Consider the following 122,483-nt stretch of genomic DNA (forward strand, 5'->3'; position numbering starts at 1 on the left):
CTTCCTGCATTTAAACCTTCTTACAGGCAGTACATTCCGGTTCCTGGTGTTTGTGTGAGTGGAGAGAGACGCTGACACTTTTTTGCCCTGAAAAATGTCGAACGGTTAGCATTGGGTTTACTTCCAGATTTTTTTTCCATTTTGTGCTTTAAAAGAGCTTAGAAGCCTTTACCAAGATATCTCAAACCCTTTCGCCTGCCACTCACATCCTGGTGATCTCAAGCATGCTGATATTTCCGGTCAGATAAAGGTTTTCATTCAGCCTGGGTGATTTTTTACTAACTCCTTGATTTACTGAGACATAAGTAAACACGCAGCCCTCCAGTCACCTTGCAGTGAACTCAGGAGCAGCGACTTAACAAAAAGGAGCCAGTGAGAGGGGAGGGGAGAGGATGGGAGGGCAGCACAACGCCTGAGCTTGTCCTCAGACTGGGAGCTAGCTGCTTTGTCACCTGCACTTCCCAGCAGCCCCACAGCCGGAGATGTTGGCTCCATATCCACATACAGCACAACATACATCACTGAAGTCTGCAAAAGCCCAGGAGAGAAAGTTGTGTGGAGGTTGAGGCAAATCAAGCGGCTCATCTGCAGATGTCGCACAGCGGATCCTTGGCAAAACAGGTCTTTTAACTTGGTCCAGCACTTTCCCTCTTAGACTCTGTCGCTTCTCCATCGAAGAGTGGAAAGATGGGCCTTCAGGTTTCCACATGTGTCACCATAATGCTGAACGGGTGTTTGGAAGGTTTGGAGCATAAACAGGTTTCTTGCTGTTCCAGCTAAGGAGTAGGGACAAGGGACCGACCACCTTGCAGCTGCCAGCCACATCCATCTTTACTGGGGAATTCAGCAGAATAGCCTTGTTTGCCGCTTAACAAGTACACCACAGAAACCCCAGGATTTCAGAGGCTACCGGGCAGGAGCACACTAACAGGGAACCGCTGTCGGCATGCAAAGAGGATGCACTGGAGCATATAGAGCCTGCGCTGGCCGTGCCCTCCTGCGGGTGCAGGCTCACCGCGGGCATCCCCGGAGCCGGCACAGCTCTTCCCGCAGAACCCGGCCCTGGCTGCGGGAAGCCCAGCCCGCACCGCTGTGCGTGCGGCGCAGGACAGCCCCGCTGGCTGCTCTGCCCCAGGAGGGCAACGCGCTCTCTGCAGCTGAAGTCCAACCTCAAGTTCCCTTACGAGCTCTTGTTTCAGTTAAACTTAGGCCCTCAAACTGTGCCGGCTGCTAAAACTGTTTTAGGTTGAGACCTACTACACTTAGGTGGCAGAAGAGTAAGTTACATTACAGCTGTTTGCCCTACAGCTCTGTTTAAAACCGAAAGCAACCGTCTAGTTAGCTCGGCAACCCTTCCACTCGTGTAGCCTGCCTAGCTGCAGCGCCTGGCTTGCAGCCCGTAGCTCAGGGCCGCTCTGGCCGGGTCTCCGCGCCGTGCGTGTGAGCACCATGACCTCTGGCGGCCACGCTGGAGCTCGGCAAGCGCCAGGTCATCTGGTAGCGAAGCGTGCCCCGGGATCACTGTGGTCGGCCCAGATGGCTACCGAGACGTGCCTAAAGATAAACGAGGTCTAACTAATTACCTCGGCAGCTTTCTCCCTCCCGGGCACACGCACGCCCTCCCGAGCCAGTGGGAGAAGAATGCAGCCTGCAGCAAACCCACTGTCCCTTGCATCATCATTTTTGGGGCTGAAAGCACGCAGATGAGAGTCTGGGGTCCCCCGGGAGGGCAGTGGAGACACTGACTTTGCGACCTGCGTGCTCGGTGTCGGCCCTGTGAGCTGGGAAGCACCTCTCCCGCCCAGTCTGTCACGTAGCCTCAACAGCCCGGGTCAGTAAGGAGATACTGATCTGGCTGCAACGGCTGCGTCTGCTGACATGGCTGGGGGGAGTCTCAGCTGCCCTGCGCCTCAGGCCTGAGGCTAATTCATTTTTCTTGGTGCTGAGCTCATCTGCCGCGTGCTCTCACGGGGGTCCGTCTGAGGCCCCTCTGTTACACTAACCCCAGAGCACGTGCTTTCTCAAGGATCTTCCCGTGTGGAAACACACCAGCCTGCAGAGCAACGGCTCTTCTTGACTGGCAGTAGTATCTCCCTCCAAGCAAGCGGGCTGTCTGCCCTTTTATGTGCAGCGATTTATTACGCCGCTTCTAGTGAAACACGTGCTGCCTGCGAGCAACCGTTCATGACCACCGACTGTCCCGTCTTTGCCCAGCAGTGAAATTTTCAGCTTCAAGGTGCAACACTGTGCGCCAATGGTACTTTCAGCCTTGGCCTGACCTTCACATTAGCCTCAGGATCCGAATCCGTTGCATCACTCTTTGCTCCCAGTAGAATGTCCTTTATCAAGAACAGTGTCATAAGGTTATTGGTTTCTTATATAAGTGGTAGGAAGTGATCACGGGCTTGTCCAGACCCGTTTCTTCTTTCTGAAATGTGATTTCAAATAAATGTCATGTTCTGCGCCTGCTTCGTGGAGCAAAGGAGTCGGATATGTACAGAAAAACCTACAGCCTTCGCAACAGGGCTACAAAAATAGCAGAGGGCAGTTTGTAAGTGCTGCAGCTACCTATCTAGTGACATAGATTCACCACTTGCCATCACAGAGAGGGCCTGTGTTTTTCCAAAAATCAATTTAGTTGGCTCGGCATGCCGATGGAGTCGCCTGGCGGGGACTCGAGCTGTAGCTGTCACTTCCCAACACCCATTTCTGCAAAGGGTCGCTGACGAGGCTGTTTCATACAGACCGCACATGCGCGCACACAGCACTGCCGTGCAGGCAAGAGGTGTGATTTAGAACCATGCCAAATGGTGTAACAGAGAGAAGTAAGTAGTATGACAGAGTCCCACCTTAAATAGCAACTGAGAGGGACAGTGAGCAAATGAAAAACGTGTTTCACTTCTCTCTTCACAACGGAGTTGTGTTACAAAAGAAAAGCGCACAACCCAGCCAACCACAGGGACTTCACTCTTCTTTGATGGCAGTTGTCCTTTTGCAGCTGCTGTCCTTTTGCTCATGAATGCACGAGGCTGGGGTAACCCAGCCCGCTATTTATTTAACGCGGAGATGCTGTTTGGCGAACACTTGGGCACGCGGGAGTAACAGGAGAATGGGTCATGGTTCTGCTCCAGTGTCCCTTGGGGCTGAGGGAGGAACCACCCTGTGGGACAATGGCAAACCTTGCTCACGGGATGGATTGGTTCAGCGAGCAAGGTGGCCGGGGGAGTGCAGCATGGTTAAAAGTTCTCTTGATAGAAGGGAGGACAATGCTGCAGGTGGTACGGGGGCACCCGACCCATCTCGAGGTGTCAGGTTTGCCAGCGTTAAGTCCCGCTCACACCGCCGAACACTGACCGCGCTGACAGCCGGCAAAAGGGCTTTAGTGAGCAGCCGTGATTCATGGACACCCACACCCGCCTTACAACCCACACAGGCCAGGGCTTGGATTGCTCGGCCCCCAGTTTCCCCCCTCCATCAGTCTCCAATCTCTCCCCCTTCGAACTTTCCCTTATTCCTGTAGTTTAATGAAAGGGAGACATTCTTTCTAGTAAAATATCTACTAGAAAAAAAATCTCTTAAGCCTGTATGCACTGCTGAACACTTGGTTTTGATTTTATTTTCTAGGAAGAACTTCATACAAATGAAGAGGGTGTGACAATTTTTGAGCTTGTAGAAGATGAGCGGCAGGCAGAGGCTGCGTAACACAGGTAAGGCTGCTTTTGCTTCCCTGAAGTCCGTACTTTGCAAACAACCGATCCAGAAAACCGTGTAGCAGCTGTCTTAAAGAAATTACTAAGACTTCCCCTGGTCATACCAGACAGCACTGGAGCTTTCCTGAAAACCCTTGCACTGAAAGGGTGTATATGAAGGGATTCACACTGCCTGGTCCGGACGTGGCACATAAGCACTAGCTCTGGACTCCAGGTGGGTTATGGTGTCCTACTGTCAGCGTACAATAATCAAAAAATTACTTGCTTCTGCTCTTGACTCCTGGTACTCCCTGCCGGTCAGCATCTCCGGGCCTGTTTGTCTGTATCAGTGTCAGCATGTGCAACAAGCAAGCTAGAAATCTGTGATGCATTTACCGCCTCACTATCTTCAGTTGCTTGTTTTGACAAAGACACCATGAGGAAAGGATCCCAGCGCTGTGCAGAGTGAGGAGAAACACCCTGCATGCATGATGTCCCAATCACGACGGGACAAGAAAAGATTCCAAAGAATTAAGAATAAATCTGATACTCATGACATAGCCAAGAATGCACAGTCAAGTGAATACTTTCTGGGCAAAGGCCACCCATTCGACAATAATACAGTTACAAACCAAACGTGTCTTCTACCAGCAGGAAGATATACCACGAGGATGGTGCAATAAAGTAATCAACAAAACAGGTTTTCTAATTGGGAAAAGCGCTTCGAACAGGCTTCTTTAAAACCTGTTTGTAACCAGTCTGTCTGTCTCCTGAACTTCCTACCCCACCTAGTTATCTCTTCCTTCATTTTTTGCAATTTCAAACATTCTGAAGTTGCATCCAAAAGGAAGAACTTCCCAAGCATAACACCGCCGAGAAGGGCAACAAAAAAATGTTGCGGCATACCATGTTTTGGGAGTGGCACTGATGTCCAGGTAAGGTTGCCAGAAAAACAGCTCCTGATCAAGTTGAGGCCAGACCATCAATCACGTGCCTTATGCTTTCACATACTGAGTCTGTGTTTACGCTTATTTTTCAGGTGATTCCGTCTCATCAGTGTAAGGAAAAGGTGCGTTTATTTTCCCCCATCTTCCTTTCTCTGTTCCCCTTCCCTCTACTCTAGAGAGGCACGCTTGCCTCCGAGGGCATGATCGCATACTGAAGAACAACTGAAATAAATACCTGTTTATTTCTGCCCACAGCGTTTTTAGAGACCTCGCAGAAAGGCACCCAGAAGACAATAAAGTAAAAACATCTGGGGCCATGTAAAAGGTGCGTAGAACAGAGAAAGAGCCTGCTATGTCACACATCGTGTAGCGGGACGTGGGGAGGTAAGAGCACGTTTCCCTGCCTGTCCCGCTCTGCAGGCCACATCAGGTTTCCAGGCTCTCCCTACATGACAAAGCCACGAGACTTCCTGACACCACTCCTCTATTGCCACCTTCGCCCTCCACTGAAGGATCCAACACTTCCAAAGAAAAGCACTGCTTCACAGGACAGCTGACAGCGATGGGGGAAGAGGTTCAAGCAGATATAAGTAAGTAGGTCTGTCTTGTCTAAGTATGGTAGGACAAACGGTCAGCAGCTCCCTGGGGGTGGTACCGCTGAGAGCAGCAAGCGGCAATGCCCGCGTGCACAGGACACCTGGGTACCGAAGCTGTCACCTTACCCAGATTCATAAAAAAAGGCATTTTTAAAACTGACTTCCCAAGACCTGCTGAAAGGAGCTCCCCTTTCTTCAGGTGGTAACATTGGTGACTGAATCACTCAGTGCCAATTTAAACTCCTTAAAAAGTGAGCACGCCTTTCCTTTCCACTATTCTGTTGAAGTGCCTTTCATAGTGGCACATGGGTACAGTTACATGCCTAGGAAGCCCAACTGTAGCCCTAGTTACCTCAAAGCACCTCTCGCTGACCTCTAGGAACCCCCAAGTTAGGCTCTGGGGTGGACTAAAAAAATTCACTGCAATTCTTAACACCACCATTTACGTAAAAGACATCGAAACTAGCAGGACAGCTCCATCCCCAGTCTGATTACCAGCTAATCTAATTGTATGTTTCAACCACACTGAAATAACGTCCAGTGGGAACAGTTAATAGGCCTTATATCTGGTCAGGAGAGACGGCACCTGGCAGCAAGTGAATACAGCAGTAAACAAGACCTGAACTATGTAATGCTCAAATGCACTGAAAGGAGAAACCGAAAGGCACACTTGGCTTCCAACACTCAGCAGTAGTTTAGTTTAAAGCTTGCAGAAGACATCCTGATGACAAAATCCAATTTAGGCAAGTCTAACCCAAGGTGAGCGTTACAGGACCTGACAACTAAAATGATCTAGATCGTTATATAAAACCACAGCATCAAGTCCAGATTTAAATTAATTTTTTAACAGATTACAGGCACCGTGCTTAAAGACTCCCATTGCATTGTGCTTGAAGGAGAACCCTAGTCACAAACAGAATTTTCAAGGGGTAAGAAATATCAGCCTAATCCATGAACACAGTGGGAGCTGGGTACTTAAATTCTTCAGCTATTTGTAATAGTCCCACATCTTGGGACTGTAGTACCTGTGATTAAGGATGGTAGCACACGACTTCACCTACTTTGGAGTAAGTCCCAACACAGAAAGCTTGGGCATTAAGTTAAAAGCCGTATGTCACTCAATCCAGTTTGACACAAGAACTCCAGAACACCCTTGGCAAAACAAAGACCCTTCACTTTCCGCCTTAGGAGTGGGGAAAGTATTGTACCACCTTCCACTTAGACAGGGGCCACGAGGTATCTTCCTTCAGTTCCGTAGTCATACTAGGAAGAGAGACTTGTCTAAGTCACTAAATTTGACTGAATTCGCGTTTGTGATGAGGGTTTACAAGCAGCAAAGCAATTCTTTTAGAACTTGTTCACATCACTGAACAAGCAGCAAGAGCTTCCGTGCTGGCTTTTTTACTTCTTGTAGTTTGTCCGTCTCCTGCCTTTAAGGAAAAAAAAAAACAACAGAGAAAGTACTGCCTCAGAATCAACGTACTCCTATCAGTAAAACTATCTGCAACTCTTGCTGCGTAAGTAAACATGGCAAAGCCATCTAGAATAGCTTTCTGGGGCCGGCCTGCTTCTGCCCTCATTCTTGGATTTTGCATAGAAAGAGAGCAGCTGCTTGCTCACAGGTCCTTGTTGATGTGCAATGTTCAGCAGAAAGCAAGTCACATTGAAGATAAGAACCAGGCCTTGTTGTATGGAAGTAAGCCCTCCACAGTCACATAGTATTTCTGCTCCTGTTCCACCATTGCTTCTCCTCCTTGCTTTTTTCCCCCCAGTTCCCAAAAAACTTGCCGAGGATGGAGTGCAAGAGTGGAGCTTATTTCAACTACTCTTTCCAACAATTTCATGTTAAAGACACACTGAGTGTATGAGGTGACTTCGAAAAAGTCTTTCTTTCCTGGTCTTCCTCCAATTAGCATTTGATTAAAGATGATTTTATTTTTAAAAAAAAGCCTTAAGGAAGTTAAGCAGCGACTGAAGTCTATATTGCTGAAAAACGCAAAAACTGAACCAGCACCCCTATACACTCATGCGATGAGAGCCCGAGCACATGGTATATTATTACTTTCATCTGCCACCCTAGACTGGTTTTAGACAATTCTACATGTTTGTATTTCAATACATTTTATTAAAACAGGCCAAGAGAATTAAAAGAATGAGTACTAAGTGGACATACCTATTTTTATTACCAAAAAATGAAATTGATGCATTTACTCTATTCATTTTTTTCTTTTAAAATTTTATCTTTTATTCACTCATCAAGAGCCAATAAGTTATATAAATCATCGTAGTTTTCATTTCCTTACTGAAGTAGTCAACAAGATTCTTACTTATTTTTATGCTGACTCAGTAGCACATTAGATCTTTCTAAAGAGTGTATTGGTCTTTGTTTTTCCATAGAGATTCTTCTTAAAAACGCTACCTTTCTTGCGCAGGTTTCCGTGAAACCTCTTCCACGTTATTAGCATAGCGTTGCGGTTCCCCCGGGAGGTTCCGAATGCAGCCATATCAGGTGTCAAGGCACTCGACGCTGTGCAGGTCCATCGCACCTAGAGAACCAGCCCACGAGGCCGGCAGAGTGGCCACCGCACACCGCAGCCACCCCAACCCTTCCACCTCGCCACTGCTCTTTAAAGAAGCCACAAATTACACTGAAGCTCCATGCTGAAGGCAGGGGCAATGATTCCATGTGACAGACGTTAAACCAAATACTTCTGTATTTAATTATATGTTAAGAGTTCCAGAAGGTTAAAACTGTAGACAAATGCACAGAACTTCTGTCAATGACAATGAACTGAGGCAGCAACATTGTCATCCCCATGCTTTAAACAGTGTCTAAAGCAACTTCTAAACAAGTACAATTTGGGATACTCATGTAGAACTTAAACAGTGATTTTTGTTTGCTTTACCTAGTATGAAGGGTTTTCAAAACTTCAGTAACTTATAACTAGTCCCACGGTTGCCATTTTCCCGTCTGCTTCTCATTAGCAGATGTTTTGCTTTGTATACCCATAATAGATTTTTTTCTTCCCCAATAACAATGCAATCTAGTTTTCATGTTAACACACAAAAGCATTCTAGTCTTGCTCCTCTTCATCTCCATCCTCATCTTCGTCCCCTTGATCTCCAGATTCAGTATCATCTTCATCTTCAACCTGAAATTAAAAAGGATCTGTTGAAAGCAGTAGCCTCCCTTACCATGATCCACTTTTTGAAGGCAAGACAAATGCTGAGGGAGCGAAAATAAGCTTAAAGCTCACCTCAAATTATCACGCAACATCCATCAGCGCTTAATAAAGGCAACTGTCATCTTGTCATGTCACACAGTTTTTAACTTCTCTGCTAAGGATGGCTGACTACTGGGAACAACCACCTCCATTCAGCACCATCAGTTCTGCCCTGTACATTCGAGTAAGCAATATCACACGCGCTTTCAGTTCCCCATACAGCTGCGTGAACTAAAACGCGCATTCTTCACCAAACAGGCTGAGGAAAACATATCTGTCCAGTGCTTGCAGTAACACGAGTGAAGCTGCTAATGTCTTCTAGCGTACTTTCTCCCTATTTAAAAGTCAACAGACTCGAAGATTCCTTGGCTACGCTTCCTATGAATACTTGTCAACACAAATAATGCCTCCACCCACCGCAGACTCTTTAAAACCCTATTGATGCAGCTGAAGCTAAACCATATGACTGTTAACTACCAAAATGTAATGCTTCCTTTAAGAAGGATTGCATAAACGACAGAATGATTGTCGCAGGATGGGAAACCCAGGCTCCAGCCTGGTGTTCAGCCGCAGTAACTGCGGCACAACAGCTACTTATGTCCACCTTACAGTCACACGTCCAGCTGTGAGTCACAAGGATTCTTGAAAGAAACTGCCCAGAAGACGAAGCTCCCAGAAACCGCCCTGACAGTTTGCAGCACTGCTTAAGAAGCAGACTAAAGCTCTCTAGTAATCGCTTGTATTATCTGTGGAGCCATCCCTTAGGATTATAACACAGCCATCATCTGCTTTCTAGTTGGCAGCCAGGATAAGTTGCAGCGAGGCCAGGCACGTGGTAAGGTATCATTCCAGACACATACATGACAGGTAGTTTTCCTCACAGGAGTTTGGCAGGTACCTCTCAACAGCCCTAAGCTGAACACTTCTTTCAAGAAGGCGTCATCTTTTTTTGGTGGCTGCCGATATAAGTTCAGAAAGGAACTCTGGTAGATTCAACAGCCCTCTTCATAGAAAGATGCCTCGCCAGACTTCCTGGATCAAGTATTGCCACACTCAGACTGCTCAGACCTGCCTCGGACCCGAGAACTCACTTGACCCATTGTTTTGCTTACCGGTACACCAAGATCCTTCAATTTGATCTTCAGTGCAGATAGTTTCTGATCCTGGTCAGCCAAAAGCACCAGAAGATCATCCTGTTCTTTCTTTGATTCTGCAACTTCTTGCTGAAGTTTATTTTTCTCATCTTGCAAGATAGCAACCGTACTACTGGATGAATCCAGGTGCTGTTTTAGTGATTCTTTTTCCTCGGAAAGGGCTTTGACTTCACTCTGGCAACAGAAAAAATCCCACACCAAGTTACACGTAAGCATAGGAACAGCTGAAACCTTCTTTCCTACAAACACATTCCATACGCTACCTGTAACAGCTCCAACCCCACCAAGTGCCCTGTGGTCTTGCTCCCACACACTTCCTTACCTAAACTCCCCTTATTACCAACCAGGAGTAAGGTAGGTCGAAGTCATAACCGTGGCTACCTTGCTCCCAGCCAAAGTGGACTGTCCACGTCAGAGTAAAGCTATGTCCTAGACTTCCTTACCAGCTCTTTTAAGGCAGACAAGGCCTACATTTCCCAAGTGAAAAATGACGGTAGAGACGCATCCAGCTGCCCCTAAGTAGCCTGAAACACTTCAGATGCTGAGGAAACAAACCACTTCCACCCAAACCCTTTCCTATCGGAGAAGTCCTCCTAACCGAAGGCTGAGTATTAAGTGACTTGCTTTGGTGTTAACCCACTACCAACCTTCAATTCTTTTATTTCTCGCTCAAGTCGTCCCTCCAATTCCGCGTTGTTTGCTGCTGTTGCACTGCTGTCTCCTAACACAGGATCCGCAATTGTATTCTGTCAACAAGAAATTCAGTATCAGAGCACTGAATGCCTCGCATACAAAGACGGCAAGCTAAGACGTTGCACAGTCAGCTGTAGAATTTAAAAGCCTATTTTCTTCTTAGAGCATGGCCAAGGTGTGGTGGTTATACATCCTGTGCTGCAATACATCAGGAAACAGATCTGTGCTTCCTGGGGTCTCAATAAACGTGTACACAAAAAGGAGAACACAAGGTACAACCCTTATTTCATAGAAGTTGCACTCTAAAGGACTGCTCGGCTTTTTTCGAGGCAGACCCTGTCTATTACAGGCCACCAGCCTCCACTCAGATGCTTCTTAAGTGCCAACGATCTTTTTTTTAATTCCGCTAAATATCCAAATCCTTCTATGCGACTACTCAAAATAGCAATAGTTTAGTCTCAGCCAGCCCTACCCAAATTTATTATTTCAAAACTGCAGCAGCTGTCTTTCAGCGAAAACTGCAACATGGCATGACTTCTCGATAATTGCTTCTCCAGTTATACCACGTTTAAGCCAAAGCTCTAGGGAGGGCAGGCAGTCCGTAGGATGGCAATGAGGTGGCCTGACAACCGGTGGCAGCATGGAGCACTTAAATACGCCTCTGCCTCATGAGCACACATGGCCAACACATGTCCAATGGCATCTTATATCACAGCAGCTGAGACTTTTGACAGTGGAAGTGTTAAAAGCCTTCCTCTCTCAGATGATCCATACATTAAATTAAACACTTGATATTTTCGCCACACAAGTCCTCTTGCTCACAATACCAATGTTAGAATTTGGTGCACAACTCGGAACAAACAAGCCAGAAGTAAGAGTTTAAGCGAGTCCAGCTACCACAGACCAGCTACCCTGGTTTTCATTATAGCAGAGTTGTCAAGCAGGGCACACAGGAGCCACCCCGGTTCTGCTTGAGCACCAAACATCACATATTGTCATCGTTTCAGTTGTTAATGTGGCCCGTGCTCCTGCAGCTTCATCTGTTAGCTCTGCTTTGGAAACGTTTGTAACGCTTCCGTGCAACTCGTCGTTTAAGTTCTCTAGCTCAGCATTCGCTTTCTAATGCCATTAGCTAGTTTTGAAGACGCAATTGCATTTTTTTTTAGCTATTCTGTAGGGCTTTATTGCTTAATCTTTTCAACACACAGCTAAAAACAAGCTCTGAAGCATTTGGAGGTCTGCATAGACAGGTGCAGCTACCATTTGCCATTCAACTGTACGTCAACTTTCAAATTAGTGTCGTCAACTGTTTGTAAAAATAATGGTCCCTCTAATGTACACGATATCATGCATTTGTGTCTCACAAGAGGCCATCTCCTTTGATTAGGGTATAAGCTTAAAACACCGAATGGTTGGTATTCCTTTCTTAAAAAATACCAAGGACCAACGGCCTCACCAATTGACTGCAAGTTCCCTCTTTCCTCGTGAAGGATTTGTCTAGTAACACGTTACTTCATTTAAAACCCTGTTGGAATCACTTGCTGATGTGTATTCTTAAAACAAGCTTGGTTTAGGACAAAAGCTACAGACAGCATAAGCAGGAAAGCCAAGTCTTCAAGATTCAGTCCCCAAAGAGAAAATAAGCAACTTTTTTACTGGTACCATCACTTGTAGCTTTTGATTCTCAATCTGAAGCTTAGAGATTTCTGTCGACTGTAGCTGTATCTGACTCCTGAGCATTTCTAATTCCTTTGGGAAACAAAGACAAAACATACTTTTAAGTTAATTTGATAAAGCAAGGTAGTTATTAACATACCATTTTTCTTCAGTTAAACGCCACCAGACTAACTGCTTCATACTAGCATACGTGAGAGGAAAGCTGCATCTCTCTCGCCGTGAGAGCACAGCAATCGTTTCTCTACAAGATAAAACTAGTCAGCGACCCACACCATTTTCCGCCCTGCTCTTACGAACTCTTTTCTGTGGAATGCCCAACCAAGGCACCTGTCTGAGCCTCAGTCGAGTTCATAAAGGTGTTTCACACCACTAGCACCCCCGTTAGCATCCTCTACACGTTACCATTCTCGGTGCAGAAACCCATTACGACTTATCAATCCAGGCACTATTAGTTCTCTAATCAGAGAAACTCTGCTCGGTATTTTTTGAGCAACAGCTACCTTAAGTTACTGAATATGCAGGTATTTTAAGACTTACTCTATACTGTACATCTAATACCTGGAACGGATAAACAGATAGGTTTTGCAAGTCTGAAGAGTCAGTTAAGTGTCTTCTGCTGGCTCAAACCTGCTTAGCAAAAACAACTAATCCGTTTTTGGATGCGTAATCTTGATGCTCCAAGATGAGTACCATCATCACATAAAGGTACACCATCGAAACATCAACACGCTCAGGAATCGATGCTCCTCCCTGAAGTTTCCCTTCCCATTCTGAGCTACCACTGTTCACTGCAGCTTTGCTGAAATACCACAAGTTCACCTTCTGTAGTTCATTGTTGTGCTCCAAGCCACCAGATTTGCTGGTCTGTGAAGACTGCTCTGTCGTTCCCATTTCCAACTGTGAAGACTTCTGTAATAGCAACAGGAAAATCAGCCATAGAACTAGACAGACTAAACACAGTCATCTTGTCAGAACCCAAAGCAAACTGTGTGCTTCCATGATCAAAGTTCCCAGCAGAGAAAGCGCAAACAGGCTAAGAAATGCACGTCATAAAGCTCTCGGATTACACGAGAACAGCTGGACCGTCTCCTCTAAGGTGGTTGCACAAGCATCTTTTACCAATTCAAATGCAGAAGACACGCACAAAATAGGAGAACCACGCGTCATACTGCATTTTGACAAGCAGGCCACCAAACGCAGGCCACCATAAACGTGTCTTAGGCGTTACCCCCACTAAGCTCCTAGGAGACTCCTAGCATTTTTTCCCACCCAAAACTGCCAAAAACCACTGATTGTACAGTACAACAGGTCAGCTGCACAGATTACTCTTGGGAACAGCGTGAAGCAGGAAAGGCTCTGCTCAAGCCATCTTCCACCATATTTCCTAGTATCAGCATGCAGTCAGTTATGATTGCTGGACTGCCATCATATTGAGGACTGAGAAAGCTTAAGGTAAATTACATTTGAAAACAGGAATTGGAAGCTGCATCAGGTTCTGCTGAGACAGTTAGCGCTTACCAATTTTTCAATCACAGAATCCTTTTCCCTTAACTGCCCTTGCAGCAGCTCATGCTTGTTTTTCCATTCTTCCAACTCCTCCTTCAATTTGCTCACTTCTTCCATCTGAATGCCATTCATCTGAAGCGTATCACTATGGGAATTATGATGCTGAGTGTCCTTTCCTAAAAGACGGAGTTTATAACAAAGGTCACAAACACCAACATCATTTTCAAGTTAGCTTCAGACACACCAATTAAAGTATTTATTTCCCATCCTCCTCCTGGCCTGCAGGGCAATACAAGCCATTCTAACTCAATAACCAAAGCAGTATATTTAAGAATTCTCTATCAAAAGCTGAATAAAGAGCTCTGATTTGCCATTCCTTCAAGTATACTTCAGTCATTCAGTTCATCCAAAGTAAGTTCATAGACAAAACATTCTGTGGAGGAAGGACAATTGTTTCCTTGGGTATTTTTAATCATAAAAAATCCCGAAGGCAGAATTACTTTCTGAAATCATGTCATATCTAGCTCATCAGGCATCTTGACCTTGGAATTACTTGAATATACTGTCCTGATTTAAGCATTCAGTTAGCAATCTCTCTAATGACAGTAATAGGCCTCACCTTGCAAATCTGCCATACCACAGTTCTTCCCTAATTCATGCTTTCATTCACAGACCCAAACTTCAGCACACACCGTAGCCCATCTGTTCACGTTCTCAGCCTGAACAGGCAACGGCTGTTTGGACTAACTTAAGAAACAAAGGCGTAGGAAGCCTCTACCAGCAGCTCCCTGGTAGCCAACAGTTCCTACAGCAAGCTTCAGCTCTTACCCCTCACCAGGCACACCGGCAGGAAAGTAGCTAGGGTGGCAAGGAAGGGCTTTGCTTTTCATCGTGGGCAACCGAAGTGATACCAGGATCAGGTCAGAAGCTATCGCTAATCCCAGTACTTCCATCTGTCCATCTAAGTCAACTGTCTGGTCTACAGCGGTCTTCTTCAGGTGCTTGCTTTCGCCATGCGCAGGCCTACGCGACAGATGCGCCCTAGCTCAACTGGATCTTGCAGAAAACGGTACTATTACCTCAAGAGACTCAAGCACAAAGCAAGAACAAATTACACCTCATTCACATTTTCAAGCTGTCCTCTCAGTTCTTGCTGTGCTTTATTCTGTAAATTTAAAGGCACTTAAAGCAAAATCTAGTATTTTTAGATAACGAAGCAAATCTGATGCTTAAACTAAATCGTTTGCAATGTTTTCAACATCAACTAGAAAAAAGTGTATTTTATCTGTATGTTAAGTTTTCATATGCTGCAGAACATACAACAGCATGCCTGAAGGGATAGAAGGTTGTCTGCTGGAGCTGTTCTGTAGCTTGCCGTAAATCACACAAGATCTTTGCATTAGCAAGTTTATTTTTTATTATTCTTTCTGAAGCCTACCTAGCTGTACTTTAAGGAGATTATATTGGTCCTTATGCTGTTGGATCTGCGACACTTGCTGCGTAACTGTTACTTGGAGCTGTTCGTTTTGAGACGTTAAAGTGTTAATTCGTTGTTTTAACTCTTCAAGCTCCTGGTCCTGTGAAAGGAAAAAAAAGGCACTTAGAGTAATAACACTTTTGCATACAGTACTGTGAGGAAGGCAAAAGAAAACAGAATAACTTTCACTCCGCCATTACACGCTACCGGTTAGTGACTGACTACTGTCAGCGCTACCTGTGACAGATGAGCAGAAAAGCCTCATGCAAACCTAGATAGCTATTACCTAGGAAAACGCCCGGGAAAGACAGAAGCAGCCTGTCACACCAGACCAGTGCCTTCTTAGTCTTTTGGAGGAGACCTCCAGCATCCCTGCTCCAGGGACAGCAGGGGAAAGAAAAAGGAAATATATGCTATCTGATGATTGTAATTTTTCTCCATCGCACTGAAGCCTGCACGCATTTGGTCCAATTCAAGAGTCTTTAAAGAAGTCGTCGTAATTGCAGTCATCACATGTTCCATAAAGCCTCACTGGCAGTTCAAAAGTGCCCCTTAGTTCCACATGTACCTATATATTCAGTGTCCATTCCAGATTGCTGAACTGAAAACACCTGCTTCAGTTCCCCATTAGCTATTTAAGTTAATTAACTTTGCTCCTCTACTTCTCCATCTAAGCTGTAACAACAAGTGAACTACCATTGGAGAAAAAATTTTGGAGATTCCCAACCACAGCAGGTATATCCAAACTTCACGGACAAACTTCATTTCTTCATTCAGCCACATTTCATCTGTCATCTTTTCAAAGGTGAAAAGAGCACAGAACTAAGAACTACATCTCTTTGCGAAGGGCTGCGAGGTCTCCCGTTACTCATTTGAGAAGAACCACTTGAACACAAGAAAGAGCAGATGTATGCCAGGGAAAGAATTAAACTTAGCCAGTATTCTTAACACTGACATTTCAGTTGAACCAGAAGTTGGCTTAAGTGTTTTTATAAGTGTTTCTGCATTGCTAGATTCCTTGTTACTCGTTTTGGAACGTCGGGTATCGAACTGCACTGCCGTGCCTCCGAAAGCCAGAACAGACAACTTCTGGCGGCACACGTACCGCATAACTCCCCCTTACCTGCTCTCTAATGACTTTTTTGTAGTGAGTCACAATGTTGTCATGCTGTTCCAATGTCTTCTTGACCTCCTCCTCCTTTTTATCTTCCTCACTGGACTTGTAAATGGCTTTACTTATGACACCTGTCAAAAACAGTTTCTGTCAACTGAAATCCAATTCACCTATCTTTTTTGTCCTCAAAAGAGTCTCACAGCCTCACCCAGTTTAACTGAGTTCATGGCGTCAGAAACTCAACCTGCACGTTAAAAAAAAAGCAATTGTCACGAACACGTTTAAGAAAACGGGAAACGGCAATTTTTTTATAGCAAGGTTTGCCCGCTTGCCGCTTTACGCAGTTTCAGAAAAGCAAATGGCTGGTTTGAGTCCTTCCTATCGGAAGAGGTGTGTTTTTCTTGCTCCACTACAACTGTCGCCCAAGTGATTGTACAAGTAAGTGAAAGATTTAGGACTACAAGGACAACATGCAGATGAAACGTGATGGGGCAAAACCGTTTTATTGTTGCTGCTTCAACGTTTTTTCCTTCTCTAGACTGATTTAAGTTGGGCAATATTAATAAACAGGACATTAGTTAGATGTTAAGAATGATGACAACTTACCTCTTTTGTGAAGGACTGAAAACACTAAAGAATGTCCCTATCATTTTCTAGCAAGCCAGGAAATTCAGCATTCTTAATTTTTCCTAAATAATCAGTTAGAAACAGCAAAGCTCTAGATGGCGTGCTTCCACGAATCAAGCTTCTATGACCACCGTATGTGCTCAATGCTCTAGTTTCTGTGTGAGCACAGGTAGGTATACCTCTTGGCCACAGTGTGGTAACTCACAGCATGTATTAAGAATCATTTCACCTAACAATATAAAGTTATCCAGTTTATTTTTACTAAATACTTGAACTGTGAGCTTGGGTATATGACTACTTACAGGTATTACTGTACCATGTTTTTCAGAATACTCCATTTTAGTATCATCACACTACTTTTAAGAGGGTTACATTCAGCACGTTTGGTAGTTCAGTCATCAGTTCATCACAAAAACTACAGAAATAAGCATAACATCTCACCTTCCAACTCCTTTACGAGCTTGGTAAACTCATGATCAAACATCATGTGCTCTGGGCTAGAAAAACTAGGCTGTGGTTTTTGAGCAGCTCTGGAATAAAGTTCATGTTTGCTAATGAAGCCAAGCTTCTCAATGAAGTTCTCCCTGCCAATCCTCTTCTCAATCAGCTGTTTCAGCTTCTCTCTAAAAGGAGGAGAGAAATCAATCACAGCGCAACACTTCAAAAGACACGAACCCATCCTTCTCTCAAGGTGGATTTTGCAGTTACAACTCTTATTATCTGTCTCAAGTCTTAACCGCACTAGATGCTTCGCATTCAAGATGCGGTTTTTCAGTTGCCGCTGACATCTGTTCTCAGCCCCAAAATACACAGGTTAGGAGGACCTATGCAAAACAACTGTCTGCTTTGCCTAACTAGCGGTGGGTCAGTTATATTGCATCCCGTAAGGAACGTGCACAGAAAATATTCAACCGAATATTCTCGACTGCACCACCTCAGTTCGAAGCCTCTTAAACCACCATGTGCTATTCACAGAACCTTTCCCTACAGTCCACTTATTTCTACATCATACTTACTTCCTATAATTTTCAAGGGAATTGTCATTGTAGTAGATGGAAATGCCAAGCAAAAGTGCACACAGGCCTTGGACGAGCTGCTCCTCTTCTCCAAGGTTTTCAGCTATCTGCCCTGTGAGCTAAAGCTCTTGTTAAGGATATTTGAGGTATTTCATAAGCACAATACATGTAACACGCTTCTCCCTCTATAAATTCCCATTTAAAATCACGTTCACACATAAAACCAAGCTTGATTAGGAAGTAGGCAAAATAGCTGATGAAACCCTTGCAAAGCTAGCTCCTGTTTTGAAGGACTCCGGTAAGCAGTGATTTCCCTGAAATTACTTTTCTCAGTAACCGCCTGCTTAACCGAAGAGATTTAGTTGTTCCAAAACAGAATTTCACTTTAGATAAGGTGACAGTTTAGCCTTGGGTACTTAAATCAGATTTTTTCCTGAAAAGCAAGCATAGAAATAAGCGTCCGCAGAAGTAGGAAGCATTCTTCCTACCTCTTGGGTATAAGCCTAAGTCACACTAAAAATATCAACGGGCTTGTCGCAATAAAACATACACTTTGCTAGCAGAATGATGTCGCTTTCTGCTGTACTTCAATTTACGTGCACGTTTTATAGACAGGTCAGCGTACACAGAACACTGTCAACAAAAGGCGGGTTACATCTCTTGCCCCAATGCATCTTCTTTTATGTCACGCTGTATCCCTGCAAACTGATCCAGATAAACATTTAACCTGAACGTGAATAATCCAAGTAATTTCTAGGCAAGCAGTTCTACTCTGCAAGCAGGTCAAGGATACAAAAGGTATATTGGCTGGATTGTGAAGGAAGTGGGTGACAGCAATCGAGCAGTTGCTTAGCCAAGTGCAAAGCAACATCAGTAGTCCAACCCTGGTCTGTACTTTGCTGCCCTGAGAAGAAAAAAAATCCCCATCGTTATCTTTCCACAGTGGAGGACTGAAATACCAAAAAAAGCTGTACTGATTCAGAACTCGCCCACTTTCACCTCATCTTTTTAAAAACGACAAGTCATGTCTTTCAAAATACCCATTCGTTAGTTATAATGACCACAGCTTTAGTGCTTTGATGAAACAAGTATTAAACCATTCACATTTAACTATTTTCACAGCAAAACACAAGCAACACAGATGTGAAATATGACTCAATGCAAATTAGCACCGATATAAAATCATAACAAATTAGTTCTGCATTTATAATTAATAATAGGATAACATGAAGGAACATACACACAACCTCTGTAAAGAAGGAACAAGGTATAAATTAAGTTCGGAAAGGATTCCTAACTTTATTTAAGAACTGGATTTCAGACAGATTCCTAACTGGATTCCTAACAGGATTTAAGAAGAGATGCATCACTGAGACTTCCCCTGCTGATTAAAAATTGCCGTGGGTTCCTAATATTATTTTCTAAGTAAAGAAAGGTAATACTGGAGTGGCTTTCGGTTCAGACAATATGCACATTAAGCCAGCAAGAGGAATGCTAACTGCAGCATTTGTTTTTGTTAACTAGGGAAAATTAGTTTTCATCTGCAAACTGACTGTCTTCTCAATTCTGTCCCCCTTGTCTTTGCTGCAGATATCGTGGGCACAGTGTTAAGACAGGAATACATCTCTTCCAATAGTCAACATTCAGAAGGCAACCAAGGAAAATGTTCCCTGCATGGAAAACTATACTTCACACAAGCACCTAATAAATTGGGTAAAGTAACTGGAAGCTCAAGTCAAGTCCCGATGGCAAGATGAGGCATATAGAACTGCTGGGCTATCTTCAATAGGGGGCAAGAACATACACCGGAACGAGTGGTCACAGGGATCAAGACAGTGGCGAAGGAGAGAAGTATTCACCAACAACAAAGAAAGAGTCTGTGCTTGAGAGTTATCTGCACTTGAGACATTCAACTTCCATCCTTGCCTCTGATAACCCCTGTGCTTTAGAGCTGAAGGCAGTGTGATCTTAAACTTTAGCTAAGTTGTTGTTTTTTTTTTTTTTTTTTAAAAAAAAAAAAAAAAAAAGAGCCCCCCAAGGTCTTTGAGAATAAGCCAGTTTGCCCATTGAAACAGCCAGTGAGCAGCAGCCTGGCAAGAAGCTCTTCTGTAGCAGGCTCCCATATACCCAGCCGCCACTGCGGACCACAAGACAGACAGGAATTGAGTCTAGCAACTCTGGAAGAAAATACCAAGCTCTGAAGAGACCGCCTTCAAGGACTTCCTTCTGAGGCGCTGTGATTTGCTGCAGTCTATCACCATCACTAAGACGAAACGATCTCCTTAAAGGAGGGGAACACAGATTACAGATATAGAGACTGTGGCAGCCATCCCTCATGCTGCACACATCGGAAAGGGAGCGTCTGGCCCTTTTTCGTCATCATCATCGTTACTTCCAGTGGCCCAAGTGAAGCGTGTCAGCACAGCAGAGAACACAGCCATCACCACCAACTGCACAGCCCCTGCCCAAGGCGTTTCACGGTGAGTGCTACATGCCCTACTAGCAATCATTGTTTAGTCTTTGCTATGGGTTTGTCTGCAGCTTTGTTGTGACCCTGTCATGCTGCTGTATCAAGACACAGATTATCTTCCTTGCTGCTACCCTTCTAGCTGAAGGCCACAACTGGCTTCCACTGACCTAGACCTCACTGTGAGTTGCCTAGTCCCCACCAAACTCCATTCTCCTCTTGCCCTCTCCTTTCCCCTGGACTGGCCCATTTAGCTTTCCCCATCACCACTGTACATTTCCCCTACCCACCTTGTATTTGGTAATTAGTTAATGACTTGCGTGCAACACAACCCTTTCAGATCTCTGCTCATGAGGTGACATTTATTTCCACGACAATCTAATGACAAGTTGTATTTAAGAGATATTCGCTAGCATATAGCAGGTTTACCCACAAAGGCAAGACAGGATGCCCAAAAAGCTGTCTCACCACTTTTTGTTACCCACCAGGTAAGGCGAAGAACTAAGGCATAAGGTGACGAATCATAGGTCTTGAAAGCTCATACAGAAAATGATCTGCCACACCACACTGGTCTAGTCAACTGCAATAGTATTGTCTTGTGAAACAGCTCAGCTGAAGAACTGCTGACCGCACAGGCCCTTCTTGGAAAACTGAAGCCTGTAGACAGGCGATTTCCTTCCTCATTGCCATCTCACAGAACTACAGCGTCACTTAGGTTGAAAGGGCCCCTGGAAATCACATAGGCTATACACTGCTTTAGCACAAGAGCGCTGTAGAAGCACGAATTCTGCCCAAATTACTTACAGATCACGTGCAGTAACAGCCTCGTGACACCGCCGACTGTGCAACTTAACCTGCCCCAGAAACCCCTTTGGGGAAACGTGACCCCAACGCAGCAGCGCTGAAGGTTGGAGTGTCCTTGCATCCGCTGGATGGATGGAGCGTCCACCCTCCACGCTTGCAGCGTACCGCCACCTGCAAATACCGTCATGCAATGGACAGGGAAACTGCCCTTTTTTCCCCACTCATTGCTCCTCACACCTCAGACTGCTTCAAAACTGCCAGGAGTACCTTTTCCCCGGTCCTTCCGCTCTAGAGGGAGAGCTGTGCCCCTCCCTGTGCTCACCCTTAAAGTCTCCAGCAAACCTGAGAACAGGCCACTTGGCTTGACCAACTCCACCAAGCTCCTATTTCTATAAATGTCAGACTTTGCTACACTTAGCCACTTTAATTGCTGGCAGCCTACGTTTAATCCCACAATAACCACCCATACAACACTGCTTTCACCCCTCCGGGAGAGACAGAAGTTACTGGGAGCGACCAGAACCAGTCCAAGGAAGTTACAAGTTCAGACTGAATAATTGCTGACAAAATGGCTATGACACCCATTATCTGCGCCAAGACATCAGTCACGTCAACTTACTATTCGTCAAAAGATCGAGTCAATTCTTGAACTGAACAAAAAGAAATGCGTGCTTCAAACAGAACAAGCAAGCAACACTAGAAACCTTTTCCCCTCATTTCCAGTCTTATTGTCTCAACGCTATTAGCCAGTTCGTACACACTGGGAATAACCACTGTAACTGGCAGTCTTGCCCTACAGCACATTGGCACGCCTCGTGCTTCTTCAGAGAACTGGTAGAAGTGTCACTTATCTTGTCAGAAACGCAAAGTTACTTTTGCTTGTGCGACCTGGCATTTACAGCACACATCATCTGCTGGAAGCAGTCACAAACTACACTTACTCTCAAGCGCTGCATGCTATTCTGAGGTCAAATTAACATATTCTGCCTAAGGATTTCCACAGTGTCCAAAACACCCTCCCTCCCCGCCCTGCCCGCCCCCCCACAAAAAAAAAAAAAAAAAAATCACACACAGCTTTTTTCTAGACATACCATGATAATCCCTGCTGTGATAGGATAGACAACAGGTCTGCATGGCTGCTGTTTTACAGTTCAGGGCTGGTAACAGTACAACCCCACCCCCAGGACAACTGTGACAGATGTGGTAAATTGAGCAGAAAATTCCTCAGCAGCGGTACTTCAAATTTGTTTTTTCTGCCACCAATAACCAACCTAGCAGCGCTTTAAGTAACACAGCCTGAAAGTCAAACAACTCACTTCAGGGGTCATTAACCTAGTAATGAGATCCCTGCTATTCACAACTAGTAGCTCCAAGGTTAAAACTTTGGCTGGGAAGTAGAACGTACAAAGTGGCCGGAAGGCCGGTTAAACACAGTTTTTCTTTTAGCGGTCAGAAAATCAGCAGCATGTTCCCACTCCAGATTGTACCAGCTGTTTGCTACAGGCCAGTCCAAGAAAACACCATTTCTAACAGTTTTAATTTTTCTTACAAGAAAGCGCATCTGTTAGGTGAACAGATGGTGAATGAGTCCGCCCCACTGCAAAGAAAGCACCCGTGCTACCAAAGATCTTTATCCCATAGTTTTGTGGAGCACCCCCAGAGAATCCCCTGGAGACACAGAAAGAGCTTGTTACGCTAGGAAAAAACCCAAACCCAACTGCAACACAAAGCTGTAAGTGGAAACACGTCAAAAAGCAGTTAAAGAAAACTTCCCCAGCAAAACCCAAGACAAGAGGAAAAGGCCTGCTTTTGGCAAGAAAATGCCGAAGCTGTGCCAAAAAATACATACCCGTCTGTCGATCTTATCACCCTGCAAGTTACACACATATTACTGGAGAGCCTTGAAGCGGAACACATTTCAGAAACATCCCCCCAAAGTTTGAGTCCCTTATATCATTTAAGGCTAAAGAGCCACAGGCAGTTTTACTGACTGAAATCTACCTTAGACAAAAAAGCCAGGAAAAGGACAAAAAGGAGTGCTGTCTATTTTCAGGTAAAGCAGATGGAAAAAAGTCACATAAATGCATTCAAAATTCCAGCATTCTGCCATTATTCTCAATTGCAGGAAACTCTTGCTGCCAGAGTTAACTAGCTCCTTATTATTACAACCATTTTGGGAAAAAGTATGCGTAACAGAAGCGAATGTCACAAGGAAGCGTGGGCTGGGAAGTGAAGTTCACTCACTTGTCATTTGCAAAGCCGGGTGTTAACATGTTGAACAAGTTCAAAAAAGCTTTTAGCTTCGAATAGCAAAGCCAACTAAAATCCATACACGAGAGCCTGGTATTTTCAAGATGTTTCAAGTTCGCAGTTACAGGTTAAATACTAACCAGGCACTTCCTCAGCAACAAAACGTGACCGGGGATTCTGCCAGTTTGCCTTGTCTTCTAAAGCAAGTTTAAGTTCTAGGTGCTTTAGGACCCTCTGCCTACTGAGAGTAGGCAACATCAAGCAGCAGCTGCTGATGAAAAAGCCAGATTTGCTGCTTTTCTCCTCCCCCTGAAGCGCAGAGCGCTTTAAACAAAGCTTAAAAACAGTCAACAGGAGAGAGGATCCTCCTTCTGACTAAGCTAGCGCTCACGTCTTCCAGCGATGCACCTGCGCAAGAGCAGCATTCCTCCTGGATTCCCCGAGTTTTAACCCACGGCGGGCGGCAGTCGGGGCCCTACCTGCGAGAGGATGTTGGTGCACTGCTGCAGCAGCGACACCGGCGGGTTGCCGATGCTCGTCGCTAGCTGAACTCTGAGGAGCTGTTCTTTCAGAGTGGCGTTTTCCTGTAACGCGTGGGCCAGGGCCACAGCGGCACACCAGTTTGAGAGAGAGTCCGTGGAAAAGAGGCCCCCACAGAGCAGCTGACCAGCTGAGACAGAGTTACCTGTAGCTACCAAAACAGCCAAGAGGTACAACTGAGATTAAAACAAGCCACAAAACCGGCAAGATATTTAAGATAGTATCATCCGCGTACAGTTAAAAACCAGAAAAATGTATCTAGTGAAGTTTTAGAGAAATCATAAGCCAAATCATCTTGCTTGGATCAGACACTCAGCGGCAGGTAAATAATTCTGCAGAAGACATCAGTTGATGCGTTAAACATTTGTGCTAGTTCACAACTCACTGCAGAGACATTAACTTTGCGTACCGTCAATCGTAGATGGCAGAAGCGTTGAAACGATTTCTCCTTGTCCTTTTTGGTTTTTGTACAAAAAGCACTGGAAACAGTAGAGAACAGCACAACGCAGCACAAAAGGCTGCCTTTCGTTTACCATGGACATCAGAAGTACTACAATTGCAGGCCTGTTCAGAAAGGCAAGAGAAAAACCGTTAGGACAAAGTCGTGAATGAAGACAACCGCAGATACACAATTCGAAGTATATTCTCCAGGTAAAGAGAGAGGCTTTTGCCTACTCCATCTACTACCATTTCAAACATCGGAGTAAAACCTTTGGGTTTAATAGCCAAGTTTTTCAGTTAGTTAAAACACAAAACAGTAGTGTAATTATACATGACTGCTATGAGCCAGTGTTCCTCCGCAATATTTTCATTTCCCGTCGAGTCCCCTGCTGCTCCCTGCTCGCTTCAGTAACACTAGAAGATGCCTCATAAGGCCACTAGCAATCTGTTATACAGAAAGGTCTTTTTCTACCCTCACCCTCATATTCAAATGGTGAGAGTTAAGATCTCATTAAGCTAACACCTGCTGTTCCCCAATCTGAGTAAATTATCAATTACCTGCCTGTTTTTCCTAGCCTCTAAATCCTTTTGTAGACTGTCCTCTGGCTGACAGTGGCAACTCGTCCCGATCTAGGAATTTCTCAACTATCGCTCATTCGCTTTTCAGGTACCACATCACAAATAAAATCAATTCCAGGCCTCATCTCTGTGGAAACACCCCTGACACCTTCACGGTGTCACCCCAATGTGAACTTGAAGCTGTTGCTCTGCATCCTAACTCCAAACTCCGAATTTAAACAATCGTACCGATTAGACTGCCATTGCCCATACCAATACATCGTTACCTAACACCGTTAAACACTTTTCTTCCTCTACCTTGGTGGATTAGAAGGTGCATTTACAGAGGCAAAGTAGTCTTGATTCATCTGGCATCCTCGAATGACCTCTGATACAGTATTAATGGTCTACAGAAAGGGTAGAGAAAAAAATTCAATGGATAGTTAAGTGTCAGCCATGATCTGCTACCTAGATCACTCAAAACTACTCAAGATCACCCTGCCAGCTAGGTATCGAAAAATACATAGCAAATCTCAGCATAGAGATTTATTGAGCAAAACCATTTCAAATGCAATCCGAACAACCAATAGCTGTGAAGCTATAGCGAGCAAAGGTTAAGGGGCAGAAAGCTCAGACAGCTCTATCGTACCCAGCTGCCTCCAACTTCATTTTCTGTGTCAGATCCGTTTTGCTAGGAAAGCCAGTTTAACTGGGCATTTTAAAGAAGTCGAAAGGTGAAACCTTTTAAGAGGTACAAGAAGTGGAACGGAGGCCGCGCCAAAGGAACCAGCCTACGCTCAATCTAAGCACATCATTTTATCAGGGGAAGAAACACCTTATCCTACACTGCTCACAGGGCTTTCCAGAAGCTAGAAATCCCTCCTCATTGGAAACCTGCCGAGTCAGAATACTTCTAGACTCTCTCAAAAGAGGAAAACAACGACGAAAAACCCACCCTCTGAACAGGCAAAAACATGAATCAATTCACCTGCTCTGGGATACGCTGAAATCCAACAGAAGCAAATGCAAATACTTTCTGGTTGCAGAACGTAATATAAAAGACTACCTTACATTTACGTTGCCCACACTGGAAGCCCACACATCTCTGGCATCTGAAACACTTTCTTAGCAAATACTGTAATTCCCGTTTGTCTCTGCAGCAACTGGTTATCCCTGTAGCCTCCTGCTTTCACGCATTTAGTTGCCCCCATCCCTACATCTGTTTGCTCCCTCTTACTTCTGTCAGGATATCGGCAGGAACTCCAGTTGCCATCAGGATTGTGCAGAGCTGCTGTAACAACCCACAGTGAAACATTGCCTTCTGACAACTGCTGGTAGCACCAGGAGGGTTTGTAGGAGACACGAGTACCCGCACAAGCTAGAAATAAAGAAACATTCATATGTGAGGAGAGCCCGAGACCTTCTGAAATGCAAAGCAAAACAAATTTACCCATTTGAAGTTTAGCCATGAAAGAGAACTGCTCCTAAAAATGGAGATACGAGATGACACTTAATCAGCATGTTCATCTTGTTACTACGTATGGCCATTTGAATTCAGTGATACCCTCTAAAATCTTCAAATATCTGACTCCATTGCAAACGTTGCAACTAACTGATGAGAAATCAAGCTGTAACTATTCTATTATTTGGCTCGCCATTTGTCAGAACTACATTTCAGAAAGTGAAAAACTGCCGTCACCATTAATGTTCAGCTTCCACACAAAGTGCCACAGGTAAACCTTATTTCGTTTTTTTTGGAGGGGTGAGCAGAAGGGAAAACGCCCAACAGTCCCTAATTATGAACCCATAGTGAAGGTAGCTACTGGAACTCGGTTAATGCACTCATTCACGTAGCCATACGTGAATTCATACAGGAGGATTCTTGGGGTCATCCCCAGTTATGTATTTAACTCAAACCACCGCTACATCTTCAGTTACATGAAATGCATTTATGCGAGATGCCAGCCATTAAAATTCACAATTCGGCACTAGTATTTGTGCTGAAGGCAGTACATCTCATGAATGTTAGTAGCTAATTCTGAGCTAAAGACAACACATAGATTTCGCAGTTAACTATTACATTACACTTACTCTTCATTCCAAGAGAGCTGATAAAGTGTTGACGTCAGTACTTAGGAGTTAGATGAAGTGTTTTACCTGCAGCATTAGATGAAGATTAGTTACTTTCTGCGCAGACCACCCACAGTTATCATCTCCAACTTCAAACCAAGGCTTCATACGCTGAATGTATGAACCTTCTTTAAAGAAATTCTGATTGGAATTATTATTCTTCAACAAGTTTTGTAATAGGAGGAGACAGTCTTCCACTACGATTCCTGGTGAGACAAAAAACCAAAAGATTAATCAAAAGACGACACACGGAAAACTAACCAGCTTCTCCACACACCGAGTACGTTCTAGATGGAACGGAGCACACGCTTCTGAACTCTTCGTTCCTAACAAACATTACATTTGGATCAAGAACTGCGAACCTCATGCATGAAAAAATAATCAAAGGTCACTCTAAATTGAATACATCAATGCTGACCCAGCGTATTTCCAAGGAAACTATAATTGTGTTTCTTCCACAAGTCTGAAGCAAAAACATGATTTCCAAAGAATATACGGTTTGCGTGAGTTAATGGGGTAGGAAGGGGAAGAACTTCAAACAAAGCCTCACAACCACTTTGTGTCTTGCAGTATACCTACTTCAGAGTCAGGCTACACTACTGTCTCTTTGTATCGCAAGCGCTAAAATGAAGTTCCTCGTGAACCGCATCATGATTCAAATGCAGCAATTCTTACTGGATTACACATTCCTTCTCTTCAATCACCGGCTGCATCTTCAATTCATTTCAAAGCTACTTTTTGGGTTATTTTGGTGGAGAAGCAATTCTTAGAAATAGCCCTTACAATGAGCCAATTCAACCTCAACTCCTTGGAGTTGCAACAGCTTTTTTTCTTTTTTTACCCTCAGGTTTTATCTGTACTGAAAAAGCACTGTAGATGCTAATCAACTATGTGCTCTGTGAAGAGAAAATTCTCCGACAACTCTGTCCAGAAGACAACACGAATAAAGGCAGCCTGCTTCTGGTACTGCTGGGATGCCTCCAAATGTGGACTCGACAGAAAGGACAAAGATTTACTCCTTGCGCTTCTGAAAACACACAGTCAGTGCCAGACTTGGGAGCGGGAGAACTAAGAGAGACCAGCTGTCACATTCCCCCCTTCCCACTCCTGCTGCAGAGCCGCAGCTGGTAACCCAGCCCTCGGCAGGGATGCAGACAGCAGGAATAGACACATAGCAGGGGGGAAGCAGAGAACTCTTTGCACTTAGGAATTTACATACCAAGTCTCCTAAAATTATTAACTGCCTAAAAATAGCAGCTTCCAATCAAAGGTTTGCTTAATCCTTGCATGCAACATACCTGGAATAAATCGGCTAGGAGAGAAGCATTAACTGCTCCTGCAGCCCACAGAAAGGTCACGGAACAGCAACCTGTTTTGTTACTGAAATAGATCCTGTAGCAAACTACTATCGGTGGTAAACTCATAATGAGTTGCTAATACAAAAAGTAAAGGGCACCTAAGTGCTGCATCATTTTTGTTCATTTTTTTTATTCTTCCGCCCCCCAACAGGTAAACGATTTGGCAAGGAGCTGATCAAAAAACTGAAGTCACTAGTGAGGCTGAAGAAACTCAGCAAGCCGTTACTCCCAGCCACTCCAAGCAGGCATGGATCTTGCAGGAGGAATGCAGATGCCTAACTCGTAAGTGACAAATGCGGCATACGCGTATCTGACACTGCCGTTCAAAGTATATACATTCACAGACCTAAGCCAAACAAGAACACACAAACTCACACACACATGCTCAGAGAAATTAACTGATGTTCTCTACATCGCATCTCAAGACTAGTTTTCAAAAGATGCTGAAACCCTGCCTACTTGCTCAATCTGCTTTTGCTGGTTTTGTTACGACCAGACTCTATGTTTTGATCCTTCTACCCACTGACCTAGCTCCAATTACATACTAATGTTAGCCTGTAAACATTGTCAACTAATAGTTTCTGCAGAAGCACAGGACTATGAATAAGTCTTAGACTTTTCTGTACCTCCATCGCTGTTTCCTTCTTCTGTTACGATATCCAAAAGTCTCTCAAAGGCATTTTCGAAGGCAACAATCTTCTGTATGGCTGCGTTACTTTTTGTCAATTGCTGTAACAACAAGACTCCCTTGACAGGTGGGGGAGAGAAGAAATTAAACTTAGTTTTCCTAGAACTACATTGCTTTTCACAAGTCACAGCTCTTACAAGGATGCTAAATCAGCAGTGTACTCGTTAGCCAGAAGCACAGGACAGAACCGCGTGCCCTGCAACTCAGCACATCTAACAAAACCCACCACGAACGCCACGCAATAGTTCCCTCGTGCCTCACGGCGCTTCAAAATAGAATCACAGTACTGTTAAAAAGGATGCTAAGTGGCTATACAGAAGAAAGAGGGAACTCGTAAAGCACCTCATCTCTTCTGTAATAACTAATTAGAACATTTTGGCGTGTGATGAATGAAGAAGAAGAATTGAAGTGAACCTAACAGAAGGCCAAGAGAAAGATCAGCTAACATACTAGGAAAACCCTACACAAGGGTCAAGGTTTGCATTAAAGACACAGTAACAGTTTGCTTTTGTTACGAGAACTGTGGCGAGACATCCAAAAGCCACCCAACGCAACTGAGGAATGAAATATTTCCAATTAACAACCACAGTGATTTCTTCACGTGCATTTGTTTAACTTAATCCAAATTCTGCACAAGTACTAAGCGATTCAATTGACAGTTACTATTTTTGGAAGAGGATAAACTGTCATCGTTCTGTACTTACATCATTTCGTATAACCTCCCTAGAGTCTGCTAGTAAATCCATGAGTCTGGAAACACCTGCAACAAACATATTAACAAACAACAGCGTAAAAAAGGTGCAGCTTTTTCTTGCTGGAGGTCTTTAAAACACCTTGCTTGAGACTCCTCTAGCCCTCCGCCATGATGTTTGCTGAGCGTCCAGCTTCAAGTTTATCGGCAATAAACTCAACCACTTACCCATAGGGCTGACAAGAATTATCTGCTGCACTTGAGGTCCTTGCTGCTTTAAAAGAGATGTAAGTAGTTTCACTCCAGGCCAACGAACATGGAAATCAAATTCCTGCAGAGATGGAGAGGAGTACATTAAGTAATAAATGCCTCAGTATTCAACTTGCTCTTCTAGACCAGTTATGCATAGACACCAAACGGATAAGGAATTTCATCTCCCGTCAGTTTCTTTTTTCATCCACCCTATTACAGCACACGGCCAGCAAGCCAAAACACTATCCTGCTCCGTGGTTCCTTCTATTTTGTTATCAGCAATGTGAACTCCCATCACTTCCTTTCCTGCCTCTCCTCCGGGGTAGCTTTCCTAGCTATTTCTTCTTTATAAAAACCAGTCAGTGCAATCCTCCAGGGATCAGCTCATACTACCCAGAAATACAAGCGGGAAAGAAAAGCAAGCCCTTTTGTAGTATTCCCCTTCTTCCTATTCCCAAACAGAAAGAGCAGCTTCTCTGTTAAAATGGGGTCTTGTCAGCAAGAGAAAGCTCAAGAACCGTCCATGGACGGACTTGACCAACCAGACCAAACCTTTGGGCTCCCCAGGTCAGCTCAAACTCATTCAACAGCTGGTGACTGGACCCACATCTCAACTGAGTCACCTCACAGAGCCTTCTGTACTTCTAATCCTGCTGGTTTTAAAGCATCACCTCGAACTAAGCCAGCAGATCACTAATTTGGACAAGCAGTCTTATTTTACCCCTGTTCCTAGTTACAAGTGAAAACTGAATGCGTGTCGTCCTTTCCTCAGCATCCTGCTTACCTCAGGCACTGGCCAAGATCAACATCTCCACTGTACTTGGTGCAAAAGAGAGGCGGTACCTAACCAACTTTCTAACCGTCTCAACAAACAGGCTAGTTTATAAAGCTTTTTCTAAAACTGACTCTTGTACAGGACAAACCCTGAATGGCATGATATTGCTAGCAAAGAGGACACCAAACTACGGCATCTACAGAGAAAAAGGAACGGATAACTTGGAAAACACCGTGCAAGCTTCCAGCTCTGCACAACGCTATATACATTGTTATCAAATGACACTTGCGCGTGCCATTGCACACCAAGCTAGTTTCAACGTCACACAGCTCCACCTATAGGTTTCACTTATATTTAGGCCAGATGCTTGCATTTCTCAACTTGCAGATCTCAGATTTGGATCAATAAAACCAACAGAACCCTGCTGCGGAGTAAGGCCCTAGTCTAACTTGTAACAGATACATCAATCAAGTATATCCTGGATTTCCCCAAAATACTTATTGCCTTTGTGCATCTCAGGAATATATTTATAAGCCAACCTTTCGCACTCACTAAGTAGTTTCATAGGACCGTTAGCGACAAACTTTTTTTTTCAGAAAAACAATTTGACTAACTCACTAACTGTAGTCTACGAAACTGTGCTCCTGATCTGCATTTCCATCTATTGAGGCCTAAATTCACCACCCAGGGATTAAGCCTCAGATATACTGACAACAGTTTAATACTGCTGAAAGCATGACCTAAGTTCCGTATGGGAAGAGCAGAACATCATCTTTTGACTGAAGATGGACTACGAAGAACAAAAAAGAAACAAACAAACAAACAAACGACATTCATGTTGCTCCTCTTCTCGCAAGCGCAATCATACTCTTAGTTTGGAAACAAAATTTTTAGCAGTTGAAAATAAAGAGACAGTCCTTGAGGATAAAACCATCGGAAAATGAGTTAAACGTATCATGCCGATGGAAAGCAGTCACCCTTCCTACTTGAACTGCATCTCAACAGACATTACTATCTCATTATCTTTTAATGATCATCTAAAAAATTATCCTTGCACGAGTGACACCAGTTGCTGCTTGTGGAGCAGTATTTTTTACTGCTTCTAATCAAATATCTAAAGCCCCTTCTATGTTACCCTGCTTTAAAAGCTGCACTAATGCAGGTCATAGCTTCACTCATCTGCAAGCCCACATCCACTATCTCTAGGAATACCTCACGTTTGACATAGGCTTCACTAGAAGGACAAAAACATAGCTTTATCCATTGAGATAACCTCCCTGTACAGCACTACCCACCTCTCAATATTCCAAGTATGATACTGTCACTCACCTCCACAAGAGTCAACAAGAGTGTGACATTTTCTTGCTGTTTAATGAAAATCTCTGTGAACTGACTTCCCAAATCATCAACTTGTTTTGGTAAGTTTTCTTCTGTAATAGTAAAAAACAATGTATTACAACACATGATTGGAACAATTTCAGGTAGTTGTGATTTTTATTCTTACTAAAACAGGGCCATGGGTGACAAAAAGGTTTAGAGTCACTGCTATAATGTTAAATGAATTATTTTCAAAACAAATACTGCCACAAGCTTTGCACAAAAGAGAAAACCTACATTATTCTAAACATAAATTTTATTGAGAGGTATTTTGTTTTAACAACAGGAGGGAACCAAGAATCTACTAAACAAACTCATTTCAGCATTAAGAGAAAAAAAATCCTATTTCCATTGATCATGTCCAGCCAGATTCAGAGATCTCACCCCCACAGTTGCCTGTAACAGATATAACCAAGCACACTCCTAAGCAAGCAGAGAATTCAGAGAGAAAAGGAGAACCCTCCCAGCAGAGCAGGAACAGAAAGCCTCAAAGTGGCTACATTCGCATGCGGCTGAACTGATCCAGTAGAGAAGCTCCTCACAAGTACATTTCATACCAAGAGGCTTGAAGCAGGCGGTGGGGAACGTAAACCATCTAAAGCTAAACGGCTCAAACGCCTCGTTTATTTATTTTGGTTTAGCAATAGGAAACACCTAAACATCAGGAAAGAAGAGTAGGATTGAAACAGATGAGCATCAAAACCTCTCAGTCTTGGAATCTGAATTAATTTCACAAGGGAAATGAAATGCCATTCTGTTATTTACTCTTCAGTTGTGTAGAATTGGGGTAGCACATGAATTTCGTCTTACACAATTATTTCATGCATCATTGTTGCACAAACAAAAAACAAATTCGAAACTATCCCACAAAACAACAGAAAACATGCAAACGGTATCTCTGCACCGCTGCTGTTTTTCTAGGCTGAGTGGCCATTTACAAAGCTATTTCACAACGCAATCGTATATAGGTACTACTGGTTGGCATAGTTAGGGATTTCAATTGAAAAACTGAGCAAGGGCAATTCTAATTCAAAGGCAGTTTTTTATTATACTTTCATTTTGGACGGGAAGAGAAGACATTTCATTCAAGTCCAGCGCAGTTTCTGAGACCTCAGCTTTTCAACTGCTTAGCAGTAGTTCAAATCCAGTCCCCCTCAACAGGGGCGGGAATTCAGTTGCACATGACAGCAGCGGCCACCCCACATAAAACGAGTCTCTCGCCGAGTTTAAAAAAAAGGTTCGTTCTTTGCTTGGTTGCACAAAGGCTCCTCACAACAGCACAAAAGCCAATGAAAACAAATCCACTGCTAGGGGAGCAATATACAGGACACATCCACTCATACCCAACTCCAGCCAAGCACCCTTCTCCCTACAAAGCTTCCTCTCCCCACACATCCCCTAAACAACTTGCTGCTTTGCTGCCTTCTCTCTCCATAGCCTCCGAGCCCCTCCTCTCCCACAGAGCGTGCTGCCACCTGCCCAGGCTCTATTCTGTGTTTTAAGCAGCTCGGACAGCCCAACGCCTCATCGAAGAGCCGCAGCAAGGCACTGCTGCTCATCTTCTAAATCAGGTTGCCCTACAAGTCGTGCAGATGTACATTCAGCGCTGCGACACCATCCCATGCTAGCCGATGAAACCACAGGCACAGGAACAGCTTGAAGCATACAGCACAGAAAAAATGTGGTAAAGCCACTGAATTTCTGACCAAATCCGCAAGTCTGATTTGGTTAAGTGAAGGCAAAACAAGGATTCTTCCTCCTGCTTAAACGGCAGGCTTTACAGCCTTATCAAGGAGTCACGAACAAACCATTAACAACTGAGCAGCTATAAAAAGGGTCATAGAGCACACATAATCTTCAAACTCTGTACCTTGTTAGGGGCACGGCAAAGCAAAGGACTCTACCATAAAAATCTGGTGCCAAGAAAACAATTTTAATTCAACCAACCCAATTCAAACTGTTGGCAATGGTGATTCACTGCAAGGTATCAGTTTATAAGATCTAATTTTTAAGGATTTCCAATACAGGAAAGAGGTTTTTTTGGCCTTTCAGACATGAGACAGTAGCTAATCATTTCTCTAATGTAGTATAGCTCTATTTCTCCCTTGAAGCAGGCTTATCGGTAGGTAGCTTACAAGAGGGAGAGAGAAGCAGCACCAGTCTGCTGTAAGTTTTTAGCTGCAGAAACTATGAAATACTAACAAAAAATGACAAAAGAGAGGACAGACTGTGTGCAAAATAACTCTAGCCCAGGCATGTGCATCTAGCAGAAAACAAGTCCGATAGTGAGCTCTCTGAAGCTGAGGGGGTTATCAAGTCTGGGTGACTCCTGGTTACATGAACAAACAAACAAAAAAAAACCTGTAAGCCAACTCCACCGAGTAGCACGAGCTACTGTAGCGTAAGAGGCAACTCAGCTGAGAATCATACACAGGCTGCACGCGCTGTAGCTTGCTGCAAACCAAGGAAAGCCCATAGAGCTAACCTTTTTTTCTTTTAAATAGATGCTTAAGTCAAAGTATTTCACTTAAAATTTTCCATGAGCTGTGATTGAAACATCTTGCCCTTTACCCAAACGCAGCTACACATAGCAAGTGTTTGAACTATGGATTCTTCCTAATCCCAGCTCTTGTCCTTGTGCAAGTTCAGGGTGCTAAGGCAAAACCTGAGCAGTATACACAACTAACACAGCCTCTCACAAGTTTGCTGTAGTTATTATTTATTCCAGAAGCTTGACTCTAGTTCAGGATGTTTAGGATTCTTCTATAAAAGGGCCAAATTAAAGTTGTCTTCCCCCCCCGCCCAACTCTTGCTTTTTCCTATCAGTATTTCTTCTGCTAAATTTTGTAAAAAAAAAAAGGGGGGGAGAGGAGCGGGACAGAACGAAACAAGCAAGTGAAATGGCATCTTCTACTTATGTGGATACACCACAGATCTCGCAAACAGACTTCTACCCGTAATCGCTCTTTAAATCTACGCATTCACAGGGCTCAAATAAAGAGAACGACTTCCATCCATTAAGATTAGCTCTTAGTGATTCACTAACAAGCAGCGCTGCAAACTAGAATTTTATCTTAAAATAAACAGATGAAGTGCATGTTAATAAAACCCGTTTAAAAAAGAACATACAAAGTGTTAGTGGTAACTTACAGTAGAAGTAAACACTGTATTTGAACATGCATTGCTTAAAAGAGACACTGTGAAGGATGCTTAAGTGCAGCGCGTGCATTTGTGTCAAACTTAAGGGCTTCTTGAAAACAGAAACTCTGTTCACAAACTTTTGCCCATTAAAATCCTACCAGTTCTGAAGCTGCACGCTTCCTTGACATCCGAAACAAGAATTTACCATTATTACAACCTCTGGAGATACGCGGGCATTCAACACGCCCAAATCACATGAAAAATAAAATTGGGAAGACACTTCAGCTCCAAAGAAAAACGTGTAGAGCAGAATGCAAAAAGCTTTCACGAAGCTCCAGTGCAAGTCTTTACAGTGTCCTTTTTAAACGGCAGCGAGTGTTATGGGTGTGAGTAGTAACTAGGCCTAACACAAAGTGCCATTTTTATGTAAGTAAAGGTTCTTTTACCTTCAGAATCATCTGTCAGTGCAGATAAAAGAAAAAGAAGAGAAAGGTTTACAAGTTGAATAGCTTTCCAAACAGCACAACCAATAGCAGCATAAGCTCAGATTTTCAAAGCAGCCATCCTAGCTTTTTACAGCAGCAATTACTCCTTCAGGTAGTTCTTGTAGCAGTAGAAGAACTAAACAACCCCGTACTCTTACAACACTGGTGAACGCACGTACATAATTCAAGTTTGTCAATTCTTTGGTCTTCGTAAGGAAGTGCTAGTAACATTCTTAAGTCCATAATCAAGGCTACTACCATGAACATGGATTCACCAGCACTGTAAAGCTCTGATCTTGTTCAAAACTTCTTTCATCAAGATCAGGCAACTGGATGAACAAGGAAAAGAAGGGCAAGTAAGCAAAGCAACAATTTGAGAGATGGTTAAGAGTGACATATCACAGAACGATTTCAGCTTGCAAGTCTCTTGCAGCTGCATAAGACGAGACAGTTCATTGTAGAAGGTACGATGAAAGGACGTACTGCACAACGTAATGCCAACATACTGGCAGAAATTTATTCATGTTGGAGAACCCTCACCTATGCTCCATAAGGTTATTTATCACTTAAGGAACCTTTGAAGAAATATCTTGGGGTACATGCTGCAGACAAGAGACTTCAACTCAAAGAGCAGCATCACCTCACATTCTGCCCACTCACAGGAGCGTTCGCGCTCCATTACACGTAACGCAAACTGAAAAATGAGATACAAGTGCTGTCAAGGACTAGAAGGACTCTTGAGGTCCATGGCAAATGCAGGATGTTATGAACCCACAGATATTCAGTCATCTTAAATGTAGCCTTTCGCTCACACTGTATTCATGCTTGCCCAAGAAGTCTGACTTCTTTTGGACAAGCTGGTATGATGGATTTTCACGTTCATTCACGTAAAAGCAGAACGGATATCCTACAAGCCTTTTTAGCTGTTGTTGATCTTTACCTCTTAAAACCTTGGAGAGCAACTCTATGGCCATTTGGCTTAGATTACTAGTTTAAACAGTCATGAAGCCAAGACCTGATTTGCAAATACAAACAGAAGTGGTTTTCCGAATAACACCTGCAACAAGGCACAAGTGAAATGTCAGAGAGGTCAACGGAACTCGTCAGAAGCATCTGGCTACTCTTCAGTCTGGGCTCTCGCGGCTCTCTACGTATTTAGTTTTAAGAACTTTTGTCTTGCCCAAGTCTAATTTGGGTAACTGCTGTCACTTCTTCCAGCATATTGATGTTTCTGTGAAATACGGGGTTATTTTGAAGACCGTTTCATTGGCCTTTGAGACCAGTTTTGATTGCCTATCAAGAAACGCCTTCAAAAATAAAGGCAGGAGGGGCAGGAGTTTCACAGCCTAGCTGTATACTGTCTGCTTCTCCATCTAACTATCTTGGGAAGGACAGGCAGAGTTTCTTTCTAAAATGCCACAGCAGGGCTGGAAGAGAAGGTTTTCACACTTAGATATAGCCACCTTATCATAGGTACCTGAGATTTTATTTCTCAGTATCCTTGTTAAATCATCAGATAGTAGCGTCCCATTTGACAGTAACAGCAAGAACTGTCCTTTCCCAACAGCAAAGAATGACTCGATTCTTTATTTACAAACTAGAAAAAACAATGAATTATCCCATTCCAGCCTGGCCGCTGTTCACAGAAGATAGATTTTAAAATTAATAAGCAAGAGATCCAGTATTACTTTAATGCAAGCTGCACGCAACAAGGTTTTTAGCGTTGTCGTAACAGCCACACAATAACAAAGCAAGTCTCAGCATTAGTAAATCACAGAGTATTGCAGTTTATAATATGAACAAAACCACCAAGAAAAGCGCCCCCACAGTTAACGCAACTATTACTACCAAGCGCTTACCTTGCTCCTCCTCTTCTAGGTCATTCGATATTACATTGTAGAGAGTGTCCAAGGCATAGCCAATTATTTCAGAATCTGAACTGCAAATGAAAGAACCACTTTTCTTTAATGACTTATTTCCAGCTACTCTTACAACATTGTTTTTCTGCATAGGCAGTTCCCTTTGCAGCATTAGATCAAGTGCGAAGGACTGATGTTGACAGACATTTGCAATACCATGTACCCATGGGCTGTCCGGTCCCTGAATGAAGTCAAACTCCTTTTCCCAGTTCCATTCCCTCAGGTGGCCACATTCACAAAGTCTGGTGACACAAGATGACCACAGGAAGCTTCACTCCAAGCGTGTCTTCCATTCCCTGAGTCACGCTTTCCAACCTGCTCCTCCCTGTATACCAGGAGAAATCTCTGGGAGGGATTCGGACCCCTTCCCAGAAATTCACCCAAGGAAGCTGCAGCCAAGCTTCAGCACCATCCCAGGAACGACCCTCCCCGCTACCCCGTCAGCGAGAACCAGGGGCCAAAAGCTCGCACTCCACATGAACGCAATGACAACAGCTGCGCACTCTACCAAACAGGCCAGCCTCCGCGTCACCGACTCGGACTACACCCACTTATTAAGGGTTTTTGAACTCCAAGCATCCCCAGGAAGCTGCTGGGCACCCCATCTAACCCCAAAGCATTAATTCACCTGCTTACACCAGGACTTTTCTCTTAATAAGCCCCGCTTTAAGGGAGACCTGTTTCTTCTGCGTTATGAAGACCGAACAATCTGTAAACCCTACACTACAACAAAGACACAGTGCAAGAGTTTGGGGGGCAGAGAATGTAACCGTTTTTGCTTCTTGCTTTGTTGCTCCTAAACCAGAGAAGTATGAAAGCACAGCTAGTCAAAAAACAAAGCAAAATAAAACCGAACATCACAAAGGAAGGCACCTCAGAGTGCAGAAGGACACACCTCACAGCTATTTTCATGTCTTGCCCAAGCATCAGAAGAGCACGCTGTCAAAACAAGACCTCTCATTCAAACTTTTAAGTATTTGCTTTCACTGATCTCTAAGGCATACCAAGTAAGGCCTCCACACCAAAGATGAATTTGCATTTTAAGAAGCTACCAGGCCGGTTCAGAGCAGCAGCCTAAAAAACCTAACCTAACCAGCTATCTCTGCTAGACCACTAATTAAAGATGACAGACCTACAGCAGTTGTTGCAACCAAGAAAACTAGAGATGCCTCAAGGTGATCCACCAGCTTTCAGCAGACAGGATGGAGCAATCCGTACCTACAGTTCTTCTATCACTACAGCAAGGGCTTTAGCGAGCTGTCAAAGTGACACCTCACCCCCCTCTCTACGACTCTCATACTAAATCAAAAGCTAGAAATAACCAGGTGTCAGTGTAGTTTGATATTTCACATTGGGTTTTTAAAGTGAATCCTTGTCCTGCTGATGTCCTCCCAGGACACGTGCATTTTTACTCAGTGTGTCACTCAACTCATAGCACCTGCTTTTATTTTGGGCTGTAATGGAAACAAAAGGGGAAAAAAATTGTCTCCTCCTCTGCCAAACTATTAGTCAAAGCAAGTAAAGGAAGCTTTTAGTCCGTGTAAACGGTCTCATCCAGCAGGTACGCTCACATTTCCAGCCTGCTTGTATTTTCCCTGTATTGTAATTTTAGTTCTTCAACACAACGCTACAAAGCCTATGTACAAAGCCTCATGTAACTGAAACAATTCCACATCTGAAAAACACATAGAAATGATTTCCTGGAGACTTAAAAAAAAAAAAAAAAAAGATCCAAGCTGTAGCCTTGCTTTTCCTTTCCCTTGTTAGGGAAATCACAGCAGCTACAAAAGAATTAAGCAAATTTTATGTAGATGTGGTAAAAGCAGGCCTCGTTTCTCTTGTCAAAAGAGGAACACATCACAAAATGAGGACAGCAGCATCCTATCTTTGCTGTTCACTGCCTTGCTACCATCTGCTGTTCACCACATAAAACATTTTATTGATTATTCTGTTCAGACTGAAGCTGTGCAGCTTTTGCTCTGCAGTGAAAATCAGTCAAGAAATAGAATTCCAGCGTCTCATGCACCTATAAAAGATGGAGCCTTTATGCAATGCAACAATCCAGCACAAGCCACCCTAGGCATCTTCCCTCTGCTAGTTGTGCTTTTGTGTGGCACTCGACCAAGATGTCAGTGCAGCGCTCCATGAGTTCACAAACAATAGCAGAGAAGAATCATATGGAAATGAAGGCACCCATGTATTGTCCTGCCCCGATAGGGTGCATCAAAAATGCTTTTACCTATTCTTCTAAAATTACGGCATTTCGCTATCAGAATAAAGACAAGCATCATCTATACCGTCAAGAAAAGCACAGAAAAGCAGAACGTTTCTATCATGTTATCAATCGCAGCATGCCTAGAAAGGAGGGCATTTTGTTACCCCTAAAAAGTCAAGTCCTGGAAAAACAAAGGGGTAATGACATTTATGTTGCCTCTTACAGAAGTTTTTATGAGAAGCCTACTACAATTTGAAAATTTGGAACTAATAGCACAGAAATAACTGAGGTTTGTGCCTTAAGAAAAAAAGAATTATTTCTCTTAGGTTCATATTAGGTTTCAAACTATTAGAATTGTCACGCTGAAATTTAAAAACCTACAAGTAGAACCAAAACAGTTAAAGATCAAGTTGACTTCTTGCTCTGGTGCCTTCTCCCACACCAACAGCTAAGCGGTACTGGCCTGTTCTACAGTCAATGCCAAATTTTTTTCAAAATAGTCCCTGGTGGGATGTGGCAACATGTAGACAGCGAGTCAGGAAAAGTCCTCTAGTAGATCACAGTTCCTACTTCATATTACAAAATAAAAATATGTCATAAGAACACTGCTGTGTGTAAGAGTCTGGAACATTAAAGGCTGACTCCAGGATGGCTGGTGCGCATAGCTGAAAAACTAGTGAAAGAAGCCAGTTTTCTATAGAACAAGGTTTAAGTACGCAGGCAGGAGATAGCGCTTAAGGCAATCTGCAAGTAAACCGAGTAAGAAGTGGAATGACACGTTCATTTAAGAGACACAAGTGGTGTATTTCTGTTGCAGGATAAAGGCTGTACATAATTTCAAGCAACAGTGTAAGATCTGAGGACAGAAGTGAGAACAGGACACAAGAAGCGCTCACCATTTCAGCACGGCCATGCAAACCAGGCCTTTTCCCTACTCACATTAGGAGATGAAGCTATAAATGCCTCTCACCTCGTCCTAATAATTTCAGAATTAAGAAAATATCAGCATGCCTTATAACGCAAAGAGCTAAAGAAAAGTGCGACTCACTACAAGGGAAGTAAACGATTAGCACAGCAACGATGCTGCAAATGGAAGGAAGGAAAGACCGGCTACTACAGAGCTGATACTTGTGCTTATGCTTCAAATTTCAACAGAAGGAACAACTGATTCACCAAAATCAGGAGATACACCAGAGATGAAAGACAGCTACTTTTTTACTCAAGGGCTACATGAATAATAGTTAACGTAATTCTCAGAAAAGCTAAAAGCTGTGCTATCATACTTGGCTGAGAAGGTCTTAAAACCAAATGACTTTTCGATTAGATACCAATTTCACAATAAGCTTATTTGCATTAGGAAATAATCATCTCTTAACAGCAAGGTTGCTTCTATTTTTCGTATTATTATTACATATTCCAGCAAGACAAATGCTGCTGAAGATCAAACAGATCTGCATCTTGAACTATTCCATTAATTTTTGGTAAATACCTAATGGGAAAGCGTGTTTGCACTTGTCACTGTTCTCACGTTACAGTACTCCGTACAGCAGCTATCCATTCCGCGTAAGCGCTCAGGCTCTGTGAATTCGGAGACCCATGCCTGCTGCTGGCTCCTGCCCTGTAATTCTTTCCACCCCAACACCCCATCCCTGCAAAAAAGGCTAGAGAGCAGATGAAACATCACCTGAGACAGCCCAACCAAGCCCTGCTTCTACTCAAGTGGGAACAAAGAGGGGAATCCCGTGGATTGTGTTCACATTCTAATGCACATAAAACGCAGCAACTACAGGCATACATCCAAGACAACAGGCAGACAGGTGTGTAACATCTCCAGTCACTTAAGGTAACAACCGTCGGCAGCTTCGCTGCCAAAAAGCTTCACCTCAGCAGCTCAGTCACCCATCTTCAGGCCAACCTAATAATCACTGAAAAAGCATACTTCCCTAAAGCTAAGCTACAGAGAAAAACAAAAGTCACTATTTTGACTTCAGCATACTGTTTTCCTGGTCCGTTCGTATTTCTAATCAAATTAGACCTTCTGTAATCTTAAACTTCACACCAACACAGTCAATGTACAGGACCAGCGCATGTGACTCACTCACATGAATACGGTGACATGTGAGAAGACAACTTAAGTCAATCATTGACTTCTGTTTTCTCTGACATTGCATTGCTGCTTCTTAAAAATAATCTTAAGCAGCTGCAGTGCAAAAAATAAGAGGAGGACAGGAGGGCGGAATGAGCATTTTCCACTTCTGCAGAACGCGTCAGGGTGCCTCAGGTGGACACTGGAAAAGTCCAAAGATGTCACCTACGGGTACATGCTGAAACAGTGATGACAGCACAACAGCACTGTCCTCTGTCAGACCACCATCCTCTCTGTTCAATATGCCCGTCACAGGGGGCATCGGGGACAGCTGAGCCTGCGGCTCATTTATCAAGCAGTTATTCAAATGAGCTGGCTTCGGTTTGTATTCCTACAACTGCAAGAGTCCCCAAAGCCTCACCTCTACAGTCACTGACCCCAAACCGTGCACTCACACCACCTGTAACACGCACCGAACTTGTCAGACACGGGGGCTACAACTAGACTTCTCTCAAATGAGCCACAGCATACAACATGCAGGCCAGCTGATGTGCTGGTCCACCATAACACATGCAGTAGGAAGTCTCCCTATCAACATTTGGCGGAATGTTTTCAGCATTTTTTCAGCTGAAAACCCAAAACCCACAAAGACGTATTTACCGTTTTTTGAACTGCAGCCTGAGTCATGCAAGACATCTGCACAGAGCCCCAGCACACACAAATTCCAAAGGGACAACCGGAGCCCAAAAAGCACAGAAAAGCTCTCAAGTTCCTGCCCTGAAGGGTTCAGGTTAGCATCTCAAAGGGAAGGAGATCAGTAAAGCCCCGCCTCCCTTCTCAAAGTTCAAATCTGGCCTCAAGAGCAGATAAGTGGATGAAAGCAGGCTCCTTGACCTATTTTTCTGAAGGGCTTCCCCTTCATGTCAGTGACAGTTACGCCTATAACCTTCCCTTTTACCGTTAGCATCATACAAGCTGCATGCAGGCCAGACATTCATTTTTAACTACCCAGCCAACAGAATGGAAATAATGCATCCTTCTAGACACTGAACTGCTGCTTTCCGAATTCTCCTTTGTCTTGACATTAGGAGATGCCTCCCATGTACGCACATGCAAGTAGTCCACATGCGCCCTTATGACTGGGTTTTTTTAATATGTTTACCAGGTTTGCGTTCAAATGCAGACTGAAAGACTGTCACAATACGCTTGCCTGCCTAAGCACCGGGACTGTGCGGTATTTGAAGCTCAAATCAGAGCACTGCAAACAGGGTCCAAGTTACAACATGAGGGTACCGTCAAGTACAGCAATGGGATCAAGTGCAGAAAGAGATGGACAGCAAAGATACTTGAAATGCTTAAGTGCATAAATGTTACATTCTAGTCCACATAAAGTATTTAGACTAGTGTCCTCTGCCTTAACAGCAGCCACGGTGTCCAGCTGTCCTATTTACTTGAACCCTTAAATAGAAATGCCTGCATTACTCCCCACGACAGCATTATTCTACCAATTCATTTGATGACACACGTCTGAGGAAACACACGTTTGCTGACTGCATTCATTTCCTCTTAATTCTGTCTAATTCACCTTTTGCCCGGAAACAGATTGATTTCGGTTATTTCAAATACTGTATTTAATTAACATTGTAATTTTGGATTTACCTTTCCACAGTAGTGGAAAGCGACCACGAGAAACATTAAGATGCACTTTGGTACCACCTTTACTGTAGAACTGGTCTTGCTGTCCCTCATCCAAGCTCCGGGAATTCTGTTCTTTTCATCTCTGAATACGCTTTGATTAAGTTTGTCATCATAAAAAGCCACCGTGACAAAAAAGTTGTTAGAAACCCAGCCCCCCTGCTAGCTTTATTGGTACACAGAACCAAGTCTGGTTTTGTCCGTTTCAGCGGCAGAGAGGGGCCGGGTTATCAGCTGGAGGTGGCTGCCACAAGTCAGCAACGTGCTTACCGGTCTGTCTGAAGAACGTGGATGAGATGTTCCATAGCCTGTATGCCTACCTCCAGTCGGTATTTCTATTTGGAAAAAAATGGAATAGTTAATGGTCTAGCCCAAAGTCCAAACAAAGCTTTTGAGGCAATACATCACAAAACTATGGAAAACCCATACGGCTCTTCAGGAAGTTCGATACTTACCTTGGATAACGATTTAAGAGCACGTACAGCATCCCTGCGGTCATCCAATAAAGTGGAAGAAGCTACTCGGTCACACAGCTTCTGAATCTGGAAACGTACGAGACACGCGAGATAAAAGACCACCAAAGCCAGCCTGATGTCAGTAACTGCGCGGGAGAGCTGTTAATTGCCCACATCCAAGCAACAGCTTCGTCTCTCGGCGCGGAAGGCGGCCCCGTGCAGTCGGTGCCTGGGCAGACCCGACTGCCGGCGCTCCCCGGGCGCGCTCGGCAAGGCGCGAGGAACTTCGGAGGGCTTGGCGGACCCGCCCAGCACGGAGCGGCCCCGGCCGGCCGCGGGCTCAGGCCCAGGGCCGGAGGGAGGGACGCTCCGCGCCCCGGCGCAGGCAGCAGGCAGTCCCCACACGCGGGGCGGGCTGTCACCGCCCGGCGCCGGGGCGGCGGCAGGGACCCGCACAGCCGCCGCTCGCCGGCCGGCACCTCGAGCTCGCCCAGCGCGGCCCCGCCGCACGCCGCCCTGCGGGGGGCGACCCCGGTAGCGCTCGCCCGCCGGCAGCCGCCCCGCGGCCGCCGGCGCACCCCCACTCCCACGCCGACGGTCCCGCGGCAGCGGCTAGGCCCCGCCGAGGCGCGGCCCGCCCCGCTCACCGTCTCGGCGCCGGAAGGCTGCGGCCCGGCGCTGGGGCCGCCCATGACGCCCCGCAAGAAGTTCATGGCGGCTCGCCCCGGCGCGGCCAGCGGAGCTCGCCCGGCGCCCCCGGCCCCCGCCGCCGCTCCCTCACCCGCCGCCGCCCCCGCGACGGAAGCGGCAGCCGCGCCTGCGCCGCGACGTGGCGCCGACGTGGCCGCCGCCGGGCGGGCGGTCAGGGGGGCGGGGCCGCACGGGAGCCCCGCCCCCCGCGACCGCGCCCACGTGCGCGGGGCCCGTCCTCGCCGCCGCCGGTCCCCGCAAGCCTGCGCGGCAGCCGCGGGGCGGTCCTGCTGCTGCGCGCTGCTTCGCCTCCGCGGGCCCCCGCTCGGGCGGCACCGCGGCTGCTGCCTTGCATCCCTCGCCGACGTAACGGAGCTTAAAAACCCTCCTTCCGCTCCTTTCCAGCCTCATTAAGCTATTTCCACACGGTAGGACACACGGAGGAGGCTCAGCCTTCGCTCTCCGATTAGTCCCGCTGATAGTGCTTTTTGCCATTATTTGCTACCCACAGTTCTGCCTGCATTTTTCACTAGCAATAAAAAACGGAAGTAGCAAAAAGCCCTGCATTCTAGGTCCATCAGCAGAAGGCTTTGCTAAATATATTTGCTCAGAATGAACAACAGATCCACACCAGGTGGAGGCATTAACCTGCCTAAAAAGTAATCCCCGCACACCCTGCAACCCCCTTCCCTCCTGGCCTCTCAGGGGTCTGTGTCCACAGCAACCACGCCACAAACCCCAAGGCTTGGCATTCGAAATTGTGTTTGGTTATAAGGCAAAAGGAAAACGTGATACCAATGCCTAACTAGAAAGAGGATATTGTGGTATTACATCATTGGAACGGAATCAACTCAGTGAGAAACAGAAGCTTAGCCAGATACCAATGACGGTTCAGCACTAGGTAGTTAGTTTTGTTTCCGATGCTGGATTCCCCTCACTGGATGCTGCTGCAGCACTGTCTGTATTCCTGCTGAGGAACAACGGCCAAGAACCAGCACTCCCGACGCTCCAGGCACTGCATCTGCACCGTCAGCTCCCAGCCCCATGCAGCCCTCCTGATGGTTGCCAATAGGATTTTTGGTTTGGCAGCATTTTGGTTTTTTCCGCATATCAAATTACAGCAAATTTTGTAGCAACAATAGCAAATTGACACAGAAAGGAACTGATCATCTTGCTTGGAACTAAGACGAGTTAATTTAATTCCAGCAAGAAAACCCTTCTCACATCACAAATTAAATTAAGAGCTTTAGGGATTTTATTTTCCCCATCAACTAAAGAATGAAATCAACATTTTAAATTATGTAATTGAAACCAAACAGTTACTTTTTTCATATTCTAAAACTAATAATTTCCTCCCCCCATCTAAAAACAGTCACCAAAAATCAATGCATTTGTCTAAAAAGATGAGATAGGACAGCAGTCATTACAAAACAGGCTTTTGTCAAGCCATTTTGTTCATTTCTAACTGCATTTCTTTTAACATCAAAAATGAAGCCCAGAGCACCTCCAGCCTATAAGAAGCTACACAGGTTTTTGGATGCAGCAAACCCCTCAACCTAATGAATGAAGACTCAGAGCAATCCTCCTCATTTCTGCAATACTTCACAGACACACCTGCCATTCACCTCTCACCTGCTCTGCATTCTCCCTCTTTGAGGGAAACACCTTTTCTAAGCAGCTGCCTTCTCCCCAGCATCATCTTCCATAACTGGCAAGAAAACCCAGACTTCCCCTGAAGCTCAATTTGCCCAGTGCTCTGCAGCGCCACTGGGGACCTACCGACACCTCATGGCTCGCCATGGTTTTCCTTTTTCCACTGACCCTGTTTTTTCCCCTGCACAAACTCCACCTGGCACGGGGAGCAGGGGACTTCTGCCTGGCTGGGCAGCAAGGAAACCTTCAGTGAGGTTTACTCGCCAAATAACCAGGTGCTTTACGGCACACACGGCCATGTCAGCAGTTTCATGAGCCGCAGCAGGACAAAGCCGGCCTGCAGTCACAGCACAGACCAACGCTGGCTTCGCTCCGTCCGGCCCTCGAGGCAGCGCAGCAGGTCGTACCCAGCGCGAGAGGCTGACCTGGAGGGGCTTTGCATCCCGGGCACTGTTGACCCACATCCCCTTCCCCAGCAGCAAGCTGGCTCAACAAAATCGAGCCGGAGCCAGCTCACTCACAACTGTCCTAGGCTGTAAATTCCTGGGATGCTCTCCTACACTTCATTGCCCAACAGCAGGGAAAGAAGGGGGTTTTTTAAGGAAAAAAAAAAAAAAGTCCTTCTCCTAACTAAAAGGGCTTTGGATAACAAAAAGGTTAAGAAGGATCCCCCCCTTCCCCATGGGGATGGTTCGAGATACTTACCTTCCCGGGCCCGTGGCAGACACACACCAGAACTCATCAGAAACCCTCCAGTTGGGCATGAGGAGATGCTGGCCCTCACCCAGAAAAGAAACCAACCAAAACCAGGTTCTCCCACAAAACAGAGTTTCTTATTTCACAGTTTTCCAAACTTACATACACAGCCTCAGAGAAAGTAAGTGATTTGTTTTTGAGCAAGACATTTATTGTGTCCCAACTGCTAAAGGCATCCACACCTCACCACATTTTTTAGAAGTCAATGGGACAAGCCAGAGCCCTCTCGAACACCGAGTCTGGAGACGTGCTACACACCAAGGTCCAGCTTCTGTCACGCTGGGAAGGAATTATTTGATATTTGACCCACAATCGTTGATTATTTTAGGTCTCAGCATAACTCAAAAACTTCTCTGTTTCAGTGAAGAGCTCTGAACTTTTAACTGAGTTACGAATGGGGGAAAAGCTGTGCACGGGGAGACCCGTTTTAAACCCACGCTGATTACACCCCTTACTTTCCAGGCTGCTGGAGACCTCCATCAGAAGCACAACGTTGCTCCCGTTCAGGAGAGGCCGCGCTAAGGAGGTGTAATGAGTGGAACTCCCCGGGCAGACCGCTCACTTCCAGCCAGCCCGTGCACTGCGCCAGCGCCCGGCCACGCTAGCGCGACGGACACCCGTGCCCTGACTCCGCCACGGGTGACAGCGCGGTAAGAACCGGCCCTACGAACATACCTTTTGCGGTACGGAAAGCAGAACGGGGTTATTAAACGAGGGGCGCGGAGCCTCCGCACTGCCCGTAGTAAGCGGTGGGGCTGCGGGGCACCCTTCGCTCCCTTCCGCCGCCACCCTCCCTGAGGCCCCGCGGGACCGAGACGGCCACGGCCCGGCCGGGCAACGGCTGTGCCCGCGCCAGGTAACGACCGCTCGCCCGGCCCCCGGACCGGGCGGCGGGAAGCGGGCGCTCCAGCAGACATCACCGCGGCGGGGATTGGCGGAGAGCGCCCGTGGGGAGCCCCGCCCCGCGCGGGCAGAGCGCGGGCAGAGCGCAGGCAATGCGGGCGGCGCAGGCGCGCCCGCCCGCCTCTTCGCCTCCCCGCCCCTCCCCTCGCGGCCCCGCCCGCCCTCTCCCTCCGCGCAGGCGCGCACGCACGCACGCACAGGCACGCGCGCACGGGCGCCCCGGCCGCCCCTCCCCCGCCCGGCCGTGACATCGCTGCCGCCGCCGCCGCCGCCGCCGCGCCCCGGTCGCCCCGTCCTGCCCCCGCTGCGGGACACGCCGAGGGACACGCTCGCCGCGCCCGACACCGAGCAGGCCCTGGGGGGGACGTGCCCCGGCCCCGCGCACCGAGACTTTTTCCCTAGGTGAGCGAGGGATCGGGGGTAGGCCCCGCTGCGGTGCGGGGGGTGGTGGCCGTTTAACGGTGGCGGCGCGCGCGGCGCTGAGGGGAGCGGCGCGCGCCGGGCGGCAGCGCCCCGGGGCCCGGCTTTGCCCTTCGCCGCCCGCCCCGCCTCGGCGCGGCCGGGCCCGGCTGCTGGCTCCCGGCCCGGCTCCTCGCCCGGTGTGGCGCGGGGGTGGCGGGGCCAGGTGGGGAGGGGGGGGTCGGCTTTTGTTCGCCGTCACCTTGGCGGCGTGTCAGGCGATCGCTCTTCCGCCTCGCCCCGGGCGGCGGGGGGAGGCCGGGGGAAAAGCGCCCCCTCGCCCGCCGCTTCCAGGCGTAACGCCCCGAGCCCTGCGTTCCTTGGTGCTTGCTGCGGCGCTCGGCCCTGTGCTCGCCTTTCCCGCTGCTTGCCTCATGCATTGCCTGGCAGGGGCCTCCGGAGGTGTCTGGGCTTCGGCATGTGCAGGATGCCGCTTCCTGAGCCTCGGTCGTGCTGCAGAAGCAACCTTGGCTTCCCATCCTCGGCTCAGTGAGCCCTCCTTTGCTGTTACGGATTGGTACTGCGATGGCATTGCTGGCTGTAAGAGCTCTCCCAGCCCTGCGGACCTTGCCTTTCTCTGCTTCCTCTTTCCCCAATCACAACCTGAGCTTCTCTGTTTTCACACGTAATATGGCTGAGGTTGTTGCGACCAGCTTTTATTCTGCAGATCTGGATGCCTTGAGTAGATCTTCTCTGAGCTTCTCTCATTAGTCTTCTGAGCTGAGCTCGGTGTGTTCTCAGGCTTTTGCTCCCCTTAACCTCGGAGGGCTAAAGTAGAGGTCATTGCAGTTCCAGTGCAGGTGCACAGGAGCATCCCCACGACAAAGCTTTTAAATCCCTTGGTTAGTTGGGTGACCCTGGATCTTGAGCTTCGTGCCAAGCACCACTACATGAAAGAACTAACACGGTAGAGAATGAGAGAATATGAGATTATTGTTTGGTTTCAACCAGAAAGACTTAGTCAGTCGTGTAGGTTTTGTTATGGTGGCCTTCCGTGTGGGTTTGTCAATTCCCGAGCCCTGTATATGTTCTAGGCGTTTCAAGTTCAGTCTGCAAATGTGCTGCTTTGCTACAGAAAGAAGTGTAAAGATACCCATGGTATTTTTCAGTAAGGATGAGTTATTTTGTTCTTTGCTCAGGTCTTGTGCAGGTAGACTACTTAGACGCAATATGTATGTTTACATATTCTTTGGTCTGTGATGGGATGGAGGAGTATGAGGGGAGAGATATCCTCTCTTAGTAAGCATTTATTTTTTGTATAAAGCACTCTCTGCTATCTTAGGTATCTCAAGTTTTTTTTTTTTTCATTTCTCTTACGGACACTTTTAATTAGGCAGTAGTAGCAGAATGAAGATCGGTGACCAACTTACAAGAAATGGTCACGCTGCAGCGTAGGCTGTGACGTCCTGCTCAGTGCCGTGTGGCAGACTTCATGTGAAGTAATACGGAGCGAGCACCGCTATGTATACCCAAATTCCTGAAGGTAGTACAGCTGTATTATCATAGCACTGCGAGTGGGTATAGGGTTTGTCAGCTTGCATTCTGAGCCGAGAGGTGTTATTACTGACAAACCGGTATTGCTTTAGCTTCTGGAGTTAATTTATCATTAACGAGGCATTCTGTGTTCATTGTGATTGTAAGTATGCCTACAGGGCCGTACCTGCCCTAGGAAAGCCTTTTCTTTCCTAAGGCTTCCTTCTTATTGCGGACTCTGGTAGCTTGGGTGTAAGAGACGTAATCTTGGTTTACCATTTGAAATGTTCTTGTAATGTTCTAATTGGCAGATGTGGGCTCGCCGTGTGGAATTATGATCTGTATCATATGATTTTTTCATTAGCAGAATAAAATCTTTTCTGTGATAGCTAGCTTAAACTGAAGAGAAAACCAGAATGAGCTCACCATCCAGTCTACTTATCCGCCGGTGTCCTTAAGAATAAAATGTTTTCCTTTATGGAACTGAGGTTTCAAATTATACATCTACTGTCACACTTAAAGGATATTTTACAGCGCTGAAAATATGCTGAGGAAACACAGCATCTTAACGCACAGTGTTGAATTTGAGTCTCCTTTCTTAGCGTAGCAGTTGTGACACTGGATGTCATTTCTTTTGAGAGTATTTGACAAATGAAGAACTGCGTTGCAACTCCAGGAACATGTGAAAAGACTAATATGTCAGACTAATAGATATATCTGATGAGATACCAGAAGAAAGGCACCGAACCTGGCATTGGATGATGACGGGGAGAGAGAGAGAGAGATGCAGTGGCTTCCCCAGAACGGGTGGTGCCGTTGGCTACAGTTGCTTGTTACTGCTGTTCCGGTGGGTGTTAGCTCTTTTGGATGGTGCAGCTTAAATGCCCAGAAGGTCGTACCCTATAGTAGTCATGCGCCTAAAATACAGGGTGCTCCTCTCAAAAAAACAGCCCCGCAGGACAGCTTGCTTTGAAAGGACTGCGTGCTGTGCCTTGGGGCTCAGCCAATTCAGATTGTAGTGGATTAGGTAAAGGAGATCATAAAGTAAAGGGATTCTGATAGATTATCCAGGTTTGCCGGCCCTTACTGCAGATGGAGGATGATCTGAGTGCTTACCTCACAGAGCATGAAAGAGAAGGTGGTTTCGGTACTGAACCGGGTTGTTTGGGACTTTCGAGTGCTCTTTCAGTATTTTTTCATTTCAGTCTATGCTTATTTTACTTTACCGTGCAGTACCCGCCAGCCTTTGCAGGGCTGTATTACAGATGCCCTGCCTTGTGCCAGCTGGACTGTCAGTTGCCATTCGGTTTTTTAGCTTTATTCAAGGTGTGGCTGCTGACACAACGTGTTGCAGTAGCGGGATCTCAGAGTCATGCTTATGGATCACAGGAGCAGTCACACTCTTTCAGGCATTATTTGCTTGTCTACAGTAGGAAACGCAGTTTAAAAGTGATAATCTGGATTTAGGAGAAGCCTGTCCAAGATTGTGAAAGCCGCTCTTCCCTTCCCTTCTCTTTTCCCTCGGCTCCCGTGGTGTGGGAAGCGGCGCGGTGTCCCTCGTAGCTTTGCTTTGCGTGTTTGCTGTGTGCGGAGCATCTTTCTGATTTGCAAGGGCATTTTGCCCAATTTTATTTTCAGTTTAAGTGGCATATTCAAATCTGATCAGCGACTTGGCCCCGAGTTGCAGACTTGTGGATTTAACAACAAGCCACGCTGTTGCAGATTTATGTAAAGCTACAGCTCGATGTCTGTGTGCCTTTAGTCACGGACGAATTGTTCTATGGAAGAATTGTTCAGAGGATGAAATTTGCTTCTCAATAAAACGAAATATTTTACTTGCTCGTAGCTTTTTAGTAAAACAAACAGCGAGGCCTGCATCTCCCTCCCAAAACTTAAAGTTTGTCTTGATGGAGGTTACCTCCAAGTTCGGATGACGCTTTCTTGAGCTCCTGTCAGAACTCAGTTCGGGTTTTTTTTTTTTGGAAGTAGAATTGGTAAAGCGTCCAGGCTGCATCACTGTTGTTGGTCTGTCTTGGAACAGGACGGAGGTGGCTTTGAAATACCTCTTTTGGCACAACCGAAGACTTTGTGCCAAAGTTTATTCTCTCGATACCTAAATTTGAGCATGTACGCCACCATTCTGTAGCTCAGTCGTCGCCTCGGGTAACTTAATGCCTTGCCACAGATGACTAGCCACACTTCTTTTTTTTACAGGATAAGGGAAATAATAATGAGAAAGCTTACATATATTTTAGGAACAAAAGGCTTCTCTAATGTGAGAGCTGCTTATTGAACAAGATGCGTGCCAGCGAACATTTTGACTACTCAACGTGTAGTGGCTTTCAGTACTTCTTCAGAAACAAATTGCTGCTGCCCTCCTGTGCGGACTGATGGGTGATAGTTTGGTGGGGGTTTTTTTATTTTTTATTTTTTATTTAGTTGAAGAAGTTACAAACACAGTTTAATAAATAAAGTTTTATGTATAAAGATGATTACAGGTTGAATGAATTTGCTTGCTATTAATTCACTGTGGACTTGAGAAATTATCGTAGCAGTCGGTTCCCAAGTACTTTGGCACAATTGTCCTAATGTGAGATATATCTCGTCCTTAACAGTTTCATCTCATTGCCAAGGCTAACTTCTTGCTTTATTTGTCACGGCTGGCATTTGTTATCCCGGGCCATCAAAAAATGTTTTTTGCTGAGGAAAGTCTGTCATAATCTTGTACCAGAATCTAACAGAATGTAGCTGAGATGTTGTCACAAAGTTCAATGAATGTTACTACTTATTTCAGCACTACCCTGCAGTTGCACTTGCTGTTGCTTTTCAGAGGAAAATATGCTTTCTGCTTTTGTTCATTGCTTATCGTTGCATGCAAATAACAAATAATTCCTTTCTGTGCTAACTCTCCCATTGTTTTCGTTTTCTTGAAGGAAGTGACCATGGAAATAACTCAAGATAGGAACTCGGTTGTTTGAGGCAATGGTGACAAGCTTATCCAGTCCCGCGTGTAGGCTTAAGTTGTTGTTAAGTTGCTGTGAACTTGAGTCACGCTAGTTGTAGTTGCAAGAAGTATTGCACTGGTGCGTGTTGCATGTCTCTTCAGTTTTGGAGTCCGGTCCCTCGGGCGGGTGCCTCTGGGTCCCTTACCTTTAAGCCTTGTCTGGAGAAGAAAGAGATTCCGTGTTTTGTTTAATCCTCCAGCTTGCGAGTCTATTACGAAATATATCGCGTGGCTGCCGGTTCTCCTTATTTCAAGAATGCGCTGCAAATCCAGTGTGCGTTCCTGGTGGCACAGGAATCGGAAGTACTGAATAGGGTGGAAATTAAACCTTATGGATTAATCGTTACGTCAGCTTGATGTAGGCAGGATTACCTGTGGACGAGCAGCAAATGCACGGGTGTTCGCGTTACCCTGTCTGTGTAGCTTATGGCTTTTATCGGTGTGCACGATGGAGGGGAGGTCTTTAACAGTACAGTTGCACCGTAAAGAAACTAGCAGATAAATGTACTTGATTTCTGGTGTTTGCCATCTCAGTTTCAGTATTTTGTTTCTGCCTAGTATGTATGCGAGTGCCTTGAGCCATAGGTTCTCATTAAGACACTTTTCCCAATGGCTGCTCGGGCTGATCTAAGAATGTGGCTCATTTTATTCAAGTGAGAAGAGCGCTCAGATCCTTCTTTCTTAGCCGTTATTCCTCGACCCTTGAGTATGTACCGATGAAAACTGGAAAAATAGCTTTTATAGAGTATGTGTGTCTATGGGGCTTCCGTTAGTGCCTGATAAAACATGGAGATACCGTTCTTTGTAAGTTTGGACTATTTAAATTGTCGATGCCAATGCCTTGGGTTTTGGCTTAAATTTCACCAGTGCCTTTACCTCCAAACCCCTCGGGCCTGCTAAGACTCGGGTCCTTGACTTTAAGGAGGTGCTATACTAATTGGGACAGGTGGAGGTTTTCATCTTTTAAAAACCTGCTTTCATGGCACCCACACTGATAGCAAGGAGTACCTGCATTTTTATTTTATTGCCTTTTAATGACTTGGAGACCTGAACAGTTCATTAAGCTTCTGCTACCCCTACTGAGATCGCTGAAGAGATAATGAAAGGAAATAATACTGATGCAGGTGAAGAATTGTGCTGAGACATCCTGTAAAATACTGTGATTCTGTGATGTAAATCAATAGTGCTGTCACGTGAAATATGGACAGAGGTGGACAGTACTCATCTCTCTGAGCATGTAAACCAACTTCTGTTTCAAGTCGTTAGGGAAGAATTGGCTGTGTGTGATCATTGCATACTTGCCTTTCTCAGATTTTCTGAAAGGTTTCGGCGGCCTTTCCTGAAATAGTACAGCTTCTAATGGAGAAAAGATCTAGTGTGATACAGATCTGATGTAGTGTAATGACTTGTCGCAGATTATTATGTTTTGTATCCAGAGGCATTTTCAGTGTTCCTTGTGGTATGCCAGCAATTTGTTAACATATGTACTTTGCTTATTGCTATATTCATAAGAATGTGCGCTGGCTGTGATCTGCTTTTTAATAGGTTCTTTTAAAAAAAAAAAAGTGATGAAGCTCCGTCCTTGTGTATTCTCACAAGTGCTTGTGGTGAAGATCGTATCAACCATTTTGTGTTCATCGTCTGCTTGTGGGGCAGGGGAGCAAAAAAAAGAGTAGTGTCACCTGTAGAAACTGAGGTCCTTGTTCTTTTAAGGTTGGTTTCTAAGTAAAATTCCCCCACGTGTGCCATTGCTGTAGTATGAGTCATGTTAGGAGGATTCCCGAATTGCTCAGATTTTGTTTCTTCGGAGGTTCCCACTTTGAACATGCACGGGGCTCAAGCCTTTGATGTCCCTTAGTATTTTTGACATTTGGGTTTGGGTCAGCTTATCAAAATTACTTCCCCTGGGGTTTCCTGTGAGTGACAACTAATACTGTGTATCAGAGTCTTGGAAGGTTATAAAAAAAATTTTGGATAATCCTAAAATAAGTTTTCTGATTTCTTATCTCAGGTTCAAAACTTTTATTTCGGGCTTTGCCTGCTGCCTTGCGTACAAATTATTGAGACCGTGGCTTCAAGAGTGATTCCTGACTAACTGTATTTGGGAACAGTTCTTGGTATCGTCTTGTGGCTTGGATTGCTGGGTTGAGATTATTTTGACGTCCTTTGAGCGTAAACTATTTGAGCTAAGTACTTGAGCTTTTTTTCTTCAGAGTTCCTTTTTGATGCAGGATCTGACACATTTGTGGCACCGTTCCTGTGTACATTTTACCTTTATTGCAGGCCCTTCTTGAGAGGTTAATCTCTCAATTTCACCTCACGTGCTCTGTGTCCTGGCCAGCTGTAATTGCGAACAGTCCTTTGTATTGGCCCTTGGCTTGGATTGACGAGTCGAGGTTATTTTGGTAAGAAAACAAAAATCTTATTCTAGGATTATCTCCCAAGTGGGAAGCTTGGGTTTTTGACTTGGTCTTCTTTGCCTGCTGCCTTGCCTACACATTTGTTTTTTGAGAGAGAAAGCAGATTAAGGTTTCTTTAGAGAACTGGAGGGAATCTCATGATTGCAGACGCTGGTATTCATGAGTGAGTTCAGCCTTCCTGACATGAGCTGGAAAAAGCAACATGTCGGGTGCTGGCTAGCCATCAAAAAGACTTCCAGAGTGCTGAAGATCATTTTATGACATGGGTGATCTGCAGGACAGCGTATAGGATGTGTAGGAGCATAGCAAGTAAAACTAAGAACCGTTCGAGGCAGGGGGAATTGGGGGAATTACAGGTTGGCCGGCTTCTCCTTGATCCCTGGGAAGGCTTGTAAAGCAAGTCCTTCTGGGAGTTGCGTTCAGATCCATGATGGACAAGAAGGTGTTCGGAACAGCCCGCGTGGATTTACCAAGGGCAAGTTATAGCTGACCAACTAGCTCGCCTTTTGCGATGACATGAGTGGCTCAGTGGATGAGGAAAGTGCAACAGATGTGGTTTACCTTGATTTCAGTAAGGCCTTGGTTTTCTGTGCTATGCTTGGAGCCAGTTTGGACAGATAGCCTATGAGGTGGGTGCGAAACTGTCTGGACAGCCAGCGTCGAAAGGTTTTGGTGAGCGATACAAAGTCCAACTGGTAGCTGGCTGCTCGCGCCGTTTCTCTGGGGGCAATACCGGGGATGATGCGGTTTAACGCTGTTTAACACCTTTCTCGTGACTTGGATGATGGGCTAAAGTGATCCGCAGCAAGTGTCTAGAGGGACAGGCTGGAGAAATGGGCTGACAGGAACATCGCAAAGTTCAACAAAGGCAAATTACCAAGTTCTGCATGTGCATGGAAAAAGTGGATGCAAAAGTAGAAGCTGGGAAACGACTGGATACGAAGCAGCTTTGCACAAATGGACCCTGGTGTCCTGGCAGAAAAGTTGAACTCGAGTCAGCGGTGTACCTTTGCAGTGATGATGGGCGGTTGCGTTCTGGGCTGCGTAAGCAGGAGTGTAGTGAACAGAAACGATTCTTCCTTTCCATCTGGACTCTTGTGACACCCAGACCCAGAGTATTGCTCCCAGTTTTAACTCCTCAGTACAGGAAAGAAACCAACATGCTGGAATGGGTCTGGTGTAGGATCACCAGGATTGTTAGAGGATTGGAGCACCCGGACAGAGGAGACTTTGAGAGGGCCGGGCTTGTTCAGCCTGAAGAACAGAGGACCGGAGAGGGGGGATGATATGTTACTGCTACCTCCAACTACCTGGTGGGAGGGTGTGGATCCGTACTTCTCCAAGGCGCGCCATGTTAAAATGGCAGCCGACAGGCACAATTGCAAATGGAAGTTTTGTTTACACGTTAGCAAATAACCTTATTCACGGCTTGTTTTAATGAGCAACATTAAAACACTTAGAAACCGGTCGTGCTTTGCGCCCAGGGTTGAACCGGGTGACCCCCAGAAGTCCTCTCCAACGTAAATTATTCTGTGACAAATGTGAAATGCAGTTAGCTAGGACAAGTAGTACCTAAGGCTTTGGTCGTCTCTGAGGCATAAAGATTTACCTTCCCAGTCTTCAGGGAACGCGAATCCAGCCCACATAATTCCTGCAGAATATTGGTGCTACCATCTTTGTGTTACATATGTGACAGCAGCCTTTTGAAGCAGACGTGCTTTGAGATAAAGGAATGTTTCCAGCTGATTTAAGAAAGTGTATTCCTGTTTGTTTTGCGGTGCCGTCGAACTTGAATTTTAAATTGATCATCAGTTTATTGCCAAAGGGTCAAATAAATGGTGCTGGATGTTTTAACAGGGTTTTTGTTTGGTTTTTTGGGCGTTTTTGGTTGGTTGGTTTTTTTTAAAAAGCACCTGTTCTGTAGGGGACTTTGTTTTCACTGTTCCCTCTTTGTCAAAGTAACGCATGAATTGACTGAAATCTTTTTATTTACTCGGAGGAGGTGGGGGAGGGTGTCCTGAATTGCTGGAGTACTTCTGTGGGAATTAGGTTCCTGTTCACATGATTGTTTCAATTCTAAAATCATTATGCTCATCCTTTTATGGGGAAGTTGTGATACATAGGGTTGTCTTGAAACTAACATGAATATTTTAAATTACAGCATTTGACACTGTGTACCAAAGAAATGGTGATGGAGAAGCCAAGTCCCCTGCTCGTAGGGCGGGAGTTCGTGAGACAGTACTACACTCTGCTAAATAAAGCTCCTGACTTCTTGCACAGGTAACGCTTTCACACACACAGTGACAAATGTTTTTGAACAAAAGTGTGTACTGTTCGTTATAAATCAGATGAACATTGATTTCTGAGTATGGGAGGAAACGGATCTGGCTAATTTTGGGGCTCCTGAAAAACTATTTCATCTTACTGAAAACTCCTTAGGCTCTAGAACCCAGTCTGACCATATGGATGTATGGCATGTTATCAGGGTATTTCCTGTGTGGAAAAGTGAGCTGCTTATCAGCTGGTAAAATGGTAATGTGGACATAGTCCAGAAATACTTTTCTAAAAAGACAGAAAAGAAAAGGAAAGAAAATGGCAGAGGAAGCACTTGGATTTAGTACCTAAGACAAGCATGCTAATTATTTCAGGATACCATATTTTGCATTGCCTCTGAGAAGTTTTTAACCAGATTGTGATTGGAGATTTAAGAGTAAATGTCGTGGCCTGGACAAGGTAGGTGGAAAATACAGGAGGTTTTTCTTACCCGTGTCCACTATTTAAATGGTACTCTGAATGTGCTTCTTCCTTCTGTTTTTTTTTCCCCTTTTTTTTTCTTCCTTCTTTTTCTGGTTTTGATTGGCTACATACAGCTTGTCACTTAAGATTTTGCATATCCACGTTTGGACTTAGAGCATCATGGACTTGTAATAAATAAAAGTGCAAGTAGCTTTGCCAGTGTATAAAAAGAAAAAAAGCGGTCACTGCTTGGGTTGGTGTTGTGTCAGAACCTGACGTAAGGCTGATGGTGAAAAATTGGTCTGTTTGATTGAGCACAAGTTGAGCTCTCAGATGCCTTACTGAAGAATTCAGTCTTTTGAATAATGCCTCTTTTCATCTGTAGCTTTGAGGTAGGGAAAATGAATGGTATCATTTTTACTTAAATCACTGAACCGCTGTGGAGCCACGCTGTTTTCTGTGTTGAAATCTATTTTTAAGGTGTCTGAGCAGCGTATTCCAGGCTTTCCTAATCTATGTTTAGCAATCTAACAGAAGTTAAAAGCAGGATTTTTAGCGATTGCAGAATTTTTCCTCTCCCTCAAAGCTTCGACAAATGAGTCGGATCAGATCAACAGCTGGACAAGTATGTCCATGTAACACATCGATACCCGATATACAAACTGACAGCTCGCTCTGACCCAAGAACTGCGTTCCCTAGCTACGTATCGTGCCTGGGTGTTTTCCCCAGGTGGCCTGGGAAAGGACCTCTTGCCTTGGAGTTAGCTTCGGAGGCACCTCTTAGGCAGGTCTGTCAGCAGTTAGCATCTTGTCAATATCCATAACTATCCCTTGCCTGTAAAGGTCAAGCAGTTGAGATTTTTAAGAGACTCGAAAGGGTGTGACTATACCAGTTTTTCAACGGAACAATGACGTTGTGAGCGCACAGTGCAATGGAAATCCTGATATCGGAAGAGCAGGGTCATTTTTGAATGATAAAAAAGCCCGAGTTAGTAAGACAAGTTTCCTGTGAAGTGTGCTGTCATTTTGCTCTGAAACCCAGAAGTTGTTTGTATAAACAAAGAGACAGAAAAGAGTTTGTAAGGGATGATTAGGCCATGCTTCACAGCTTAATACCAAAGGCAGAGGGAGAATTGTATCGGTTCTACCGTGAGATTGCCTTTTCCTCTTGTAACATTTATTTTCGATGGCAGTTAAACTGTATATTGGGGTAAATCACCCATGCCTCAAACTTGGTGTTGAAAATAGTCTTTGCTTTTGCTCGTAAGAGCGTTTACCTGTAATGATAGCGACTGTAACCTTGGCGGGATTTGGAGGGGGAGCGTGTGTTTTGACTTACGAAGCAAAATACCGTCGGTATGTTTTTCCTCCCTAACTGCTTTAGTCAAAGAAGAGCAGCCAGCTGTTCCAGGTTTGCCTTCCCTCCTGCTTTCCCTTAGTATGGCAACATTACTTCCGTTGCATCAATATTAGCTCATGCTATGGGAGCACTGTGGAGCTGGTGTTCCTGGTACATTTGGGATGTAGACTGATGTTTCCAGACTGGGGTGATGTGAAATTGGCAGAAGTGTGGGTGTGAGGAAAAATGGTGTCTGCAGAGACATTTAGCCTGTTGATGACAACTTTGTGGTGCTTTATAGGAGGTACTAGATATTACTCCCACCCCTCTAAATCTCAAGCTTTACTCAAACAACTCCGAAAGGCAGCTTTCCAAATTATGCTGTGTGCGTGGTACGTTGAGTGGGGAAGGGGAATTGTCCATAGAGTTTACCTTCCTGCAGGAACTGTGTTTTCATGGAGGGCTCTAGTCCAAAAATGTTACTGAAGAAGAATTTTTCTTCTTTTATAAAGCGGAGGGGCTGTTGATGACCAGTCAGTTAACTGTTTCCTGGAATGGCTCTGCTGAGGTCTGGGGAGCTGGATAGGCATTCACGAGGCAAGCTTCCCCGGTGCAGGTGATACTCTGTGCTCAGAAATATTCTCTGTCCAGTTGAAAGGTGGCGGAAGTGTCACTAACAATAGCGTTTGTGAAATTTCTCTTAAACATCTCTGCACAGAAGTGTCCTAGAGGTTTTGATCTGGTTTTGGTTGAATCGTAGCTGATTCCTGAGCTGCTTGTGTGAAATGTCTTCTAGCCAGTTTTAGCCTCTGCCACTGCTGTCCCTTTTTTTGGGCTGTGGAGGTGGCTACTTTTTTCTAGTCAGGCTCATATATGGAGGTCATTTGCCTTTCTGTTCTTTGGCCCCACCTTGTTTATGAGTGATGTTCTTCTGAGAGGGCATCTTATCTTCCCTCTTTCTCTTGCTGTTAGTCTGAACAACAACTTGCTCACTGCCACAGAAAGATTTTGGTTTCCATGGCTTCCTGATGTACTCCTTCTTGCAGCGCTAAGGGAGATAGGACAGCAAGTGTTGAAGTAACTGGTTTATCCTACTAAAAGCTTGAGAACACCACCGAGTATCCTGTCGCTAGTCATTATCCAACGCTTATCCGGGGGTTACGGGTAAGCAGAGATCAGTTTGCCCTCTAAATCGGTGTTACTCAGGGTAGTTTGCATGCCTGTTGCGCTTTAGGTGAATTTATATGGCTTTATTGGCCCCTTAAGTGAAAATCTGTAATTCCATATAACTGGGCACTTAACGTTTACTCTTTTCCTGATCTGGAGTTCCCACTTGTTAGGTTTTTCTGCCTACCAAAGAGTTTGAACCGTTCCTTAAGAGCAAGTTAAAACTCTTGGTCCCCCTGTGAAAGCGCTTAGTAAGATAGGCTGAGTGTCAGAGGGCTTACTTTGGAATTTAGAGAGTGAAAAGATGTTTTCCTATCTGCTTGCACACCGCTTCAGCTGAACTTCTGTTTTTCCTTGCTGTTAGGAAGTGCTGGACCGTGCTCAAAAACACGGTTATGCAGTTGATACCAAAGAAAGCAATCTAAATATTTCCCGGACTTTTTTCTGGACATAGTCACGGGAGTTAAAATCTTGGGTCGGTATTTTTAGGAAAGGAGAACTGGAAAGGGTTTCTAGCTTTAGTAGGATAAACCACGAAATGGCAAATGTGGAAGTTCTGGTGTTTAATTCTGTATCTTAAGACTGATCCTCTGCACTGGCTTGTTTAACTAGAGAGAAATGTTCTGTATCCTTGCTAAACTGTGTGACAGTGAGTTTATAGAAGTACCTAATGGAAATTTTGTTTCATGTATACACTACAAGGGTGGCTAATAATGGTATCTTGTAGAAGTCGGGAAAGTGTTAGCATTCAGACTTCACGGCAGTCACTCCCAAGGCAAAGCATGCTTCCAAATAAAAAAAGGTGTGATATGATGGTTTTGTCTGATCTGTCAATTTAAATGTACAGAAAATATTAAGCATTCACATGCTTTATAAGCTGGCAGTAAAAATCCAAAACAAAACTTAGACTATTGGAAGCTAAAAATTTGGAAATAGAATGAAAGCGCAAAAAGATCTCTGAAACGTAAGAAAAATATTGGAAGCAAGTGTACGTATATTACGTATAAAAAATAAGAGCTTTTGAAATCCAATCCGGAAGCTGGTTCAAGAAAGGGTGTTAGGGTTTGTTTTTCTTGGAGCGGTCCAGAGGTTTGTGCTATTTACGAGACCAAAACCACAACTGCTACTGGTTGGGTAGCATAAATATGGAATGTGAGTTTTGTGTCAAAAGTTATACAGTGGAGGCTGCTATAAGTGGTGATTCAGTCATGGTACACAATGATGCAATTAATGCAAATGAAATACTGTTCACTGCCTAACTGTAAGAAGCATAGAGAGAATGCTGCTTTTGGGCCACATCTAGTACTGAATTTGTCCCTTGGTGTGGCAGCAGTAAGGTGCAGTTTTGTTTGGCCTTCTTTCATTTGCTGCATTTTTACACTTGATTTCAGACAGCATTTTTTCTGGGGGCTTTGTGTTCAGCTGTGGTGCCTAAGAGGAGTCTGGTCTTTTCTAATACTTGGGAGGTTTGTAATGAGCTCTTTGGCCATGGCTTCTGCGAAAGCTGAGGTGTGAAATAACAGCCACGTACAGCAGAGAGACAGGATACATGGGGAGGTGGGTTGGCTGGTCAGACAAGTTGTCTGCACAGTCTGAATCCAAGGCAGAATCCCTCGCTGCTGCCCAAATCTTTGAAGAGAACGGGGGTTCAGAGGAGAGGCAGGCGGGTTGTTCCTCCCTAGGCTAACGCCTTGGCTGGGTAGCGCGGCTTTAACACGCTTTAACACGCGGATGATTTTGATGTTGGGGAACCTTCAAGCCAAAATGGCCACCTTGCTTAAAGGAAGCAAGTGAAAGGTTGAGGTTGATTTAGGAGCTTGCTACATATCTTGGGCGAACTGGAATACTGACTATTAAGCTTGTTTGTTCCTGTATTCTTGGAGCCTCGGAAGTGGAAAATACATCTTGAATTGCTGTTTGTGCTGAAATTCCTGATGCATTGAGCTCTACAACTTTCAGCTGCAATACTTGTTGGATTTGGTTCTATTTTTTCACTGCTATGACCTTTACGTGTCTTCGCTTGCAGGTTTTATGGCAGGAATTCTTCTTACGTCCATGGAGGACTGGATGCCAGTGGGAAACCGCAGGAAGCTGTGTATGGTCAAGCTGTGCGTATCAAAATCCGTCCTGTAGTCCTCATTAATGTTCAGAACTTACTTGTATAAATGAGTCTTTTTCTTTACCAATTACTTTGACTTTCTTATCTGGTAAATAATGTATTGTGATACTGCCTGATACTGATTCAGAGGCAGAGAGGCATTTGTTGGCTTTCATTTTTTTGTTTGATTGTTGCTGCTTTTACTGTGGATTGTGTTTGATTCGTCAGCTTTGCAGCTGGACTGCAGAAAACGTATTTAGGATGGGAAACAAAGTCAAGAGGTCCTGTTAGACTTGTGCTATTGATGTATCTTATAGAAGTGGTTCCTTGGGAAGGAGACTTTGATCTTTGTGAGTTACGTGGAATTCTGTATGTTACCAAATTCTTCTGTGAGTGACGTTTTCTTAAAGCGGAAGATAACTTTTCAAGAAGTGAAGTAAGTCCAGGAAACACAAGCTTTCGCTTTGGTTGTAGCTCTTTATCAGAATCACTCCTGTCACGTAGGAGCATCTGTTCATGCGGTAGCCGCATCTTTGAGCAGTGTGGCTTTTAGCCCAGGACAGGTTTGGTTTCTTCTCCTTTCGCCGGCACAACGTGATTTGGCAGCGCAAAAATCTTGGCAGTGCGGATGTAATCCCCTCCTGTGACGTTTGGGTATTTTGTGGATGTGTAGAGGCTTGGGTTTTTTTGTTTGGGGGGTGGTGTTTTGTTTTTTTTAAACACGAGCTAAATCCTTCTCTCTCACAGGCCCTTTAAAAAATTAAAGCCTGAAAGTTGGTCGTATGTTGTAATACGGGTGGAAAAAAAGGGATAGCAAGTTGTGTGCTATTTGACTACTCTGAGAAGTACTTGAACCCTGGTGGAAAACTTCAGAATGAAAGTTAGATGAGCTCAGGTAGACTGTTCTCAGGGAAAGACGCTTCTTGGTTCCTGTACTTACCTTTTGAGCTTCAGTGGGGTGCTTTTTTGTGTTAGTTCAGACTCAGGTATTTAAAAGGTGTAAAGCTCTGTACAAAACTCAGCGTAGCTAAAATGTAACTCTTTATTTCTAGGAGATACACAAGAAAGTGATGTCATTACAGTTCAGTGAATGCCACACCAAGATTCGTCATGTGGATGCTCATGCTACTCTGAGTGATGGGGTGGTTGTGCAAGTAATGGGAGAGCTGTCAAACAGCGGGCAGCCGATGAGAAAGTTCATGCAGACTTTTGTGCTTGCTCCAGAAGTAAGTATATGTAAGATTGCGTTTAACTTCAAATAATGATGATGGAAACCTGATCTGTAGCTACAATTTGTTACATTGGGGCAAAAAATATGATTTGGCTTTTAGAGCTTGGCCTGGAGGCTATCGCTACATGTGTCACAGCGTGTGAGTGCACTGAAACGAGCGTGTTGGACCCGTCCTGAGCTGTTTTATTTTCTTAGACTTGAAGTATTGGAGCAGTAATACCAAGCAAATTGGAGCTTGCATTTGGGAGCTGCCATTGACTCAAATAAATGAAAAAAAAAATGTTCAGCTCTGCAGATCGAGTCTCTAGTGTAGTTCTGTACTTTCTTCAAGTCTGCTGGCAAATGTGAGTACGGGTTGATGCTGTGCAAGTTACTGCTCAAATTTAGCTCTCGGCGAGAGCGGAGCTGTGTAATGGCAAAGGGTGTCTCGCGTAATTTCTACTTCTTTCCCCCCACTTCATCGCAAGCTATTGTGTGGCTGGTGATTAACGTTTTAGAGTCTTGTTGAATTTCTTTGTTGTTTCCCTATGTAATGCTATAAGCATACAGTCACCCTGTGAAAGTTCATCCTGTTTTTTTATTGTAATAGGGAAAATTCAAATTCCTTGATGAAACTGAGGGACTTTATGTTTGGTTAGAACCTATGATTGCCGTGACTTAGCAAAATTGGTTTTTTTCTGCTTGAAACTTCCTTTTTCAGTTGGGCGGAAGTTACCGTTCAATTGTTTGCTTAGAGAAAAGGTACCACTTGGAAGATGGCTTTAGTGAAATAGTCTTATTCCAAAATGTTGATGTGTACCCCAAAGCTTGTATCTCTAATCCATCCTTGTTGTTGACTGCTGATATACCGTATATTCAAAAAAATGCATGTTGCTTTTTTACAGGGTTCTGTTCCAAACAAGTTCTATGTCCATAATGATATCTTCAGATACGAAGATGAAGTATTTGGGGATTCAGAAGGAGAACTTGATGAAGGTGAGAAGAACTGTACATGTAGAGTTTGTCTTGTTCTTGTTCCTCTACCGTGTATGCAGAGCTTTCAGAAGCGCCTAGAGGAGATGGAAGGACGCAAACTATATTGCATTCTCATGGAGCATAGTAATTTGGGAAGGGCCTGAGGCGGGGGGTATAGGTTATGTTGCTGGAACTATCTGCTGGTCCAAAACATTCCGTAAAATGATGGTCGTACAGTAGTACCTTATTCCTCGAAGGGCTAAACTGGCTCAGGGTGGGTGAGGCTTGGCGGAGAACGGAAACAAGCAGCAATAGTGCTTTTGCTGCCGCTAGTTTCATCAGGTAGACTTGATTTCTCTGATCAGTCGAATTCTTAGGTGAAGTGATTTGAAGAAAAAATCTAATTGGCTTTTCAAATATGACATGTAGTTCACTTTCATATCATCATCACATTCAGTAATTCATTTCTATTCAAGGGCTGAACTTGACGTGGGTGGTTTTTTCCTCCTCTGTTCACTGAGGCAAAGCAAATCAGAGTACAGCCAGATCGTATGTACATGTGTTCACTTGATAGCGTCTGGAATTTTTTCATCTCGGTTCTGTGGAACAAAGCATCTTAGGCAATCATCCTTGTATTTGAGGTTAATCTTCTTAGTTTTAGGTACCGAGATTTATGAGCTAATAGCGCAGTCTTTCTCTTTTACTGCCACCGTATGAAAAGCATCTGCCGCTTTAAAAGATCCTTGAACCCTTTTCCCAGAGCTTCCTAGCAGCAATATGTCTCTAGTTTCTCCTTTTTGCGAAAATAGTAAAAAAACCAAAGTCTCTTGAACGAGTGACAGGGTCTTCTATCTTTTCCTTCAGCTAATTTTGCCTTATTTTGCTGATGAAGCTTTATTTTGATTACTACTAGTTTAATATGCGTTTATTTTTAAGTGCGGCTTGTGTATGCTTGCAGAGATGTTTAAGGAAGTTTTTCTTTTTCTGTCAGAGTCTGAGGAAGAGGTGGAAGAGGAGCAGGAGGAAAGACAACCATCACCTGAACCTGTGCAAGAGAATGCAAGCAGTACTTACTATGAAAACCATCCTGTAACGTAAGAAGTCCATTTTATTATATGAAGTTGCTTTTTCAATAAAAGCCTCAGAATTGCTTTGGCTTTGGATTCTGGATGTGATTTAACAGGTAGTTTAGGAAACGACACTTAACTTGATACAGGTCCGTGTTATGTTAACGTTATATTGTTTTGAAACGTTGCTTCTTGAACGGAGACAGGAAGTGGGGGATGTTCTTATGTTCGCTAGTTATTTTCAGCGCTGGTTTCAAAGGTGAGGTGGAAAGGTAGCAACCGTGTTTATGTACACACTTAATGGAGTCTTTGTTATATAAACTTGTAACAGTGAGTTGATACGATGTAATTTATGTGAACAGATGGGTTAACAAAGGGGTAGTTAATGATATGTTACTCCTCAAATTTGGGCAGCGCTTGAAACTGAGAGGAAAGTCTACTTTTTGAGAAGTTGCTGTACAGCTGTATTGGAAGAATAGCGCTCGGTCCTGAGTGTCTTAAAATCTAAACAAGATTAAAGAAAAAATTTCTTTATGTTTGTATAAGAAAAATACATTTTATTAAAAAACCAACCAACCAACCAAACAAAAAACCCCACAAACACAAAGAAACAAACACCACCAAAACCCTGTGCTTTTTTTGAAACGTAGGAATGCCTTTTAAAGGGCCAGAGCTGACTTCCTGGTTTCCTTGTTTAAAAAAAAAAAAAACCACCACCATTTACGACATCGCTAGATGACGTCTGTTAAGTGCATCAGTGATAACGCTGAATGCCGGTCACATAGTGCTTTTTATGAGCAATCTTGTGGAAGAGGGGAGTCTGCTGGAATTCTTGCTCAAGATAACGCAGGAAGTTTTTGATGCCTAAAAGCATTAAGTCAGGTCTTGTTTTTGGGTTACTGTGACAATTGGAAAGAAGTTGTAAAGGCGACATTCATCGGATAGTCACGTAGGCGTATGCGAACCTGTGGCAGGAGCTGCATAGGCAGAAGTATTTGGAATGTGGTAAGCTTTTGGGGTGGCCGAAGAAGAGAAGTGAAGAACTTCAGATCCTTTACATTTTGAGCACACAGAGTAGAGAAGAAGCTGCGTGTGATTTTCAGTAAACAAGACACAAAACTCCTTTGGTAAGGAACTTGTATGGCATTTTTGTAAATAAGCTGTGGGTTTCATTCCAAAATTGGCTTCATTTATGTGTATAGCTTGATCTTCCATTGGTCTCTCGCTGTGCTTCTATTCTTTTAGGAGCAGCAGTTCTTGAGTTTAGCACCTATTCTTTAAAGGGTTTATAAGTCTGTGTGATTTTCACGTTTTCTGGAGAGAATTGTAAAACATGTCTTTGCTTCAGCAGGAGTAAAATCTGGCTTTGTATGCAACTACAGGGGTACAGCTTAACTTCTCACAGTACTGTATACGTAGGTACCGTACGGTAGCAACTGGAAACAGAATGATCTTTTTAATAGCAGCCATTACCGTAGCATAGCTTATAAAAAGTCATAAAGTACGAAGCAATTGATAAGCTGCATAAAATGCATTTGATTATTGTAGCAATGGGATAGAGGAGGCGCTAGAAGAATCGTCTCACGAACCTGAGCCGGAATTGGAATCTGAAACGAAAACCGAGGAGCTGAAAGCTGAAGTAGAAGAAAAGACCCTTGAGGAGCTAGAAGAGAAGTCTCCGTCACCACCTCCTGTAGAACCTGTTTCGCTACCACAAGAACCACCAAAGGTTAGTTAAAAGTCGTATCTGTGCTTCTAGGTGCAGATGGTAAACAGAAGATTTGAACTTAGCCTTTTTGAGTGGCCAAACTGGCACCTCTTTTCAGTGTCACGCTGTATGAACAGCCAGACTTGAACCTTGAACTTGTAAAAATGCAAACTTTCACTAAAAAAGGAAAGAATGTTATTTTTAAGCGCTGCTCAAGTCACGTATTGTAAATTTAATGCTCTGCTTGTAAAGCGTGTGTGTGTGGTTTTATGCATGTGTAAACCTTTTAAAATGTGGAGTTAACATATGTTAAGAAAACACCTCAAGCCACCACCAACAAAAATCTCATACGATGGGAACCACTGCTCTTCCTTGAAAAAAACCATAATGCATTGACACGTGCAAAATTGCTGGCAGTATGGGTTCAAAATCAATATGGGGGCATTGACTGTCGCCCTTAGAGGCAGGATGCCTAATCTTAAAAACCACCGAGCACACCGTGCGTCATCTGCTATGGTTACACTTAGGTAGTTTGACAGAGATGGGAGGAACCGGTGAAAGCTGGAGAGAGGTCATTTTCTAGCTCCAGCGTGTCTCCCGTATGTTTTTTTCCCCGAACCTTTTTCTCTTTTCCATTTTTACTTCTAACTTCTGGCATCCACTTTCTTTCTTTGTGTGGAAGACACTTAACACTACAGGGTTTTCAGTCCTAGGTTTGGTTACGTCATGGAAAGCAGTGACCTGGGGATGCTGAGGGAACTGGGCTCACTCAAGTAGTGACAGTGGGCACGGTACACGCTTGCTCCACGCCGTTGGAGTCCACAGATGGCTAGAACTGCAAATCCTTCTGTATCTTCGATGTAATGCTTGCACAACAATTATTTAATAGTCGGATATGAACCAAAAGTGTATTTTCAGCAGACGAGTTTCCCTGTAGGAATGTCAGTGGTTTGCCATGATTAGTAGCCTAGGTTTGTTGCATTTCCTGCAGGCTTTCTCTTGGGCTTCAGTGACCAGTAAAAACCTGCCTCCTAGTGGTACTGTTTCTTCCTCTGGAATTCCACCCCATGTTAAAGCACCAGTCTCACAGGTAACCCATCTGTGAACACCTTGGATTGTCTCATTACTTCTGCAAACTGCTTCAGTTTTTTAAATTAACAGATCAATTTGTTTGACTTAAATTGCACAAATTAATTGTGTCTTAAATGTTAATGCACTCACCTTCTTGTCGCAAGCGAAGGCACGTACACGTAACTTTGGGTGATGGTGACGTTAAAATCTGTTCATGCGGAAACAGGAAATCACGACTGAAATTTTTTTGACCTATCTTAATATGGGATATGGTTTGGTTCACCAGGGGAAAAAAAAAAACCAAAACAAAACACTAAGTCCCCACGAAACGGTAGTTTTCCGAAGCGTGTTTGAAAGGGGTATTTCATTGGCGGAAATGCCCCGGTAGTGAAAAGGGGTAGCACCGTTTCTGAGAAGGTGCAAGATTGCTTTGTAAGGCTAATGTCTACAGAAGCACGCTGGATTGCATTATCCATTTACAATTAACTTGTCACAGAACCCTGTACCAACTTACGACTGTGTGGGGAATGGAAGGATTCACATTTCCTTGCCAGGACAATGCTGTCTTCCCATTCCTAGGTTGACTGGGTGAGGAGGGGAAAGAGGAAAGAAAGTTTGACCGGGTGATAGCTCGTGTCCTGCACGTGCCAAGCTGGTGTGAGATGGTCCGAGACTCTCAATTCAGCTGCCTCCATGTGTATAAAAATCCTCAAAATAGAAAATGTGTGCTTTAAGCTCTTCTACTGACGCTGCGTACCAAAGCACTCTATGTCGTGGTAGCTCATGTCCAACCCTTTTAAAAGACTGCAATTTTCAGTGGAGCGTCTGGGTTATTGCAGCTGTTGGTTTTGCACTGGTTTCTTCTCCGTTTTTTACTGACAGAGAGGAACCTGTCTAGGATGGCCCTTCAGCCAAATACATGTTGAAAAAGGGGAAAAAAAAAAAAACAACACAACAAAAAACCAACACCTTGTATGGTGTTGCTTCTGGTGTGACAGGGCTGTCATGGAAATCAGATAATGGCTATGTAATGAGTTGGGAAGCCTGTGTGTCTTCATCAGCTGCAGCAGGGCTTTGAGCATTTAGGTGGTATTTGAGCTGTAAAAACTCTGTTTTTCCTACTACAGCATAGATTTTCCTTACGCAAAACCAAAATTGGTTTTGATTTGTTTGCAGTAGAGATGGTGGATTTTTGTAATAAGACTGCAAAAATCATTTTAAATTATCTGTACAAGAGTGCAGAATATAGCTTATAGATGTCCCCTTAAACTCTTTTGTGTTGCCTCTGCAGCTTGTCATGTTTACTGCCTTTTAGATTACTTTTGCTGTGACTTCATATTTAAGTAATTCCGTGTGGAAGTTTCTGAACAATACCAAAGTGGCAAGAATTTCAACTCTCAGCTCTTCTGGAGACCGAATTAGTCAGTTCTTAGCTCCTTTTCTTGCACACTTTTCAGACATTTCATACAGAAAGCTGGTAGAAAAGGCACCTGAAAAATTTCTACAAGGGGTTACACATCGGTAGCAGCTTTTTCCTGTTCTCTTGGATCCATTAATGTCAGATACTGTGCATGTAAACGAGGACAGTAGATTGCAGCAGTGGGTGGGTGGCTCCTTTGCGATGCTGTTCTAGCCCACATCAGTGATGTTATAAAGCAGCTGTTAACTGTCCTTCTCATTCCTTTCTCTGCATCACTCCAGTTTTTCCCCCATCTTTTATCAAGTTAAAAATAGAACTTCTGTAGTATTAACTCAGAACCCCTCAAAGGACTGCACACGTACTGTTTTGGATATAAACCAGTTCAGTTCCTGTTTATTTACAGCTGTGGAGTTAAACAGGTCGGCATTTCTTGCTCTTTTTCTTTTTGTGGGCCGTTAGAAATCAACCTGCCTACACTGATAAATCAGGCCTTCTCTTTATAGCATTTTCAGATATTCTGACCTCCCATTTGCATTAACACATCAACTGTCGTAGGGGTGCCGGCGGGGCGGAAACCGTCAGGGTCCTCCCTGACTCTTGTCTTCTGGCTTGGAAGCGGTGAGTTCAGGGAAAGATCTGTTCATAGATGCTGCATTCTCTCACCACTTTAAATCTGTTCAGACTCTGGTTAGACACTTCTATAATCTATAGCGCCTTTGTGGAAGTGATTGATAAGTGCCTTTAGTAAGTTGCGTGGTCCGTATTTACCTCAGAGACAGTGTGGTAGCTATCTGAGGCATGCATCTAACCTAGCTACTGGAACTGAGGTGAGGTGATGTGAGGTTTTTTCTTTTGTTTCACGTGAAGCGTGGTTTCTTGTTTGTTTGACTGGCTAGTTGGTTCTTTGCATTGCATGCGTTTTGATTGTGGCAGGCATCTCACTCTAGAGAAGCTTCTAAGCCTTGTAAGATTTAAAAAATAGATTTGTACCAGCCTTTGGAGCCACCTCTTCTTCGCTCTTTCTGTCCCATCCTCCTCTGTTTCAGGGGGGTATTCAGTTCCAAAGTCGGTGAGTAAAGGCTGACTTGTGGCTGGTTTTGCTGTCATTGCCAGTAGCATTGCCGTAGCAGAAGGAGGTCCCTTTCCCTCCCCATGTGAGCTCCTGAAGAGAAGAGACGTTGTCACCTTTTCCTTAATTGGTCTGAAAGCTCCGTTAGGCTGAGGTTTGTGGCATAGTTGGCTCCTGGGCTGAGCGCTCCTTTAGTCGTTTTGTGTTGAAATCCTTCGCCTGTCCACTTTGTGTGGTCTCTGTGAAATGAGAGTTGCAATTAGCTGCTGCTTGGGCTGTATATGGCAGCCCTTAATAGGCATCTTGTGATGCTGCTAATAATTGCAGGGTTTTGGAGGAGCACAGTTTTGCACAAGTGCTTTCCTCTTCAGGCAGCGCCAGAGAGCACTGAGGCAGTCTTCCTCTGTAAAAAGGGGTGGTACTGATTAGAAAGCACCTAATGAGATTAGCTGTTTGTTGTTTGGGTAGACAGAGAGTATTTGTGGGATAGACAAGAAGTTCAGTGAAATGCAAAGCAAGCGGGTAAAAGTTAACTGTTATTTGGGATTTCGTAGAAGGACATCAGTGACTTAGCGAGTCTTTGCTATGGCTGGCGGAAGGACTGAGTGTTTAAGCCCGATAGCCGTAAGTATCTAAGAAATGGGGGTCTGAATGTGTCATTTGTAATGCAGTAAAGATGTGTGAGTAGAAGATGGCAGGGGAGCTCCAGTGACCCATGAGGAGGTATAAGGAAAAGAGATTTAACAGGAAGGCTGATTTTTCTAGCTTATTCTTGGAACTGAAAAACTGATCCTAGAAATGTTGGAAGGACAAGCTAATGCCTAGCTGGGTAGAGCACAAGCGATAGGAGGGCTGAAGCATTTATTTGGTGCATAATACCTGCACGCTTCATGTAAAATACAGTCTTTCTACCCCTGTGGGGTACTCTCTGGCTGGAACCGTCAGTTGTCTTGAGCCCTCAAAGGAAAATAAGGGAGATGTTGAACATAAACTACTTCTCCGCAGGAGTCTGGCCCTATAGCCATTGTCCTTGTGTTTAATCTTCCTCGGAAGCTAGTGGTGTTCTTTATGCTCCTAAGGATAGTTTTGTTTTTCTACGATAAGAACCCAGCACAGCAGCAGCTGCTGGACTGTTGCACTGAAAATGGAATTTTAAAAATGTTGGAAATTGCTTCAGTAACCAACAGGCTGCATAGAAATAGTTTTTCTGTCTCTTGTTCTCAAATTATCTTGAAAAGCATCTTTTGTTTGCAAAAAATAGAATAGTTGTTTTAGTTCCTGAGAATATGAAGGGTGTACTTTGAGCATCATGGTCCTGACATCAGGAAAGTTGAAGAATATCCTCAGCAGGTAGTCTGTAGAAATTGTCATTTCAGGTGGCTTTATTGTATCAGAAATACTTAGGACACTTCTGAGGGCTTTTGTTTTGTTCTCCTCTTTCTTTTTGGTAGTTTCCTTATAGTTGTTCTGCACTCGAGAAAAAGAATCCCTCAGGGACTCGGACAGAAAATGTGATTTGCCCATCTCTTCGTGTTCCTCTCGGAGTACCTCCTAATCTGTCAAGTTTGAGCTTGACATGAGGAAGCTTTATTTGATCTGTGTGGGGTTTTTAGTCAGGTTGAGGGATTCTCGAATAATGGAGCGTTGGGGTCTCAATGCCTGGTCAAACATGGAAAATTCACCTTAGCCATGTTTTGGGGAGACGCTCTGATTGAGAGATGTTTGCTTTGCACCTTTTAGCAGAGATAACTGAACACTGCAGTCCTGGATTGGTACAGAGGAATTTATAGAGGTGGAAAAAAATGTATTCCGAAACCCATTGACATGGATGTATATCTTCTGGAGTTCGTTTTGTGCATGCCACTTATTTACGTCTTGTGTTGTGGGGGTTTTTTTGTTTTGGTGAGTTTGGGGTTTGGGGGATTTTTACTGGGCCGGTGTTTAATAATGCGTGTTCTCCTCCTGTTTTAGCCACGAGTTGAAACTAAACCCGAAGCTCAGTCTCAACCTCCTCGTGTACGTGAACAGCGTCCCAGGGAAAGACCGGGTTTTCCGCCCCGAGGACCTCGACCAGGTAACGTGGATCAGCTTGTGTGTCTGCTAGTTAATGAGAGGCGTCTCCTTGACGGGTCTGGTCTGTACCTGGTCTAGTATGTGGCTGATAATGAACGGTCTGGTCCTACTGCCTTCGGCTAGAAACGGGGGAATATGATTTGGAGTCCAAGCTGGTGATTAGTTGTTGCAAAGATCAGGCATTATTTCCAAGCTTCTGTTTGTTGAAATGTTTTTAAGTAGTCGGGCTACTCGCTTATAGGCTTGAGTACTTTTCATGTGGCTTGATGCAGTTCTGGTGTGGAAAACTGATGGTTTTTTCCTTGTCTTTTAATTTTGCTGAACCTTGGAAGCAAGAGCTCTTAAATACCTGTTGTTGCTCTTTGTTTTGGAAGAAAACCTTTTTTATACATATTTTATACATATTTTCCGTGTCGTGTAATTGTCTAAAATACTGCTCTCGTGTTTGTCTTATTTTCTGAGCAGCCAGTTCGCTGCATTTTCTTACTCATACAGAGTAGCCAAAACCGTAGGATGGTCTGGCTAGAAAACGTGCACGTTACTTGACAGTCGTCAGAAGTGGTGTTGAGAGGTGAAAGCCTTCTGAGTTGCCTTCATCAGTCCAGCCTGGTCGCTTGCAAACCCCTGCGCGGCGCTGGGCAAAAGCTATCTAGTCAGAGGCCCGGAGTCACAGGGTGTTGATCAGTTCATCGTCTTCCCTAAGTCACGAGTTCTACGGGGAGGGGTGGCATCGGCAATTGTCCTGAAGTGGTAGTGTAAAGCTGGTGGGAGCTGGCAGAGCGCTGCCCGCGGAAGCGGTTAAGTCTCAGCGACTGTACGCGTCTCCACCAACTCCAGCTGAAATTGGTTCTAACGAAGGTTTTCAGTAAGTGCATACCAAACGGTGGTACGGATTGGGCTTGAAAGTGCTTTTGGCTTTGATCAATGCAAGTATATCTTCACTCGGGGACAACACTGAAACTCAAAGGATTTAAGGCACCGAGAAAGAACCGTGCCATCTGTTACAGGTTAACATTTCTTGGTTTTTTAAACGTGTCATCTGCAGCAGGGAGCAAAAGCTGCAACTTGTGGCTAAATCAAGTTGCAAATCTGCATTTCTTCTGCTCTTGGATGTAATACAAGTTATACAGAAAACGTGTATACAGAGCCTGAGTCTTGTAATTCTGATCTTCCATTGGGGGGTAGCAGAGGCAGGGGAGAAAAAGCTGAAAGCTCAGTTGACCAAATGGTAAAGCTTCAGCGCTACGGTCTTATTTTCAAAGGAAGTCAACGAGCTGTTTCATCTGATTAAGGAAACCTTTCAAACGAGCTAGGAAGCTTGCTGTAAATGGGCTCATAGAGGAAGCTGAGGAGAGAAGGGGGTGCATACCTACACTGTAATACGTCAGGTACAAAAGGGGTAACGGTGTGCTGCTGTCACGCTGCAAGGCAGGTAACGATTTAATCGTGAGTTACCGGGAAAGATTTTATCTTGCATGGTGCTAAGCGTGCTAATACTTCGGTTGAGCTGGAGAGAACACGAGGAACCCTTGGGAACATGAGGAACTTGTCTTTGGGACAGAATGGTAGAAGATGAAAGCCAGAAGAGGTGACTGGCAAACGTTGTTTTTAATATGAGTGCCAAAGTAAGGATACTGTTACGGTGCTGAGGAATTGATGAAGAGGTGATTTAAATCCAAATCTTTTAAAAAGTACATTTTAATAGGTAGTGAGCTCCTCTTCAGCATCATCATTTAAGATACAACTAGAACCTCTTAAACAAGCTTGCCCAGTATTCCAGATGTTTTAGTTAACATGGATTTATTTAACCTATCCAGGGAAACCAGAAGAAAAGAAAACAAATACTTTCTGGTATTATTACAAAATTGTCAGGACTATGTAAAGAGGAAGATAGTAACCTCCCGCTCTGTCACCCGTGGTAAACATAAGCTCAAGAGCTGAATGTACAGAATTGTTTGAGTGAACGTGCTTGGTGCTGTTTGTAGATGTGTTCATCCGAATCGACACACATCCTCTAACCTCGGTGGCTCTACCTCCTTCTTTCTGTTGACAATAGGGAGAGGGGACATGGAACAGAATGAGTCGGATAATCGTCGAATAATTCGCTATCCAGACAGCCACCAGCTCTTTGTTGGGAACTTGCCGCATGATATCGATGAGAGTGAACTGAAAGAGTTCTTCATGAGTAAGTAGCAATTTTGGCTGCGGACACTAAGAAGAAAAACTGCGTTGAAAAGTCACGTAACGTTCACTTAGGGCCACGCAGGGGAACTTCTACATGATGTAACGCTACAGACGTTGCCTGGAACGAGCGGGGGGTGGTAGAGCTGGCACTGTGGTTTTTGGTAACGTGGCTTTTCCCTTGTGTTTTCCCAGGCTTTGGAAATGTGGTAGAACTTCGCATAAATACTAAAGGAGTGGGAGGAAAACTGCCTAATTTTGGTTTCGTGGTATTTGACGATTCTGAGCCGGTCCAGCGAATTTTAGTTGCGAAAGTAAGTATTGGCTTTGAGTAGCCTTCAAAGGATGGACTGAACGCCCTAAACCCCAAGTACCGTGGGCCATCCCAGTTTGCGTTGCTGTTGTTTCTGGCATTCAAACAACAGTTGTAAGGAAAACATAGTTTTGGCATACTCGCTCTGTCAGGAGTGTTCTGTAGCTTACAAAAGCTGCGCCAGCGTTCCTCAAACCACGTCGTACCGAATTCAGGTTTTTTACCTCTGCCCGTAGACACCACATGGAGCTCGACACTTACTTTTAGAGATCTTTTAAGCTGAAAGTCGAGCACGTAACCTTTTGAAGGGCATCACATGGATCTCTGAATTCTGCGTTTGGGGCTGAGAAAAAGGAGCAAGGTTATTGGTGGTTGCGACTTGAGGAACTGGGGAGGGGAAAGCAGCAGTTTTCATTTCTAGTATGTGGGAGCGAGACCTGGGAGAGCAATTCTTCAGGAACTTTAGCCCTGAAGTGAAAAGGCTAAAGCCGGCAGTGAAGAGGCTAAAGACGACCCTGCCCTTATTTGAGAAAGACATTTTAATTCCTTGCATGCCAAATGAATTTACAAGTGCTGTTCCATTTACTGTGGACTTCTAGAGCTAAGGTTAACCGTTAACAGTTAATTCTTGTCTTTCGCATGTAAGTGAAGGTAGGCTGAGGCATGCAGCGAATGCGGTGTTTTCATATGCCTTGTGTAAATGGACTGTGTGAAATGGTGACTAACTTGTGCCTTGAACACTTTTCCCTGTAAGCCTATTATGTTCCGGGGTGAGGTGCGCTTGAACGTAGAAGAGAAAAAAACAAGAGCCGCTCGTGAAAGAGAGACCCGAGGTGGAGGCGACGATCGTAGGGATATTCGTCGCAATGATAGAGGCCCTGGGGGTCCCCGTGGAATAGTGGGTGGTGGCATGATGCGAGACCGTGACGGAAGAGGACCCCCTCCGAGAGGTGGCATGGCACAGAAACTTGGCTCCGGACGAGGAACCGGGCAAATGGAAGGCCGTTTCACTGGACAGCGTCGCTGAAATCTCCACTGTGGGCAGACAGTCTTGGCAGTGGTACATTATCCATCGTGTTTGCATTCTTGTTAATTTTTTTTGGCTTTGGAATGTGACACAGCCCTTCTGATCATTTCTTTGATGTGAAAGCATCCTTTGGTTTCCAGTTTAAATTGAGGTGGACGTTCTTTCCCCAGTTTCACAACAGGAGTCACACTGTTAATTTATAAATGTAGACTTGGAGAATTGAGGACTGGAAAAAAAAAAAAAAAAAAAGAAAAAAAAAAGAAAAAAAAGACCGGTTAACTATCTGCAACAAAAGTGAACTAAAGGACGTGCCCAGTAGAATTCAGGTCCTTTCAGTCAAAAACCCTCTGCTGCACATTTTGTGTAAGTGTTACTGTTTCTGCCTATTACTGTTGGAAACACAAATAGTGCAATTTGTGCAATTGGAGAAGCTTGCCTTTTTTTTTCCTTCTTAGAACACTCGGCTCCAAACAAACTCGCGTTTACGCACTCATCAAAATGCACTAATGGGTACTCTGAACTCATTTATATTGACATCTGCAGGAGGCATCGGAGGAAAAAAAACCTTCATCCTCTTATTCAGACAGAATAGCTTGTGAAACGATGCGGGCATCTGATCTGCTTGCTGTGACCAACCTATGTACACACACAAACCTTAATAAGACTGCAAGTTTATTCCAGAAGGAATCCATTTAGCTGTAAACTAAACAGAACCCAGAGTTTCCAAGTCGTAGCCCTGAGTACGCAACAAGTTTGATAGCTCACGTCAGATTTTTCTATCTGCCCCTCTTCAGTACAGGGATGGCTGCTCAACACACTCCTCCTTCCCCTTTCCCCTTCGATAAGCATTGTACAGTGAAATTTGTCTTGACTGTATTTGAGTTCTCTGGTAATGTAATAAGCATGATGGTGCCTTCTATGAATACATCATTCCAGTCTTGCTGGTGATTTTGTACAGTATAGTGTATGAATTACTGTGCTGCAAAGCCGATTGGCTGCAAAGCATTTAAAGGAAATCATTGAAAAATTGTATTAAAAAAAATTGCAGTATCTTTCAATCAGTAAACGTTGCGAAAATTATCATCCACCTTGCTCTTCAATTAACAAGTTCGCCTGTTTTCTTGCAGAGGGGGGGAAGGGAGGAAGAAGGCATCCAAGTAGTCTCCAGGTTGTCTCTTCTCTTTAATCGATGTCAAAGTTAAAGAAAACGGAGTTGAAATCTCTCTTGGACATACATTTCAGAAGTCAGTCAAGAACGGTGAACGCTTTTGGCCAGCTCGTGATCGGTAGAACTGAGCATCCTTTGTGAGGGTGAGCTTATCAAACGAGGATACTGCAATTTTCAGAGAACAAAACAGCAGCTCTTAAGTATTTGCATTTTCCAGTTGCGCTTTTTTAAAAACTCTTACTCATTTTGCACGTAACTCTCAGCTGCAGTTGACACTTATGTGGCTCCGGACTGAAGGGTAGAAAGGAGACATCCTCTTCTTCAGTCTGACTGGTGGGTTTTTCCAGTGGAGGGGTCTGTTTCTGGATGACGTTCTGGAGCACATTCCCGTGAACTGCAGCTGCAGCAGACAGTACAGTTCGGCTCGATGCCGGGGCGTGCAGCAAGCACCCGGCTCTGAGGCGTCCGGAGTAAAAGCGGGGGGGGTGTTTGTGTGTGCGTCTGTGCGAAAGTGTGACCGCTTAAAGCTGCTAAGCACGGAAGACCTCAAATAAAATAATTGCAATTTCAAGCAAAAGCAGATAGGGCATCATAGCGATCTGTCTCTGGATTATGCAAGCATTTGCTGTTTTTGAGTAAGCTGGAAGATTTTGCACATATTTTTCTGATACCTTAGGCAAAGCGAAGTGGCATCTGTCTGTTTTCTCCCAGAGTCGAGGTCTTCTGTGTTCGATGGTAAGTCTTGCACTATTTTCATACGCTTTTTTTCCGGGGCTCATTTCTGCCAGTTTCCATTTTCATATTTCAGTTTTTCGTTGACGGTCTTGCATTTTCAGCTGTTACCTGGAAATCTGTAGTACTTGAACTGCTCGCCACACAGCACCACTACTTAGGTTTGAAGCCTTCGGACAAATTGCTGTCATCAGTCAGCAGTTTGCCACCAGTGTGTTTTGTGTAGCATTTTTTTTTCCTTCCCCTTTTGTAGTGCTGTGGTGTTTTGCTGCCGCCTAATTCATTTGTATGGCAAACGGCACTGGGAATAATCTCAACAACAAAGAACGGAGTGTTAAAAAGAGCTACTGAGCCATTCTGCTTTCTGGCTTGCTTCTTGTTTAAGTGACGTGAACAACCATTGGAACGTCATCCAGAGAAGTTTACATGGTGATAGCTCACCTGCTGTACTGTGGACTCTTACGTGTTCTCGACCCTCTCGATAGTAAATGTACCTCTTAGAGCAAAGGAAGGGATTCACTGACCATTACTGTTAGTTGCTGATTTGTGGACGGTGGGAGTATTTTGTCATTACGGTTCTATTTCAACAAACTTGGCTGACCATCTTGGCTTTAGTAGGTATACAAGACAGTGGATTACCATCTTTATTGCTGTAACGTGTCAAGCATTATATGCTAGTAGATTCTAGTTTAATTGTTGCAGGTGGAAAGTATTTTTACTTTTAAGTTTCCATTCTGAATGTGTTTTGACTAAACATACCAATAAACTACTGATGTCTGCAGCATTTATCCATGTCCCTAATTCTCTTGAATGCAGGTCGCTGTAGAGCACCGTTTCATCCCTTGCGATACTGAAAATGCTTTTTTAAGAACATTGTTGCTGGCTTGTCGGGTGGCGGCGGGAAGCCGCAGTAGCGCAGTGCCACAGACTTCGGTTGAAGGGTTTGACTTGAGTCGAGTCGATAAGCGCTGGTTTGCCGCGGCTGCATCAACTCCTTTCCTGGGACGCTGGCTTAAGAAGGCACAAGGGTCGGAAACCCTGCCAGGGCCACCGAGAAACCGTGCCCGGTCCTCTTGGGGCGCGTGAGGGGTCCTGGCGTGGGTCGCTCCGGCTCCAGAGCGGAAAGGCAAGGAAATAGGACACGGTTTCTCCATCCACAGGCGGCCGGCAAGGCGTTGCCCTCGGTGCGGGTCGGTCCCCTCGATCTGGCGGCACCTCTCGCCTCGGGGCGTGCGTGGTCCAGGGAGGACGCGAGCCCCTCTCAGACGTGTCCCAGGCGGGATTCCTCCGCGCCCCGCTGGGCTGTGGAGCCTGCGGCGTCCGGCTTTGGGGATGCAGCTTAAGCGGACGCTGTGATGGTGCTGGGAGGAACGTGAGCTCAGTTGTCTTAAGAAAACAAACCCGGAGTTGCTTGCTGTCAACTTTAGCGTCGCTTACTCTTGATGCTGTGGAACTGATTGTCATACTGCAAGATAATCCCTGGTTTTTTCCCTTCGTGTGTTTGGTGGCATTGCCAGTGCCAGCATTTACCCAAGAAGGTTGGTAAAGGGGTTATTCTTACACTGCTTGTAGAGGAATTGTGTCTGAGTCACAGAATCCATGCGGAGCTGTTCTGCTCTGGGTGAAGTGCCTGGTAGCTGCTGTCTGCTGTGTCTTGAAGTCCTCTTCCGAGTGCGTGTCTTGGCTGTAATGTTTTCTGCTGAATGGCAGTTGGGAGCTGTCTGAAAAGTAACACGGTTGTGTGTGTGGAAATACTGGAATGAAAAAACGAGATCCTGTAGCAGACCCCTAAGCCCAGTCACCAAAAACTCCTCTTGAGGAGCAGCCTCAACAGCTACGCGATCTGCTGGCACCAAAGACCCCCGAAGAAACACGATCCCCTCGATGCCGTCCCCTGAGGGCCTGCAGCATTCGGACCTTCACGTTGCTTTATGAGGTGCATCGCGGAGGCCTGCAAACTCGCATTCGTCTGGGGCTGGGGAGGAGGGGAGGAGATGGCAGAGATAATGGTATCTGAAACCAAACAAGGTTGGCCAGGATCTCGTTTTACTTGTGCCGTGAAGTCGTACGTATTTAAAAATTGTTCAAGAGCACATTTTATCAGCACCTGAGCTGATGTTTAGGCTTTGTGAATGACTGTGCGTAGCGATCAAGCTGTACGTTTTTTTTTTCTTTTTATGTGGGTGAAACGGAGCAAGGTAAAAGCCAATCCATATGCATACCACGGTGATGGCTGAGGGGCTTTCAGTGGAGATAAAAAAGTGAGGAAGTGCCCGGGGGGCAGCTGAAGGGTGTCAGAAGGCAAGGACGGGTTCAGTGCTGCGGTGGCCTCGCCTGTTCCCTTGGCGGCAACCGCATGCGGACACAGCCCGCGCTAAGGTAGCGTTACAAATCTTCGTGGACGTGATTTTAGGAAGGCTTTTGCAGTCACAGCGATTGCTGGGGGCTTGCATTTCATGTGGAGAAATACAGCTTGGAAGAGTGGGTTTATCGGACGTGACGGAAGACGATAGCAGGCTGCCTGATAATCCTTGGGAAAGCTCCTCTTGGTGTCCTTCTTGCAAGGGGAAGAAAAACAGCTTGGGACATCAGCGTACCTTTCGCCTGTGTTCTGACTGGTGTCTCCTGGGCTTGAGCTGGAATGAGACATCTCGGTAACGGTGCTTCTGACGCTGTCTGCAGCACGCGCTGTTCCTTCTGACAAGCGGGAACAGCGTGAAGTACCGGGGTGGGGGGTGGCGGTGGGGGTGTGTATTTTTGCGTATGGATTAAAGTTGAGAACGGCTTTTGCAGATGCTGACATGATGCTCTTCTAGGCTGCCTTATTTCAATGCAGTTTTAACTGCAGACCTTTCCTTGAAATCCTTGAGTCCCCTGAGATGTAAGGTACAGGAATTGAACCCAGAGTTGGTAAAACAAGGCATCGAGTACTGGTGGGTTTTGTGCCCCTGCTGGGCCCTGCAGCATTCACAGCAAGCGAGACCCGAAGTGCAGCTACTGAAACGCTGCTCTGAGCAACGTGTTGTCACCATGTTTGTCCTGGTGGACCAAGCACACGAACTTGTAGGAGCTGTTGGGCCAGCAGCGGGTTCGGAGCGGGTGTGCTCTGCCAGGAGTGCACGTGAGGGAGGGGAGGGGTGTCTGGGCGTCCGTTTGGGATAGGGAGTAGGTGATTATTTGGATGATCAGGACCGAGTCCCCTCTCTGGCTCGGCTCCCCTCCGCAGCAGAGAAGAAACAAGAGACTCTCTGGGAAGCCCCTGTGCAGCGCAGGACAGCTTAGCCTCTCCCGGAGCAGCGCAGGGGCGGGAGCGGTACCGCTGCGCAGGGCCGAAGCATGCGGCTTTTCCCTCTCGGCAGGTGCAGCGGGAGCTGCTGACGTTTCCCGGAGCAGCAAGGAGCGATTGGTTTTTCCCTGACGTGTCAGCCTTTGCTGATCTGCTCCCTGCAACGCTGTGCTGGGGAGGGGTAAAGCCCTGGGTTCCCAGACCTGATGTGAAGATCTCCAGGCTCCGAGCATGGCCCAAGAGATGGAGTAAAAACCAGAGTTTTATGAGTTGTGGGAAGAAAAATAGCACAGTGGGAAGCAGGTCGGAAGAAGGATGTGGTGTGCACAGCAGACGTGGACACTCGCTGCTGCAGCAGTGCTCTGAATCCATCCAGTTGCTCATGTGAAAGAAAAAAATAAATAAAATCTCTGAATGTAAAACATGTCTAGGCTAAGGTTGATGTTCCTCTGTAATAAAATGTGATGCCGAAATTAGCACCTTTCGCCAAGGGGCCTCTGCAGCGCTTGAAAGCTGGGGCGTTGCTTCTTGGCCACAGGCTCATGGAGGGAGGTTCCGTACAGCAACTGTGGGCTCACACAGGTCCGTCCCCTCGGGCGGGGGTGGCCGTTGCCGCGCCAGGGCAGAGGTGGGGGCATTTCTCATCCGGTTGACCCAGTACCAGGCGCTCAGGCCTGCGGCCCTGGGGCGGGGGGTGGGGGGTCTGCCGCTTTGAGGGGCAAGGGCACTGGCGTCTCCCTGCCCGCAGGGCTCGGCCTTGTCCCAGGGAGGCGCACCACGCGCGGCGTGTAACGGGGCCCGAGGGCGCGGCACCTCCGCCACCGGCGGGTATGGGGGTGCGGGCACGGAGCCAGCAGGGGGCGCCAGAGCGGCGCGGGCGCGCCGCATCATCCAGTGCTGCGCTCTGACCGCCAGGGGGTGCCGTCCTCCCCGCCCCGGCAGTGTCGCTCCGTGACCGGCAGGGGGCGCCGTCACGGGGGGACGGGCCCGCTACCTGCAGTACCGCACTCAGCCCGCCAGGGGGCGCCGTCGCGGCCGGGGGCGCGCGCTGCTCCCGATTCCGAGATCAGCCGCCAGGGGGCGCTGCGGAGCCGCGGCGCTGCAGTGATGCGCAGCAGCCGACAGGGGGCGCTCCCGTCGAAACGGCGCCGACGGCTCGCGGCGGGCGAGCGGGCGGGGAGCCGGGGCAGGTCCCGCCGGGCGGCTGCCGCGGGGCGCGCGCGGTGAGTGCCCGGCGGCGGGTTCGGAGGGGCGGGGCGGGAAGGCGCCCGAAGGGGCCGCGCTGAGCGGGAGGCGGCCGGGGCTGCCTGGCTGAGGCACGGGAACCGCCGCCGCCGGGCCCGGGGCGAGAACGGGCCGGGGCCGCAGCTGGAGCGGGCAGCCGGGTTCGTGCGGGAGCACGGCGAGGCTTTCTCGTCTCTGCCTGGCAAGCACGCGCGTGCGGAGAGGCCTTCGGGCACCCGCGGGGATGGACGAGGCTTTCGGGGGCCCGGCGGCGAGGACGAGCGCCCCCCCCTCACGGCTGTGTCTCAGCCTGCGGCCCCCGGCCTGGGCTCCGAGCAGGACGACGAAACGAGCTGCCATGCCTGGGCCGTGCCGGGAGCCCAGCTGGCCCCGCGAGGCTGGTGCCTCTCCAGGCGATAAGTATGTGTCACCCGATAGAGACAGGGATCACGAGGTGACCGGAGCGGTGTCTGTGTGTACGCGAGTGTTTTTTTTCCAAACCTGTTTGTGTGCTCAGGCCCAGTTCGTGAGAAACTGTGTGCGGAGGGCTCCTAGCCGCAGCTGCGGTGAGGATGGGGCTCCCCCAATCGCAGCCACCCAGCTGCACCTGCAAAATTGGGAGAACCTGGGGCAAGGCTTCCTGCTTGTCTGTGTCTCCAAACGAGCATCATCAGGGAGGGCTGAGCCTCGTTAAGGGCAGGCCCTGCCTGGGCAGCCCTGCCCAACACAGCTCAGCTCCTGCCCCAGGCTCAGCGGATGGAGGCAGCGCCCGTGTGGCAGGACCAGGAGAGCAACTAAACTGCAGGTCAGGCTGGGAAGGGGCTGCTGGGGACTGAGGGGAGTGGGTGCGGGCCTGCAGCCAGGGAAGGGGGAAGAAGAGGAGGCAAAGCCTCTGCTCTAGCCCTCGGCCCAGCCTACCCAGGAGGAGCCTTCCGAGGAGGCAGTGGGGTTTCTTGTTTGCCCAGAAAGCTCCAGCCACAAGGGGCTTAGGAGGGCGGACCCGGCCCCTGTTGCATATGCAGAGAAAAGGAGGGGAGCACATGGCAGGTAGTGACCGACAGGGTTCAGCTTCAGTCTTTAACCCTCTCAAAAGCAGGGTTTGTATTCACTAATGAGTCTTGCTGTCTGCAGGGAGCTCATGTGGGAGGAGTGTGGGAGTCCCAGCTGCCGGCAACAGCAGCCTCTGTGCATCGACGTTGGGGATGGCCGGGGGAGCAAAGCGGGGATGTCCTGGCCAGGCTCCTCGCTCCTCCAACACCTGCAGTGACGCAGGGAGGGGATTTGCACCAGGCTGCCCCGGGCATCAAGGCAAACAGAGAGGCACGTCGCCTCTCGGTTGGCTGTGGTGTGGGCCGGGAGTTCCCGCTCAAGCGAGAGCTTCGTTCTCCCGGCTGCGATGCTGTGGCCGCTTCCTCACGAGGGGTTTTATCACTGCAGGCAACGGCGCAGGGGAGCAGCCGAGCGGCAGAAAGGCTCAACCTGGGCCAGGGTGAGGAGCTCAGCCCCAACACAGGCAGCGCTGGGGGACACTGACACAGGAGGAAATGTCCGGTGAGTGCTCCGAAGCGGGTGGGCGGCCGTGCCGTGCTCCGGGGGTGTCTCACAGGGTCAGGCATATGGGAACACCCCAAACGCCCGTGAGCTGAGGAAGCCATGGCTGTAGTTGAGGAGGAAAACACGCCATGCTTGTGGCTTCTGGTGCTGGTGCCGGTCCTGTTGCGGCGTGGTTTGGGGCTGGCACCGCTTCCGGGCTGCCGTGGGGTCAGGGTCGTGGCTGTGCCTTGCATCTCCATTGTGCCTGGCTGTTGCTTGGGAGGAAAATGTTTTTGCTTGTGGCTTCTGTTTGTGTTGCACGTCCTGCTGCGGGGTGCTTTGAGGCTGCGCTGGCGGCACGCCTGGGTAGGGGCCCCAGCTGCGGTGGGGCCAGGCCAGGGATTGGGGCTGTGCCCCCCCGTTCCGGGACCAGTCGCTGAGGGGAGCTCCGGTGCCGGAGCTGACCCGGTGCGGCTTCTCCCCACGCCATCAGCCACTGCCTAGCCTGCACCCAAGCCGTAGCCAGGTGGGGACAGCCCTGTCCTGTTCCTCTGTGGGGCTCGTGGTTGTTCTGGGCCCCTCCTGAAACCCACTTGGCTTGGTTCAGCTTTATTTGATGTTTAGCATTGGGCTTGGCTCAACTGTATTTGAAGTTCAGCACTTTGGCTGGTTCAGTTTTAGTTGATGTTTAGCACTGGGCTTGGCAATGATGTTTACCAGGATGCCAAGCGCAGCCTGCGGCTGCCCCCAGTCCCGCTCCTGGGCAGGGGCAGGGTGGTGGCTGGGCGGGGGTGAGCAGTGTGCCAGGCCGGGTGCTGGATGGGGACAGCCTGTCCTCGGCCTCAGTATTGCTCGGTGGTGTTCTGTGCCTGAAATGCTCCACGCTGAGCAGAGGGGTTTCAGCAAGGTGAGCATTCTCATCTGCTCTTCTGCGGAGGAATGTGGTTTTCCGGGCTGAGCCCCGAGCTCTCCCGTTGTCGTTTCTCCCTCCCCTCCCCGTCGCCCGAAAGCGAGGGGCAGGCAGGAGGGAAGGGTCGCCCTTGCCCAGGAGGGGGACAGGCATCTCCCACGGGTTATGTGGGGCTGTGCTGTGCGCCCGGGGAGCTCTGACCGACCAGCTTCGCTCCCCTTTTGCAGGTACAGAGGAGATGCTGACGCTGCCTTGCCCGTGCCCACCCATCACAGCAGATCTGGGGGGACCCCGACCTCACTTCTGCTCTCAGGAACAGGACTGGGAGAGACCCTTGGCATGGATTTAATCCCCGATGGAAAAGGCCGGGCTCCTTGCTGCTCAGAGCTCCTTGTTGGGGACAGCCCTGCCTGCGCCTGCCTCGGAGTACGGATCCAGGTGATGGACACTCGGCTTGTTACAGCTCCCGGTAATTTGAACTCCAGCCATGAGATGTTCCTGCTAATAGTCACTCCTTCCTCTTACAGCTGCAGGTAAGCTCAGCTCTCGGTACCAGAAGCTACAGAGAGCAGCCCCAGCTGAAAGACATCACGGCTTACTGCAACTCCAGCTAATGGACACTGCAGTGACTGGATGCTCTGGGTAAGAGATGTTCCTGCTTAAAGCTCCTGCTGATGGACTCCCAGTGTGTTACGGCTCAGGGTATTTGAAGCCCCAGGTCATTTCAATTCCTGCTGCTTGTTTCAGTTTCAGGTAGTTTCAGTTCTAGCTACTGGACACTCCACCTTGTTTCAGTCTGAGGTCATAGCAGGTCCAGCTTTTAGAAGCTCCAGCTTTGCCTATGAGATCCTCCTGCTGATGGACGCTCCAGTTCGTTTCAGCGCTGGCTGTGAGTTGCTCCTGCTTCATACACCTCTGGTTGATGGACGCTCCAACTGGAGAAGAGATGCTTCTTGTTACCAGCTCTGGCTTAATAAATGCTCCTTCTTGTTACCAGCCAATTAAAGCTCCAGCTAATTGCAATAGTCTGGGCTTTTGGCAAGGTCGTAAATCAATCACTGTCATAACTTGTATATGAATATGAACTGTCATAATTGTACGTTGTCTAAATATGAAATAACTAGTAAATGACTATTCCCGTGGTTGTACATGCCTTGAATAAACAGTTGGACGCACAAAGAGGGTGTGAAAAGTGCCTTTTCGCCCAGAGACTATCTCAGACGTTTAATTCGGCCTGGTGCATGCCGGCCTCCCTAGCTTCGGGGACCAACGCGACCGGACCCCCCACCTCCGGTGGGGGGTCCACGCACCCTACCACCCCCCTCCCTCCCCACCCAGATGCCAACACCCTCCCCCCACCCCCCCCCTTTGTCTCCCACCCGCCCACCCAAAGTTCCCCCCGAGGCTCTGTTTTGGGGGCTGAAAACGGCCGACAGCCTCCGTTTCCAAGTCCCAAAAACGCAGCACTTAGGTTTTTTTCTGAGCCCCGGAAACACAGGACTTAACCTGCGTTTTCAAGTGCTGAAAACGCATGACTTAGTCTCTGAAGCTCAGGAAAAGACCTGGGGCTCTGCCTCTCCTTCTGAGACCCAAAACCAGCCCCCAGAGCTTGTTTTCAAGGCCCAAAAATGCAGCACTTAGTCTCCATTTTCACAAGATAAAAATGCAAGACTTAGTCTCCATTTTTAGTCTCAAAAACACAGGACTTACTCATCATTTTCAGCTGCTGAAAATGCAGGACTTAATCCCTTTCTGAGCTCCCAAACCAACCCCCTCACCAGGTTTCAAAGCCCTCAAAACACCGGACTTAGTCTTTATTTTGGGGGTTGAAACCCAGCACTGAAATTCTGTTTTCTGACCCAATGTGTGATGTGATGGGGGGGAGCAGGCTGGGAGTGTAGCCCACCCTCAACCCAGGGGCCCCAGATGCAATTTTGGGGAGTGCTTGGGAACTGGGGGGAGGCAGCATCCCTGCAGGGAAGGTCCAACCCCTTGTCTCTGTGTGGCAGCACCAGCACATGTAGGGAATTGCTTTATTTAGTTTTATTGCATCAGCACCCCCTACCCCACCTGGAGCCAAGCAGCTGCAGCTCCGCACAGGGAGCCTTGCCCAAGCACCCCAGGAGCACAGCCTGGCCCGGGAAGGAAGGCTACAATGCCCTTCCAAGGGAACCCCTCCACGGGAACCGTCCCCCTAAAACCTTCTCCATGGGGAACCTACCCCCCACGCCCCAAAAACCTCCTCCATGGGGAACCTACCCCCCACCCCCCAAAAACCCCCTCCATGGGGAACCTACCCCCCCTCCCGCCAAAAACCTCCTCCATGGGGAACCTACCCCCTCACCCCCCAAAAAACTTCCTCCATGGGGAACCTACCCCCTCACCCCCCAAAAAACTTCCTCCGTGGGGAACCTACCCCCTCACCCCCCAAAAAACTTCCTCCATGGGGAACCTACCCCCTCACCCCCCCCCCCAAAAAAAAACTTCCTCCATGAGTAACCTACACACACCCCCCAACCCTCCTCCAGGGGTAATCCCCGGCGGCGGCAGCCGGGGACCCTCCCCGCCCGTGCGGGTACCGGGACTCGCCCGGCGCGCCAGGAACCTCGGGTGCCGCCGCTGCCCGAACCGCGCCGGGAGCGGCACAAGGTGCCCGGCCCCAGCGTCGAGCAGCCGGGGGTGGGATGGGGCTGCCCCTGCTTCCCCCGGCCCCGCAACTCCCCGCTGCCCCGGGGCCGCTCCTGTCCCCACCAGCCCTGTGAGAGCAGAGCCCGGACCCACGCGCGGAGGCTCCGGCCGCGGGAGGAGGATTCCCGCGGCCCGGTAACGCGCCCGGCCCCGCGGGACCCCACCTGCTCCGGCGCGGCCTCCGCCGCCGCTGCCTCCGGGCCCGGCGCGGCGCAGAACACGGAGAGCCGTGCGACCGCTGCCGCCGCCGCTGCTGCTTTTCTGGCCCCGCGCAGGCGCCCCCGCCCAGGCGCCCCCGCCCCGGCCCGCCCCGCCCCGGTACCGGCCCCGCCCTGGCCCCGCCCCGGTACCGGCCCCGCCCCGGCCCCGCCCCCGGGCACCCCCCCGCCCGTCGGGGCCGCCCCCCGCCCCGCGGCGGCAGCCGCAGCCCCCCGAGGAGCGGGGCAGGGCTGCGGGCGCCGCGGCTTCTCCGGCTGGGGCTGTGTGAGGGAACCCGAGCCCGGCCCCGCAGGTCGCTGCCCGCGGCCGGGTCCTGCCTCCGTGAAAGGTGGGGGGCTGCGCTCCCGCCGCTCACCTCCCCGGGGACCCCAAATGCGGCTGGGCCGTCGCCGCCGTCTGCTGCCCGGACCTCTTCAGGGAAGCAGACAACCCAGGGCCCCAGCGATCCACCTGCGCCAGTGCAGACCTCATTCGGCAGCCCGGGAGACCCGCCCCGCCCAAAGGGAAGGGTCCCCCCAGCCCTTCCCGGGGGCAGGGGGACGCCTCCTCGGCTCTTACATGGTCAGGAGACACACAGCCTTGCGGGGAGCCTGGAGGTCTGCGGGGCAACCCCGGCTCCTGCGTCCTCTACAGCCGCAGCCACTGCACACCGATGCACGTGCACAGCACCACCTCCAATGTCTCAGCGGAAACCCCGGGAAAAAAAAAAAAACAAAGCGCACGAAGTCGTTAATTAAGTTTTTAGAGGAAGATGCATCTCTGGTAGAGCTGAGAAAGCTCAGGCACTCGGGGTATGTTCACTCATTCGTGCTTAATCTCACCCAGGGAAGACGCCAGGTGCCCCTGAAATGACACATCCCAGCCCTGGTGTCGGCAGAACTACAAGAAAACGGCCCTTCCCACCCGTTTTCAAGCCCCACGCTCAGTGGCCACACCAGCAAACCCAGCCTCAGCACCAGAAGCTCGAGGGCTGCGCAGCTACAGCCCCTTCCCGGCAGCATTGCGGTAAGAGCGGTGAGAGGTATCATCGGTCCTCTCTCCTCCCCGAGGAATGGAGCATCAGCAGGGCACAAGCCTTGGAGAAAGCCACTTGAGGAGGTGTCCTCCTGAGCTGGACATAGGTTGCTGGGGCAGGAACCACCACATGGCGGTCAGACAGGAGTCCCGTACCTGGCCCATGCGCAAGCGAGACTGGCGCTCACACCTTGCGAGGCCAAGAATTACCTGGGCAAAGTCTCCTCATCGCAGCACAGGGGTGAGGGAGCTTGACCACAACACGTCTGGGGATCACAGGGATGGTCCTCAGCCCCCAAAATCCTGAAAGGGGGATCCCGTAGAGAACTGAACTGCAGAAACTGCAACAGAAAGCAAAGCAATCGTCAGGCTAACACTAACAAAACAAGAAATACAGCCAAACAGACAAACCCAAAGCAAAATAAACAAAGGCTAGAGGAAAACAAATCTCCCCGGGCAGGCACAGACCAAACAAACAACTCAGTTTTTGGCCCCATGGACATGCGCCCTTCCCAGCACCCCGGGCTGCACCAGTTACCCGAGCCTCACAGGCAGCCCACGGCTGCCCCTGTGTTGAGAGCAGCTTGGCAGGGCCACCTGCAAGGGGCCTTCTGCAGCCGGCACCAGGAGGGAGGGGAAGGCAGGGCACCTGGCAGTGAGGAGACATGGGAGGCAGGGCCCCAGCAAGGCAACGGTTATGAGCTGGCCTACACCTTCCTCCCGGAGGATCGAAGTGTCTCCATGAAAAACAACAGAAGTAAAACCAACCGCAGCGATCTGTCCCTCCAGGAGATGAGGCTGAAGTTCTGCCTCGGTGCCACGAGCGAACACGACCCGGTCCTGGGCAGTGAAGCCCAGCCCGCATGCCCGTCCCGTTTGCTCCACCTGCAGGGATCCCCGTCACGCTCGTGCCCCTCGAGGAACAGCTTTCCCTGGGGCTGAGTGGGGAAAAAGGCGTCTCCCTTCCCAGGGTGGCCCTGACGGGCTGCAGGAGGACAGGGAGCCGCTTGAAGAGTGACAGCCTCCAGGCTCCGCCGCATGGACATCACCTCCGAGGTGGCACGGGTGATCTGCAGAGACTTTCAATAGAAACTACCAGTGAAACCAAGGCCTCTTCCCACCAGCCCACACCTGCCTGTGGGGCTTTTGCTGTCTGCTGTTCGGCCTTCTGCAACAGCCCCACAGGCGGGGAGCCGCAAACTGCCCCGGCTTCCCCAATGCCACAGTGCGCAGAGCTGACGCAGCATCTTCATGGGGGGACTTCCTGGGCACTCCCTCAGGATGAAGCGTTAGTCAGAAAGGCAGACAAGGAGCTGCAGACATGTATATGCCAGAAACGCACCGAGCAGCTGCAGAGTGGCCTCAGATCAGCAGAGTTGGTCCAAGGTTTGTCCTTGCCTGAGTTCTTTAAGTTTTCCATTACAACCTTTAGGATGAAGCGTTTTTTCCCCAGGATCCTCCATGGCTGCATCGTGTCACTGCGAGGGAGCAGAAGTTCGCCCATGGGCTCCGGTACTTGCGATGCTCTCGACACAGCCAAGCGCTCTCCCTGCCCCAAAGGGGCTGTCGGGGGCCCGGCTCTGGCGCTGGACCTGGCCACGCTCAGACTTCCTCTCCCCAGCGGAGGAGGGCCAGTGTCTTTGCCAAGTCCTCCTCAGCCATCAGGTGGCCGGTCCCCGCCTGCCCGCAGGGCCTGGGACAGGACACGTGCCTGTCCAGGGGCAGTCGCGTCTGCAGGAGGCGATTCACGATGGCCACAGGGTGAGAGAGTCTCGACGTCAAAATGCATCTGGATGTAAATAACGCTGAGGCTTTCTGGCACCTGATTGAACAAGATAAAAAGAGCTGTTCTGTTAATCTTTCCCCTGTCCTCCTACAGAGCCCTGACACGACCGTGTAGGCAATGAGCAGTCAGTTCCCCTGATAACTTCTCAAGATCTAGCCCTAAACGTCACCCCAGCAGTTTGCCGCGGATCCCTTGTGCACACAGAGAGCACACCTGCCTTTCCCACGGACTCAGCTGCATCAGTGTGATCCCCTGTGTGAGGTACCTGCCCTCCCTTCCAGACGAACCCAGCTCTCTAGGGACACTTTTCTTTCCTCCAGCCTCCTTCTTTCCCCCACGCCCACCCTCTTCCCGCAGGAGAAGGCCTTCCCCTGAGCCTTCGAAGCTCGAAACTGTGTCTGGGATTGGGACAGCAAAACAATGGGGTCACTGTCCCATGGGAGCACTCAGCTTCTCCTGATGGGGCTGGCCCCCAGACAGTGACACAGGCACCGGTTGGTCTCTCTCTTCACTGTGGGTGACGGCCATGCAACCCAGGGGACACAGGATCACTGGGAACAGCCAGGCTCAGGGAAGACAAGGAGAACCAAGAGGAGGTATACAATGTCATAACACGCACCAAACACAGAGTAAAACTCGAGAAGTTCGTGGAAGTGGAGACCAACAAAGAAAGAGCAAATAAGAGGATTGTGTTAGAAGATGTAAAACAACTCAGCAGCGCCAGGCGTGAGGAGGACGAAACCCCCAGTGTCAACATCGTATTCCTCCTTGGGAAGGACGTGGGGTGCCAACAACCCACTGCAGCCCCCCCACCTTCTTGTGGCAGAAGGCAGTGCTGTCACCCTTAGGGCGCAGGGGCAAGGAAGGCTGAGCACCCACCCGGGAAATGGGGAGCAACTGGGAAGTTTCAGTGTCTCAGCTGTAATTGCCTCGGTCATGGGAACGAGCTGGATTTAGCCTGGGATTGTTAGTGTCACCAGACGGAGAAGAAATCTGGAATGTGGCTGCCTGCACTCGGATCAGACAAAGCTCCTGGCTGTCCATACCACGTGCGCTTCTTTAGCCCGTACCACTGCCCGCAGAGCACTGCAACAGTTGAGATGGGAAGCTCAGAGCCTAAGGGAAGAAGTGTCTGGTTTACCTCAGGGAATAATTGTCCCCCCTGCATTTCTCCAGGAAGGTCACCAGCCACTCGCCAGCTGCCTGAGCCCACATGGGTCTGATGGACAGCATCCATCCAGCACAGCAGAAATGAAGTCAGCGTGGCCTGTGCTGACGATGCATTTGCACCTCCACAGTGTCGTGGTTGAACCCCAGCCGGCAACCGAGCCCCACCCAGCCGCTCGCTCACTCCCCCCCGGCGGGATGGGGGAGAGAATCAGAAGAGTAAAAGTGAGAAAACTCGTGGGTTGAGGTAAAGACAGTTTAATAGGCAAAGCAAAAGCCGTGTGCGCAAGCAAAGCAAAACAAGGAATTCATTCACCGCTTCCCGTCGGCAGGCCGGTGTTCAGCCATCGCAGGAAAGCAGGGCTCCATCACGCCTAACCGTTACTTGGGAAGACAAACGCCATCAGTCCGAACGTCCCCCCTTCCTTCTTCTTCCCCCAGCTTTATGTGCTGAGCATGAGGCCACATGATATGGGACATCCTTTTGGTGAGTTGGGGTCAGCTGTCCTGGCTGTGTCCCCACCCAGCTCCTTGTGCACCCCCAGCCTGCTCGCTGGTGGGGTGGGGTGAGGAGCAGAAAAGGCCTTGGCTCTGTGCAAGCACTGCTCAGCAGGAACGAGAACATCCCTGTGTTACCAACACTGTTTCCGGCACAAATCCAAAACACAGCCCCATAGTGGCTACTATGAAGAAAATTAACTCTATCGCAGACAAAACCAGGACACACGGTCTGGAGAGAAATCAGAAACAGGAGAGACCCTATCACAATTCTGGCTCTTCAAACAAGAGAGGAAACTCAGGCATGTGATTAGTGGGGCAGCCAGTTAGTCCTGGAGGGTGCAACTGCTTTAATCTCCAGCTATGCATATAGGGCTTTTGGTACACTGTGTAGCTGAGAGATCTGGATGTGTCTCCCTGGCTCAGCCCCAGACCCAAACTGGAAGCAGCGCTACGGTAGCAAGGACCTGCCACATGCCTGCCACGGGCCCAATTAGGGTAACGAGGACTGTGCTTTGGCATAGGCTGACACATCAGCCTCCTCGGCGCTCGCCACTGGGCAAGACGAAGTTGAAATCTGCCCTTTTGCTGACCGCTGCAGCTGTGGAGAAGCTTGGGCTGATGGATGTGGTGCTTAGGGATATTATGAGCTTGCTGACAAGAAGCTGCTGTTGATGTGAAAAAATACAGCTATGAAATTGAACACGGTGACCTGAAACCAGGGTGATTTTTTTGTCTTGCCAAGGTGCTGTGTTGCACCCAGTCGCAGGCAATCACTGTTTCTCTGACCGTCCTCTGAGACAGGAGGTCCCTAAAATCTCTGACCCTGCTACTGCCAAGCTTGAAGCTTTCGCTGTCACCCATTTACCACAAGCCACCATCCAACCCACCTGCTATGTTGTGTGACAGCCCAAAGCAGAGGAACAACTACAAATGGTTCACTCATTTCCCCTCTCTCTCATGGATCTCAGTGGATGAGCTTCCGCCGTGGCAAGTTCACAAAACAAGGGTCTGTAGGAAACCACCAGGGAAAGAAAAAAATGCTAGCAGAAAGCTAGCACAGTCTCACGGGATGAGCAAAGCTCCCCGAGCATCAGAAACCACAGGCTGGGAGGGAGCTGCCAGGGCCCGGCGGCTGTGCGCGGTGTCTGATGCCCACCTCTCGCAGCCCCGTGGAGCTGCACAGCAGGGACAGGCCCTGGCAGTGTTTCAGTGCCAAGGCAAACGCTGGGGATCAGGGACATCTGGGGCACACGGCAGCTTTGGGGATCTCTGACGCCGACGCATGGTCATTCAGGGACTGCCTGCTGTCCAAAGGAGATTTTCTGCAGACCATGGAACAAACAGGTCTCAGGTACCGTAAGAAGCCAGAACTGCCACAGGATTGTAAGATAATTCAGGACGGAAGAGACAGTGGGAGGTCTCTGGTACAACCTCCTGCTCAGACCAGGGTCAGCTATGGGATCAGACTGGGCTGCTCAAGAATGTATCCAGCCGGGTACTGAAAACCTCCAAGGATGGGGGTGCCACAACCTCCCCAGGCAACCCGTTCCAGGGACTGAATGTCCTCCTGATAAAACACTTCCCCCTTATACGCAGTCGGATGCAAGAGCTTGGCTGGCAGTAGCACAAACTCGCTGTTGAGTTTCATGAGCCGCCCAAAGACACCCTGCAGCAGGGGTCGGTACGGATGCCTGGGGAACCCACTTATCGGGCTCCTGGATTTTATGAACTGCCGCTTTACCCCCTCACTGCCAAGTACTTCTGTAAATGGTGCAGCTGATCAGCTGTGAGTGTCTCTGAGGTACCCACAGCCACGCTTTCAAGCTGGAAAGCAGCTGAAGAAAGGGAGGGTCAAGCTCCCAACAAGCTGGGCTGCCTTTCTCTCACTGCCTTTTCCCCACAGCCTCAGAGTGTCTATATCTCCACCGTGAGGTTGGGAACACACTGGTACTGTTGTGTGAACAAGGAAAATTCAGCTGCTGTGCAGCAAAGGCCATAAGCCAGCACTTGCTCAGACAGCCAAGCCTGCTTTCTCTTTCTCCCTGCCTCCTCGCTCGTTCCTACTCAGCACAAGCAACAAAAGCATTTGTGTGTCCTCGCCGAGAACTGGATCAGGGAGCTGACTTGCCGTACAAAGGACCCCGCTCGTTCCCCTTTGCCGATCCAGCTCTGTGCAGACCCTATTTCCCCAGGGGTGTCACCACAGGGCTGCACCGACGCTGGTGCTGGGGCAAGACCAGAGTGCTGGGGAAGGGATATCTGGATGGCTCAAGGAATTCAAACGCTGCACATTTAGCACTAGTGGACCTGGGCTAATTGGGTTCGTGGCAGATGTGCTTCAATCTCCTTGAGACTTCTCTTTGCCATTCGAGTATTTCTGAAAACTTGCTATCTCAGCTTCACAGCCCTGGGAAGCATTTGGAGCTGAAGCAGGAATGATCTTAAGTACTTCTGCATTACACATTTCATTGCCCTGCAGAGCAGAGGCGACAAGAAAAAGCAGCAATGCTGTTCTCATTTGGCACGCAGACCAAGGTCTCGTTGGGACCAAAGTTTTGCTTGCCTGAAGGCAAGGTCTCGCCGTTTGCTCTGCTTTCTACCTGCCCCCACTGCACTTCTGCGGGACCAGCAAAAGGCTGTTTGAATGAAGTGGCTGCGCACCAAAGCTAGAAACAGGCAGGTGCTCTGCCGATGGCTGTACAGTGCCCCAGCAGGGCAGCGGCAGTGGGAAAAACTCCTGGGGAATGTGCTTTCCAGCAGTGTCCTTGATTGCTTCTTCCAGTTCCCCCGGATCAAACCCAAGCAGAGGAGCAGGGTGGACAGGAGCACAGAAATGGGAGAACGCGTATTTGCTGGGCTGTTACATTGAGCAACTAAGTCGACATTCTTGACAGACTGACCTCATGCCCTGCCTGGGATTTGCTTTCCCTCCCCAGGGCATCTCTCTGGTTTTCTGTTTCAATTGTCTGAATACTAGCAGGAGAAAATGAGATAAGATGATACATATGGGTTCCTCTCTCTTTTTGCCCGCAAGTACAGCTGTCAGCAAGTGTCTGGTTTTCGTCCTGATTGTTCACTAACATTGCTTTACAGCAAAGCCCCGGTGAGAACTGTGGTCCTTTCCCAATGTATGGGACGGAGAGACGGGTGAGAGGAAGAGGAAAGAAACCCCTTCTTTCTTGCAGGCCAATGATTAATTGCAAGTGAATGAAAAGTAACTCTGGTACCAAATCCACCTCCTGCTTCTTGTCACAGCTTCATCTGAGAGACTTGTCAGGTAAATATCTACTATTTTTATGAGCATCAAAATTGTTTTCAGTATCCTCATTCTAGCCCATTAATCCTTAGGTGTGTCTTCCCCCCCCCCCCCCAGTGTGCTCAAGAGCTGAAAAGCGTCGTCTGGCAGGGCACGATGTAACTTGTCAGCCAGATCCGTGTCAGCTCCTCCAAGCTTTGAAAACACGTGCCTGTAAGTGAGCGCTACTTGACTGACATGTTCCAGGTCTTTATTTTAGTACGTGTAGTACAGCAGGACTTAACTGCTGGCTGGCAGCGTGACTCGGTCATGCGAAGCACTGCGCACACGGCAGCTAGGGAGTCCCTCTCCCAAGCGCCCCCACCTCCCCAGCCAAACCGGTGAGCGCGTGGACGAGAGCCGTGCCGTTTCCACAGGCCTTGCTTTGCCGCTGAAGGACACGAGCGCGTCACCTTGCCAGCACTTCTTTCTTGCTCCCTTCCTTCTGCCTGCACACGCTGGGTTACTGCTCAGGTCCGCTGTGCAAACCCCCGAGCTGTGCGGGGAAGGGGGTGTCGCAGGAACAGAAGAAACGGGCGGCCCCGGGCAGGAGGGACAGCGGGACCGCTTGTTTGCTCGGGCTGCAGCTCCCAGGCAGACAGACAGGCTCGGTACCCCCTCTAGCGTCCACCTGCCCAAACTGCCTTCCACTTCCGAACCACACTGGAGGCCGCGCCTTCCTGACATCCTACGGGAATCTCACAAGCAAGCGCGGCGCCTGAGAAACTGCCCGGCTTCTGCTACAGGCTCGGCCTCGGGTGAAAAAAACAGACGGGGAAAACCGGCCCTTTGGGCCACAAGTAATAGTTTATGGGCGCTCTTATGTCCTTTTCCCCCAAACTCTGCAAATTCGCCCTTTCTTAGTTGGGTATTCCCGTTACTAAAACAAGTTTTGTCGCCGCTTCATCCTGGTGACGTTAGGCTTTGTTGATGAAGGTCAGGTTGTCGCTTACTAGATAGCAACAACCTCCCCCCCTCCAAATTCTTTACAACCTTTGCAATGTCTGTCAGGAATGTTGACTTAGTTGCTCAATTTAACAACCGGGCAAATACACGTTCTCCCCCTTCTGTGCGCCTGTCCTCTGAAATGTCCGCAGAGAGAGACCTCAAAAAAAAACAGGCACAAAGATTAAATGCCACTGCTTTTACATAAAAAAATGGTCTCTGCATCAGGACCACAGTTTAGACAAAGGAGGGGAAAGCTGTGCTGCTGTCTGCACCCCCTCTGTGACTAAGCAGAGCATTTAGATATCCTGTCAAACAGTAATAAAAGTCTCACGGCATGTGCTAGAAATCTTTCAGTGCTAAATGCATATTAAATCAGCCTTCTTGTCATGTTTCTTCTAATGAAGAATTAGCATTAGTGTCAAAGCTTGTTAATGTGATATACAAATTATTCTGTGAATATATATGTTACAAGCGCAATTTCAGTATGTTGCTATACTGAATAACGTAGGAGGGAACAGTGACTTTCAGTTATCCTTATGCTACCATTAAAAACAATCATTGCGGTGTCTTGGTTGGCCTACATACCTAGGAGAACTCTGGAGGGAAAGACAGAGACTATTTAAAATAATGAAATCTCGGCATTGCAATTATCATTTCTAAGTATGTATTTCTTACTGATACTTTTTTTGAGGTAATTACTCTGGGTAGTATTTTCGACTTCAGGCAGTAACTTAGGTGTATCAGCTTCCTCGTGACCACGTATCAGCATGTTCCTAAAAGGAGCATGTTAGCTTCTGTTAAACATGCCATGGAGGGTGAGCAGAAGTGGTGCATGACTCTCTGCCAAGCCGTGCTCGTGACGTGCCAAATACAGGCACAGAAACTTGCAGCTTTAGCTTTCAAGCACCTTCGGATCCGACTCCAAATTAACGCTGACTTTTGTCATCTTTAAATCTGTACCCATACCCAGCAGTAACAGCGGCATTCGATCATCCCGAAAAACAGCCAGAAGGACAGACCTTTCGGAAAGACCTAACGGCTCGGTGCCCCGCACTCCGACAGACCCGTGGCACCCGCATCCCCACGGCCCTGCCGGGGACTGGGGTGCTGCGGGGGGCACTCGCAGCGTGGGCAGGGCACGCAGATGCACCTTTCTGCCCACGCCACCCCTCCGCCAGCCCTCCCCCTGGGGTCCCAGTCAGGCACAAAGGGATACTGGCAGGACTGGGTGCTCGGAGAGCCAAGAGCAGCCTCAGTTCCCACTGAGGCTCTCTGGACCTATAGCTGCTCACTATTACTTTAAAACATCCAGTCCGTGACAACCTATGCAGGCTGCCCAAAACTCGGATACAGCCAAAAGTAGACGTCACACTTGTTGCTGTAGTTGATCCTGGTGCTACCCTTATCGGCTTGCATCCGCTCACATCCTTTTTGCCACAAATCTTTCTATTGACAATCACCTGTATGATTTTTGTCTAGCAAGGCAACTCACTCTACTTCCCTCTCTATATAAGAAGCGCTTGAACTTGACTCAGCGTAGAGTCAAGTAGGAACCTTTTTCTTATAACCTCGCTATTCAGTGTTAGATCCACATGGTCCAAACCGGGTTCACGAACCATTGCTATCAAATTGCTTTTCCTTTTCACCCCCCACACCCGATTCTGCTTGCTCTCAGATAACCATTTACCCTCCCCTGCAGATCACCGACCTATGGGGAGATCAGTTAAGTTAGAGCTAGGATGCAACCATTCTCCATTACCATCAATTGATCTCTCTTAGTTCTTTGAAATTTTGTATGCCAGCTACACGCAGAGTCTTCATTTAGGCTAAATAAGACTCAAGAATCACAGAATCATTTAGGTTGGAAAGGACCTTTAAGATCACGGAGTCCAACCATGCTAGGTTACCCTAGCGCTGCCTAGTCCACCACTAAACCACATCCCTAAGCACCACATTTACACATCTTTTAAATACCTCCAGGGATGTGACTCCACCACTTCCCTGGGCAGCCTGTTCCAGGGAAAAACCTGAAGGTTTATTTCAGCTTTCACAGCACCAAGCTTCTACAGTGATCTCTTCCCTCTATGTCAGGACTGAACCAAAATAGTTTTCCTTCAGTCTAAACCAAAAAACAGTAGTCTGAGACAAGCCTTAAAAAAGAGAAGTGAATGCCATTTTCCCATATTTAGAACAGGATGAGGATTTAAAAAAAATCCAAAGCCTGTGAAAACCAAATAACTCCTGTCCCCGGGGGGATAGTTTGGCACCACCCCTACTGATGCATGTGATAATACAAACATTTTCTTACCAAAGTGCATTGTAAGGACCACTCTGTCATCCTACTTCAATCAGAGAGGCCCAAGGATGGGTAAAGTGGTTTTGGAAATGATTGACTTTGCTATGTTGATTCAGGTTGTTTTGGTAATTCATTTTTGCCTCAGTTTCCACAAAAATAAAAAAGCCTTTGCTATAGCCAGGCAGGAATTTGAAGTCAGGGGAACCGGGGACATCCAGTCTTATATACTTGAACCCAGCCTTCCATGCTCATTAAACTTCTTTGTGTTTGCGTATGTGTGTGAAATGCTGGCTAAAGCTGCTGCTTGCACCTGTAAAAAAACCACCTGGTTTTTCAGTGGCTACTTTACTCATTTTAAGCACTTCTGTTATCCACACTGCATGGCAGAAGAGGTGGAAGTCTAAAAGTGTATGAACATCTCACAGAGGAAGATGCACAAGTGCAGTTAAATGAAACAGTGCCTGAGCAGGAAGAACTTTTGCCACGAGATGCAAAGACTTATCTTTGGAAACAGGCCTTATGTGATAAAATTTTACATACGAGCAGCTTCAAAATATAGCAAAAGTATAGAACCAGAGGATTTTTTTTTTCTTAGTGCTAGAAGATAGTCAAATAAATGCTAGAAAAAATAAACTATAAGCTCACATCATTGCTTTCTTAAAATAAATGTGGCAGTACTTTTAGTCCATAGGTTCCACTACTCATTAAGGCTCATGTACTTTTGCAAGACTGAAAACTGAGTAGCCAAAAATTAACTTTTTTAAATGCCTCAGAGGAAGGCTGTCGTTACACCGCACCTTCCGTTAGCAAAACAACGCAGTGATGCTACTCACATATGAAAATTCAAGTTTGGATTTGGGGACTTTGAGCTAACACGGATCATCAGTGTGATGCATCTTAGGACCTTCCCAACATCTAATTGTGAGGCCGGTTCTTCAATAGCATTGCCAGTTCCCACAAGACGCTGCAATGAGCTTCCCTTAGCTTGGTCGGCAGGAGGACTTTTCTTAAGTCCATTATCTGGAGAGGTGAGAGGGACCCTGAAGGCGTTCCCACAGAAATGAGTGGGGTGGGGCATTGGTAGCCATCCCCTTTTCTAAACAAGTGATGTATTAGTACCGAAACCGCAGTTTCTACTTGTTCTACTGAAATTAATTCAAGTATTTGCCTCACATGTAAAATTGCATCTTTTATAATACCAATATTTACACTATGTTCATAGTCATGCAGTGGGAAAAATCTCCTCATGACTCAAAAAATATAAATCTGTTAATCTTGTTCTTCACAATAGTTTAGATCTCACTGAACCTCAAAATTAAGATGAATTCTGCATTTTATAATGACTTATATGGGGATAAAAAAAACGCAAAGCTTGAAATACAGCTATTAAAGAAGCAGTAGCAATGCACAGCTATAGAAATCCCTGTGTAGGGGATTCTTCTGCTAGCCTTCAGAAGAGAGAGAATTTGGGGGCTGGTTTGTAGTAGACCAGCTCTAACTTTGGAGCGGGGGGAACAGAGGGTACAAGGCAGCGACAAGGTTCTTGTTCCTCCTTTGAAAGATTCTCTACAACGCTGACGAGGAGCGGGTTACAGATGAGACTACACTCACAACAATTCTGTGCTTTAGGAGCAAACCTCAACTGAAATGAAGCGATTGGATTGAGACTGGTTTGTGAGATTTTTATTGAGATAATTATTTCTGCAGACCGTATTGTGACATACTGAATTTAGAGATGAGCTGATAAAGGCAGTAACACTGTTCTGTCATCACTTAGTTAGCTTTTGAAGATTTCAAAACCCTTAACATTCCTAACATTACTTACGAAGATGGATCACACCGCATCAACTTGTTTAAGGAAGCCTTTAATCAGACTACAAACTGAAACGATTGCTCTAGAGCACCGTTTGCCCTAGCTAAGTACTCCTGAATTCAGAATCAATATGCCCCCACAGGACCGAGCAAGTCTCTTCTCCACCTTCACTGCAAAAAGAGAGGATGCCTGGTCTTAAATCCTCTGCAGCAAATGTTTTCCCTATTCTCCCAAAGACAGCCTGGATCACGGCATACTTCTAACACAACAGTGTTAACGTAAGTAGAGCATACAGACCAGATACTGACCAAAGCTCTGGTTAGAAGACTGCATTTGGGCTGGGGACCACCGCGGCTCATGGAACACGTTGCTCGAAACATGCTCTCTGTCCAAAAGATGCTTGTAATTACGAAACCTTCACTGCCTGAAACTCTTCCCTTCAGAAGGACTCAAGTGCTATCACTGGCTGTCCAGGTTACAGCTAACTCACTACCTGCGTTCTCTCAAGTGGTACTAACCTGAAGCGTTCAAGAAACAGCAAGATCAGTGAGCTCTCACAGGTGTCCCACGGCAATTCTTCGCTGTGTCCTACATGTCACTCCTTTTTGTGTTCGCAGTACATGTTAACTGCGCAGGATGGTGCAGGTTTCTAGTCTTGGCTCACTGACTGGTGTAATCAGTGACAGAGTGACTCAGTTCTTGAGGAACATCAAGTACACACAGATGCTGCAGACCCACATCAGAGGCTGACAAAGTACCCTTTGGGATCTTCCAAGTCCCCTTCCCCTTTCAAGAGTTTGGCATCCTTGCATTTAATCCATCTGCTATACTCTCACACCAGGATTTATTTGGAAATTCTACATATATATGTATCTATACCTATACACAGCTTTTATGTTACCTACATACATTCTCCAGTGGAACTCTCCATCATAACCTCAGATTTTCTTAAGGAAGTTGGCTCTGCTAAAATGACGACGCTAAATTCAGGTGACCTAGGGCAAACCCTTCTGCACGTACTTGTTTTCATTTCTGTAGTTTAAATGAGAATCTTTTCAAGGTAATCTAAAATATCACTGGACCTGAACTCCTTAGAAAAGAAACTGCAGTTGGATATCTCAATGAACTTAGGGAACAAAGCCTTCATTTAAACTTAAAAGCATCAGCTACAATTAAAGCGCTACTTCGTTTTAATAGGATCTGTTTAAACCACTGCCGGTCATAATCGTAACAGGGGCCATCAACCTTCCAGGCAATTAACTCTAGCAAGCTTTCTAAAAAAATGCAGTCCTTCAGTAAATAATTAGGAAAAAAAAATAGGAAAATTCCAAGAGGTGAGTCTGACCAGTTTTATTTCTTTAGAGCACCGTTTTTGAGTTGTGAATTCCATTGAAATAATTACAATTGTCTTCTACCCAATCCCCGTCCCCAAAACCAAGAACTTCGCTGTTGATCTTTAGAGGAGAATCAAATAGCTATACCTCCACACATCAGCATTTAGGTGAAAAATCCAAGCAGCAAGTGAAAACAGGCTAACAATAGCAGATACTGATGTTTAGAAAAATAGCTGTTTTTCCACTACCAGACAAAAATTCCCCACAAGCGTTACTATCTCGTGGTTCAGCCTGGTTTTTCTCTCGGGCAGTCTCACACTTCTGAGGTCTACGTGGTCCCACTGCTGACATTCTGTAGAGGAGGTAACTGAAGGCAAACTCTAAACGCACACCTTCTTATTACATTTCTCCTGTTGACTGTCATTCACTTCACAAAGCTCTTAAATGTTTAAGTGTAAAATTGCAACACACTAACTGCTTTCTCATTAAGCGTCACTATAAACAGATGCTTATTTTAACGCGTTTCTTCAGGCACTTGCTGATAGTTATCTTGCCACATGCTGTGGTCTGGGTAAACTGTGCTTAAAAATTATCAGAGGCTGATTCTGCCAGATCCTAAGACTGTGGCTGCCTGCAAGGTAAAAGCGTGTTTCAAAGTACTAACAGCCCTTCAGCAGCTGTATAGCATTAAGAAGATGTGCTGCAACTCCGCAGCAGTGGAAACAATAAAGCTTCCTCCAATCCCAAATTTCTACCTGTGTTTTGTCGCCTAAGCCCTGGATTCTTTTCCAATAAATCCAGTAAAATTTGAGTCTGACGTTCTGTGTTTGATACCACCTTCACACTGGTAAGTGCCAGTCACAGATTTCACCGGTCCTGGAGGAAGCAGTTACAAGATTTAAGGACAAGTTTCAGGATTGTCCCGATATCTAGTATCATAGCAAAAAGAGATGGCAATCCTTACGAAGAGCTTTCGGCTCAGTTTTGAAACTGAAGGTAGAAGGGACAACAAACTGGCAAGCACCAGCAATTTATTACTCTGGCCAGCGTAAATCAAAGAATATGGAGATAAAGAAAAAAAGGACTGCAGTTCTGCCCCTGCAACACAGAGCAGCTTCCAGCAGTTAGCTGATCATGGAGGTGGTTTTTTGTTTCTCACGTGTGGGCCAAGTTGCAAAACCAGTCTTCTCACGGCTGCAATTTCTCCACGGTCACTTCCACTTCAGCTTGGGTATTTCTGCCCACAGAAATTCTCCAGAAATAATAATCCTTTCTGAGAGCTTCTTTGTTGTCTGTTTGTTTTTATTGCATGAGTGTCTGTTTCTGATCTTAGGCCTCTCAGTGATTTCAGTTGCTGCTAATCTGATCATGATCTTGGGCAGTTCAGGATGTAGGCTGTAGAGGAGCCTGTTCAATAGTCTGTTCTAGAAACCCCCTAAATCTAACACGCTATCACAGAAGGCAAGTGCACCTGTTACTGTGACAGGAAAAGTCATGCTTGTCTTTTTTTTTTTTTTTTTTTTTTTACTATCACAGCTGTAATAAAAAGTCATGAAGGCTTCCGCACCTTCCCACTTCCTCCCTGGGTTGGCATTGTTTTATATCTCTGCAGGAAGGTTTGGAGACAGAGTCATCTCCTATTTGCTCGTGATCTTATGACCTTCTACAAAATACTAGAGTAGGAGCAGACAAGATGAGTACTTGCTTTTTCATCTCCCAGCTGCCAAATCCCGTCAGGATTTCACGAAGGCATTCAGCACATCTATTTAAATCTATACCCTGTGTGCAACCTTGCCACCAAGATGTGGGAATACATTTAAGAGAAAACTAAGTCCGTGACGCCTTGCCTTCATTTCCCCGCCTGAGCTTTAGTGCACTATCAGCACAGACTCCTGGCAGGTGGCTGTAGCGGCCAGGGAGAGAAAGAGGCAGCTTTGCAGGTTGGCAGCGGGTGGCGTCACCTCACTAGAAGAAACATGCTGGAAATAGAACGTAAGGCAATGCATCAAACTGGGAGAAATGGCCATCTGGCAAACTCCACAATACGCCCAGATCCAGGCTTCAGTTTCTCTCCTGAGAGAGCTACTACCAAGAACACGTGCCCATCCTTGATCACAAGGCAGTTCCAGAGCTCATGCATGTCACACTTCAGATAAGTAAAGTTATCGGCCCTGTTGTGACTCCTAAACTGTCATGAAAACAAAGCAACTACTCAGAAATCAGGGCAGGAGAAGCTTATCTTGACATTATCTCGACACAAGACTGCTTAAGGAACTTCTGTTATCTCAAGCAAAGCTTAATTTTAAAATAAGAACTAGTTCAAGTATTAAACTTATTTGTGTAAACAGGAGGAACCAAACGCACGACAGTCCCGCTCAACTCTGCCTTTGCTACTTCCTTAACCCTTACTTGGAACAACAGCTTGTTGCCCCAAGAAACTTTGTCAGGAAGCCGGGGAGTGATTTTCTAAGTCTCCGGCTAGCCCACGGCGACCTGCAGAAAGCATGACGTTGCTCTGCTCAAGTTTGTACCCAGTAACATGCTTTGCTAGCACTGACTCGGCTGCTGAGCTGCCAGTGTGCACTAAGTCACTCTGGACTTTTCTGTACCCTCATTCAGTAGCTATACCAGTGGCAGAGCCCTCACGAAGCCTGCCTGGCCCCCTGAGGGCAGCCAGAAATCTCCCCTTCAGCAGCACAGCTTTTCCTGGTTCCCCGGGATAGGCAGCAGAGCCGGGTTACTCCGTCCGGCATTGCACACAGCGTGCTGCAAAGCACAGCCCTGACATGTCCACGGGGTACCCCTGACAGCTCCTGTAGGCACCTCTTGAACATAGTAGGAGAGTGCAGCAAGGCACCACCAAGCCTGATGTCTTATCTGGTTTCGGACACATCGGAGTACCGGGCAGTGCTTACACAGGCAGGCCTGCCCGCAGGCACACAGCCTGGAAGTCCCTCACAGCATTCGAGAAAATACGCTTAGCAGGAGCACGGAAAGACTTGCTGGTGCAGGTAGCTGTTTTGAAATTCTTAACTGCTTCGGTGCCAGAAAATTGCATTAGAGGGAAGACATGTTCGTGGCCTTACTTGAAAGCTCAGGGCTTCATCCACACCCTCCTGTTCTAGCATGTGCCTTGCTCAGTGTGGTGGCCTTACCATTACATCATGTAATGGTTGCAGGTGCTTTTTAATGAAAGCCATCTCCACTAAGTTCCCTGTAGACCAGCTTTGTAAAACAATTACCTTCCCTCGCACCAAGGGCTGCTGTATTTAACTCGGCACAAGATTAAATAAAACAAAACAAACCACTTGAAAAATCAGTGACAGGTTTCTCTTCATGGGTCTGGTTTCCACCTTGACAAATATCCTTCCTTGCAGGGAATAGATTAAAAGAAACAACTGACTCGAAATTGGATGAAGTCTCTAGACAGCAGGTGGGCAAAATAGGTTAACACTCTCTGCTTGCATTTTCCTGCTGCAGCTTAAGGGTTGTACTTCAACAGAAATATCCTCCCTATGACTTGAGTTGACTGTGATTTTTATATCCCCCTACATACACTCCCTGTTGGGGCAACAGCTTTGGCTATCAGTATTGTCAATTAACTTCAACTTGCAGAATCCAAGACAAGGTGATTATGCTCAGGAAAGAGCCGGGAAGGGGAGCTTTGCATTAAGCGGCCCCTAAAACGAGAGGTCGCTTGAAGACTCTACAGCAAGTTTCAGACTACTTCAAAATCTTCCGCTCCTGCTTCTTCATCTGCTATCCCCCCACATGTTCATTAACAGGTTTAGCAGTGTTATTCCAGCAACACGGGTAGCTATACTTGTATATTCTCTACCGCAAACTCCACTTTCAACCGGTTGCAAAGCCACGTCAAGGAAGCAATTACCTGAATTATCAGCGCAACAGACAGAGCTCCCAGTTTCATTCCTGGTTTGACTCAATAAGTATTACAGCATTTGACAACTGTGTAGACATCACCAGAGCGCACCCAGGGAATGACCTAGAGCAAAAGCCAATTTCTGTAGGGAGCTTACAGGTGCAAAATCATGCTAGCTAGCAAACTTCTGTGAGAAAGGAGTTTTCCTTAGCAATTACATTTGATACTCTCCACCGAGTAGATCCCAAAGCTTCCCCCCCGCCCCTTAAGCACTTGACTGCTGACAGACTGCATGACCTTTCATAGTAAGTCACCCGAACTTGCATCCTGCTTAGTGAACACACCGGCTTGCGGGAAACTTTAGTCTGTAAGGTAAAATGAGTCCCAAGTGCCCCTTTCCCACACCATGAATACTTGGCAAAAACAAAGCTTGATGTCATTATTGGGTGGGTGTCAGCAACTCGTTTAAGGGAGCCATTTGATAAGATGTAGCGCTTCCTGCAAAGTTGCTACTGTTTGGAGTCACACGTTCCTTTCTCACAAGATGGGAATCTGGTGAATTTATCACCGAGGAAACCAGGGAATTATTCTGCCTAGTAAATAGTTTTCCTCCTTGTAGGCCAATATCTGGATTGAGTTATCACTTAAGCCAAACCACTTCACAGGTCCTGCCTAGAAAAACATCAAGGAGTTACCAGGCTGACATGTTTTGCAATCCTCAACAATTGTGTGAGCTTCAGAATTTGTGCAAATGATTTTTTTCTATTTATTATAGACAACCTTTACATAGATAATAACAGACATCTTCCATAAATTTTCTTGCGCTGAGTCATCTGTTGTTTCTACCTCCTGCTAAGGAAAATACAGCCTATCAATAATCAGAGCAACCCATCAGCACGTATCTCATTTCTCCGATTCTTACCACGTTTCTCAACCAGATGACTCACCAAGTTAATATATACGGTTCTAAAATGACACCAACCAAGGGACTAACTGGAAAAAACTTTTATTGCGCCAAACAGAACTGTAAATTAAAAAGCTTTCAACATACAAACAGTAATGGGATAGCCAAGCTCTCCGAAGTTATTATAGACTCCCGGTGGATATACCAGCCAACGAAATGCGATGACAATTTACAGAGCAATGAAAACCTCACTTACAGCTGCACTTAAGCTTAAAGTATGTTTACAAGTACAGTGGTACCTTACACTTCGTAGTAAGCAGAGATCTGGTTCTCAGGCATTTTATTGAAGCCCTTTTGTTGTTACCCACTGCCAGTAATGGGGCATAGGATGAAGCTTATCATGCCCATACAAAGGAACAGCAAAAGCAGGCTAACTTGCAGGCAGGCAAGCCAGGATCTCTGGCTATCTATCTGCAAGCAGGGCTGTGACCTTAGCAACACGGGGCACAATCCCACACTGCTTAAATAAACCAGGCACAACAGGTCGCCTAACGAAGGCAACCACACCAAGCCACAAACTAAACTTTAAGAGACCACCCCACAGCAATAAGAGAACACTGAAACACATTCAAAGCAACAGGACAGCAAGACACCGACTAAAAAACAAAACAAACAAACAGCATAGCACTGAAAAAGAAACTAAGGCCTGAGCCCCAGCTTAAATAACGCTCCTGGGCCAATGGGCAGAGGGTGTGCGGTGGAGGCCGCAGGTGTAGTTGGTGAGGGCAACTAGGGCCAGCTGGTGCCCTCAGCGCTCTGACAGCTTTCACGTCAGCTGTCTACTGCAAATTCTTCTTATACTTACGTATAGGAATGAAAATACGGAGGTGTGAGCTTGAACCAAGCCACCTGACCTGTATGAATACCTCCTGTACCTGCAGCCACCGTGATCCAAACAGTATGTTGAAGACTGCTGATGTGCCATTCTCTGTGCTGCCTGTGGAAAGGCAGCCCCAAAATGCAGCAGATACGCTGCTCTAGCTGTATAGTTTAGCCATAGTTCAGGAAAGAAACAACAGGGCTACTAACCAGATTGTAGTCCAGAAGAATGGAATAAGATTTGGGAATCAGTGGGAATCAGTGATATTCTTTAATGCCTGTCAAGATTCCACTGTGTGGAAATAACCCTTGATTTTTCAGAAAAAAAAGATGAAAACGTCTTTATGTATCTTTAGATCTTCATTAAGCTGCTACATTTAGCGAGAGATTTTTCCAAAGCACCTCAAAGGATTGGGACATTCGATTTCTCTTGGTTTAATTGAGTAGTTGAAGCCCCAGCCACCTTTGAAAATGGTGTCCTTAAAGCTTTGTTCACACATAGGTGACTCTCAGCTACAAAAATGGTAACACTTTCTCAATTGATGAAAAGAAGTGACTTTGTTCAAAACTCACAGGCAATCCCCTGGGGTCGGACAGGAAGCACAACCTTGTGTAAGTATGAAAAGAGAAAAGGTCTATGTGAAGACTAGCAAAAGCTGCAAGTGTCAGAGCACAGCGACTACCGATTTCTGTTTAAATTCCGCAAGTGTAACGCGTTTCCATAAAAAACTCAGGTCTCGTTCACGAATGTCCTCTTCTGGCGCACAGATTCCGTCACAAAACCAGAACAAAACCATTTATGGAACTTCTCTTTTATCTTCTTGCTTTAGAGATGCAGAGGGTGTTTTTGCTCTTTCACCAGAGAAAGGAAGGTTTGCCTAATATCCCAAAGCAAGAATGGGGTAATAACATCGACAATTAAATAAAACAGAGACATGATATTCTGTTCCAAGATTTACAGGTGCTTTGAAAAGAACATGTGTCCTTTCCTCTGCTGTCTTAAAAGCACCGCCAAAGTGACGGGGGGTGAGATTCCTCTGGAGATGAGACCAAGTGCCAGAAAGTTTGTCTAGCTGAAAGGCGAACGAATGGAGATTTGAACCATTTGACTCTTCACGCGATGAGATCTCTCCCCTCAGAAGCAGCTGGCATAGCACGGATGGGTGTCCTTTTAACTCCTAGGTTTATCTGCCTATCACACACGTCACGACCTCAAGCTTAACACATTCTGTATTATTAGTAGGGAACATGAATATCTCCTTGAGCATGGGAGAACCTTCCAGGGAGCTCAAGAAACCGCCCGCAGGGCCCCCCCGAGGCAAAGTGGGGTGTTGCGCACTGGGGCACTGAGCCGGCTGGGGGCTCCTCTCTTTTCGGTTCAGCAGTTTATAGCGTGTCGACAAGCGGCAGCCGTAACCAAGGTCACTCTGGCTGTGGAGAGTCGTCTCTTTTAAACACAAGCTGGGCACGCTCAGGTAAGTCTGTTCCTTGGTGAAAATTAGTACTTACAGACTTCCTCAAGGCCTTGTTCAGATGCAGTCCCTCTACAGAAGGCAATAGCTATCTGAAGGTTAAGTGGCCTGTACCGACTGCAATGGACGGATCAACATGCCCGTTCTGTACTTTCTGGTCTGACTGGCTCCCAGAAATCCCCCTTCAGCTCTGTTTTCACATGGGGGAAGTTTTCTGTGACTCATAAAATGTTCTTTTGCTTCCTTTTTTTAAAAGGAAAATCCTTACTCTCAGTATTTAAGCAGTTTGATGGTGCCCTGCTTCGCTCAGGCGGGCTGACAACTTCGCAACAAAGCATTTTATTCATTGGAAAACGCAGCTAAATGGAATGAAAACTTTCTGCGGGAGGGTTTCTGTGATGGGACGAAGAAGAATTTGCTCTTCACTGAAAGAAAATGTTTCCATCTCCTGTTTGGGAGCGCTTCTGCACTTTGTTTCATCACAAATGAGAGGGTATTAACAAAGTAGAACCTGGACAGGGTATTTCAGCGTTAGCAAAACACGATGTTTTAGTGGTCCCCAAAGTGCTTTTTACCTCCTGCCCTAAGCGAGCCTCTAAAGAAGCCAGTTGTGTACTAACCGGTCTGCTAACTTGACTGCCTATCCTTGCACAGTGTAAATACCCTTTTCTCATTATCTCTGACCTCTCTTCCAAGTGATAGACAAAAGTGAAGACGTGCATGCAGTCACTCGGCTGCACGGTCAATTGCTCTAAACGAGGAGACAGGTCCCTGGATCTGTATGTATCACTTCCTCTTCTCCAAATTTTTTACGTGGAAACAAGTGAACTAAAAAATGCAATACAGCCTCATCCACCAATTTACTATGTCTTGCTTGGCTCTGTGGAGTCTGCCTAGGTCTCTTCTGGTTGCATTTTGTGCCGTTTTGTGGCTAATTTCTCCTGGATGGCGTTTCTTTCTTCCAATGCCAAATCACCGCCCCCGAGCTTTGTAAAATAGCTCTGTTTTCTAGGGGATGTGAATTTTCCAGCGTTGGCAGATATTTTAGCCTTCCTAAAGGCTCAGAAGATGCTAGCAAGGTAGCACACGGGAAGAATTTTTTTTTCAGTGGATCCTGTTCTGCCGGTGCAGAGTCACTTGTCAAGGACAATAGCTGTTGGCAGAGCATTAATATGACAGAATTGGGCGTGCTGCCAAGGAAAGCAAACTCTTTTGTGGCTCATGCAATGTTTCGCTGGCCCGTCAGTTTGAGATCACCATTGACGGCGAACTAAAAACTCCCTTTCACCATGAATAGAAAAAAAAAAAGACTACTCAGCAAAATGGATAACGGACTTTGCTGAACCCCCACAGCAATAAAAGCAGGTCGGGCAGATCGTGCGTGCATGCGTGCGTGTGTGTTTGGGTTTGTGTGTGTCTTACAACAAGTACCCTCGGTGCTGGAGGAGCCCTGCACATTAGCCGAAAAAGGTTTACCCTCTACAAAATGGAGGTTGGAGCCAGGTCCTCTTTACATTGGCTTCTGAAAAAATCTGGAGATGATGCTGACTGTGTGAAACAAAGAGCCTTTCAACTTCAGAGATGTTGACTACAGGGCCATCTTTGTACTTGGAAATCCTGCCTGTTTGTTGTTCCAGGGATCATGGGATTATCTAAATTGGCTTTAAGAAGCTGACTTGCTTTTGCACAAGAGATCTCCTGGCATTTAACAAACTAACTGGACAGTTGCTACTGAGGTCCATGAAGTTTCAATTATTTCTTGAGATGTCTGAGTTAGGAAGAACAGCGCTTATTGATTCTCATCCTGTCATTCATTCATGGGAAGTACCCATGAATGCTCGGAGAGAGACTGTGTCTGAAAGGCTAAATGTCCGTAATGATTTTAATTCACAGAAGGAAGGAGCTGTGTGGCTGCGACCATGCCAAGGCATTAGTGATATCTGTGACCTCACAACCTGATATACAAGGATTGCTCTTATCATTAGACACTTGCCACTTTTAACCTTTCCTTATTGCTCACGCTTTTGGTCTCCTAACCCTTGAAAAGGAGTCTGCTTCCTCTCTACTTACACATGCACTAAAATAAGGTAAGACCCAGGAATGGTGCTTTATTTCTAAATGGGAATGTCCACACTGGTTCACTGTGATCCAATTAATCCATTTTATCTCAGCACCTTTACGTCAGAGGACTCTTTCTGAGTGCCCCGGGGAAACCAATCTGCTGGTGAATGAAGCGTCAGCTGGGGTTTTCGAGGCTGCCACTGTACAGCATCCCCCTGTGTAAGGGTTTCTGCTCCTGTTCACCTGGCATGCCAAACAAGCAGCCAATATTACTGTAACTCCCACTATAATTGTGCGAGTGCCTCTTTAAATGCCTGTCTTCCTCCAGAGCAAGGATCAGTCAGGACCCTGGATCTGACCCGTGAACAATATAAAGGGGCAAAGGAAAGTGAGCAGCTTTCTCGCTCTTTACTTCGTACGCGGTGAGTCTGCTCACGGGAGATAATGTCTATTTGTGACTTTGCTTTCTTCTCCTGTAAGAAGAAATTTGTGTAACTTCTTGTTGCATATAGATGTAAGCTTGTGCAATGCCTTCGGACTGTGCGTCGTAGCACTGATGCTTACTGCAGTCGGTTCTGAATCAGTGTGTTCCCTGGCCTGTATTTTGGTTATATTTGTAACTGAAAATTGCTCCATTAAAGCCTTAAACGCTGTAAGCAGGAGTACCTCAGTACCATAATCGTAAGGATCCTGTGTTCATTTTAAGGGCAAATCCAATTATGGCTACTGGTTTCATTACTGCTGGTAGCTGGTGCCTGCTATCCTTTCAGCAGAGCCTGCAGGAGGCATCTGTGTTTATTCCTGAACCGGAGAAATTTTGCTTAACTGACCTGTACTCCGTGCTTCGGAACTGCTGGACTTGGCACTGAGGCAGCTGAAGGTTGGTTGTGTATAGTGTTCTGTTTTTCATGAAGGGATGAGGAAGGTGGCCTTCAGCAGAGGTGATAAAATAAACCAATGAATAGAAAACCCTAAAGAACACGTGTACTAACACAGATGTTGGCTCGGGCTTTGCTACGGCCCTGCATTATTGGGAGGAGCGTTGCACCAAGAGATTAGTGAGGTGACACCCAAGCCAGGGGGTGACTTGTGCCTCAGAGCAGGGTGGCTGTTAAGGCTGATAAGCTGTTCCCTCCAGCGCTCCTGGCAGGGCTTGTGCTGTAACTTATCTCTGGCAGAGGGACAGCTAGACTGCACTTAACACAAGGTAGAGATTTCCCTGAAGGACTTATGTAAGTGGGGAGCAAATGACTTGTACTTCAAAGTCACAACGCTGCAGGGACAAAGCTCAAGGAGCTCAGAGAGGCGATCGGGGAGTTAGTCACCCCTTTGATGTATCCTTATCTTATCAGGATATGCAGATATAAGGCCTCTGTGGAGGCTGGCCAAGTGGCAAGTTGTTGGTTGTGTAAAGAGTGAGTCGATGGGCCTCGGTTCCTTAAAGTGAGCAAGTCCTGGAGGACTTTAATCCTAGAGAATGAAAAAAAAAAAAATGACGCCGCAAATCGTGAACTGTAACTCTCCGCCATAAAGCAGCAGACATAAGTAGATGGGGCACCGGCCTGGGCTGGGATACACGCAGCGTGTTGCACCCTCGTGTCCTCCCAGCTTTTGAGGTTCGAGGTCACCATCTCCAAGCTCAGGTGGCTGCTCTTTGTAAACAAGAACCTGATCCACTTGCTTCAGTTGTTACAGAGGAGCGAGCTCTGTGGCTGCCTGCCAGCCAAGAGCCTGTATTATACTATGCTGGAATAGAGCAAACCGCTCTTTAATTTTCAGTACAGGGAGGCTTGTCTTTAGGCTTCGCGAGGTGCTTGCCCTTGCATCTGTTTGCTTGTTTCAACCCTCCAGAGGAAAGTGGTTAATGGGGGAATAACCACTGGAAGGCTTGAAGGCTTTACTCTTTTTTTTCTTTTTTTTTTCCCTGTGTTATCTGCTTAGCAGCTGAACCAAGGAGGTTCTGTCTACCTTTGTGTCTTTGTGATGTTGCCACCCGTAATCTGTTACAAGCTATATCCGTGCCACCCCTGGGGATGGCTGTTTTTCGGGGAGACAAAATGGGCAGCATCACTTGTAGACATGTGTTACAGTGCTCTTCTTTAAGTATCCGAAGGTTCTGGTGGTCTCTTTCCATGATGTCAGGGAGAGAACATTTCCTCTGAGAAAACAGGTCTCCTGTTCTTTGGCTTGTTAAACCCTCTGCAGTCTTCTGATAGGCAAGTGCTGCCAGGCACGCTGCGCACCAATGCCTAGCGTCTGCTTGGACGCACTGGGCATGTGCAAAAAAGGTCTGTTGCAAGGCTGAGCCTCTGTGCGTGTACAGCAGTTTGCAGAGCTCAAGCAGCCTGCCCAGCACTAATGCTCTGACCAGAGAGTCCGGAAATCCTGCGCGAAGGGTAGCGGGAAGTGACAGGGACCACTGGCTCTCGCCCTCCTCTGCGCTAGGGTCTCTTTACAGCAGCGATTTTTTGTCTGTCTTTTCATTTCACTTGCGACAGGCTCTGGATGAGCAGAATCTTCAGTAGCTAAGCTCAGTAGGCAGTGCTTTCTACCAGAAACGAAATTACAGTTTTTCAGACTGTTGTCTCATTGTATTTGTTACAGGTCTGTTGTTTCTTCTTGTATAGATGATCAACATTCTGATGTCAGCCTCGTGCTATAATAGCAACAGCAACTTCGGGCGTGACAGTCAACCCAGAAAGGGAGATACCTTACTAGTTCTCTATTGAAATTTTTTTTTGAAGGAATAGTAGTGGGATCTTTTCTTTACCACCAAGGAAGAGTAATGTATTCTTGAAATTAATTTTACTCAATTACATGCTCAAGCCAAATTCTCAAATACAGAAATACATAAAGTTGTCCTTTTTTTCCTTCAAAAAGGGAAAAGCCCACAAAAAGATGCCTCATCTAGGTTAAGACATTTCCCAGGAAGAGACATGGCATACATCTGAAGCTACCTTCTGAGCAGGTGACTCTGAGCACAGGGATCGGCGTTGTGTGCTTTATTGCCACAGAAGCATAGCCATCTGTCAGAGGTATAATTTTGACAAATATCGTTCAGGGCTTGGCAGCCTGATACGGGGGGTGCTATCACTTGCCCTCAGACCTCCTACTTGAGGGAAAAAGGATGACTGAGCAGACCACTTCTGAAAAGAGAACATCCTGGTTATCTATGTTCTTTCAGATCAGCTTAATTTTTCAAGTGCCCTCCAAAGATAGCCCAAGTGACAAGTGTGCGATTGACTCTTCAGCATACAGTGCTTTCTCTAGCTGCCTTGACCTTCGACAGCTGAACTGGACCGGCAGCTATCAGTTCTCCCGGGCATTGTATTCTTGGCTAATCGCTAAGCCTTAAGCAGCCAAGGTTAGGTGGGGAGTCGAGAGCAGAGGGAAAGGCTTGATACCTGCTGCAGTGCAAGGTACAGAATCCCTGCCTCAGAGCCTCTAAGTTTAATGCTTCTAATTTCTGTCAGCTCAGGCTATCAATAAGCTTCAATAGTTGACTTTTCTCCCTCTCAAAGGCCTTCCCTTCCAGTTTGCTGAAGCGGTGAGCCCAGTACAGGCTGAATTGGTGGCATAGCACTCGAGTGGTTAACGGTCTTGTTTTCCCTTCTGCATAGGAAGATGACTGTTCCTCTAAAGCTATTGCTCTGTGCAATAGGCTGCTGTCCTTCCTGACTCTCTGCATCCGGCGGTAACTTCCTCCCTTCAGATAAAGTGAAGTTTATCTATAGAATTCTTCGTAACTGGAGGAACAAGCGAGAGGGGCAGTCATGAGATCTGGTGGTATGAGCTAGCCTCACAAAACTGAAGCTGAGCACGCCTTCCCTCACCAGTAGCCACAAGAACCATTTTCCCTTCTAAAGGGGAAATTGATGTCTGGGTCAGCCAGCTCTGAGTTCTCGCACACAAGGTTGTCATGCAAAAAAGTTTAAAGCAGCATGTTAAATGCAATGCAGTAGAAATGTTAACACTGCCGTCTCAGACTTGGTTTGTACACTGATGGTGGGGTTAATAAATGAAGAACTTTGGGGCTCACGTTCTGCTTGTTACTTTTGGATTTTGTGACGTGTTTTATAGTCCTTAAAATGCACTGCTTTAACCGCATATATAAGCACAAATTATATGTACATGAACTGTGCACCTAGCTTCCAGTCCCACTGTTTGGTCAGGAGTCAAAGGTCAGGGTTCTGGATGATGGTACAAGTTCAGCATTAAATTATGCTCTGAAAGACTTCCCTGTGTGTTTGTGGCTATTTGGAGGCATTTCAGCGCTAGGTAGAGAACATTGGCTTTTAATTACAGAAGGGAAAAAACTGAAAAGGAAAACAGTTTCAAAAAGCTGTAAAACATAAGTAAGATTATTTGGAAAATGGATTTTAGAGTTGCTTTGCTCTGGTAGTGGCATGGGCTGTCTGAACCCTCAGGACTCCGGATCTGCCTTTGGTGACCCAGATAGCTGGAACCAATTGCCAATGCTGTGTGCTTAGCTCTCCACCTCCCATATAGAAAGAAATTAGCGTCTCTGGTGATGCTCCATGTCCTCACGTTTTTCCCAATACTTTTGTTTTCGCTGCAATTACAGTGCCCAAGCCCCACTGTGTGGGGCAATGGGAAGAGGTGCGTGGCTTAGTGCACTTCGGATCGCAGTTGTGGTTTACCTGGATTAACACTGTCCTCGCTGCAGTCCCATTCTCTACAAATGCTAACGGGAACTGATGGTTGAATTCAGAGTCCTCAAAGGAGAACGTGCTATTGTTCATAGGAAAGGTGCCTAAGATGGGGAAGAGCTTCTGAAACCACCTTCTTGACAGAACCGTGAAGCGAACAAGCATCTGTTTGGATGAACTTCGTACGGTACCGATGTCTTTAGGAACAAGACTTCAGGCCTCAGTGAGCCAGGAATTTCAGTTTGGTTCTGTATTCCTAGGACCATCGGGTTCTCTTTGCAGACCTAAAACAGATCTTACGTCACTTAACGCCAGTCTGCTTCTGCCACCTCTTCTCGGTGAAGACTGTCAGCTCCTTTCGACAGCTGTTTCTTCTGCTGTGATAGAGCCTTAATGTCCTTCTAAGGTAGTAAATTGTCTTAAAAAAGGTAATGTAATTTACTTGATGGAAAGAGGGTGTAAATCAAACAGTGGCATTCCGGTATTACTTTTCTATGTCTGTCTAACAGAAAATGAGTGGCTTTGTTCTGATGACAGAGCGCTCTCATACTCCTTTTCTGAGGCTGGTGTTAAGAGATGTACATGACATTTGGTGTTGTACAGCGGATGATCAGTACCTGCTGCACCAGGTGCTATACAAGACAAAAAAGTAATTAGGTAGTAAATAGCTCTGAGGTTCCTGTGGCTGCGCTCCAACACTATCAAATGTCCGTTGTTCTCCGGTGTCTGAGAACAGCTGGACTCGATGATCTTAGAGGTCTTTTCCAACCTTAATGATTCTGTGGTTCTATGACAAGCTGAGAGCACTTCAGTGGGAACTATGAAAGGGTCTCGCTCTTCGCTGCTCCTAATAATAACGAAAGTGCAGGACCCTAATGTCTTTGAGCCACCTGTCAAGTGTGAGTTCATCTTTCAAGCCACGCTTCGTAAGGATCTTACCTCTGCTGGCAGCTGAGGGACTTTGGGTAGGTCAGTGTCAATTCGAAGTGGGAAGGAAGCCAACGGGCAGCTTGCACTTGTTCTTTTTGTCCCTGCGTAAGCTGGATTCGTAAGTTATTGAAGAGGGAGGGGGAGGAGGTAGGAACTGAAAACGGCTCTAACCAGCTGGAACTAGATCTCTCCTAGCTGGACAGTTACAATTTGTCAGACAGAAACAATGCCTAACTGTTTGTCTTGCGAGTAAACATGACCGGAACAAAGCCTCAGCTTTATGTGTCTGTGCTTGTGAACCTCCTTGCACTTACTTTGCTGGCTGTCCACGTGCTGGTCAGTGTGTGGCTTGTATCTTTAATCAAAGACAAAAGGAGAGGGATGGGCGGGCAGCGACAGGCAAACATAACCCTTCCACGCACCAGGAGACCTGCAGTTTGTCTGTGCCAGGCCTACGGTATGCCTCTGGTGTGTCTGAAAGATTCCTCTATGTAGTTCCACATGTTAGTAACAGCGGAGTTGGCAAGTAAGTTCAGACGAATTAGGACCAGCTACAATTACCTCCCAGAGCTCTACAAACAAAACAGCTATCCTAGTGAGGCTTATGAGCGTAGCTAATTTGGTTACTGACATGGTCATTAGGATCGCATGGTGAGAGAGGGTGCGATTAGCAGCTTGGTGCTACCCACGCACCTTTACTCTACGTGCCCTGCGGCACTGTTCAGCTGCCCACTGCATCACCTAGCATGCTGGGGAGCAGTAATCTGAAATTCCCCTTCGATTTTGTACAAGGGAACATCTCAACCATTTCTCTTCAGCTAGTAAGGCACAGAGCCGGGGTTGCTGTTAGAGAATCCACTCCTCTGCTTCATCGCTTTTGGCGCACAACACAAGTACTCTGTTCTGACTGTGAAAACTGGAAATAGCGAGGTTGATGCTTTATTTTCCAATGTAATTTTCAACCGTGGAGTCTCAAAAGAGTTCCAATATGTAACTCGTTTGTCACTGCTCCTAGTGATGGGAGGGAAGAATGAGGGGAATGTGTCCCATGGTGCTAGAGCGAATTGGAAACAGAACAGTGAAGTTCTGAAGAAATGAAAGAAAATTGTCTAATTAGCCTGTCCGCTTAATTAAAATTACTTTCTTTGTGTCAGTTTGTCCAGGTTAAATGACATGAGGGGGGAAGAGCTGATTTGTGTCTAGAAGCATCTGGAAAACTATGACATTAGGGAGTGAAAAGAAGTAGTCAGGGAGTGGTGAAGTGTAGGACAGGGAACAGGAATGCTGGAATGAGAAAAAGAAATATTGGGAGCGACGGAGATTGGACGCTCAGCTTAGTTTACTTGCAGACAGTGAAGGATTTCTCATCCAGGGAAAGGCAAAATGACTTGATGCTTCACTCTGGATACAGCACTGAGAATAACATTTAAAGGTATCGCCCTCCCCATAGGTGCAGGGACAGGCTGTGCGATTAAGTCCCTGCAAACGGAGCGTTAAAATCCTTGCTCGTTTTCTGTCCGCTTTCCAAGATCCTTGACGAAGCTGCAGCACTATGTTCTCTAGTTATGCCTGAGCTACACTATTCTCTTAGAGCCTTTCAGCGTTGAGGTCTCTGCTACAACAGCGTTCTCCTCCTCAGCTGCCACCTTTCAGTTTGTTCTGACCATGGAAGATGATGCCAAATGGCAGCATAAACTGATCCTTGGCTCACAGTACTTGGCAAACCAACCCTGGAACTGATTAGCCTTTAACTTCACTTATCTACTTAACAGCCGAGCTCTCTGAAGTAAGAGATTGGCACTGGCGCCAGCAGACTCGGGAAGGTGACACTGTATTGGCTCGTACCGACCCTATATCCAAAAGGTTTCCGTTAGGGGTATAAGGAAAGCACTTCACGAAGGCTGAAGAATGAATGGCTTATTTTCTGATGTGCATGGGACTAAGCTTGCCAATATCCAAAGGCAAATGAGGTTTTTGAAGCCCTATATGGTGAAACGAAAGCCTGGGAGCATTTAAATAGCCAAGGGTATGCTTTAATGGGTTATAACAAGTTCCCAGCACAAAGGAGGCTAACATATCTTGTGTGCTCTAACCAGGCGTCCAAGCTAAATATCGTAGACTTCAGGAGATGCAGCCACAGTGCTCACGCAGCAAACGAGTAGTCTTTGATCCATCTGACACAGGTCCTTCACAGGGTGCTTCACTAATTCCCCCTTAGGTCAGCCCTATCCTTTAAGGCACTTGCATCCCTTTTCCAGCCGGTGTTTTGCAAGTCTGGAGTTGTGCGGGTTGGGGATTTTGCTCGGTTGATCATTGTACGAAAAGCAAAAAGCTTTTGAAAACTTCCAAATTAAAAGAGGTAATTGTGTCAGAACTGAGAAACAGGGCATTGCCAAGGCTCCTGTCATTGAGGGGAGCAAGAGCGGGACAGGGGAGGAGGGGGACATGGAGAGAGAGCACAATGGCAGTTAGTGGCGAGTCCTCGTGCGGAGCAAGACTGTCTCCTGGCAACGCGTGGCAATGGGTAGAGGGAGCGAAAGGAGCCTGAACGAGGCGCCAGGGTCCATTTCAAGTGTTTTGGAGAAATTTGCGGTTCACTTATTGCAGACCTGCGTAGTTTATTAATAACGCTTCCTCCTGATGTAATCCTCGCTGCTACGGAAGCGCTGACAAGAAGTGTATGTACGGCACAGATCTGCCCACAGAAGAGTTGGGCAGCGCTTTTGCTTGGCCCTCTTCTGAGCCTGTTCCTTGGCCGTGACATTTTGTTGCCAAGCATTTGGTTGCCATGCCAACTTTTCAGCATTAAATCATAATCTAAGCACAGCAGGAGGTCAAAAGCCTTTTCAGGTCTAGCTCCTGTTCTCTCCCTGTTGATCACGTACCTGGTTGTGGGAGCAGGATTGACCGGACGCTTCGATGGCTTGTCAGCAACAGCCCAGATGAAAACGTACCAGCAGGGAAACGACAGCTCCCTTTGGAAATGGGTACAGAAGTTAATGGGAGTTATGCCTGGAAGATTTCTGGCTTCCCAGCTCTGCCACCTGTCTGAAATCAAGCCCTCTCTGTCATTCAGCTCGCAGTGCTCCACCGACACGAGCTGCTGTAGACTGCCAGGGGAGCACTGTTGCTCAAAGCCTGCTCGGGTGCTGGTGAGCTAGGAAAGGCTTCCATTTTCCAGGTTCGCTGCGTTCATTAATGCATGCTTAGCATTAAGCTACTGCATAGATCCCATTAGACGTGCTTCATATTGTCAAGATCAAGGTCTGAAAACAAGAAATACTCCGTTGATAACCATGTGTATTAGATGATTAAAAAGTTGAAATATGTTGAGTGCACAGTTGACGTGTATTTTCCTTCCATAATGGGTCGATGAAGAGGCAGACAGTTAGTAATGCTGAAGTGGCTCAAAATGAAGAATCTGCTCTGGGAATGAAAGAACTGAAAGGATGGTTAGAAAACGTGTGAGCTCTGTTTCAGCCGGACAGGATTTCATGTTATTCCTATCGTATGAAGGTAGCTGAACATACATCTTAATATAACTCTGAGCTTATAAGAGCAGGCTGCTTAATCAATGAGGGGTAAATCAGTGAGTGGAATCAGAGCAATTCTGATGAAGAAGCACGTGGTTAAAAGTAAGGCTGTGTTTTGCAGAGAAGAGTTCTCCCTCCCAAGTACTTTTCAAAAGTGTTTTGCACAAGAAAGCTTTTTGTTTGTTCCTTTAATGAAACTGAAACCCGCAGCTCGGAAATTATCAGGTGCATCAAAACATAAGCCATAAAATAGAAAAGGATTTTTAGATGAACTTTGTCAGGAGAAACTATTTGACTGGCCCTGTCTAAGCGTTAGGATTTCCGTCTGGGATGTCAGGCATCACTGGGGAGCACTGCATAAAAAGTCTGTATTTTTTAAATACTTCAGATCTCACCCTTAATTTTGGTGGGATTTTTTTGGCATTTCAAAAATGAATGGAAGATTTGTCTTTGCCTTCCTGTGGTATCACAGCATTGGCGTGAAGAGCATGCCGACAATACAATTACGTTAGGTTTTAAGTTTCGCTGTAGAGATTCCTGTTAGTCAAATATGACTTGGGCTGTTCTTTACCTGCAGTGCAGGGTGAAAGCAGAGCAGCTCTGCTTGCTATTTTCCTGTTTACTGTAATGTTTTTCAATAATGATCATCGCAATCTCCATATCAATCTGCCCTACGTTTTACCTGATTTTCCACTTAAATTACTTTGCTAAAGCTGTATTTGGAACTGAAGACAGTGTTGGCTAATGCCTGTGCAAGAAAGAGCAACAGCTGTCCTGGCATTCAAGAGACTTTCTTCTCGGTTGCAAGGGAGATGAGCTCTTGGGTAGCTGAGGGAGCCTGGTGATGCTGTTGAACCAAGCAGAAAAGGCTGCTGTGTCTAAGTCTGTGAATGACCGAGGGAAAACTGTATCCTACAGGTCAGGGGTCCCGAGTAAGTTTTTGTGCGCTTACCGAGTTTTTCTCGTTTGACATTCAGAGAGCACTTGTATGTGTTGCAGCCCAGTTGACGGTATTTGTTTCCAGCTTACAGACTATGTGCCGTACGCTTGACCTTCCACTACACCTTATGCTGTCATTTCAACCTGCTCAGAGAAGGGGCATAAAGCACTCGGGCTGCTTTGTGCTCCTCTTGTGCTACAGTAAAGCCAAATGACTTTCACTGGCATGATTTGGCATGGTGGAAAGCAATGGAGAATCTGGCCCTTGTGCTGCAGAGAATAATGATCTTTTCTTTTGCTCTCTTGTCCGAAATGTCATCTTAGATGTAAACAGAGAATGAGAGAAAGAAAAGGACTGCTGAATATGTAGGAGAGAAGGGTTCAGTGAGTGCATGTCAGATGTTACCACTCTGATCCAGATAAATTTTCATGTCTCTCTGCG

The 122,483-nt window shown here is 46.7% G+C and overlaps 2 protein-coding genes and 1 long non-coding RNA gene across 13 annotated transcripts; 2 read left to right on the forward strand and 1 right to left on the reverse strand.

Moving 5' to 3' along the window:
- Nucleotides 1-7,928: 7,928 nt before the first annotated feature.
- Nucleotides 7,929-47,687, reverse strand: USO1 (USO1 vesicle transport factor). Of its 7 annotated transcripts, none has more exons than XM_075150448.1 (25): nt 47,602-47,687; nt 44,048-44,134; nt 43,863-43,927; nt 37,537-37,616; nt 32,004-32,104; nt 29,876-29,978; nt 29,661-29,716; nt 28,895-29,015; nt 26,938-27,116; nt 26,018-26,158; nt 25,099-25,187; nt 24,191-24,345; nt 23,721-23,932; nt 22,841-22,861; nt 18,514-18,624; nt 17,721-17,839; nt 17,146-17,327; nt 16,087-16,208; nt 14,925-15,063; nt 13,499-13,662; nt 12,800-12,889; nt 11,966-12,052; nt 10,258-10,356; nt 9,569-9,784; nt 7,929-8,384 (listed from the first exon to the last, which is right to left on the reverse strand). In XM_075150448.1, exons 3-25 carry the CDS (start codon nt 43,895-43,897, stop codon nt 8,307-8,309), a joined length of 2,700 nt encoding a protein of 899 aa, XP_075006549.1. In that variant the 5' UTR covers nt 43,898-43,927; nt 44,048-44,134; nt 47,602-47,687; the 3' UTR covers nt 7,929-8,306. The 7 variants fall into 7 exon arrangements, with proteins under 7 accessions (XP_075006549.1, XP_075006545.1, XP_075006544.1 ...); XM_075150444.1 differs by lacking the exon at nt 47,602-47,687 and adding an exon at nt 44,695-44,843 and having other exon boundaries at nt 23,721-23,926; XM_075150443.1 differs by lacking the exon at nt 47,602-47,687 and adding an exon at nt 44,695-44,843.
- Nucleotides 47,688-48,158: 471 nt separating this feature from the next.
- Nucleotides 48,159-79,547, forward strand: G3BP2 (G3BP stress granule assembly factor 2). Of its 5 annotated transcripts, none has more exons than XM_075150431.1 (12): nt 48,244-48,451; nt 57,567-57,685; nt 62,674-62,755; nt 63,798-63,971; nt 64,861-64,951; nt 65,922-66,024; nt 67,546-67,726; nt 68,697-68,795; nt 73,237-73,339; nt 75,395-75,523; nt 75,715-75,833; nt 76,587-79,547. In XM_075150431.1, the coding sequence occupies exons 2-12, from the start codon at nt 57,591-57,593 to the stop codon at nt 76,857-76,859; spliced, it is 1,449 nt and encodes a 482-aa protein (XP_075006532.1). In that variant the 5' UTR covers nt 48,244-48,451; nt 57,567-57,590; the 3' UTR covers nt 76,860-79,547. The 5 variants fall into 5 exon arrangements, with proteins under 5 accessions (XP_075006533.1, XP_075006532.1, XP_075006536.1 ...); XM_075150434.1 differs by having other exon boundaries at nt 48,316-48,451; nt 77,987-78,291; XM_075150432.1 differs by lacking the exon at nt 68,697-68,795 and having other exon boundaries at nt 48,159-48,451.
- Nucleotides 79,548-84,688: 5,141 nt separating this feature from the next.
- LOC142082328 (uncharacterized) lies at nt 84,689-86,888 on the forward strand. Its single transcript, XR_012673668.1, has 4 exons — nt 84,689-84,820; nt 85,940-86,150; nt 86,240-86,354; nt 86,460-86,888. It is a non-coding gene; the product is annotated as an uncharacterized LOC142082328 (long non-coding RNA).
- Nucleotides 86,889-122,483: the final 35,595 nt, after the last annotated feature.

This window comes from Calonectris borealis, chromosome 4 (genome assembly GCF_964195595.1).
Source record: "Calonectris borealis chromosome 4, bCalBor7.hap1.2, whole genome shotgun sequence".
Lineage (NCBI taxonomy): Eukaryota > Metazoa > Chordata > Aves > Procellariiformes > Procellariidae > Calonectris > Calonectris borealis.

Excerpts from the sequence above, each read along its gene's own strand:
- USO1 (XM_075150443.1), bottom strand. The coding sequence starts at position 44,760 with ATGAACTTCTTGCGGGGCGTCATGGGCGGCCCCAGCGCCGGGCCGCAG. Across the intron at positions 32,105-37,536 it reads CCTAGAAGAGGAGGAGCAAG|AAGAAAACTTACCAAAACAA; the intron begins GTAAGCGCTTGG and ends TTACTATTACAG. Across the intron at positions 25,188-26,017 it reads CTGCCGATATCCTGACAGAA|ACCATTAATACTGTATCAGA; the intron begins GTAAGAGGGAGC and ends CCCTTTCTGTAG.
- G3BP2 (XM_075150431.1), top strand. The coding sequence starts at position 57,591 with ATGGTGATGGAGAAGCCAAGTCCCCTGCTCGTAGGGCGGGAGTTCGTG. Across the intron at positions 73,340-75,394 it reads GCCCCGAGGACCTCGACCAG|GGAGAGGGGACATGGAACAG; the intron begins GTAACGTGGATC and ends TGTTGACAATAG. Across the intron at positions 75,834-76,586 it reads AGCGAATTTTAGTTGCGAAA|CCTATTATGTTCCGGGGTGA; the intron begins GTAAGTATTGGC and ends TTTCCCTGTAAG.